The sequence below is a fragment of the Erpetoichthys calabaricus genome, chromosome 5 (assembly GCF_900747795.2).
Source record: "Erpetoichthys calabaricus chromosome 5, fErpCal1.3, whole genome shotgun sequence".
Lineage (NCBI taxonomy): Eukaryota > Metazoa > Chordata > Cladistia > Polypteriformes > Polypteridae > Erpetoichthys > Erpetoichthys calabaricus.
Genome location: NC_041398.2, coordinates 181177636 through 181321814, shown reverse-complemented (window position 1 = coordinate 181321814; position 144179 = coordinate 181177636). Strand labels below are relative to the sequence as shown.

At 39.0% G+C, this 144179-nt stretch overlaps 1 protein-coding gene across 5 annotated transcripts; it reads right to left on the bottom strand.

Moving 5' to 3' along the window:
* Positions 1-59631: 59631 nt before the first annotated feature.
* On the bottom strand, positions 59632-123458 carry LOC114652089 (probetacellulin-like). Of its 5 annotated transcripts, XR_007935134.1 has the most exons (8): positions 123046-123458; positions 120281-120379; positions 99980-100097; positions 95530-95677; positions 82894-83053; positions 75934-75996; positions 73566-73633; positions 66204-68728 (listed from the first exon to the last, which is right to left on the bottom strand). XR_007935134.1 is itself a non-coding variant. In XM_051928320.1 (6 exons), exons 1-5 carry the CDS (start codon positions 123089-123091, stop codon positions 83033-83035), a joined length of 432 nt encoding a protein of 143 aa, XP_051784280.1. In that variant the 5' UTR covers positions 123092-123458; the 3' UTR covers positions 59632-60093; positions 82894-83032. The 5 variants fall into 5 exon arrangements, 2 of the variants coding, with proteins under 2 accessions (XP_051784280.1, XP_028658111.2); XR_003716292.2 differs by lacking the exon at positions 73566-73633; XR_007935135.1 differs by lacking the exon at positions 75934-75996.
* Positions 123459-144179: the final 20721 nt, after the last annotated feature.

Genomic DNA, 144179 nt, shown 5'->3' with positions numbered 1-144179 from the left:
GGCTTTTTGTTAATCGAACTGATATTCTTCTAACTTTGCACAGTTTTTGATAAGCGGATCAGGATGCATTTCACTGCGTGTTTGTCCTGTATAAACTATGCATGTGACAAATAAAGAATCTTGAGAATTTCAAAAACGGAGTTTACCGCACATGCATTTATTGGTTACTTTGTTAATGTATATATAATTATCTGTCTGCTTATTTAAAAACCTAAATTTACCCCAGGAGTCAAAAACGTTCTGTCTAGCCCTTGTATAAAAACCTAGACCAAAGCTGGAGTATCACCTTGGTAAACCCATGTACTTTTGGAACTGTGAGAGGAAAATAGCACGACTTTACAGACAGGAGTCCAATGCAGAACTCTACTTACTTTGTTACTTTGTAAAAAAAAATTATTAACTGCTGATGATGTAGATAGTTTTGTCTGTGCTGAAATTCCAAACAGAGAAACCTTTCCTGACCTCATTAAAAAGATTCAGCATATTGGGACTCGCAAGATTACAAATATTGTTTTAACAGAAGTTCTGAAATAAAAGTGAAACTAATGAAATAACAACAATTCAAAGAAAAAACAATCTTAAAAGTGTGTATCCGGAAAACCAAATACGGGGGTTGGCGAGCGAAGCGAGCAGGGGGCGAAGCCCCCTAGTCATCTATAAAGACAACAAAACTGCTATAAGACAGTTAAGTAACACATCATGGACTTAGTGTGCCAATTTTTTATCTTGCTTTTGGCCATACACTCACATGTTCATTTTTAACACAGATAAAAGCACATACTGTTTTTTAAGGAGATAAATAAAAATTAGCAATAGCATTTTATGCTGCTTGAGATGAATGAGAGCACTCCATTCTGTTTGAGATTTTCTGTTAATGGTAAACTATTCATGCTAAACATCTCAACGAAAAAGGTGGTGCTATGGGGTGTGTATATGTATTCCTTAATCACTTTTGTAGTAGTATTATTACTCATTATTTGCCTGATGCCTTCATCCAAGATGATTTACAATATTTAAGATGAACATTTCTTTTGTTTTTTTCCAGTTGGAGCACAGGCAGATAACGTGGGTTGCTTATGGCCACACAATGTCAGTTGTGGGAATTGACTCCACAAACTTAGCATATAAAGGTTAAAATCTTAACTACTACCCCACACCGCCTGCCTAACAGTAACAGTAGTATTGTCATGTGTATAGAGTATAGTGAAATTCCTAACTTGCAAGTCCGACAAGCATGCAACATGTCGCTACTGCTAGACTTAGCACCAGTCAGTAGTCTGGCCTGCTCAGGCTCATTCCTGAAGGACTACAGTGGCTGTTCGCTTTTGTTCCAACTTAATTGGGTTGGAGCAAAAATATTCATCCACTACAAATACAACTAAAACTTATTTTTGTTATAGCGCTCTTTAGTGAGTGCAGGTGCAGAAACGCTGTGAACAATTCTTGGTTAAAATACAAGTACAGATTATACTAACTTCTAAATACAGAACTGATACACATATGGAGTAAATATATATTTGTTAAGACACAAAGAACAAGGTAGATTTGTGATTAAACACAAATGGAAACCAACACTTTCTGTCCATTAATTAACTGATGAACTATGGCCAGTTTCACAATTAGTCACTGAAGTGCTTAGGAATTAAATTTGAGCATTCTTGCACTGGAAGAATATAATATCAACAATTAATATAGTACTGATGTATGTTCTTGAGCTGTAGGTAAAATAAACGCAGGGCTACCTAGAGAAATACCAAAGCAGAGAAAGTGAGAACTACAGACAGTGAAGAAGCCAAGATTCTGCCCTGGTCTCCTAGAGCTATGGCACAGCAGCTCAGATCATTACACCACTGTACCATCCAGTAGTAAATGAAAGATGGAGAAATTTAATTCTGCCTACATAATGTACAGAGATATTTTAGTGTCAGAACGAGATGGAATAATGAAAGCCTGGAGTTCATCAAACTAAACATGACCTTTAAACAGGAACATCCAAACAAACCCATTATAAACAAAGTCTTAAGAAGGACTAGCTCTGCAGTCCCGGGCAAAGAGGCACAATGCCACTGTTAGCATCATTTCACATTACTAATGATTATCAAAGAAGGCTTAAAGTTACCAGCAAGCAAGAAAACTGACTGGACAATGAAGCTGCCTCAAAAGCTAACATTGCTCCTATTTAATAAAAATACTGTAAAAAGAGATAATTTTTTGCAGTGTGCTTAAAGAAGGACAACAGAAAGAACATTTTACCAATTTTGAATGAAAATATGCAAGTTGGTGTAAGTAAAGTCTGGAGGTGTGTGGAGGCAACAAGCCTTGATAGCCACACACTATGTGTTTCACTTCTAGATGCTTGTTTCTAAAGGAATGGAGGTGAAAGGGCAGCAAATTCCTCAAGATGTTGTTAAACCAAACTAGCAATGAGATGGAAGAATTCCTTGAAAAATCTACTGCTACAGAATATTCAGAAGTTTTTTAGTTATCACAGGAGTTATGCTTTCAATACAGTTTGAAGTGCACAGTGAGATTATTGTGTTTCTAAAGTTCAATACAGTTTCATTTTCTCTAGCATTCTTTCATAAGTGCAAGGTTGCTTTACATAGAGTGAGAGACATTAGAAGCTGATACAGCGCATTACCGCACTTGCCACATGATAAACCAACTCAGGATCCCAGATTAGTGCAGCCATGCAACGGGTGACACCTCAGCACCACACTAGTTCACAGGGAATGGAACAGTGTGAGGATTTTTTATGGTGGCTGGAGTGCCAATTCTGCCAACAACTCCCAGGTTTCTCCCTGCAGGTTGGAGGGCCTACATGCAGGGCTGGATGCAGATGAACGTCATACCCAGGATGGAGCAATTGCAGGTTAAGGGCATTACTCAAGAGCCCAACAGAGTAGAGTCACTTTTGGCATTTTATGGGATTTGAAGTGACAACCTTCCGATTGCCAGCGCAGATCCGTAGCCTCAGAGTCACCACTCTGCTTTACAAACAGAGGAAAAAAAAATCACACAGAAGACAAAAGTTAATCGAAGAGGAAAGTTTTGAGTTGAGATTTAAAGGTGGAGAAAGAGGAGCAATTTCGGAGAGACTGAGGAAGAGAGTTCCAGAGCCATAACACTGAAGGACGTACCTCCCAGGGTGAAGAGTCTGGTGTGTGGGCCAGTAAGGAGATTTCTACTCAAGGACCTGAGAGAGAGGAGCTGAGTGAGGTAGAGAGGGACAATGTTATGTAGGGCTTTGAAGGTGAGAAGCAGAATCTTGAATTTAATCCTTGATGGATCGGTAACCAGTGAAGCTGGGAGAGAACAGAGGAGATATGAGCAAAACGCTTTGTGTATGTGAGGACTCTGGCTGCGGAGTTCTGAATGTACTGTAGCTTCTGTATAGATTTTGCAGGGAGGCCAATGAAGAGGGAATTACAGTAATCGATACGAGTCATTATGAAACAATGAACCAGAGTTTGAGCATCACTGAAGGACAGAAATGGACAGAGGCAGGAAATGTTACGGAGATGACAGAAAGAAATTTTGAAATGATATGAAATGTAGTCACTTCTTTACAAATTACTAATTACATACACCATGCAAATAAAAATACGAAGGAGCAGAACAAAGCAGTTTCTTTCTTTTAATATCAATCAAACTTAACACATCTGCCTATTACCATTTTTGTTGAACTACGGACAGTTTACAGGATAAGTGAAAAACAAAAACATCAGTACAAGAGTCTAAGAGTTTGCCCACAATTTTGATAATGAATTGCGTGTCTCCAGTACCATGTTTTTCAAATTGTAAATACTTTAAAGCAGAGTTCACAAGCTCAGATATGACTATTAAAAATAATAATAAATAAAAAGTAAGAGTTTGGGAGATAAAACTACATATCTTTGATATACTTTGTTAATCCAGAGGGGATCCCGAGGGGATTGTTGCATGAACTATTTGTGGGTCAGGGTGGCAGGGTCATCCATTGTATAGTGCCCCAGAGCGATTTTCAGGTTAGGGGCTTTGCTTAAGGGCACCAACAGAGTGGGATCACTTTTGGTAGTAATGGGATCGGCAACCTTCCAAATACGAGCGCAGATCCTGAGCCACCACTCCACTCTTAAATTCATATTTACTGTATATGACTTGTTGCAGTAAAATGCTTTGCCTCCAACTCTGGTGTATCTAACACATCAAAATGAGTATTTCAAATGGTACTTCTCATATTCTGATGTTGCTCACCCAAAATGGGATACAGAAAGTAAAAGCCTGCTGTGAGATACCAATAAAACAATTATGGACCTCAGACTGGATGATGAAGCAGAGTCTGTGTTTTTAATAATTGGTGGCTCATTATGGCTTTGCAAAGAATGAATTAAAAAGTAATTACATTGGTTAGATAACAGAACCCCTAGAACTGAATGAAAACAGGAAGGATTCATGTAATATATAACAATATCCTACACATTTGGTCCAACGCAGAGCCCACTCACGCACAGGGCCAGTTTAGGATCTCCTAACATGCATGTCTATGGGATGTCAGAGGAAACAAGAGCACCAGGAGAAAAATCCTTGTGTATACGGGGAGATCATGCAAACTCCACATAGGCAGTAAATGACATGGGATTTGAAACCAGAAACTGTGAGAGGCAGCAGGCGAGCCACTGCACTACCATACTGCACACTCCAAATTTCATAGAAATGAATTTTTGTGTATCAATAATTCCAAATTGAATTAATCTGATTTGATAGGTGATGAATGGAAGACAGTTTTCAGTTTATTGATCATTCTTTTTGCAACTGTGTTTTTGTTTTTTTGATCTGTTTGTTTTTAAATTACATTCACATAACATTTTATCAGGCAGGTTTGATATCAAAGATGGATGGATTTCAATAAGTTGGTAATAGCTTTAAAGATTCTCTGACTTCAGAATAACAATTTATATTGCAAATTGGCTGAACTGGTATGAATGAGCTGTGTATGCATATTATAATCTGGCTATAAAGCATACTTGTACAGCTTGCATGTCACTAAATTGGTTGATAGCTAACAATGCCCTGAAACCATGCTGTATGTTTTTGGCTTAATAAATTGAACTGTTCTAAGCTGAAACTTTATAACTTACTGAGTGAACATAATTCTGTATTTAGGAAAAGGACTTCCAGCCATCCAGTTCAAACTGAACCAATAAGGTTGGTGGAAATGACATTTGGTCATTCGACCAAATAACTCAGGCGCCGCCGAGAGTGGCAGCCTTTTCAGCAGCTCCGTGTACGACTTTATTTTTCTACTTTTCTGCTTTTCTTTTTCTCTTTTTTTATTGATCACTCCTATTACTTTATTTTATGAGGACTGGTTCCCTGGATACACTTACTTTTACAATGTGGGCATGGATTTTTACACTCCGAGACTCGTCTATTCAAGTACTCAACTTCGAGCGCTGAGAACAAATGCCAGTGCCGGTGTGGTTCCCTATTTACCCGACGAGGTAAGAAGGCGGTATCATGGCAGCAGAGCCGGCATTAAGCTATTAGAGCTTCTCACCCTATCTTTAAGGGAGAGCCCAGACACCCTGCGGAGGAAACTCATTTCAGCCGCTTGTATTCGCGATCTCGTTCTTTCGGTCACTACCCATAGCTCATGACCATAGGTGAGGGTAGGAACATAGATCGACTGGTAACTTGAGAGCTTTACCTTACGGCTCAGCTCCTTTTTCACCACGACAGACTGATGCAGAGCCCACATCACTGTGGACGCCGCACCGATCCGCCTGTCGATCTCACGCTCCATTCTTCCCTCACTCGTGAACAAGACCCCGAGATACTTGAACTCCTCCACTTGAGGCAGGATCTTGCTCCCAACCCTGAGAGGGCACTCCACCCTTTTCCGGCTGAGGACCATGGTCTCGGATTTGGAGGTGCTGATTCCCATCCCAGCCGCTTCACACTCAGCTGCGAACCGATCCAGGGAGAGCTGAAGATCACGGCCTGATGAAGCAAACAGAACAACATCATCTGCAAAAAGCAGTGACCCAATCCTGAGTCCACCAAACCGGACCCCCTCAACGCCCTGGCTGTGCCTAGAAATTCTGTCCATAAAAGTTATGAACAGAATCGGTGACAAAGGGCAGCCCTGGAGGAGTCCAACTCTCACTGAAAACGGGTTCGACTTACTGCCGGCAATGCGGACCAAGCTCTGACACCAGTTGTACAGGGACCGAAAAGCCCTTATCAGGGGGTCTGGTACCCCATACTCCCGGAGCACTCCCCACAGGATTCCCTGAGGGACACGGTCGAACGCCTTTTCCAAGTCCACAAAACACATGTAGACTGGTTGGGCGAACTCCCATGCACCCTACAGGACTCTGGTAAGGGTGTAGAGCTGGTCCACTGTTCCGCGACCAGGACGAAAACCACACTGTTCCTCCTGAATCCGAGGTTCGACTATCCGACAGATCCTCCTCTCCAGGGGCCTCATGTATAACGCCGTGCGTAGAACTCACACTATAACATGGCGTAAGCACAAAAGTGGGATTGTGCGTACGCACAGAAAAATCCAGATGCAGGAATCTGGGCGCACGCATACTTTCACGTTCTTCCACTACATAAATCCCGATCAGCGTGAAAAGTAACGCACGTGCACGCGCCTTCTGTCCCGCCCCAACTCCTCCCAGAATTACGCCTTTTTGAATATGCAAATCAATATAAATAGCCTTCTGTGAAAAGACAATGGGAAAAGCACAGGGGAAAATATAAGAATTTCAGCGAATACCAAGTGGAGGCAAAGGAAAAACATACTATTTGTTGGTTTAAACAGTGGTATAATCAACAAAAGAAAGTTGATCGAGTGACAGAGTGCCGGAAAAACTCGAAAGATCAAATTCACAAAGTCGCACAGTGCCCGAAATAAAAAAGAAATCACATATCAAAGTCGCTGTGAAAAGGCGAGTCGTAGCCCACCGTCTGAGTGTCATATGAAAGCTTATTAGGGTACAAACAAAAAACATAGGCACACAGTGGGAAAAAAGCACGAAATGTCAACTTTAATCTTGAAATTTCCACTTTAATCACGTTGTTTATTTTGCCATTAAAGTAGAACATCATAAACTTCATCTTAAAATCGTTTATTTTACTAGCTTCTCAAGTAGCATGTTAAATGCTTTTTTCTGTGTTTGATCTTCTATGTGCTCTATGTGTGTGAATCACTATGTGCTTCCGTTCTTTCTCTTTCTCCGACAGGGCACAGAATGCATTACATTCGACATATTACAGCTCTCTGAATAATTAAAATACTGAGATGTATACGTGATATCATTTTCATGATGATAGGAATGAAAGCATGTTATTAAACATGGGAACACGGTGGCGCAGTGCTTGTTCATATCTCACGCAAGAGGCTTGCTGCACCATGTGCGACCTTCGATTAAATAATTTATTACAGAAGTACTGTCTCTTTCAAACCTCCAATTCCTGTCCATATTTTTCTTTCTCCAATCGCCACACAATCAGCTTTGTAATAGACGTTAAGCCATTTGTAAGCTTAGAACGCCGATTCTTCAAAACTTTTAAGGAACATTGAAATATCTTCGTAGTACATGTTTAATTATTCTATTCGTCTATCCTTCCAGTGTCGCGTCAGCACCAGCAAGAATACAGCGCAAGGCAGGAGCTATCCTTAAACCAGCTATACGCTGCGGCACCGTGTCCTCACATGTTTATTTATTAACAATACAGATTATTTAAATGAAGTTAAAGTTTTATCTGTATACTGTAAGCAACATATTTTGCTGCATTTCATCTTAAAAATGATATTGTCATCATACGCGCTTTATAAAGTAGCGCAGGTTGTGCAATATTATAACTGTAGTGCAAGTTTACAGTGAGGTGATTGAGTGCGTTTATAGTTCTTGGGATGAAACTGTTTCTGAAACGCAAGGTCCGTACAGGAAAGGCTTTGACGCTTTTTGCCGTGGTTGAGGTAGTGTGTACTTGAAACTATATACCGATAATTCTCTTTCCGATCATCTGCTGCTGTTATTCACACTCAGATACAGTGATATAAATACTCCGAGTGGTGCAGTGAGAGTAATATGGAAAAACATGATCCGCAGTGGCAACCCTTAACGGGAACAGCAAAAAGAAGAACAAGAAGCAGTGAGCGTAACAACGCTAAAGCAGTTATGGTATATGGAATACTATGGCTATTCCCTGGCCCATTATATTGCAGCAGGTTAATTACAATCAGATGCATTACACTAATAAACAATATGCAGTTAATTTCAGTGTATTTATAAAGCCGCGTCAGGAATGTGGAGCTAAGAAAGAAAGGATGAGCACACAGGAACAGTAGTTTGACCATTCTGTGGACCATTATATTGTTACAGGTTAATTACAATCAGATGCATTAAATTTATGAACGATATGCGGTTAATTTCAGTGTATTTGACAAAGCCGCCGCCGTGGATGTGGATCTAAGAAAGAGTAACCACATAGGAACAGTAGCAGTGCTTTGACGCTGGGTGCCGCCAGTCTGCAAAACCGAGCGGAGAAATTGCATACGCCAAAGTATGAGTTACTGTGGAAATGTGCGTGGCTTTACGCCAAGTTTAGGTTTTATACATCGCGATTTGAGCGTGGAAAGGTTCGTACGCAACATTTCTGTGCGTACGCACCGTTTATACATGAGGCCCCAGGACCCCCGAATAGACTTTTCCAGGGAGGCTGAGGAGTGTGATCCCTCTGTAGTTGGAACACACCCTCCGGTCCCCTTTCTTAAAGAGGGGGACCACCACCCCAGTCTGCCAATCCAGAGGCACTGTCCCTGATGTCCATGCGATGTTGCAGAGACGTGTCAACCAAGACAGCCCTACAACATCCAGAGCCTTGAGGAACTCCGGGCGTATCTCATCCACCCCCGGGGCCCTGCCACCAAGGAGTTTTTTGACCACCTCGGTGACCTCAGTCCCAGAGATGGGGGAGCCCACCTCTGAGTCCCCAGGCTCTGCTTCCTCATTGGAAGGCATGTTAGTGGGATTGAGGAGGTCTTCAAAGTACTCCCCCCACCAACCCACAACATCACGAGTCAAGGTCAGCAGCGCACCATCCCCACCATATACAGTGTTGACACTGCACTGCTTCCCCCTCCTGAGACGCCGGACGGTGGACCAGAATCTCCTCGAAGCTGTCCGAAAGTCGTTCTCCATGGCCTCCCCAAGCTCCTCCCATGCCCGAGTTTTTGCCTCAGCAACCACCGAAGCCGCATTCTGCTTGGCCTGCCGGTACCTATTAGCTGCCTCCGGAGTCCCACAGGACAAATGGACCGGTAGGACTCCTTCTTCAGCTTGACAGCATCCCTCACCGCCGGTGTCCACCAATGGGTTCGGGGATTGCCGCCACGACAGGCACCGACCACCTTACGGCCACAACTCCGGTCAGCCGCCTCAACAATAGAGGCACGGAACATGGCCCATTCGGACTCAATGTCCCCCACCTCCCTCGGGACGTGGTCGAAGTTCTGCTGGAGGTGGGAGTTGAAGCTACTTCTGACAGGGGGCTCTGCCAGACGTTCCCAGCAGACCCTCACAACACGTTTGGACCTACCAGGCCTGACCGGCATCCTCCCCCACCATCGAAGCCAACTCACCCGAGTGTCCAAGACATGTGGCTGCAAGTCCGACGACACGACTACAAAGTCGATCATCGAACTGAGGCCTAGGGTGTCCTGGTACCAAGTGCACATATGAACACCCTTATGCTTGAACATGGTGCTTGTTATGGACAGTCCGTGACGAGCACAGAAGTCCAATAACAAAACACCACTCGGGTTCAGATCGGGGGGGCCATTCCTCCCAATCACACCCTTCCAGGTCTCACTGTCATTGCCCACATGAGCATTGAAGTGTCCTTCATCATCCATTCTGCTGTTGCTAAGTTACAAACGCAGCACCCTGAGGCGCTTGTGCTAATCGCTGGAGATTTTAACCATGTGACGCTGGACAAAACATTGCCTGCCTTCTCCCAGTATGTGGACTGTAACACCCAGGGAAATAAGACTATTGACTTACTGTATGCAAACATTAAAGACGCATACAGCGCCACCCCGCTGCCTGCGCTTGGGAAAGCAGATCATAACCTGGTTCTGCTTCAGCCTCACTACAAACAAAGAGTGAGGGTCCTACCTACAACCACATGCTCATTCAGGAAGTGGTCCCCTGAGGCAGAGAAGACTCTGAAAGAATGCTTTGGAACTACAGACTGGGATATCCTGCAGGGATCACATAGTGAGAACATTGAGGAGGTTGTTGACTGCACTACTGACTACATCAACTTCTGTATGGACATTGTAGTTCCAGTAAGAACTGTACTCTACTATGCCAACAACAAGCCATGGATTACAAGTGACATCAAGGACCTTTTGAACCAGAAGAAAAGGGCTTTTAAAGGTGGTGATCAGCATGAACTCAAGCACGTGCAGAAGGAACTTAGAGTTCAGTTCACGGCGGCGAAGGAGCAGTACAGGAGAAAGCTGGAGCAGAAGTTGCAGAATAACAGCATGAAGAAAGTGTGGGATGGGATGAAGATCATCACTGGCTGCAGCTTGAAGCGGGGTGCCACCATTGAGAGAGACGTGAAGAGAGCAAACCAAATGAACAACTTCTTTAACAGGTTTGACCACCCTAACCCACTCTCACTCCCACCTCAGAGTACTGCACCCTTCACCCATCCTTCTGCTGATACCAGCATAGGAGAGACATCCCCACCCACAATTACAACAGCGCAGGTGAGTAGAGAGCTGAGGAGACTTTGTGCCAGCAAAGCAGCAGGTCCAGATGGAGTATCGCCACGACTGCTGAAGGTCTGTGCATTGGAGCTGGGGGGTCCTCTACAGCGCATCTTCAACCTGAGCCTGGAACAGGGGAGAGTCCCGAGGCTTTGGAAAACATCTTGCCCATCACCCCAGTCCCAAAGGTATCACGTCCTAGTGAGATGAATGACTTCTGGCCTGTTGCTCTGACGTCACATGTGATGAAGACTATGGAGAGGCTGCTGCTTCACCACCTGAGGCCACAGGTTCAACACACCCTCGACCCTCTGCAGTTCACATATCAGGAGAAGGTGGGAGCGGAGGATGCCATCATCTATATGCTACATCGATCCCTCTCCCACTTGGACAGAGACAGTAGTGCTGTAAGAATTATGTTTCTAGACTTCTCTAGCGCCTTCAACACAATCCAACCTCTGCTCCTTAGGGACAAGCTGACAGGGATGGGAGTAGATTCATACCTGGTGGCATGGATCGTGGACTATCTTAAAGACAGACCTCAGTATGTGCGTCTCGGGAACTGCACGTCTGACATTGTGATCAGTAACACAGGAGTGCAACAGGGAACTGTATTTTCTCCGGTCCTGTTCAGCCTATATACATCGGACTTCCAATACAACTTGGAGTCCTGCCACGTGCAAAAGTTCACTGATGACACTGCTATCGTGGGCTGCATCAGGATTGGGCAGGAGGAGGAGTATAGGAACCTCATCAAGGACTTTGTTAAATGGTGCGACTCAAACCACCTACACCTGAACACCAGCAAAACCAAGGAGCTGGTGGTGGATTTTAGGAGGCCCAGACCCCTCATGGACCCCGTTATCATCAGAGGTGACTGTGTGCAGAGGGTGCAGACTTATAAATACCTGGGAGTACAGCTGGATGATAAATTAAACTGGACTGCCAATACTGATGCTCTGTGTAAGAAAGGACAGAGCCGGTTATACTTCCTTAAAAGGCTGGCGTCCTTCAACATCTGCAATAAGATGCTGCAGATGTTCTATCAGATGGTTGTGACAAGTGCCCTCTTCTACACGGTGGTGTGCTGGGAAGGCAGCATGAAGAAGAGGGACGCCTCACGCCTGGACAAACTGATGAGGAAGGTAGGCTCTATTGTAGGCATGGAGCTGGACAGTTTGACATCTGTGACAGAGTGACGGGCACTCAGCAGGCTCCTGTCAATCATGGAGAATCCACTGCATCTACTAAACAGTGTCATCTCCAGACAGAAGAGTAGCTTCAGCAACAGACTGCTATCACTGTCCTGTTCCACTGACAGCCTGAGGAGATTGTTCCTTCCCCATACTATGCGACTCATAGGGGTAAACGTTATACAAAGTTAGTGTCTTTTATACCTGCATTTTTATCACTCTTTAATATTGTTTTTTTTTTATCAGTATGCTGCTGCTGGAGTATGTGAATTTCCTCTTGGATTAATAAAGGATCTATCTATCTATCTATCTATCTATCTATCTATCTATCTATCTATCTATCTATCTATCTATCTATCTATCTATCTATCTATCTATCTATCTATCTATCTATCTATCTATCTATCTATCTATCTATCTGTATGCAAAGAGGCTACTGCATTGAAAAAATCAGTAACCACTGAGTAGAGGCCATCTCACATTAGCTACATTAAGGTTGGATGAGGGTGACATTTCAGCTTACACTCTTCTGCATTAAGAATGACACAAGGTAGTTTGAACCCTTGTTTGCCATTACTGCTAGAGAATCTTTTAATGGAAACTAGGTTTATAGACATTCCAGAGTTTTGGACTTTCATAAATAATATTGATCTCTAGACCAGTTTCTACTCATGAGTTTTGTGCTATGGTGCTCAGTGCTTAGCTCAAGATTTGCAGTTATATTTTCTGTTGCATAAATGGATACATTCTCTAAGTGGGATTCTTGGGGATCCTGGTTGGCAACCCTCCAGGCAGTCACGTTGTCCTGTCACACCCTCCGGAAATGCCCCTCATTCTGCTGCAGCCAGGTATTACATGGGTGTCCCCTTGAGTTGGTCCAGTTTCTTGGGTCCTCAGCAGTGAAGATCCTGTGAGCTGGATCACCTTCAGAGAATCGTGCCACATGGCCATAGTGCTGTAACTGACACTCCCACACAATGCAGATAATGTGCCTCAGTCGGGACTCCATAAGCAACTGCTTATTTGATACAAAGTCAAACCAGCAGTACCCAGGGATTCTCCGAAGAGACAGGGTACTGAAGGAGTCCAGTCTTCATCTCAGGTCACTGAATAGTGTCCATGTCTCGCAACAATATAGCAATGGCCAAGGCTCTGTGTAAATTTGTTTCTTATCTGATGCTACTGGAAGAGGCCTCAGCTACTTTCACCTCAGTGCAGGTTAATAAAATGGGGCAAAAAAAAATATAGTTAACAAGCTGTCATACCCATTTAAGATGGGTCGAAATCTAAGCAATCAACATAGATCTCAGTGTTAACATTTGCAGTAGAACATCATCTTTGGGAATGTATTTTGTAAAGCAGGTGATAATAAAATGCATTGCATTTGTCATTCCAACAGATGGTACATTACAAGCATTTGTAGTAATAAAATGCATTACTACAAATATGTGTGATGTGTCATCTGTTCGAATGGCTAATGCAATGCATATGTCTCTGCTATATGTCATTTGATATGAGATTCTTAAAGGCACTGTTAATGTTTTTGATACGCCATCTTTTGGACTGACACATGCGCTGCGTTTTATTGTGGCAAATGTCTGTGATGCACCATCTATTGGAATGACAGAGACATAGCAACTGGACAGGCACACATAAATTAATTTTTTTAATAAGATGGTGTGGACACTAAGGTGCTTTCCATCTCCTTAAAACCCAACACAACAGGGGCACAAGTTAAAACACAAAACTCTTCACAAACCGTTTCCCACCACCACAGCCACAAGTACAATACAAGCACAGCACAATAACTCTTCTTTCGTTCTTTTCTAGTCTTTGACTCCTCTGCTCCTCCCTTCAAGCTTCATCCACCTCCCGACTCTGGCTTGTCCCTGTGAGGACAGCAAGTCCTTTTATATTGGCCAACCCAGAAGTGCTTCTGCTCTTCCACTCACGTGATCTTCAAGCACTTCTAGGTCAGGCAGAATCCTCATGCCATATAGCTTCTCTATTTTCACAGCACCCACTGGCGGCACACATGGAACCCAACAGGGCCAAGATATAGAACTTCAAGTCCCCTGTGGGAATCCGGGGCACCACTGCAATCCAGGGGAGCTGCCATGTAGTGTTCTGGGGAAGGCAGTGCCCTAAAGAAGCTGCCTTCCCTCGTCCTTCCATTTCTTGGGCATCCCGACCAGGTTGGGCTGCCAGTCAACCCTTACAGTGTATAATGGGACAAGGCTAAAACCAAAGTTCAGAGAACTCATTTGTCAAAGCTCAATACAGAATTCATTGCATGCTGATTATACATGTAAACAAGAATTTCACTGTATTCTGTACTCATGACAATAATGACCCTATAAACCTATAAAGATAAATTCAGCCTGCAGGGCTAATGTTTTATAGTGACGGAGAAGAAAATTAAGGCACTAATGGGGAAAAACAGAATATAGTTAACTAGCTAAACTCTACGTAATCGACATAGACCTCAGCTTTAACACTTACAGCGCACCATCTTTTGGAATGTATTTTGTAATTCATGTGGTAATAAAATGCATTGCTTTTGTCATTCCAACAGATGCACTTTACATTCATTTGCAGTAATAAATGCACCATCTGTTGGAATGAGAGAGATATAGCAACCGGTCAGTCACACAGATACACAGACACAAAGACATTTAATCTTTAATTAAGGTGGCTAATAGGCCAAGGTCAAAACCAAAAGTCAAAGAACCCAATTGTCAAAGCTCAGTGCAAGAATTCAGAGCCAAAAAGTGACCAGTAGCTAAAAAACCTTTTCTTAAATAAACTATATTAAAGTCTTTTTTTTGTTTTCATCCTAAAATACTGACATGTGATTTACTGGAATGCCATCTTAAACCGGACTTGCAATTTAGATGCCATACACAGTACTGCCATGAGTTACATGTCAAACAACAAACAACATTAATAGCAACAAACAGCTCACAGAAAGAAAATGAGCAGAAAATGATGTTTTGATGTTGTCACCAACATGAAGATAAAAATTAATAACAATATGATTAAGTTATTCAAAACTACTGCATTACTAGGCTGCCTTGAAATCACATTTCAAATAAACTGAATTACATGCAGTTGTCACAGAGGCCACTGCACGATATCAGCAGAAAGTTATGCTGTCACAGTGAGAACTGTTTAAGCCTACCAGAACTTGACGTCTGATGGACTTTTCAAAGAAGAGGTACAACAGAGCATAGTTAGGTCTTTCTCAGGAAACACATTAATTACATACATGAAGCATACTCTTAACTAGAGTAGCTGCATTCTTGTCATTCTATACTGCAAATATTTGAGAATGACACAACAGTCAATTATATTTTACATCAGTATTTGAAGTGGGCTGCAAGATGACACTGTAGTCTACGTAAGTTGCCATATCTCTATTACAAAACATACGTGATGAAATTATACGTTCCGCATTTCCACTCATATCAATGTTATCAGCAGTAACACAATCTACCAGCATTCCCTTGTTTGTCAGGAAACTATTAGCAGGGGAGAGGTTTTTCTTTTGTTGTTGGCTGTAAGCAAATATGACTGGTTGTGTTCAGAGAATATTCTTACATTGATAAAATAAGCTTGATTAAGACATGAAAAAATAAAAATTAATAATAAATATTTTAGTACCATAAAAAATAGAAAGATTAAAAATATTTTATAAAACATTGCCAGAACTGGAAAGAAATGGGCCATGGTAGCAGCTAGAGCCCTTTAAGCATGTCTAAGGGCACACACTCTTGAGAATAGAAAATGAGAAAATGAAAAAGACGATTTATAATGTGTATGATACCTATTCAAATATCATGTAAGACACAAGCAATAAATACCGTATTTACTTGTGTTTAAGTTCTTCCGCGGATAAGTCGGGGCTTGATTTTACCGTGTAATTTCCAGTATTTTATAATATCGGTTGTATAAGTCAAATGCGGAAAACTCACGCTATTTGTCCAAGAGATTATGATATGCTAACGCCCACCTGAGAGAGTAACCACAGAGCACACTGCCTTTTTTTATGTATTGTGCCTACGTAACCACACAGTAATATCCGAACTATTCTGAAGCGACGTTTGCACTGATTTGCGTTTTTTGTAACTCACACCCTCATACACCTTTATCGTAACAGCATCCCTTATCTACGATGGATTGTTCGATCAGAAGAAAATATGAAGCTGGCTTTAAATTAAAAGTCATTGAAGTGGTCAAAGAAATTGGTAACTACGCTGCTGCAACAAAATTCAATATGTCTAAGAAACTGGTGCATGATTGGAGGAAGCAAGACAATGTAAAAAAAATAATAATAATAAGTGTCGTATTATTGAACGGGTGTATAAGTCAGGGGCGGCATGGTGGCGCAGTGGGTAGCGCTGCTGCCTCGTAGTTGGGAGATCTGGGGACCTGGGTTCGCTTCCTGGGTCCTCCCTGCGTGGAGTTTGCATGTTCTCCCTGTGTCTGCGTGGGTTTCCTCCGGGCACTCCGGGTTCCTCCCACAGTCCAAAGACATGCAGGTTAGGTGGATTGGCGATTCTAAATTGGCCCTAGTGTGTGCTTGGGGTGTGGGTGGGTTGGCACCCTGCCCGGGATTGGTTCCTGCCTTGTGCCCTGTGTTGGCTGGGATTGGCTCCAGCAGGCCCCCGTGACCCTGTGTTCGGATTCAGCGGGTTGGAAAATGGATGGATGGATGTATAAGTCAGGGTCTGATTTAATGATCAATTTTTCAGGTTTGAAGGCCTGATTTATACGCAAGTATATACGGTATCTTCAAAGAAGATTTTATTTATCAAACAATATAATAACATTTAGGCTAGTCATTTATATTGGATCTCTTACTAGCCTGTGAAGTAGGCTTAAGTGTACTGTATATCAGCCCATGTTGTTAATATGACAATGTAAAAAAATAAATGTTATAACAGATGGTGCAAAAAAAAAGCACAGAGCCGAAGAGACAAGTAAGGACATAAAGAGAACTATATTGGTTTTGAAAGCAACAAAAGAGGCTGCTTCTCTTTGTTTAATAAGCCTTCAATATAATAACAATTGGAGTTAAGTCCAATCCCTTCTTTGGCCTCTTGTGGGCCTTTTCCTATTATTTAATTTAATGCAAAACCCTGCATTTAAAAAAAAATAACAGCAATGAAAAAAGGGGCAGATTATGTTTTAGTTTCCTTTTTCATTGCTATATTTCAAAGCATCAGCATCTCAAGTTGGAATGTCTGCATTGTGCAAATGATGCTTGGAATCTAAATTCTAAGAGAACAGTAGACGATTTAGAAGTGCTTAACATTTACTTAAATGCAAATATCCATCTCTTTATTGTATATGCCTACATTTACAAACACTCACTTAGGGACACTAAATTAGTACTGGGTAGGTCTTCCTTTGGCTCTCAAAACAGCCTCAATTCTTTGTGGCATGGATTCCACAAGATGTTCCCTTGATATTCTGGTCTGTGTTGATATGATTGCATCACACAAGTTCTGTAGATCTGTCAGATGCACATTCATGCTGTAAATCTCCTGCTCCTACCAATCCCAAAGGTATTCTGTTGGAATCAGAACAGGTGACTTGGAAGGTCAATGAAGATCACTAAACTCATTGTCATGTTCATCTAACCAGTTTGAGGAGATTTTTGCTTTGTGACATGGTACATTTTCATGGTGGAAGTAGTCATTAGAAGATGGGTAAATGGTGGCCATGAAGGGATACACAAGGTCAGCAGCGATACTCAGATAGGCCTTGGTATTTAAGTGATGATTGGTTGGTAATAGCAGGCCCAAAGTATGCCAAGAAAACATTCTGACATCATTACACTACCACCATAAGCCTGGATTGTTGACACAGGGTAGGTTGGCTGCATTCATTAATGCTGTTGGTGCCTAATTCTGACCCTACCATCTGTGTGCCTCAGCAGATATCAAGATTTAAGAAATCAGGCAATGGTTTCCAGTCTTCAGCAGTCCAGTTTTGGTGATCTTGTGCCCAGTGAAACCACACCTTTATGTTATTGGCTAACAGGAATGGAACCCAACTTTTGAAGCCCATCTGCCTCAAAGATCAACTTTTTGTGTATTCTGATCATTTTCTGCTCACCTCAGTTGTAGGCAGTAGTTATTTTAATTATCGTAGCCTTTCTGTCAGCTTCAGCCACTCTGGTCATTCTCCTCTGTCCCCTCTCATCAACAAGGCGTTTCCATCTGCAGAACTTTCAGTCAATGAACGTTTTTTGCACTAGTCTGAGTAAACTGTAGAGATAGTTGTGTGTGAAAATCCCAGGTGAGCTGCAGTTACAGAAATACTCAGACCAGCTCAGCTGGCACCACCTTGGCATTGTCATAATCACAGATATCACATTTTGTTCCTAAATCCAATGTTTTATGTGAATGTTGTAACGGCCGACCCCTTACCCACTGGGGTAGTATTAATGGAGTGGAGCTGTTATGCACACTGTAGAAATTGAGAAAGAAGTCTGGCACCACTTCTGCTCTGCCTCTGGCTCCATTCCTTCTGATCAGGAAAAATAAAAGTCTACAACATCTGCAGTAGACCTAACAGATTTTACGCCCCTGTAGCTTTCCTTTAATATAACTGCAATGTGGCAGCAAAAAGGGTACTGAAATGCTATTTTTCATGATTTAACTGCTCTTTTTGGCTCAGAAATTTGCCAATTAAACACATGGACCCTAATGGATTTTTATGCTGTTTTTTTCCATTACACTGGATGCAGTTCAGTTTTCTAAAAAAAAGTTATTTATGTATCTTTATTTTCAAGTTTTGTCTTGATAAAGTCCTAGGTGACCCTGTTTTTCTCCTTTAGTACTCTTTGCTATGTAGACTTTACCAGGGTGCCTCAAATCCCATACATTTGCCACACTCTCTGGTAGTATACTTCAACATTTCCTCTCCCCTTCCATTTTACATTTATGACCTCAGGTAATTAGCTAGAGTAAAAGAACAGGCAGGAGAAAGAGTTATGCTTTTAATTATTATGGCTTATAGAAAACATACTCAGTATTGTATATTCTAACAAAGTATAAATGTGAGTGTTGGCAAGCCATACCATACAACCTGATAATACTAGATGTGTAGTTTCAGGCGGAACATAAACTTGTAGTTGGGAGTCTTTTCTTTCTGGTTAGCTTTCTTTAGGATGGAAAATGGCAGACAGAGCATGCTTTGCAAGCCTCCATCTTATTGTCCCTCTGCAACTCCTGACACACACACACAGATCTTCTGGACATTCTCTGTGAAATTCACCAATAAAACAGCTCAGGCATAACCCCCCACACCTCCACCAAGTTCAGTGTCATTCTCATTTCAGACAAACAAGAAAGAAAGAAAGGATGCAATTAAGTCATAATTCTTCCTTGCTCTTTATAAACATTATAAAAGTATAAAGCTAATTTGACAGAATTGCTGGCCCTTAAACATCTGACCACATGGTAGTTAGTGCTGCTACCAGTTACATAATGTGCAGTTCAAATCATGCATATTACAATACAATATTACATGTGTTTATGTTTTGTATTGTGGTTAATGATGTTTTTGAGTTGTTCTGTTTTTCATTTTCACTTATTTTCTGTTATACAAGGGACATTCAAAAAGTTTCCACACTTTTTCTTTAAACTCTATTTATTAAGAATTTCAAAAACAAATGACATCACTTTTCTACATACTCTCCTTTCTTTGCGATACAATTTTCCTAGCGTCATACAAACTTTTTAATGCCATCAGCAAAAAATGTTTTTGGTTGAGCGCTTAGCCACTGATGCACTGCTGCTTACACATCATCGTGGCTGTAGCTGGACATCTGGAGCGCTCTGCATCCATCACACTAGTACGACCATTTCCAAACATTTCAATCCAACTCTACGAGAGAGAACTTTATCTCCATGCTGAGCACACATGCGGGATGAATTTGTGCTCCCAGCACACCATTTGCCCTCTAGAAAGCATATGACATAACGCTGTTCCTCTATGGTGCAATTTATAAGTTTCGCAGCCATCTTCAACACAGGGTGACAACTCCTATACTAAACTGCAAGGGCAGCTGGCTTGCCAGACAGAACTAGTGACATGACACTCTCAGACATGACCAACTACTACTCCTCATGACTTCAACGTTTCCAAAGAAAATACAAAAGTGCGGAAACTTTTTGAACATCCCTCATATTTATAATTATGTACCATTGCTTTAAATTTACTTATGTGCCACACTCTTTTTAGGTGGAACTAGAAGAGGCAGGGCCACCTTGACATCATCATATCTGACCTGTCCTTCTGGCTTTTTAGGTCAAAGCCAATGGAAAGCTTAGACATGGCGCATTGAAGTCTGTTGAAGTTATAGTGAGATTTGTGTTTAGTATTTGAATTTCTTTTTTTGCTTTTATCTGTTTTCATCTGTTTATTGGATTTTCTTACTGCATTTACTTATTGGGATGTGTGGATTTTTTAAACTCCAAATAAATGAGGTTATGACTGAATGTAATTTCTTAAAAAACGATTTGTTAATGTATATGGGAATGCTTTGAAACAGGAAAATAAGCTTGGGAAGGATAGTCATCTTAACAATGTTGATTCTCCCTGCTAATGTAAGATGAAGGGTAGACAATCTATTCACATCTTGTTTCATTGTTTCCACGCAGACGGCAAAATTTTGTTGAAAAAGAGCTTTACATTTACTTGTGATATTTACCCCTAGATATTTAAACTGATCTACTAAGATAAATGGCAGGGTGTACAGTCCAAAATTATGTGCTAGATTATTCATGGGAGAAAGCACACTTTTATTCAAATTGATTTTGAGTCCAGATATCTTTTGGTTATCTGCTAATGCTTTTAGGACTGCTGGCATGGGAATTTGTGGGTTAGATATATACAGTACCATATGATATGCACATAGTGATAATTCCTTCTCTAAAAATCCCCTTTATCTCTGATACATTTCGAAAGTATACAGCCAATGGTTCAATGGCAATTGCAGAGAGCAAATGTGATAAGTTCAGTACCACATTCTAGTTTGAAGCAGTCTGAAATAATATTGTTAATATAGACTGGCTTCTGGACTAGAATAAAGTAGTTTGATCCATGCACATATGTTTGGTCCGAACCCTAATTTGTGCAATGTGGTGAATTGGTAGTTCCATTCAACCATATCAAATGCTTTTTCTGTATCTAAAGATAATATAAAGATAATAAGATCTCTGGGGTGTTAGATATTATATTAAAGGGGTTAGAAGATTAGAATCTGCCTTTAATAAATCCAGTTTGGGCTTGTGATATTACAAAAGGAAGTACTATCTTAATCCTTCTGGCTAGAACTTTGGAGAGTATCTTAACATCATTATTCAGAAGTGAGATTGGTCTGTATGATTCACATTATAGTACGTCCTCATTTTTCTTAGGAAAAATAGTAATTAATGCTTGGTGAAAATTTGAGGTAAAATTTTGTTGTCTTTAGCTTCTATAAATGTTGCTAATAATAGTGGAGCTAACTTATTTGAAAATATTTTATAAAATTCCACTAGGTAGTCATCAGGGAGCTGCTTTCCCACTTTGAAGTGAGTTTATAGCATCTAGTAATTTTGAAAGTGTATCTAGCTGTGATATATGTAATGAATCAAAAATTCATTAGATTGTATCTTATCTTCTTTAAACTAGGTAGAATATAAGGACTTATAGTACTCTCTAAATACGTAACTTATCTTTGATTATTTTTAATATGTGTTGAAATTTGATGACAGAGCATTTTTATCTAGAATTGAGAAGTACAGTGGACATTCAGTGCTCCTAGAGTTGATTCCTGCTTATAAGCTTCATTGCTCTGTGGCCATGCACTGAAAAATGAAGATTCAAAAAATGGATGAATGGAAGCATAATAGTAAGTGAGCATTTTGGGTTACACTAAGTTTACAACCAAAAGAGCTTATTCAACCAATCTGTCCATGGATTACACTTTAAACAGAAAAAGTGGAATCTCATCTCTCATACTTAGTAGTATATATTGACCTAGTTTTTGGGTTGATAGAATTTTTAAAGGTAAATTTTATGTATGAAAGAGTGGTGTTTGTTTCTTAAAATGTCTGTAACACCCTGACAACACCCTGCCTTGCTGACAGTACAGGCAGTACAGATTCTGATTTCTTGGAACAGCTCCAAGTGGCTCCCATGCATAATAGACTTTGTATTTTTGTTTCACAAAGACAAAGATTATTTCTTCCACAAATCTTAATTTTGCATTGGGATTATAAAAGGACAAGTAACACTAGTCAAATATATTAAAGCATATGGTGAATCATATAAGAACAAGAGAATAGAAAGCACCAAAGGAAAAAAAAGAAAACCAGATACCAAAACCAGCTGCCCAACCGGACCCTACTGATACTGTTTTCCATTAGTCTGTTGAGGGAGATACTGTATATCCACTTCTCCACCTCCCAAGAACTGTAGGCCAAAACAACACCTTTAATCTCTTATCTTTCTTTCCTTTCTGAATGTAGTCCCATCAGTGAGCCTTTACCTCAGTCTTTCATCTCCACACGACTCAAACATTCATACATTAGAAACAATTAAAAACAACTACAAATTTTACTTCCTAATTCTGTTAAGGGCCTCTTAAACTGCAGAGATAACAGACAAGTGCTTTCTCCAGGGATATATGAAATCAAAGCCCTGTTTGACATCACTTTTACTTCTGAGCAATTAATTTCATTGCCCCCTTCTGGATGTTACAGGCAATTTTTGTTCTGGTTTATCTGTTACCTCGTGCTGGAAACGTTCTAAGTGTGCATTTCCTGTCAGCAATTTTAAAACATTTCTCTGTCACATATAAAGAAAATTAAAATACAGTAATCCCTCCTCCATCGCGGGGGTTGCGTTCCAGAGCCACCCGCAAAATAAGAAAATCCGCGAAGTAGAAACCATATGTTTATATGGTTATTTTTATATTGTCATGCTTGGGTCACAGATTTTCACAGAAACACAGGAGGTTGTAGAGAGACAGGAACGTTATTCAAACACTGCAAACAAACATTTGTCTCTTTTTCAAAAGTTTAAACTATGCTCCTTGACAAGACAGAGATGACAGTTCCATCTCACAATTAAAAGAATGCAAACATATCTTCCTCTTCAAAGGAGTGCGTGTCAGGAGCACAGGCTGTCAGAGAGATAGAGACAAAAGCAAACAAATCAATAGGGCTGTTTGGCTTTTAAGTATGCGAAGCACCGCGGCACAAAGCTGTTGAAGGCGGCAGCTCACACCCCCTCCGTCAGGAGCAGACAAAGAGAGAGAGAGAGAGAGAGACAGAGTTTGTTTTTCAATCAAAAATCAATACATGCCCTTCGAGCTTTTAAGTATGCGAAGCACCGTTCAGCATGTCGTTTCAGGAAGCAGCTGCACAAAAGACAGCAACGTGAAGATAATCTTTCAGCATTTTTAGACGAGCGTCCGTATCGTCTAGGTGTGCGAACAGCCCCCTGCTCAATCCCCCTACGTCAGGATCAGAGAAAGTCAGCGCAAGAGAAAGAGAAAAGTAAGCTGGGTAGCTTCTTAGCCATCTGCCAATAGCGTCCCTTGTATGAAATCAACTGGGCAAACCAACTGAGGAAGCATGTACCAGAAATTAAAAGGCCCATTGTCCTCAGAAACCCGCGAAGCAGCGAAAAATCCGCGATATATATTTAAATATGCTTACATATAAAATCTGCGATGGAGTGAAGCCGCGAAAGGCGAAGCGCGATATAGCGAGGGATTACTGTATTGAGTTTTGACAAAGCTACAGTATTTCAATGCAAAGGTATTTAATGAAAAACTACAATAATCTGGCATGCCTGAATTTATTCTCATAGCTAGTTTAGGTATGCCAACACTAATGCTACCATTACACCAAGAGCTGGAATGCTGAAAATTTGTGAAGGTTAACCCATCAGGATGCCTGAAGTGAGGAATTGGGAGAACAGAGAAAACTACCGTACATTGTTTAAATCTGCTCTTTTCAATTTTGTTGGAGTATGCTTGCCTATGTTGTCCTTTAATACAAGATCCACCATTCATATTTGCTTCTGCATAGTAAAGACATGCTTAAAAATGTCTCTGGAATTTTCAAAGTATTTCTGCTCTTAATTATTAATTAATTTATTTTTTTATCTCAAAATCTTGACGACACAAATGTTCAAGTGCCAAAACCAAAGGACCCAAATTTAAATATTGTTCTGTTAAGGCTGGGGAAATTGAGAAATTTTAGAAGGAACAGAAAATGGACCTTGCAAAAATTAAAGTCGGAGAAAAGTAGGAGTCCAAAATTAAATCTAGCCATAAACACCAAAGTCAAATATGCAATAGAAAATTAATTTACAGAAACATACAAAAAAAGCCTTTAAACCCCATTTCAACACTAACTGCCACAAAAGATTATTGTGAATATCCAGAATCTTGGACAACCAGGAAGTGTGTGATGCTGTTCTTTATACTGTTGCAATAGAGATGTCATGTGTTGTGACTTCTGGTTGTAACACAATAGCAATTAGACTAGACACATTACACAACATTTATTTAAAAAAAAAAAAAAAAAATGGTGGTGCGCCTAAAAGTGAAAGTGATTGGACACTAAGTTACTCACTATACCTAAATACAGGTTAGTAACTATTGGTGGCAGAGCTTTCAGAGTGATAGCCCCTAAAATTTGGAATTCTCTCCCTCTTAGCCTTTGTGAGGAAAAATCTATTATTAATTTCAAACTTCAAACTTCTGTTAAGAACACATTCTTTCAATGAGTATTATTCTTTTTCATGTATGTAATTTCTACTGTCTTGTTAATGTGTGTATTGAATTGCAAAGTGTCCTTGAATGTATGAAAGGTGCTATATAAATAAAACTTATTATTATTAACATTCAAACAAAATTACAAAATAATAACAGAATCAAAAACTGTCAGAACAAGTATGAACCAAAAACCAAACCTGAGAAAAAAATAACAATATATAGTAATATACATTGAATATAGCTCCAAATTTCTGTAACAAATAGAATTTTGGACAGATGCTTTTTTGCCACAGACAATGCTGCAACACTTAAATTACCAAAATAAAGGTTTAGTAAACTATAATCTGTTTAGGTTATAGGTTTCATAAATCAATTTAATAAAAGCAAAATATTGTGATTCTGCTGGACTAGAAAGATGATAAAAGTTTAAATATTATTACATGCTCATAATCGCATTTGGTTTGGATGATTGAAAAGAAAGTAACTAAATTGTGACCTGTAGGGGGCATAGCAGCACACCACAAACCCACAGACACAACTACACAACACAGTCCAAGGTTCAGATACAAGGCATTTATTTCACACAATACCTCCACAATGTTTCAGTTTCCTTATTTCCAGGCCGTACAACAAAGTAATATGTTTCTCCTTCTCCTTCTACATGTCCCATGCAGTCTCATCCACCTCCTAACGACTCTGACTACTGAGTGGACAGAGGCAGCCTCTTTAATTCTGGACCTAGGAATACTTCCGTTGTTAAGGTGGAAACCCCTGAAATCCCCAGCAGCTCCCCCTATCGGCACACATCGAGCCCAACAGAGCTGCCCCACGGGACTGCAACTCCCAACATGCCCTGCAGGCACATAAATAGGGCATAATGGCCCATACTGGAATGCTGCAACCCAGTTTGTCAGGGGAGCATGTACTCTTGGGTAAGCAGTCACCCCCTGTCCATCCACTACACTGGCCCACCTGCCAGGTAGTAGAACGGGGTTTTTCCCAGATAGGGTGTCAGCCCAGCCATGTCGTCCATCATATCCTAAACTAAGATGAACCAACACCAGTCATGATGGGGAACAACGATAAGGCAACCAGTAATGCCTACTCAGAAAACTTAGTTGTTCTTGGAATAGTAGTGCTACAGGAATTTGCCTGATTGTTTTTATGGACATTAATGGCTTTTTCAATTATGGGAAGATTAATGCTATTATTAGCGAGGAGCTACAGATCACTGAATGAGAACTTGCAGAAAGATTCCAGAAAAAACACTTAAGTACGTGCAAAGTGCACTTAGTTGAGCAAGAAGCATCTGAAGAAAGCAGAAACAATATTATTGGCAAACAGCAGGAACGAAAACACCTGAAGAGGAAGCAGACTGGCAAGGTAGCAATGCAATATTAATGTAATGTGCCATCTCTCAAAATCCTGGTTAATAGAGCTTGCCAGTTCGATAATAACAGCTGCTTCCATCATGGAGTGTTTGTCCCACTTATGCCTGTTCAACCTTTAAGTTATAAGGTGCAATTACTGATTTTCTTTAAAAATGAACTTATAGCCCTAAGACCACCACAGCTAGGACTATAATATCAATGTCAATTTATTTATAGAGTACATTTAAAACATCAGTAATGTTATACCCAAAGTGCTTTTCAATAAAACATACAATAAACATAAATAAAAGAAAAAGAATAAAATACAATAAAACACGATACAACCTGCAGTAAATTGAAACAAACAAATAACTATGAAGAGAGAACCATCACTATCACTGAAGATCAAGGAAAGCTAGAGAATAGAAATGCGTTTTCAGTCTAGTTTTACACAATTCAATTGAAGGTGACTCCTTAATGTATTTAGGTAAAGAATTCCACAGACAAAGTGCAGCAGCTTCAAAAGCACTGTCCCCCTTAGTTTTGCACTTAGTATGAGGGAGAACAACAGACAACTGACCAGTAGATCTAAGTTCTCTGGTTGGCTGGTGTATAACACACAGCTCAGACTACAACTGGGGCTTTGGTTGAAGCTACCTTTGCCTTCACCTTCATTCTTCCTTCTTTAACACTCTGCATAAAGGCAGCTTTGTCTGTCTGGGTTCGGTATGGCGTTAATTTTCTGCAATTACGTATTTGCCTTCAGCATGTTATTATTAGGCCAAATAAGGTGACGCTTAACTTTAGAGCAACCTTGTCTGAGCAAGAAGATGTGAGACTTGGACCTTGTTTTTGTTATTATTTTTCAGATAAATGCTGCTAGATTCACGCAGTTAGCAAAGCCTTCAAGTAACAGATGAGAAAGCGATAATGAAGAAGTGGAATGTTGTTGTTCTACAACGTGATAATACTTATTGATCTCCCTGCCATGATAAGAATAAATAAAGACTGCCAAATAACTTTTAAAATGGTCTATTCAAGCTAATTCCTTCCCAAGGAACAAAATTTATAATTGCAATAACGTTTTATAAACCAATATTAATGTACATTTTTTAAAATTTAATTTAGATTTTTTTTTCAGATTTTAAATCTATTATATAATAAATTCCTTGCACTTTTCTTAAGGGAAAATTGTTTCAGTGGGTGTATTTTCCTACACAGAGCATATGTTGCCTGAATAAGAAAAAAATGTCACAGCTATGCCTGGCATGCTATTAAACTGTAAATAACAAAAAACTGACATTTTACTTAGAGCTTGTTTATATACAAATACACTATAATCTGATTATGGGAAGTCACATGATGCCTTACCTGGAGATGACTGTGTAGAGCTTGTCTCCCAAACCAACCCTTCCTGCAATTCTTAAATTGTGTTTATTGGAACAGTGAGATTATTCCATCTTGATGTAAGCCCTTTAGATACTTAAAACATCTTAGCAGCCTACTACAGGAAGTACTAGTGTTGATGCAGAATAAAGTAACATTTAAAACAATTTTGTGGCCACTAAACAACCTTATGCAGTCTCATGATATCACATATATGACGACATACCAGAAAACGTGAATCTGAACAACACAAACTATACAAATAACTACATTGCATCTCAGTACTCTTAATTATAACCATGAAGAATGAAAAAGTTTGAATGTGCTTCTAAAAGAATAAACTTTGAATTCACATAACCCTATGTTGACAACAAGGATATATTGTGAAACAGAGAAGGAATGGGGCTAGTTTTTGTTGATAATGTCAGTGGTAAGGTGGGTGTCAAAGTCATTCAGTAATGATGACTGTTGTTTATTTTACACTCGATCTTCAATGAATGGCTAATTTATCATTGTGAATGCAATTATGTGTTAGGTTTTGTGTTCACCTTCTTCAGAAGTCTCTCTCTGTGTTGTGTCTCTCTGTTTAATTACACAAATGGTTTTCAGTTTCTTGCATATGTTCATGAAGGATCTTATTACCTAGCTCTGTTTAAATATTTACTGAGGAAACAGCCAGTTCCTTATACAGATGTGATGTACAATAGGTGCACATATATCATGAATAGCAACAGATGCATAGTGTTAACTTTCTGCTTTTGAAGAATTGTCTGCCGTTATATAAGCATTCAATGTCAACAGTTTTTCTTTCGCTGCAAATTTTTTTCTTCCATTCTATGATGTTTGTGGTATACTGCTATAGACGTTCATGGTAAGTACAACACATATACATTCTGTTTAACTATATAAAATAGTTCAACCAGACCCTTTTTATCTCATCTATTCACAAATGAGACTAGTATTACAGTGACATAAGCATTACAGGACCATTAAAATGGCAGAAATGATATCTGAAGCAAAAGTGTTCAAATACTTCCAGAAGCCAGCAGATTCCTTACTTGGGGATAATGCCTAGAAAGTGCCTACTTCAAGGGCACAAAGGTAAGACAGTGGCAATGAGAATCTTTAATGAATAAGGTAGAAGTCTAGCAGTCTGGAAAGTGGCATCAAGCACGGTTCTGACTACTGTGTTTGGTATCCTGAGGTAAGGCTACCTTACCATTGCCTGTCCCTTTAAAGGTGAGCTTGGGCTATGGAGTGCATGAAAGCCTAAAGACAATAGGAAAAAGTACATTTAGATTACCTTGAATACATGAACAGTTTGCAATTTTTCCTATAATTTTTCCAAGTGAAGGTAGTATATAACTATAGTTTGGAATATATGCTCTCACATAACAAAGAATCTAAAGTATATAGGGTCAGTGTGAAAAGAATAGATATTTTCCATGATAATACAGACCTAAAGCCTTTCATTATCTTGCCAGATCTTCTTGTGATACTCCTTGTCTCCTCAATGGGGACAAGTTATCTGGGCCCTAATGTAGCAAAACATCTTCAACTGAAGACAGAGCAAAAAAGTTCCACATTTTGTTTCCCTGTCCATAGAACTTTGAGGTTGCTAGGAGGATTTTTTTTTTGTCTTTGAATTCTGCAGATACCCAACCATGTTGTTTCTAAATATCTGATTGGTTCCTATCATTTTATTCTTCAGGTAACTATTTAAAGCCACATATTCTTGAAATCACCATCTTCTGCAAGATTCTTATAAGAGAAGTTGGTAGAATTAAGGCTTGGATAGAACATCTGTGCCACAGGCCAAAATGTACATACAAGGTTTCTGAAACTTTTTCCTTCTGATTTTAACCACTTTTCAAGAGCGGACACCACCATATTTCAAAGTTGTTTGTGGATGTTGTAATAAACCAAATAAATCAAAAACAATAATGGTATTTTTACATACCCAATGGTGTCTTCTTTCAAATAAATCATAAGTTTCCACGTTGTCTGCTCTCTTTCATTATTAAAATATGTGATTTACACACTTATAGCCTGAGGCGAGCAGCATTCACAGCTGAGTTAGTCGGCTTTTATCAAATATCTCACCTACTTCAGGTCACATACTGTGAAAGGCTCATCACCATTGGATAGTTGAGGTCAGAGCATTCTAATGATGTACATTTGTCTATGAGTGGTCATTTGTATGACATGTCACAGCTGTGCATAACTGGCAACAAATTTAATGCCTATGTACAGTAATAGCTTATCTTTACCCATCGTTATGCACAGAGCTTGAATCAAATTCTGAGCAAAGTATTGACTTTATTGAGAATGACATAATTGATGTTTGATTTGTAAGTACTGCTTAGTATGACTTTGAAGCTTCACAGTAAGCAGTTTTACAGTTCAAGTGACACGGGTTCAATTACCATATCTGGAGGCTGCCAGCTGCACATTCACTCTATGTTAGTTTTTTAGCAGTGTACTTTCAATTTGAGCTTAGAGTACACTATCAATGTGCAACAATGAGCAACTGTTATGTTGTACTTGTGTACCTCAAAGTTTCTTGCAAGGATCCCCTATACAGTGTCACACACGTGCGCATGGGAGGCAGCTAAAGGATCTAAATGAGAGCAATTCCACACCAGTCCAGGGGGTGGCGGAATGAACTGACCTTTTTTTTTTACTTTCCTGCAGATCATTCACAGGAAATTCCACCTGGCCCTGATGACGTCACTTCCGGTTCTGGACACTTGGACGATGTCACTTCTGGTGAAGAACCCATGAACGAAGAGACCCTTTGGATGATGTCACATCTGGGTCCGAACCTATGGAAGAGGACCCTTCCGCTTCCGCCCTCGATGACTTCACTTCCTTTTCTGGCCTTTAAAGCCACCATATTTGACTACCCTAATCAGTTCTGTTTTAGACTTTGTTCTGAGCACATCAGCGCAAGCAATTTACCCATTTGCAGCCAGGGAATATTATACGGGTGGCTGCCCCAAACTTTTTTATGACTCTTGTGCCTGATTTTTCTGACACCAGCCTCACCAGATTGAATGTCACTGTGTCTCTACTCTTCAGCCATCTGCAGCTCCTTTATTACAGAAACAGAGTAATAGCCATTTATTTTTGGGTATGTAATTCAGCCAAAATAATTCCAAAAACCCGGTAGTGCATAAGGGGTTAATGCACTGCAACATTGCTACCTGGTTTTAATGCATCTAATTGTACAAATGCAATATTACATGTAAATATTAGTTGCAACACCCAATTGCAGTCAGTATCAGTAACCAAGATAATGACATATCCGAGTACCTTATGTTTCTATGTTATTGCTTTTTACTGGGATTTTGCAGGACAGTGTAATGTTTAAAAAGTTCTTTGATGTTTCCAAAAGATGTTGTTCAGCAATCAGACTCAGAACTGAGGAGAGATCCTGTATTTCCAGAACAGCTTAAAAGCTTAAGACACAGCTTTATAATTATTCAGGAACAGGGAGGCACTGGTGCCATTTAGCTTCATTTATTAAAATTCTTTGTAGTCATTTCAGTGTGTTTACATGCACACATAAAACTAAGAAAAGTTGAGTAACCTGGTTAAGGAAGAAACCTGGTTTCTTAAAAGCCTTCACCTGTATGTGCAAGTCCACTTATGGAGTTCTCCTTTGGTAAAACACTCTAACGTTAATGAACTGTGAAACGTCATCATTGGCCACTGTGAATCCGAAAAGGAGCATGAAGCCTGTGATCATTTTCTTGAGTTTTATAAATATTTTGTTCTGTGAAGTAAATACAATCCATCCCCCCTTTTATATCCTCAACCTGACCAACTGAAGATTCACTGTATAAACACTGGCCACTGCATTATCCGATCACACAGTTTCAACATATTTATAGCAAATAGTTGGATGAAAAGTAAACTCACATTTTATTTAACAAGTTTCTGTTACAGGATTGCATGCAGCACACTCTTTTCTGCTTGGCTGTGTGATTGAGCTCTGTAAAGGGCTGGGATACCAGTATGTGTGCTTCTTGCCTTACAACCAGTACTGCTGAGATAATCATAACGTAGGTATCTTTACTTCAGTAATAAGTATTGCGTTAGGTTGTTATTTTAAAAAGTAATTGGACTATGCAGTGCACATTACTTTTAATGCATTAACCCCATCACTGCTCCTGAGACTCTGTTGTAGATCTAGGCGCTGTATGTTTAGCTCATTAACATAAATATAAAGATTTCTGAAATATTGATACAGGTTATTTCAACCAGGAGAAGGAATAATGAACATTTGCCTCAGGAAATGTATCTTGGGGATGCTTCTACCTATGGCTGCTGGAAATATGTGTGAAACTAACACATGTGCAGACTACAAAATCCATATCTGTAACCAGGTTAAGGGTTTACATGGCCAAATAATCAGGTTACTGATTAGTGGAGAAATCTGGTCTCTCAGAGACCAATAACCCAGTTTCTCTAACCAGAATAAAGGTTTACATGGCATTTTAGAAACCAGGTTTCTGTCAATAACTGAGTTATTAAAGTGAATATAAATGCATTGATTGTCAGAGCTGCTTTATCGTAATGGAGCTGGATGAAATTCATACGTGATAACCATTAAGATGTCCAGACAGGCAAAACCACTTTCACTTTAGAAGCAGTCATTTAAAGACTTAATTTAATGTGAGAGCTGGGACTACAAGAAGCAGTTGATTAAGCCTGAATTTCATAGGAGCATATGTAGTTAGCTCAGACTAAACAAGATATGTTTCTTTTCTGTATAAAGCAGCATGTAAAGGGGACCTGTGAGCCGTCCTCCAGTGCCTTCCTGGGCAAAATATGTTCCCTTCCACATATCAAAATATCTGACAAGCACAGAACAAATTCAAGCCAGATAAAAAGTGGTGAAATGTGTTTGATTCAAGTCATTAATTTGGCTGCAGCATTTTGAGTACGTAATCTAGTAATGCTTCATGCTGGATCGCATGTGAAAAAAGAATTGCAAAGAAATGGTGAAGGTGTGGCAGAATACTTCTCCATCAGAAAAGGAGAGTTAAGGTTGGACTCTGACGTCTCTTTATAAGTGATTGAAAAAAAGCTTTGATTACAGCTGAGATTGGACATTTAAAGCTCAAAATGCTGAAGTGTCTGACATTAGTGCTAGTGACAGAAAATTATAGCATGTGTGTGCATCATCAATTATTCGTAATAACAAGAAAAGCTTCAATGAGCACAAGCCATTTAGCTCAACACAGCCTTCCATTTCCTGCCCACATAGTAATTCTTTGTTTCTTTGAACTTTGTCCCATGTTACAATAAATCATACATAGTGTACATATGTGCATTCTTAACCCCTGTAACAAAAGACAAAAAAGGGTTGGGACACCAGCGATGATCCCCATATGCAGTAATAGTTGGCAGAAAAATAACAAAACATCCATCAGAGTAACATCTTTCCAAATGTGTGTATACTGCTGACTCTGACCCCTGCTGACTGACTCAAGATGGTGGTGGTGGTGACATCAGAAGTCTTTAAGCTGTGAATCTTCTGATTGTTCTGCCTATTCTTAGAAAAGATTCAACTCAAACTTACTTAAATACTGGGCAAAAATGTAACTGTTTTTCTCTGTCCTTTTTAAAATAAGAAAATCAAAATATCACATAGTTTCACTGATATGGTGGTAGACCTAGTAGACAGAGAAGCAGAACAATGGGACAGGACATTCATCTGTTTTTTAGTCCAGCTTAAGATCGATGGGAAACTAGGTATAATCTCAGAAGTGTTACATGCAAGAGAGGAAGAATGATCCTTGCAAAAAGAAAAAAAAATATGACAATGAAAATTGCATTACCCCACTAGGTCTGTCTCTGTTTTACTGATGAAGTGGCTCACCCATTTGCTTACTTTAAAACAACACTACAATACAATCACCTCCCAATCTCTGGGTCTCCTCAACAATACAAGGTGACATTACGTCCTTATAACTTAATCCCTTTCCAGGATCAACTTAGATAATGACAGAAAACAGACTTTTAGATCATATCCTAACTTTGCACAAGAAGTCCATATCATTATTGTATTCATAAATGTATTGTCATAGCTCTTATATACAGTAAAAATAATCAGAAGTCAGCTTTATTAAACTGGAGTGAAAACAGGTTCACCTTCACTAGAGGAGACTTTGGCACCATGACAAATCCACACAGGTGCCAGCTGCCATAAGACAAAAGGGCACGTACAACAGATTAAAAATAAGCTTTCACATTCTATAACTTAAATAGCACAAGAACAATATGAAATCAGGACCCCTAAATAAAAAAGTTCAAACAAGAATACAGTATTGACAGATGCCTATGGGGAGCTGAGATCAGAAATGCAGAATAGTGTACTGTGTGAACACAGAGGTTAATTTAAAAAAAGAGAGCTGAAATAACTTAGTAAAGTTAATGAGAGTCCAATGATGAACACTACAGATTATTTCAAAGATTTAATGCTGGTGGAGCAGTTACACAATGCATTAAAAGCATGATGCATTTTAGCTTCAATTGAAACCACTAAGGGATTATTAGAAATAGAAATGTATGAAGACCAGCAATCACTTAAAGTGAGTAAATGGTCCCTAAACATCTTACAGACAGTAATTATTATACTTGGAGGACTGGAGTCACAATTTCTTCTTAACATTGTACATGGTATTACACAAAATGTAGAGACCTAGGTGGGAAAAAACTCTATTCAGTTGAAGTGAGGCTGAACTGGATTGGCAAGTGGCAGTGGCAGTGACAGTTGCGCAAGCAAGGTCCCTTGTCCTCTGTCTTCATCTGGACATAAGACAAATGATGGTCATGCAGGTTACAGCTCTTTTCCTCGGTCATGGTCACACATATAACAATATTACTATTACAATTATTAATTCATTTATGCTCTTCCCAAGCTTCACACAAAATTCAATCACACATCTCTGCCATACTCTCACAGGAATGTCTTCTTTCATCCGTCACGATGACACATACAAGGCACTTCCGCAAGAATACAGTGGTCCAACTGCAGGTTCACACACATTGATGTATGACATTCACAAACACCTGCACATCATTCCTATGTCTACCTCACTGAAACAGAAACACGGGCAGCCTCATTACTTTTCAGTCTGTCTTGGTATATTGGGCAAAACCAGAAGGTGTTATCAGAGAAGCAAATAATTAATAGCAGATGTCCTAATCAAATCATTTAACTTTATTCTTTAATACTGGTAGGAGGTTTCATTTTTTTTTTCAGAAAAATGAATGGAAGGTTTTAAGTAGCACAGTGTCTAAAACATCATAAATTGATCCATCTGAAGTAAACATGCTTTTTTTTTTTTTTGGTACACTGTATTAATCCCAGAGGGGAAATTGTCTTTTCACATGACCTTTGGAGGCCAGAGCACAGGGCCAACCATTGTACAGTGCCCCTGGATCACTTTCCAGATTAAGGGTCTTGTTCAAGGACCCAAAAGAGTAGAATCCCTGTTGCAGTAATGGGATTTGAACTGACTACTAGAGAGAAAGGATGTACCCGATAGCAAGGCTGAAATGGAAAGTCTGCTGTGAACAAAAGAAGCCTTCAGAGACTGAATGATTACTAGAGAGAAAGGGAAGTTCTTATTTAGCTCAACTCTAGATTTTGAATATAGTGGTCCGAGTTTGTTTTCTAGCAGCTATGAGCGAAGACACCCAACAGAGCATGTGCCAGTGACATTACCCCACTAGGGAGGCCTGGATCAGCATGGATGAGCAAGTATAGGGAGGCTGAAACAGAGTAAGGGTCACTGGGGGTTCTGCTTATGGTTATCCAGTGGTTTGAGTTTGTATCCAGCAGTTCTGAGTGCATGTGGAAGGGCAGGTTCACGGCTTAAGAAGCAGGGGCCCATTTTTGAATAAATAAATAATGGACGCTCTAGCTTTGGGGAATGGAGCAGGTGCGCACGATCTGCTGAGAAGCCGGCTCATCTCGGGTTGGAGTGAGGTGGTCAGCCATCCACGCGTTGCCTTGCTGGCACATACAGGCAGTCTGATTTTTCTCATTACCAGCCTGAGGTAGCAATCAAGTGATCACACCAGCATATAAAAGGGGAGCACAGGCTCAGAAAGGGAAAAAGACAAGAAACGAATAGAGGTTAAAAAGAAGGGAGAGAAGCAGGCAGGGAGGTGGAAAGAACTGGAACAGAAACGAGTGAGCGAACAAGTGAGAGCAGAGGCATGCAGCTGTAAGGAGAACCCCTCAAGGAAGCAGGTGGCCAATGTCCAGGGGGCTGTTGTAGAGGATTGCTCAAGCTGAGCAATTTAGGGAGCTGGAGTGACCAGGTGGTGGAGGTGACTCTCCACAGAAGTCTGGGAAGGCAGCAGGAGTTGGAAAGGCACAGACTGAGAGTCCCTGAGTGAGCGCTATGGCCTTTGGGGACCCAAGCCTAGATCTGGAGTGGAAGCTTTGTTGCAGCCATGGAGTGGCAGGGACCCGGATGTGTTGAAGAATGGTCGTGCCTGCGTTTGGCATCTTTTCCTCCTGCAAGGTCTGTTCAGGATAAGGGGAGGAGAGGCTAGGATAAAGGGAAGCACCAGGGACTTGGTTTTAAAGAATGGCTTTCTGCCTGGGAGTTTTAACCTTGCTTTTAATGGATTTATTTATAGGATTGCTTTTAACCTTCACTTTCACTTCATTTATTGTATTATTTATTTATTGGACTTCTTTTGATACACTGCACTGTTTCGAACATTGTTGATTTGGTTTTCACGTTTTTTTTAATAAAAACACTAGAGCACTTTTGCACCTTCCATGTTTCCCCAGTAACAATGCTGCATAAGTATCCCTGAAAGAAAAAAAAAAGATGTGTAGAGCGATATCAAAAAGCAAGTAGAAGATTGAAAACAAATAAATGTAATTCTCAAGCAAAAATAAAATGTGGAATAAGCAAAATTAACCTGTAAATCACTCTAACACATGAAGTGTCATTAAAATGCCATTTTGTTCAGATAGGGGAATGTATTAGGAAGAAAAGTCTATCCAGGTCCTGAATCGACTTGTTGTTTAGCTGATATTAAACTGAAGTTAAAATATAATCTTATGAGTATTAAGCTATTAAACTGAAGCTAAAATATAATCTTCTTTTAGTGTTATCGAGTCTTTCTTCCTTTTCGAATCACTCAAGTACCACTAGGGAATGATATAATGCTTTATTTTATATATTTCTAAGTATATTAGTGGTATAATAAAGGCTGCAAACTCTAGTGAACCTCTTCCTAAGGAGCATGCACCCTCTGCTGGATATAACAAGAAATAAACAGCTTTCTTTTTGTGCCAGGGGCAGCATTTTGCAGGAAACAGACATTTGTTTCACAAAGGAAAAGTCTTCAGTTCCACTGCAAATTATCCCTTCACTCATCACTAGTAGAAATCATCTCTATTTGCACAACTTACAGTCACCAGTCATCCTAACATGACAGTCTTTAGGATGTGGTAAAAAAAAAAAAAACCAAAGTACCTGAAGATAAGTGCATGAGCATGGGGAGAATGAGACAACTTCCTCATGAACAGATAGAGTGGAGTTTTGAACCAAGTAGAGTTAACCACTGAGTAGCCAAAATAAAAATGAAAAATAGTAGTTTATGAATTACAGTAAATAGAAACCAATTACGACAGAACAGAAAGAGGAAACATTCAATCAGTATACTTAGTGGATGGATATTTGAAGAAAAAGAAAATGAAGTCAGGAAATACCACGGTGAAGCATAAAAACTCAGTCAATCACCAGAATGTGGAGAAATAAAGAGAAGAGTCTACTTGTGTTACCCCAAAAATGTTTATAAAAGAGTAACAAGAATAAAATAAACAAACCAAGAGTTCTCATAGCATTTAAAAAAAACGGCATCATTTACTTTAAGGCATTTTTAATATAGCTGTAAATAATTGATTTCTAGGATGTGGTTTTTTTCGGTGCCTTTGTTGTGATAGTCAAAAGAATGCTGTATACATTCTCAGAAACATATTTTTAGCTTTGAAGGTTTGATTAACTTTGGCACACCTTAATAAAGAAACAAAGCAACATTCCACAGAGGCTTGATATCTTAGTTAAACAGAAGAAGAGAACATAAGAACACAAAGGTCATACATGCCTGGGAGTGAAAAAAAAGTCTCTTATTTCGTATGAGAAAGGACTTTGGTCGTAGATGAGGTGTCTGTCTATAATTTATTGTTTTGCATATTTGTCATTGTAAACCTGCTCTTTAGCGCTGTAACCGAGATGGGTAACAAACAGGAGTAATTATATTGCAGAGCCCATTGTCAGTGAGGGGAAAGCGGGAGTCTCCTTAAGTTGCTTGCTTAGTTTCCAGAGCCACGCACAGAGAGTTGGCATAGAAATGTGATCTTCTGACAGTAACACCCAAGGGATTTTATTCTCGCTGGTAACTGAAGGAGGACAGAAACAGAACAATGAACAGAAATACTGAATTATGTCGTCAATACACGTACTTCACCTGCCCCCTAAAAGCAGCCTGCACTGATTTCAGAGAACATTCTGTTGCTGATGCAATGCAACAGATCCTAAGAGGCATTCAATCCTAAAATTTTGAAAGTTGATAATAGCGCACTAGTATGTGATGTTGCCTCACAGCTCTGCAGTTCTTGGATCTATCCCTGGCCTCATCGCTACCACTGTGGCATATGTGCATTCTCCCCATGTCCGTGTATGTGTTTTCTGACACATTCCAAGCATGTGAATGTTATTTTGATTAGTAAACTTAAATTAGACTAATAGGTGTGTCTCACAATGGACTGCCTTCCCTTCCAGCATTGTTTCATACAATGCAACACACAGCGTGGGATATGCTCTGGCTCCCTGAGATTCGGTATTAGAATACGTGAGTTCATAAAATAGGTAGACGTATAAAAAAAAATGGTTACACTAAGAACCCAGTAAATGTTTCTCTTTATAGAAGAAGAAATACAAATGGAATGTGGAAATGTAGCTTAGGTGACTATCCTACAGTGCACGTCACAATGTAGAGCCTATGTAAGAGGTGAGAAACTTTAGGTGAGATAACAATGTGATACACGTGTGAGGGACTTCCCATAATACCTCATCAATCACCAAATGTCTGTTCTCTGTTTTCTGTAACAGCTGACTTTAAATTCCTTTGACCAGCTGTACACATCTACTAAACATGAAAAGTGCTTGTGCAAAACACAATTCTTAAAAAGTATCATTTAATTTTGCTCTCCACTGACATTGTAACAACTCATCCTGCAGTCTTGATCTCATCCTTCATGTCTTTAAAAATTTGGATAATCTTCCCTTACAATTCTATGGTGTTTTGATGCAAATTCTTCTAAAATCAGTTCTATGGCAGCAAAGTAATTTTTTCCACATTTGGCATCCTGGAGTAAGTAGTAACTACAGTGCAGGAGCCTGAACAGGAGGTTCACATTGGGTTGCCACTAAAGGAAGGCAGATTATAACACAATGAACAAAGACAGTGAAACACCCTGTTGGACCTGTTACACCCAGGTCAACCAGAATCATGCTTGGATCATGAGTGCTACGCTGCAAGATGCTGCCAAGAAATTAAAATAGACAAGCACAGCAAAGAACGCACTGTCCATAAAGAAAATAAGATAAGCAGTGTGGACAAGAGGAAATGCACACTTGGATCAGCAGTTATGTCAGCAGGGTTCACAGAAAACATTTTCTGTCTCTCAAAGTTGGGGCGGAGGGGTGGCTCTGAGGCTAGGGATCTGGACTGGCCATAGGAAGGTTGCCGGTTTGAATCCCGTAAATGCCAAAAAGGGACTCTGCTCTGTTGTGCCCTTGAGCTAGGCTCTTAACATGCAATTGTTCCATCCAGGGTATGACGTTAATCTGCATCCATCCCTGCATGTAGGCCCTTCAGCCTGCAGGGAAAAATTTGGGGGTTGGTGGCAGAATTGGCACTCCAGCCACCATAAAAAACCTCTCACTGTTCCATTCCATCTGAACTAGTGTGGTGCTGAGGTATCACACGTTGCATGGCTGCACTTGGGTCCTAATCTGGGATCCTGAGTTGGTTTGTCGTGTGGTGGGTGCGGCAATGTGCTGTATCATTACGCATGCTCATAACCTAAAGTTGAGGATTGCTTAGGGTGTTGTTCCCCATGGGTTTCAGGTTATCAAATGGCTGGCTGGCTGTAAAGCTAGGGCCTCTAACTCAGGAGCAATTACTTATCCACCTTTGCTAAAGGGGATTTCCCTTACGCAGCTCAGAACGCAGGACTTTGAGTTTGACTACAACAGGGACTGTATCATATTATACAGAGCTGTGCCCTCCCTCCCCTATATTTGTTCCTAGCCCAAAGGGTTCTGGACAAGTCCCTATATGTCACAGTTGAGGAATCACTCAATGTCTTACTTAATCCCTCTATTTCACATCCTCGCATGAAGAGAGTGAAGCGAATGCATATCAGACTTTGGAAAAAAAATCGAATTCTCACTTACGAGGATCTGTGCAAAACTTTTAAAAACCTGGCAGGATCTAATCAATAACATTTTAGAATAAACATTTAAATTGAGGAAGTGGATTCCCTTTCCATATTTATTTATTTATTTATCTATTTGTTTGTTTACTTATTTTTCCTACTATTAAAGTTTTACTCTGTTGGGCTAGCTCTCTTTCTCTTGGGTGGGGGTTGATTTAGTTTATTTGCTTTTAATAATTTCAAGAAAATGTTAAAAAAAAAAAAAAAAAAAAGTAGTTGGAATTCTCAGTTATTATACCAACACTAGCACCTGGATAGCATGTCCACGGAGGATTAACAGGGCAGCAAAAACAGGACTGATAGAAGCGATTCTTTGCTAGATTTCCAACAATGTACACGCCAGCCATATAATAAAAGGTGAGAGCAGGGTAGCTTTTAGAGAGAGAGAGGGAGAGCCTGTTGCTGTGTAATATGATACCCTCCTCATTCAAGAGTCCTAGTTGCTCATCTGAGGAAGGGAAATTCCTTGTAACAGTTTCAAATAGTATATAACATTAGTTACCCACTGACTTAAAATAGGTGAGTTAGGATTCTTCCAGTTGAACAAGATAAGTCTACGTGCCAATAGTGAAGTCAGCTACTTTTGTTTAGGAGACTAGTCCAGTGACTGAATGACTTGCTGAAGTCAGTTCACACTTTTGGCAAGAAAATGGAGGAAAGAAAAGAAATATGCACCATTAAAGAACACCCATACCTGTTGCTTAATATTTTTCTTTTACTTTTTTTTCTAAGCAATTACATTTAGATTAAAAAAAGGTTGATTGCCAACAGTAAAGCCGATGTCACATTAAGTGAAATCTGGTTGTGGGGTTGTAGACAAAGGTTTGAAGTATGCCACTGTGAGCTATTAAGTTTAATTCACTATACTCGATTTTACTCAAACTAAAAACAGCAGAAACCATCTATATGCAAGCTAGCTGACAGTGAGAAGTCAAGCAAAATGACACCTTTAATTGGCTAACTAAAAAGATTACAATATGCAATGTGACAAGCCACCAGGGGGCGTACTGCCACCCTAACCCAGACACACACAGGTTCAACACACAACATTTATTTATTTATAATAAAAGTGCACAAACCACCAACACCACAATACACAGTCCATCTGTCTCCACTCTTCCTCAGGTTTTTGTCCACTCCTTTCTCCCAACTCTGGCCTCTGAATGGTGGGACTGGCCCCTTTTTATAGGACACCTGGAAGGACTCCAGGTGCCTAACAAGCTTCTTCCTGGCGGTGGTCACAGGTTCCAACAGGGTTGAGCTCCCATGCTCATAACCCATGGCCCCACTGGAAACCAAGGGGGCTGCCATCTATCAGCCCGGGGGAGAAACTGTCCTGATAATACTCTTTCCCATGGTTCTTCCTTCCACACACTGGGCATCCTGGCCAGGTAAGGATTCCGGCCACCCACTACAGCAAGCTTTTGGGGCAACTCAGGCCCCTTCTTCAGGCAAGAAGGGTACTGAGTTGCCTCGAAACCTTGCATATTGTAATCTTTTTAGTTAGCCAATAAAAGGTGTCATTTTGCTTGACTTCTCACTATATCCGTAATGGCTAACATGGTACAACACCGTAGTACTCTAAGATAGCAGAGAGAGAGAGATAGCAGAGACAGAGAGAGAAACTGATATTAGCTGGCAATCAACCAGCTGAAAAGATAAAAAGAGACACGTGGTATCAGCTCAGGCAGGCTATTAAAGAAGAGGAGTGTCCAGTAGTCTAGTGGTCAGTTTATGGTCCTGAAGTAACCGTTTGCTATCCTCTCTGCATGATATGTCAGCACATAAATGTACCCAATAATTGTATTTAAAACAATTATATGTATAATTTATATTTTTTCAAGTGTAAATAATTAAATATATATAATGATTCTTCTCTAAAATAGCATCTATATATATAATTCACTAAGTCCATGGCAAGCAAGACGCACGCAAGACCGAGCCCAGCCCACCAACAATTCACTAAGCAGCCAACCATGGCACATGCACTACAGAGCCAACAATTCGCACAAGAGCGAAAGCATTTGCCAAGAATGTTTTCATTAATCAAGAACGAAAGTCGGAGGTTCGAAGAAGATCACATACTGACGTAGTTCTGACCATAAACGATGCCGACTGGCGATCCAGCGGCGTTATTCCCATGATCTGCCGGGCAGCCATTACTCCCACTGGCATGCCTCCGTATAAAGTCAAACTTAAAATTGGTTCATTCATCATGCTTCTTAGAAACCTCATGCCAACAAGAAGTCTCTGTAAAGGCACTAGACTGACTGTTCTCAGCATTCACCGCAATGTACTGGAGTCTAAAACAATCGCAGCTCCTACCTCACAAACTGTCCATATTCCCCGGATTTCCCAGATCCCATCAGATTCAAATTTGCCTTTTACTTTTACACTCAGAAATGACAATTAATAAGGCGCAGGGACAAACATTCAAAAAGATATGCCTGTATCTGCCAAAACCAGTTTTCTGTCACGGACTTATTGTATGTTGCTCTCTCCAGAGTTCCATCTTTTCATTCAATTACAGTCATATCCTCAAACCCACCCCATTTGGACAACTGTGCCTTTCAGGAAGTGTTCACCCATCAATACATAATTATGCGGCGTATGTTACGCTGCGGGTTGGCTAGTTCATTTTAAACCTTCATCTCTCAAAAGCTGGATGTGTTTGAGCAATTCTGTTGCCAGATTTGGATTTAGCAGCCTGAAATTTTTGACGGGAACATTTTTTTTGTGGACTAGTGTAATCTATCACTAAGAAACTTGACCACCTAGAATCGAATAAAGACTGCAAAAATCCACCCAGGTTGTATAATCATTTGTATTGCTTTTATTTGCTGCAACTGGTTACTATGCAAATAAATGATTTTTAATTGAAAGCTTAAACTTAATGTCTCAGTCTGATTTATTATTGGCAAGCAGAGAGCCAAGACTGATTATTTCTCGTCTAGCTGCAGCCCTTTAAGGGCACAAAAGGATGCTTTTAGGAAGTCCTCTACTGGTGGTAAGTTAGTCTGAAGCAAAGAAGTGAAAATAAAAGACAGTCCCAGGCAGCAAATTGTAGGGTTAAATGTGGACAGTGAGACAGGTAAAAGTTGCAGGGTTGGTTTTGACAGTTCTTCCTATCTACCATTAAGAAAAGCACCTAAGAGGTACCTTTCATGTTAGGTGCTTGTCACAGGTGATTTTTGTTTTATATCTCCTCTACTTATTTTAAAATTTCCATTGTAGGTACTGCATTCATCACTTTACCTGCCTTGCGGGCATCTGTGTCTGCCAATCAGCATCAGTCGCTTTATTTCTCTCTCTCTGACTTTTTTATATAAGGAAAGGCAAAGCTCCTGATTCATTGCCATGTTAATCACAAATCATAATACATGTGCATAAATATATTTTACATCTATTTTTATGATTTGTAATTGTTCCAAATTATGTATTTGCATAAATGTGCGTTTTCTTGTCTGTAAGTTTATATGATGTGGGCAGGCATTTATTTTATAACATTCACCAGCACAATAATTACGATTTTTGTGGTAAGGGAAACTCATAATTTGCATCTCAAGAATATAGATAGGTACTCTAACCAATTGGAGCCATGGAAGAATCATTAGTGGACCTCCTGAAATTCTGAGTTCTGCAGAGTTATTTTGGTGGAAACAGAGCTGCTGCAAATACCTGAAACTTTACTTTCACTATCAATCTAATAACCAGTGAAGTAAGATTTTCGTGTTAATATTTGACATTATAAAGTCAAGAAGATTTTGTTTCATTAATTGATATTGTATTATTGTATTACCAACCTCTGCTCATCTATATATATGAAATCCCTATGTGCGTGTCTTCTGATGAAGTGCGCATGCGTGGGGCACGGTGCGATGCGCGATATTACTGTCAGAGAAAGTTAGAGGCGTTTTACGGAAATACAAACCAGTATTACTGCGAGAGGAAATTAAAGGTACACATACAGTGACGCATATTACAGCCACATACAAGCCAGTAGTATTGTCAGTGGAGATTAAAGGCATATTACCGACGCGCATGCCTGTATTACCACCAGAGAAACTTAAAGGTATATTACGGACGTACAAGCCAGTGGACGTACAAGACGGTATCCTTCAATAAGGGCGCGCACAAAAAGGCGAGCCTCAAAAGGGCGACCTCAATTGGGCACAGCGAATAAAGGCGCGCGTAAATAAAGATCTGTACCTTTGTTGCTCTTCACATATTCCAGAGCCATTTGAACTAAATTATCTACGAACGCCTTTATTCGCCGCGCTCAATTGAGGTTGCCCTTTTGAAGCTCGCCTTTTTGTGCGCGCCCTTATTGAATAGAGCCGTACAAGAGAGTATTACTGTCACAGAAAATTAAAGACACACAATACACGGTGGCAGCCCATGAAGAACGGTCAGCTCAGCAAGTAAACATCAACAAAAGAAAGGATGAAAGAAAGAAAAATACGACCAACAAAAAGAATGAGGTCAAAGTCCCTTGCCATTTAATATAGACTGTTCCTACTAATGTTTATGCACTACTGTTCTAGCGCCCGTTATTGTAACGGGCTAAATGACTAGTAAAGTAATATGATTGTATATTTGACTTCCTCCAATCAACAAATTTAAATGTTAATGCAAAATATGCCATATGATGTTCCCCAGGACTGCAGAGCAACACATACATAAACACACAAGACAAGTAAAGAATTATACTATACCATACCATACTATACTATGCTATACTATCTACTATATAATAATACACTAAGGTCTGGGAGTCTAGTCTAGTCCCTCTGAAAAATCTGATTGGTCAGTTTGGCTTTGGTGACGTGACAAGAACAAAGTGCAAGAGTGAGAGACATTAGGAGGAGTAAAGGCATACAAGGCATGATGAGAGAGTCCCTGTCAAAGGTAGCAAGTAAAATAACAGACATGAGATGAGAAAGGTGCCTCAAAAATAACCAGGCTTTATGAGAGTGGGCTCAAGAGTGGGAACACCACTGAAAGGATGTTCACACACGCAAATATAGAGGAAAGGTGCTGAAGGTACACGTAAGGCAAGATACAGAAAATATTTTTAATTATTCTATTTCCTTTCTAGAACAGTAAACAGATAATAAATAAATAATAGGTAAATGAACAGATACTAATAAATTGAAGTGGATAGTAATAAATTAATAACAATAACTAATATAAAAAACAACAATATTAACAAGTGCATCAAATGTTCTGTATATAAATAAACTGCTAGAAGCAAATCTGAGGGTAGGCTGGATGCACAGAGTACATGCATGTAACATTTCAGTAAGAGAGACAGTATGAGATATATGGATGGGTGCTCATACTGTGTGTACGTATTGCTTTTAGTGTGATTTACTGGTTAGTGTAGTTGTCAGACCACTGAGAAAGTACAAATATTTTAAGGTTGCATGTTTCATAGGCAAAAATGTGTTTTGCACTACAGGTGTTATCTCCTTCTAACTGCTGATTGTCCGCTCATGCAGCATGCAAGGGAACAACTAACATTTTATGGCTCTATGCTTAGCAGGGGCCTGTTTTCCTGGGGAGGTGGGAGGGTATGTCGCAGGTGACACATCTGACTTGATGGCCTATTCATATGTAGTAACATGTTTTATCTGTCAATGTTGTACTGCTTGAACTGCCATCCAGGGTAAAACCAAACTAAATGCCGCAGTAGAGCTAACCTAACCTAAGCTCTTCTTCTTCTGATTCTAGCTCAATTATTTTCCTCACACTCATCACTACCGGGAAACAAGGGCAGAGCAGAGATAGACATGCTTAGAAAGAGAGCCAGGGATTTTTCAGATTTTATTAAATGTTTGGAAGAAGGAAAACCAAATAAGCGAAACAAAAACGCTGAACATTGCAATATTGTTTTTTGAATGTTGATTTTTCCTAAATATCAAATTACAATATTGAAAATTTGATATATTGCCATGCCCTAAAGGTGGAGTGATGCTGTCCTGAAGTAAGTAATCTCCAAAAATGATTTAGGAGTTTACTTTGACAAAACATTCTAGTCATCTATGCACTGCATAAAAAAATTAAAAGACAAACTAAATGTTGGGTTACATTGTAAAAGCTGTTGAATATAAGTTGCTCATGGGATGTTATGTTCAGATTCCAATATTACACTACTGAGACAAAATCTTAAGCATTGTATGCAATTCTGGACACAGCAGCACTAAAAGCCGTACAAAGAAGAAGAACTAAATGTGTCCCATGACTAAAGGGCATCTCCTGCCTCTTTATTCCTAAGCATGGAAGATTAGATGTAAATCTAATTTAGTTCTTCAAATGATCAATTAAATTAAACAAAAGAATTATTTTGTTTAAAGAGTGAATCACAAATTTCAAAGATACAAGTTGCAATTAAGACGTGCACTCAAGGTAGATCTGGAACAAACTACTGAGACATGTAGTTGAGTCAAAAGCCTTGACAATCTGGATGATATATTAGAACAGTTTAGCTATTATCTAGGCAAATTCGCTCAATGCACTGAATGATCTATTGTATAGTTGTTTTTTGGCAATTAACAATTTAAAAAATGCATTTTCTGACATTTACAGCATGGCCACATTATAACTTATACATAATATACCATTAAAGTACATGGTTTGCTGCATTTTAAGATAAACAGTTTTATTTTTGTCTGATCTTACTTTCCCATTTATGGTAACTTGCTAAAATAGCTGCTGATATGGAAACCAGTAACAAATTCACATACTTTCAATACTCTTTTTAGCTTTCTAAATAGGACATTCATAGAAAGGACAGCTGCCTACTGTGTCTCCAATGTCATATACCTATAATACCTACATTTTTTTTTTTTGTAAAACCAAAAATATATTTTGTATTTATGACCACAAATAGAAAAGAAGAAAAAACAAGTGGTATACCGTATGCTACAAGGCGAGTTTTTATTACATAGTCATTTATTTATATAGCAAATTTAAAAACAACAGGAGTTAACCCAAAGTGCTTTCCAGTTAAAAGGAATTGAATAATGAATACTACATAGTAAATTATATAAATAACATAAATTATATTGTAGAATATAAAATATATAAATAAAATAACCTGAAAATGTGTGCAAGATGAAGGAGAATACAAATTAAAATTAAATTAAAATAAATGTAATACAATAAAAAACATTAAGATTACGAGGGTAAGAGTTAATAAAATGAGATAAAAAGTAGCACATTAGTGGACTTGAAACTCAAACTGAAATGAAAGCAAGAGAAAAAAGTTGGGTCTTTAATTTAGATTTAAACTCATCAATAGTAGGGCAGGACTTAATGTTTGACAGGAGACTATTCCGAAGTCTGGGGGCAGCTACAGACAAAACCCAGTCGCCTTTGGTCCTGAGACGTGAATGAGTAACTGAGAAGAGCTGCTGTGAGGACGACCTAAGTGACCAGAGGGGGGGCTGAATATGGAAAGAGCAGATCTGAAATGTATTGAGGGGCTAATCCATCGAGTGCTTTAAAAACAAAGATCAAAATTTTAAAATCAACTCTGTATTTCACAGGTAACTAATGCAAATTAGCTAGAACAGGAGTGATATGTTGTCTTTTCTTTGTTCCAGTTAAAAGTCTAGTAGCTGCATTTTGAAACATTTGAAGTCTAAAAAAATGTAGAACAGGACCAGCCCTATATACAGGAAATTACAGTAGTCAAGCCGAGAGGTGATAAATGCATGGACAACTATTTCCAGATCCTTATCAGATAAAATCAGCTTTAGCTTGGCTATAGTTCTAAGATTATAAAAGCTGCCCTTCACAAAGCTGCTGATTTCTAAATTAAAATTTAATGAAATATCCAAAACTTACATACATTATGAGCTTTGCCCTTTTAGATTATTAGGGTGACTATAAATTAGTATTTTATATATTCCAAAAAATTTAAAACAAGTTGATACCATATACATTTGCATTTTATACTGAATTAAATACAGAGTCAATTTTAACCACATTGCTTCAACCACAAATCCATCCACTTATCCATATCTTAAAACCAACATTATTTTAGTTCAGTATCATTGGGAGCTGGAAACAACTCTGGAAGAATGCAGCAAACGGCAGATACCAGCAGTCAACCGGATGCCAGACCATTCCAAAGACTTGCACACACGTGAATCTTACTGAGCCAGGTCAGAGTTGAAAGTTTACCGAACCTCCATCTCTTATTTATCGAATTCACTTAAACTTTCCAGCACCAGCACAGAAATTAAAAATTTGCATTTTCTTTTCGTGCCACAAGCAAATTGATTAGGGAGTAACTTTGATTAACTCCTATTTCTACCTCGACTTTGATTCCAGGCCTGGCCAGTAGGTAAACAGTGTCTTTGCTGTCGCATTCCTCTTTCCTCCTGCATCTCAAGGTTAGCTTAGTTACTCAAAATTTTGTATGTTCCTGTCCTGTACCCAATGCTTCTGGAATAGGCTTTGGTTTCTATTGAGAATGTAATGGAAAATTAATAAATTAACATATCTTTAACATGCAGTGTTTTACTACTAGCACACCAACTTGGATGGCAGTGCTAATTCTCCAGAACGGAGGCCTACTCAAAACATATTTTTATAACCAAACAGTCAACTTTATTCTATATAGCTTATAATAATACTAATACTAATACATTTAATTTATATAGCACCTTTTCCATATTCATGCTCCAATGATTCCATATTAAGAGATGATTACAGTATCTCTCCTCCATCGCGGGGGTTGCGTTCCAGAGCCACCCGCGAAATAAGAAAATCCACGAAGTAGAAACCATATGTTTAAATGGTTATTTTTATATTGTCATGCTTGGGTCACAGATTTGCGCAGAAACACAGGAGGTTGTAGAGAGACAGGAATGTTATTCAAACACTGCAAACAAACATTTGTCTCTTTTTCAGAAGTTTAAACTGTGCTCCATGACAAGACAGAGATGACAGTTCTGTCTCACAATTAAAAGAATGTAAACATATCTTCCTTTTCAAAGGAGTGCGCGTCAGGAGAGAGAGAGAGAGAGAGAGAACAAAGCAAGCAGTCAAAAATCAATAGGGCTGTTTGGCTTTTAAGTATGCGAAGCACCGCCGGTACAAAGCTGTTGAAGGCGGCAGCTCACACCCCCTCCGTCAGGAGCAGGGAGAGAGAGAGAGCCAGAGAAAAACAAAGTCAAAAATCAATACGTGCCCTTTGAGCTTTTAAGTATGCGAAGCACCGTGCAGCATGTCGCTTCAGGAAGCAGCTGCACACTGAAGGTAGCAACGTGAAGATAATCTTTCAGCATTTTTAGACGAGCGTCCGTATCGTCTAGGTGTGCGAACAGCCCCCCTGCTCACACCCCCCTACATCAGAGCAAGAGAGAGAGAGAAAGTAAGTTGGATAGCTTCTCAGCCATCTGCCAATAGCGTCCCTTGTATGAAATCAACTGGGCAAACCAACTGAGGAAGCATGTACCAGAAATTAAAAGACCCATTGTCCTCAGAAATCCGCGAACCAGCAAAAAATCCGCGATATATATTTAAATATGCTTACATATAAAATCCGCGATAGAGTGAAGCCGCGAAAGGCGAAGCGCGATATAGTGAGGGATCACTGTAATGCCAATTTGTTTATTGGGCCTCATGGTTGTTTAGCAAATGCTATTATCACCTCACAACACTTGGTTCTCAGTACAATTCTTAGCTGTGGTAAATTCCTCGAGTTTCTCATAATCACTTGCATTTTTCCATGGAGCCACTTACAGCGCTATATTTGAATATTTAACATTACACTTTAATTAAGGGGTGGCACGGTTCTAGTGCTGCTGCCTCACAGTAGGCAGACTGGGATTTGCATCCTGGGTCCCCCCACGTGGAGTCTGTATGTTCTCCCCATGTCTGTGTGGGTTTCCTTTCGCAGTCCAAAGACATGTAGGGTAGGTGGACTGGTAATACTGAATTGGCCCTAGTATGTGGTTGGTGGGGGGGTGGATGTGTGTGCATGCTTGTCCTGTGATGGACTAGCACCCTGTCCAGGGTTTGTTCCTGCATGGCACCTTATTCTGGCTGTGATAGGCTCCTTGTGACCCAGTTCAGGACTAAGCGGGTTAGAAAAAGACTAATGATGAATAATACTTTAACAGTCCCACACAAGATACTGTATTAACCATCTTCCGAAAAATTAAACATATTCAGCATTATGTTCTTAGTTCTTTATACCAGGGGTTCTCAAGTTCGGTCCTGTTTTATTCCTGTGACTGCAAGTTTTTAATCAAACCAGTTTTACAAATCAATGGGCCAATCTTACTTCTTTGATGAAATGATTTAATTAGCTAGTCTTGTTTCTTCCCTTATTTTGCTCTCATAAAAATGTGCTATTATGACGTTTACATGTAAAAGAAATTCAAAAATTTTATTTTTTACCACAGCTTTAGGTGCTTAACATCCTTTTACCATTTTATTTTTAAATCACCATTTCTGTGAATTTTGCTCCCTTAATTGTATTCAAATTCTAAAAATTGGTTGTAAGCAGTACAGGGTGTGTCCCCTGTAGCATTCGGTGTCATTAGCACCTTGTGACAAATTGTCAGCATTTTAATTACGAGGTGGACTCAGGCTAAAGTTAGAAAATGGAACAAACCTTAACAAAACTGATAATGCCATTTCTCAATGTAGTCTCCATCCTTCTCAATGCACCTGTGCCACCTGCCTAGAAGTGCCTGGATTCTAGCAGAATAAAAGATTTTGTTTTGTCCTCGCAACCACTCACACACCGCTTTCTTCACGTCGTCATCTGTCTTGAATCGACAACCACCCAGATGTATTTTTTAGCAGTCCAAATAGGTGGAAATCACACAGTGACAAATCTGGCAAATAAGGAGGATGTGGCAATACCTCCAACTTCAGTTTCTTCAGACAAGTCTTGGTGTTCTTAGCAGTGTGTGTTAGGGCTTTGTCTTGTAGCAAAAAGGACTCATTGAGACAGCAGTTCCTGCCGCTTGGATCGAATAGCAGGCTTCACATTTGTCTTCAGCAAGTCACAGTAACTTGCACTAGTGACTGTAGTACCCCTCAGCATGTAGTGTTCGACAATAACTCGGGTGCACGAGTGGTTGTGAGGACAAGACAAAACCTTATATTCTGCTGGAATCCAGGCACTTCCAGGCATGTGGCGCAAGTGCATTGAGAAGGGTGGAGACTACATTGAGAAATGACATTATCCGTTTTGTTAAGGTTCGTTCCATTTTCTAACTTTAGCTTGACTCCCAATTGTACAATAAACATGAGAACTACTGCTCTATATCCCTTATCAATATTTGCAGAAAGACAGTTTATATATAACCTTAGCTGTTTCACATATATAGATCATTTTAAAAATGTAAATGGTTTTGTAACATATATTAGTATTATCCTTATATTATTTCACTTGTGTCAGTCCGTGCTCAATATAAACAACAGTTGTCACAACTACTATATCCCTCCACAATAGCGAGAAATCTATGCTCCTGGCAGAGTTTTGGTCTTAGGCTTATCTTCAAGTCTTCAGTTCTTTAATGTGACCAATTTCGACTGTGGTATTTGACTGTTTATTCAGTGCATACTTTGTTACTGACCAAAACTGCATTATGACACTACCATTTTACACCTCCTTTTTCCTTCACTTCAACGTAAGCCTCCTGATAAAATGAAAAGGCACATACAGCCTAGCTGCGACCAACAGAAACGGTCTCGCCAGCCTACATACTCGGACCCACTCACAGAAACAGAAACATCTACATCATGTCAGACCAACCAGCACAGGCAAGATGCCTTAGAACAACAAAGACAACGTACGACAAACCACAGAACGACATTATCCGAAGATCAGCGGCAGCAAGTTTTGCATCTAGACAGTGAATGACAAATGAATTTCACACACAACCTTTCTGAAGAGCAGCAGCAAACTGCCAGACAACAAGAGACATTATGATGGAAAAAACTACAGGGATTACAAAACACTGACAACTCAAAACAAGATATTTGCTTTATATTACGGTGTAGGCAATTCCCTGTTCATTTAGCATATTGTATGACTATCACCAAGTCACAAGGACAAACATTTAATAAAGTTTATTTGCCAGGCCCTGTTTTTACCCATGGCCAGTTGTACAGTACGTTTTCCAAAGTTACATCAAAACCAGGGTTAAACATACAGGTACTTGCAGGGTACACACGGGAATATTTTCGCCAACAATAACGTTTATGCAACAAATTGCGTTTTTTGACAATTATTATAGACGTCAGTATACTACATTAACTGACAGCCACACTTTACACATACTGACTTATATGTGCCGTGCATTTCCCTTCTTATCCAATATGTTCTGTTAACCTGTTACAAAATATTGTAATACCGAGTCCTCTCACAAGTAACTACTTATTAAAAAATAATCTGTTTTCTTACTGTAATGTGTGATATTCTTCTCTCTCCCTCATCATCATTTCATTAACGCTTTTATTCTTGCGAAGTTTTCGAAAGATTTGCTAGTATTTTAAGAATTCATTAAGTGATAAAGGATAGTGTAGCAGTGCATTACTGACTGCTGCTATCTTACAACACCAGGGCTTAGATGTTCACATTTCAGTACTAAAAAATACATACTGTTGTAATCCACATATAAGAAGAAGCCACTTCTTTTATATATAAGAAGCCAATTAAAAAAAAAAAAAAAAAAGGTGCAAGGAAGTAAATTTAAAATAAATAAAATTCCAAAATATACAGCAGATCTATCTGTTACACTGTAATAATTCACTTCTATATACAGTATGTGAATAGGTATTTTAATCAAAAGTGAAAACTACAGTCAGAAAGAACAAACTTTACTGTGCTACTTCATGTATTTACGCCTTCACAATCTGTTGTCTGATTCACCTTATTCAGTCTGTAACATAAACCCACTTCTGTCACTAATTCATATTTGAAACTAATTTAATCTGTCAAAGACTTAAACTCTAACACATTTCTAAGCAGTAACATCACACTGTTTAAATTGACTTATTTGGCTCTTTGCTTGTGCAGTACATGACTTACTGAAGTATTCCAGATTATTAACTTTTAACAACAGCTTCACACTAAGACAATAAGAGGAGCCTGTTTCTCTGTATTTAAATGCCGTTAGGTTCTTCCTTGGTGTGTCATTATTTTTCCTTTCCATTTATGCATAGTCTTAAATTCTTTCAGACCAAAAAAAAAATCTTAATGCCTGAACCAATTTAGGATATGCATGTTTGGGAAAGACCTTAAACTCCAAGGAGATGAATGAAATACACAACAAAGACACTTGCTAAAAGCAAATTGTGAACATATTTAAGCAGTGACAAAAGACTGAATTTGTGTAAAAGTCAAAACTCAGGAATCAAAAACATCATGCCACACTTTTGGATTTAGATATTATTTTATTACATGCCAAATTATTAATTAAACTGAATAAAACTTGAGAACAAAGCAGCGACTCCATTTAAAATGGCACACCAAGTAATAATAAATTTCACTTTCTATAACCTGAATTGGCTCTTATAATTTGTACTATACACGCAAAGAGCTTTTATGATATTTCTTATATTAAAGGTTATTGCACTCTTTTTAGAAGTAAATATTCTTTCAGTAGCATGTGTTTGTCACGCACGCGCACTTAGGGGGCCGCGGAAAGACCCGATGAGCAGCGTACAGCCTGCCAGGTGTTGGAGACGGGGCACTAACCTTTTCTTCTTTTATTCCCACAGAAAACCAGATGCAACAACCCCGTAAACGTGCTCAAGACGCCATTTGATCCACCCGTAACCACTTCCGTGTTTCCGTCCCTTCCTCTGGCCTGATATGATGACGTCATTACCCACAACGCTCCTCGGTTCCTCCCAGCATTCCAGTCACCAGTTTCCGGTCCCCCCTTATTTAAGTTCCCCTCTGCAAAGGGATGAATGTCTTTTGGTTGGACGCATGTCTTTGACAGTGCATTGTTTTGTTGCAGTTTTGACAGTATACGGGGCCGGAAACCCCAAACCTTTATGCGAGTCTTGTGCTTCTTCACAACTGGCGTAGTCAACAGGAGACAAAAGTCCAAAAAATGAATGAAGGACAGGACCTGAATACTGTGCTAACCAACCTAGCGACCCAGCTGCACACCCTGCAGCAGAAACAAGCCGCCACCGAGCAGGAACTGGCGGAAGCACAATCTCGGCTCACAGCAGCCGAAGCAGCTAGACCGGAGCCCGCGCGGCCTCCTCCTCCTCCTATTGTGCCTCTGACAGATGCCGATGACATCGAGGCATACCTTTCTACGTTCGAGAGGACTGCCTCTTGCAACCAGTGGCCGCGCGCGGAATGGGCGTCCATACTGGCGCCGTATCTGAAGGGGATCGCGCAGAAGGCCTATCATGACTTACCCGTTGAGGAAGCCGCCCAGTATGACCTCCTAAAAGCCGAAATATTAAGCTGATACGGCATTACGTCGGACCAGCAGGCGAGTGAGTGGAGGCAATGGAGGTATGACCCCGATCGCCCCGGCCGTGCCCAGGGCTTTGAGTTCTGGAGCAAGATGGGACGCTGGCTACGGCCAGACGTCAATCAAGGCCGACATATAGTCGAGCAAGTAGCCTGTGAGGGCTTTATTAATGGCATGCCAGAATATCTCGCCCAGCAGGTCCGGCGACACCCGTTTACAGACATGAAAAGTCTCCTGGATGTCTTGGAGCGTCAACTGGTGGTGAACCGAGGCGGGGCGGCTGAGAGGTCTGCTCGTGGTACCCGACAGGAACGCGTCGCCAACCCTGAGCCCTTCCGACGCAGTGCGGAACCTCCAGGTAAGCTCAAAGAAAGAACCCCGGCTTTGCCCCGCTGTTTCAAGTGTGGTGAAGTCGGGCATACCCTGCCCGCCTGTCCCCAAAATGTGGAGCCGATGGATTGCACCTGGGTTAAAAGAGAAAGGTACTGTGCTCTGTCTAATCCCTTGGCTGTTCCTAACACGGGAGTGGTATTAATTAATGGACACTCGGTGGTGGCACTATTCGATTCCGGGAGTAACATTACTATTGTTGCTCGCCGTTTTGTCTTACCGCAACAGTGGATGACCCGGTGGGTGAAAGTTACGTGTGTGCATGGCAAGACTAAGTCATATAGGTCCGCCAACTGCTATATAACCTGGAAGGGCGAACCAAGACGGCTCCAAGTTGCCGTGCTCCCCGATCCCCCCTTTCCAGTTATATTAGGACAAGACTGGTCTAATAGCAATTGCGGTAAGACCGTCGTCACTCCCACCGCCGGATTGGGTCTTATTATGGACGGGCAGGCTGCCGTCCCCGCGGCCCTCACGCCGTGCTCTACGGCAACCATTGATGACGTAGGTTCCAGGGGGGGAAATGTTTTGGTGACGGACCCTGAACAGGAAGTTCAGGCACAGCCGGTCAGCGTCAGTCCCCTGGATCCGTTGTGCTGGGTGGATAGTCAGTTTAAATCCACCCCAGCCTCATTCAAAAGAGAGCAATGGAATGATGACTCTCTAAAGGTTGCCCGAAATAATATTGTGTCAGTTAACGGCGACACGCCGCGTGGTCCCATACCTTCGGGGCCCTACTCTGTCTTGGAAAATGATCTGTTGTATCGAGTGGCGGATCATGAAGGCGAGGTACGGAAGCTGTTGCTAGTGCCACGAACCTACCGGCGGGAGGTTTGTGAGCTAGCACACGCCCACCTCCTTGGCGGCCATCTCGGCGCCGAGAAAACACTGGAAAGAATTAAGCTCCGGTTTTATTGGCCCGGAATCAATGTGGAGGTCCGCTGTTTCTGTCAGTCTTGCCCCGAGTGTCAGTTACGGCAGATACCCCGAAGGGACCGTGCTCCACTCATTCCGATTCCCCTTATCGATGTCCCGTTTGAAAGGATCGGAGTCGATCTTGTTGGCCCCCTGCTGCCTTCAAGCCGTGGCTTTAAATATATACTAGTCATGGTAGATTACGCAACCCGATACCCGGAGGCAGTTCCGTTGCGCTCTGCTACTACAAAAAATGTCGCACGGGAACTAGTTCTCCTTTTTTCCCAAGTAGGTATACCCAAAGAAGTCCTTACGGACCAGGGTACACCATTCACTTCGGATACGTTCAGGGAGGTTGCTAAGTTACTCCATATTAAGCATCTAAAAACGTCTGTGTATCACCCTCAGACGGATGGGTTAGTGGAACGTTTTAACCAGACCCTGAAACAGATGCTCCGCAAGGTAGTCGACGCGGACGGTAGGGACTGGGATCAACTTTTACCCCTGGTTCTGTTTGCTTACCGGGAGGTGCCACAAGCCTCCACCGGGTTTTCCCCTTTTGAATTATTGTATGGCCGCCAACCCCGGGGTTTATTGGATTTACTCAAAGAAGGTTGGGAAGGAGAGGCACTTCCCTCCCCCAATATTTTGGAATACGTCGTGCAAATGCGCGAACGTTTAGCGAAAGTTCGGCCACTATTAAAAGAAAACGTGTCACAGGCTCAGGCAGCGCAGGCGCGTCTGTACAATCGAAACACCACCCTCCGGGAATTCCAGCCGGGGGATCGTGTAATGATTCTCGTGCCCACTTCCCATTCTAAATTATTGGCTCATTGGCTAGGCCCGTACGAGGTGAAAGAGAGAAAAGGGCTCGTTGACTATCTGGTGAAACAACCAAATCGTCGACCGAGCGAGAGTGTATACCATGTCAACTTGTTGAAACCCTGGAGAGACAGGGAGGACAATTCCCCCCCAGGGAACGCCCTCTCCCTTTTCTCGCAAAAGATAGACCTTAACCTCGGACCCAATTTGACTGCCCCCCAAAGATGGGAACTGGAATCAGTCATCCTGTCCATTCCGGAGGTGGTCAGTGAGGCGCCAGGACGCACCTCGCTGATTGAGCACGACATTGTGACTGACCCGGGAAAGGTAGTGCGGGAACGCCCCTATAGACTCCCGGAAGCAAAACGAGCTGAGGTGGAACTGGAAATTAAAAAAATGCTGGCATTGGATGTGATTGAAGAAAGCCACAGCCCTTGGTCCAGTCCCATCGTCCTCGTTTCTAAGCCCGATGGCTCTTGGAGGTTCTGCAACGACTTTAGACGTCTGAACCAGGTCTCCAAGTTTGATGCCTACCCTATGCCTCGCGTAGATGAGCTCATCGAGCGCCTGGGTACGGCTCAATATTTGACTACTCCTGACATGACAAAAGGATACTGGCAGATTCCCTTAACGGCATCCGCCAAAGAGAAAACAGCCTTCAGTACCCCTAGTGGGCATTGGCAGTATAAGGTTCTCCCATTTGGGCTGCATGGTGCGCCAGCGACCTTCCAACGTCTGGTGGACAGACTGCTAAAAGTCCATCAGCCTCATTGTGCTGCCTACCTGGATGACATTGTCATCTATTCCGGCACCTGGGAGGACCATATCTTGCAGGTTTACGCCGTCCTCTTAACGCTAGCGAAGGCCGGCCTCCATGTTAATCCACGCAAATGTTATTTCGGGTTAACTGAGGCCAAATATTTGGGCTACCTGGTGGGCGGGGGACTGGTGAAACCGCAATGTTCCAAAATTAAGACCATCCTTGAATGGCCCCGTCCGACAGTCAAGAAGCAGGTGCAAGCTTTCCTGGGGTTAGCGAGCTACTACCGCCGGTTTGTGCCTCGTTTCTCCGAGAGGGCCGCACCCTTGATTAATTTGACAAAGAAGAGGGCCCCTTTACATGTGGTATGGGACCACCTTACTGACCGAGCCTTTAGTGACCTGAAGTTGGCCCTGACCTTGGCACCAATATTGCGAACTCCTGACTTTTCTCTCCCTTTTGTCCTCCAGACCGATGCTTCGGACACAGGTCTTGGCGCCGTACTGAGCCAAAGCATCGACGGTGTCGAACACCCTATTGTGTACCTGAGCCGGAAACTGCTGGACCGGGAGACGAGATACGCTGCGGTGGAGCGGGAAGCCCTGGTGATCAAGTGGGCGGTAACGCACCTGAGGTATTACCTGTTGGGCCGGGAGTTCACCCTTGTGACGGACCATGCCGCCCTCCAGTGGATGGCTGTTCACAAGGAGACGAACCCCCGGGTCACCAGGTGGTTTTTGGACCTACAGCCGTACAAGTTTGCCGTCACCTATCGTCGGGGTAACCTGCAGGCCAATGCTGATGCTCTCTCCCGGGTCCACGACCTCTTGGTTCGGGCCGCCCGACCCAGCGGGTCTGGGCTGGAGGGGGGGTCATGTCACACACGCACGCGCGCTTAGGGGGCCGCGGAAAGACCCGATGAGCAGCGTACATCCTGCTAGGGGTTGGAGATGGGGCACTAACCTTTTCTTCTTTTATTCCCGCAGAAAACCAGATGCAACAACCCCATAAACGTGCTCAAGACGCCATTTGATCCACCCGTAACCACTTCCGTGTTTCCGTCCCTTCCTCTGGCCTGATATGATGACGTCATTACCCACAACGCTCCTCGGTTCCTCCCAGCATTCCAGTCACCAGTTTCCGGTCCCCCCTTATTTAAGTTCCCCTCTGCGAAGGGATGAATGTCTTTTGGTTGGACGCATGTCTTTGACAGTGCATTGTTTTGTTGCAGTTTTGACAGTATACGGGGCCGGAAACCCCAAACCTTTATGCGAGTCTTGTGCTTCTTCACATGTTACAGTCACATAAATGCCTTTGACAGTTTTCTTTCATTAACTTAAACATGCTTTTTAAGTGTTCTTTTAAAAACACAGAAAAAATATTGGTATTTAACATGTTTGTTAGAAATTTCAGCTTTTAAAACATACAGTACATATAAATTCTTTTTACAGAAGCTCTTTAAATAAATACAAAAATAGGTAAATAAATAAATGTACTGTATATACATATAAACCATGGTCTGAACACACAACAGAATGACTAAAAAGCAATAACATTAAAAAGAAAGGAAAACTTCTAACTTGGCAGTCAAGTCACATTATGCTGGTGTATTGCTGTTGACATAAAGGAGCCCCAGTACTGTTTCTTCACAAACTTCTGCTGAATAATTGGTTATTGAGTCAGAGAGAGGATGTGCAGCATTGCTCATATTGGCATTCAGTTTTGTTTTAATTCTCTCCTTTGCTACTACCTCCAGGGGGTCTTGAGTGTGTCACATAACTGAGCCTGAAATTTTAATTAGCTTGTTGATTCGGTGGGCCTCTCTTGAAGTGATGTTACCAGCCTAGCACAGCACAGCGTAGAAAATCACACTGGCTATCAGAGAGTTACAGAACATATGAAGGATGTCACTTTCACAGTTTCCTAAGACAAAAAGAGCCTGTACTGTCCTTTCTTATATACAGTAGATCCTCTGTGTTCTGAGATCGGTCCAACCTATCATTAATGTGAACCCCTAAATACTTGTGGGAGTGGACTACCTCTACATCCACTCCTTGAATAGTGACTGGACATTGAGACTCTTTAGTGCTGTAAAAGTCAATAACCAGTTCCTTGGATTTGCTAATGTTAAGGTACAGAAAATTCTCTTTGCACCAAGAAACAAAGTCCTCCACATGATTCCTTTACTCTGCCTCAACCCTTTTATCAATACACGCCCCCATAAGTGCAGAATCGTCCGAGTATTTCTGCAAGTGACTGAGGTGTACAGAGTGAAGAGAAAAGGAGACAGGACTGTTGCTTATGCTGCTCACATTCATATCAGAATTACAGACTTCAAGTCTCACAAACTGCGATATGCCCAACAATCTATTACCCAGAACACCATAGCGTCAATTACCTGCATATCTCAGAGTTTACCCTTTAATAGGAATGGCTGGATGGTACTGAAGGCACTAAAGAAATCAAAAAACATAATCCTCACAGCGCTGCCAGCTTTGTCCAGGTGAGAACAGACCTTGTTGAGCAGATGTCATAGATAATTGCATCCTCCACTCCAATCTTTGTCCAATAGGCAAACTGTAGTTGGTCCAGGTCATCTACCACAGGAGGATTATACAGTCCAGGACCAGTCTCTTAAAGATATATCCGTCCCTAGTGGTACAGCGGTAATTCTAAGATGAAGAAAGGAAAAATAACAGTAAAGAAAAGATTACACTTAGCTTCTTTTAATATCATTGACGGAAAGCTCCTGGCAAAAGTGTGTAGTTATTGGTTCCTGCAGTCGGCTCTGACCACTTCGAGAGAGGGTGATGAAAGCATGCTTTCTAGGTACAGGCAGGAGCGAGGTCTTCCATTCATATTTAGGTGAGTTTTCAATTTTGTGGAGAATTACAGGGCTTTGATACTTCTCTCACATTCTTTGGTTTCAAAACAAGACCATGCAATTTCCAAACATGAGATGTAATCTTTTTTTTTGGCACAGGGGAAACTGAAATAGCACACAGTAACTGTTAACCATAAACTGAATGTCAAACCATGAGGTACACCTACTCTCTTTTATTAGCCTGCTTGAGTTGTCCTCACTTGTCTCTTCCATCTCAATTTTGTCTTCTCCCCATCAGATTTGCTTGGCTTCAGCTGTGTCTACTCATAGCAGCAATTACCAGTTTTAAGTAAAATAATTTATAGTGGACTAAAACTCACAGATCACAGTCACACACTTCAAGTCTTTGGCTACAGCTGTTACTTAAGTATTACCCAGCTTTTTAAGTGTATGCTGAGATTTTAGGATGTCTAAAGGGCATACCTAATTCTGGAAGTAATGGGCGATATTAGGAAGGCCAAAAGCCTTGAGTAAAATATGGTGAAGTTGAGGAAAATGAGTGTTTTGGTGCTATTTGCATTTGTATAAGGCCAACACACAGACAGGAGTGGCCAGTTCTAAATACTTAGGCCCAAGTGGGAAGTCAAAAATTTCCATTTCTGTTTATTTGGTAATGTGTTACTCTTTATGGTTTTAGTTACTTTATTATTTATTCAATAAAACACCCTTTTTCTTCTTTAGCCTCCTTAGTGTTTATTCTAGGTTCACAAACTGCTCATGAGTGCTCAAAGTTGTTCACTATTGTTAGAGACTATTGTTAATTAATAATTTTTAAATCCCCCTCATGAGCACTAGAAAAGTTAGGTTATGCTATAATTAAGTGGCTGGAAGAAATCTGTTCATTAGGAAAGATGTATATGAATATTATGTGTAACTGGTAAAGTTGTGCTTGCAAATGTGAGGCACAGATGACTTACATATTTGGCACATACTAAAGCTTTTACATTATCTGAATTTTCAACACATTCAAGTAATTATTACAGTGTGAATAACCAAAACATAATTGAAAATTTCTCCAAACAATGTAGCAGTGGAATATGGCTAGGGTATTTTCTTGATGGCCATTTCACATTCACACGTCATGCTGTGTTCTATTGTGCTTCCATTCCACTTTCACTATTATAAATGAACTGGACATCTCCCTGCACAATGCAAGAACACCAAATTTATTTGTCTAAACATTGACCCTGCTCTGTAAACCATGCCATTTTGATTAGAGGAGCTGTCCAGTGTGTATAGTAGCTCACTAATATATAAACTCCTGCTAACAAGAGCACATACAATTTGACTTATTCTTTATAATAAGGCAAATATTGCATTCTCTGCATGCACGTGACAAAAGAAAATGTGGAGAAGGTAACTTCATATATAAAAAGTTGAATATTAAAGTATATATAAACTACTTATTGGTAATGAGAATTCAATAGTTTTCAGTGTATATTCAAATGTATTAAGTGATTTATTATGAAAACTCCATGTGGTAGCTTATACCAAATATAAAAACCTGAATGTAACTTCTACTATTTTTGACGCACATTCAAATATATTTCATTCAATACATAAGTTTACATTTACAATTTTTAATTTCAATTATGGTTTCCTGTGACAACACAACAACAATAAATTAGCTTGGATAATTGGGGTTCATTTTCCAGATTTTATTTAGTCATTTTTTTTATTTTAAATTTTTTTACATCTTGGTTTTGTGTATTATTTGTAGTATTTAAAACAAAATGAGCTTCTACAGAAGTTTAAAAATAGGCTCTCTTTCATCTCTATATATAATCTTCATTTGGATCTTGATCTTTGTTTGTCCGCGAATGAATTAGAAGAAGAAGCACTAGATGGCAGTAGAGAGACAGCTAAAACATAGGCATTGCATTAAGAATCTCCTCCAGGCTTATACTACTGAAGAATGTAGTACTCCAGTCACACCTCAAAACACAGACATTCAAACTAAACAAATTGTTGTGCTTTAAATTAACTAATCTTTATATATAATCTTCATTTGGATCTTGATCTTTGTTTGTCCGCGAATTCCACGCATGCGTAGACCACCTTCCGGTTTAGCATGTTGTTGTTACTCACGGATGACAACAATGTGCCGGAATAATGAAAGGGGTGGTGGACAGTGTTACGCTGGTTAGCTACTGAGGACTGGTTAGAGAATAGATAGATAGATAGATAGATAGATAGATAGATAGATAGATAGATAGATAGATAGATAGATAGATAGATAGATAGATAGATAGATAGATAGATAGATAGATAGATAGATAGATAGATAGATAGATAGATAGATAGATAGATAGATAGATACTTTATTAATCCCAAGGGGAAATTCACATACTCCAGCAGCAAAAAATATTAAATTAAAGAGGAATAAAAAATGCAGGTAAAAACCAGACAATAACTTGAATAATGTTCAACGTTTACCCCCTCTGGTGGAATTGAAGAGTTGCATAGTTTGGGGGAGGAATGATCTTCTCAGTCTGTCAGTGGAGCAGGACAGTGACTCCCATCTCTGTCAGCTTGTCCCTAAGGAGCAGAGGTTGGATGGTGTTGAAGGCGCTAGAGAAGTCTAGAAACATAATTCTTACAGCGCCACTGCCTCTGTCCAAGTGGGAGAGGGATCGATGTAGCATATAGATGATGGCATCTTCCGCTCCCACCTTCTCCTGGTATGCGAACTGCAGAGGGTCGAGGGCGTGTTGGACCTGTAGCCTCAGGTGGTGAAGCAGCAGCCGCTCCATGGTCTTCATCACATGTGATGTTAGAGCGACAGGCCGGAAGTCATTCAGCTCACCAGGACGTGATACCTTTGGGACTGGGGTGATGCAAGATGTTTTCCAAAGCCTCGGGACTTTCCCCTGTTCCAGGCTCAGGTTGAAGATGCGCTGTAGAGGACCCCCCAGCTCTGATGCACAGACCTTCAGCAGTCGTGGCGATACTCCATCTGGACCTGCTGCTTTGCTGGCACGAATTTTCCTCAGCTCTCTGCTCACTTGCGCTGCTGTAATTGTGGGTGGGGATGGCTCTCCTATGTTGGTATCAGCAGAAGGATGTGTAGAGAGTGCAGTACTCCGAGGTGAGAGTGGGTTAGGGTGGTCAAACCTGTTAAAGAAGATGTTCATTTGGTTTGCTCTCTTCACGTCTCTCTCGATGGTGGTACCCCGCTTCGAGCTGCAGCCAGTGATGATCTTCATCCCATCCCACACTTCCTTCATGCTGTTGTTCTGCAACTTCTGCTCCAGCTTTCTCCTGTACTGCTCTTTCGCCGCCCTGAGCTGGACTCGGAGTTCCTTCTGCACGCGCTTTAGCTCATGCTGATCACCGTCTTTAAAAGCCCTTTTTTTCTGGTTCAAAAGGCCCTTGATGTCATTTGTAATCCATGGCTTGTTGTTAGCATAGCAGCATACAGTTCTTACTGGAACTACAGTGTCCATACAGAAGTTGATGTAGTCAGTAGTGCAGTCAACAACCTCCTCAATGTTCTCATTATGTGATCCCTGCAGGATATCCCAATCTGTAGTTCCAAAACATTGTCTCAGAGCATTCTCAGCCTCCGGGGTCCACTTCCTGAATGATCGTGTGGTTACAGTTAGGACTCTCACTTTTGGTTTGTAGTGAGGCTGAAGCAGAACCAGGTTTTATGTGATCCCTGCAGGATATCCCAATCTGTAGTTCCAAAACATTGTCTCAGAGCATTCTCAGCCTCCGGGGTCCACTTCCTGAATGATCGTGTGGTTACAGTTAGGACTCTCACTTTTGGTTTGTAGTGAGGCTGAAGCAGAACCAGGTTATGATCTCCTTTCCCAAGCGCAGGCAGCGGGGTGGCGCTGTATGCGTCTTTAACGTTTGCATACAGTAAATCAATAGTCTTATTTCCCCGGGTGTTGTAGTCCACATACTGGGAGAATGCAGGTAATGTTTTGTCCAGCGTCACATGGTTAAAGTCTCCAGCGATTAGCACAAGTGCCTCGGGGTGCTTCGTTTGTAACTTAGCAACAGCAGAATGGATGATGTCACTCGCTATCTCCACGTCCGCCCGAGGAGGGATGTACACGATGACAACAATGACGTGTCCAAACTCTCTGGGCAAGTAATAGGGACGCAGACTTACGGCCAACAGTTCGATGTCCCTGCAGCAAGTGGAGATTTTGACTTTAACATGTCCAGAGTTACACCACCGTTTATTAACATAGAGAGCGAGTCCTCCTCCTTTGTGCTTCCCACAGGTACTTGCGTCTCTGTCTGCTCTAACTGTGCTAAACCCGGGTAGCTCCACATTAGCATCTGGGATAGTGTTAGTTAGCCACGTTTCGCAGAAACACAACAAACTGCATTCTCTGTAGGTTCTGACATTTTTCACCAGCGCAGCCAGTTCGTCGATCTTATTTGAGATTGAGTTCACATTCCCCAGAATAACAGAAGGCACCGAAGGCTTAAAACGCCACTTTCTCGCAAGCCGCTTCATTTTTAGCTTAGTGCCGGCTCTGCTGCCATGATACCGCCTTCTTACCTCGTCAGGTAAATAGGGAACCACACCGGCACTGGCATTTGTTCTCAGCGCTCCAAGTTGAGTACTTGAATAGGTGAGTCTCGGCGTGTAAAAATCCATGCCCACGTTGTAAAAGTAAGTGTGTCCAGGGAACAAATCCACATAAAATAAAGTGGTAGGAGTGATCAATAAATAAAAATAGAAAAATAAAAGTAGAAAAATACACATACACATATAGTCATACACGGAGCTGCTGAAAAGGCTGCCACTCTCGGCGGCGCCGGATGTTATTAATGAGATTGCCGAAGATAAAAGGTACGTGCCTACGTAACATATGAATGAAAGAAAGACAGTGGGTAAAATGAATGATAACGTAACAGCATGTTCCGGAAATTATTATTGTTACGTTGTAGCTGGCGAATGCTGCGCGTCTCACAGTTGTACTGTGGCTTGCTCACATGTCAGTGAAGTGATTCCTATTTATGCTTTAAAGAGCCTGGATACCTATGTGTCCCCCCTTTTATAACCATTAATCCGTGTATATTGCCTTACTCTTTGGATTGCCACAAAGCAACCTGCGAGATTGGAGAAATGTTGAGTAGAGATCGTGAGAGGAAATGACAGCGTCGTGAAAACGAGACGGACTATGAACGGAGAGAAGTAGAAATGCTCCTACACCACCACATAATTACTATTCGGACAGTGATTCTGAGTAGGCCGTTCCTATCGAATCAATGTCCAAGGGTTTTGTTTTGTAATTTTGATTCCCTTATAAAAAATCGTAATGCTGTGCGACGAAGGGCCCAGTTCATGACTGGCAGCCACGTTTAAACAGGGAGGCCTTCACAGACAACTTTAATACGTGCAACGTAGTTGGGCGCACATGGCTAGTTACTTATAATAAGACTGGTAAAACCTTTTAAAATAGACTTTTAATTGGTCCTTCTTCACAAATCACAGATTTTTGTGATGCCCCTTAGTGTGGGATTTGAGTCATAAATTAATGACCATGTTGCCACAGGGTGTCCAGTGGAAGTCTACACAGAACACTTTGGATTACTTGAGCATGTTGTAAGTGAAGAGTGCTATACAAAAATAAACGGAGTTGAATTAAATGATGGACTTGATTTAGGCAGAACATGTAATTCAACTAATACATTCATTATTTGCTAATTACTTAACTTTATGATAAACCCATACATATAATTTTTTGAAAAATTATGTATTAACTTTAACTAAACCATTTCATTTCTTAACTGATTTTTTTAAATTTTTTATTTTTATAATAGAATATCCTAGATATCACCTGAAATAACATAAAAGGCAAATAAACAACACATTAGCATATAAGTTTAATTCAGTATTTTAATATGTGTGTGTTACAGTGCAAGTAAGGGATATACAGTATACGGTATAAAACCTTAATATTTAAGATAATTACTAAATCTTTGCTTTATAAAAAAAATATAGTGAGCACATTACAGTAGTGTCTGTGGAAAGCAGAAAAACAACACATTTGCAGTAAATAATACACTTTTTAGATTATGCATTTAAATTATGAATGTATCCATATATTAATTAATTACAAAGAGCAAACAGTATTTTAAACATTATGAAATTAATTTACACCTTCCATTCACCTACCTACTGGCTATACATCTAAAATGAACACTGTATATGAGACAGATTGGGTTTAGCAGGTAGTCAAACTTTCTTATTTTGTAATGCTTTTAAAATGTAAAACTAACAATGATTTATGATTATTTGAAGTGCACAGTGAAATTGTGTAAGTCTTTTAAATGAAAACTATACATCGGTGTGTAAAGAAAACGTGTTTGTTTTTTTTTGTGTGTCAAATTATCTTGTGCTATAAAAACCTCAAATTCTGTGTAATGTGAAAATGTGACTGTGTAGACTTAACAAGCCAATATCTTGTACTGCTTTCAGTGCTATATTCATATTCAAATAATGTACTTTTAAATTTACAGAACAAACAAGAAGTTGAACTACATAAAAACTTAAATGCACAAATTAATAGTCAGTATTAAGTATAAAGTCAGCATGCTTTCACCTTTATTAAACAATGACTGTAGTGAAGTCATGAAACTGTAATAGCTTAGTGAAAATGTTCTGTAAGCAATAAAAAATAATATTAAACATAATTATTAAATGTAATTTCAATTTCTTTAAAGGTACTGGTTAAATTATCAGCATTGTTTTAAAACTGACAACACAAAGTGAACATTTAGATACTTAGGAATATTGAACTACACAGTTATAAACTCTAACGGATATAATTCATATTGAAATTTAAAATTATTCAAATTATTTCTCAGTGTTTATTCATTGTATGTTGTTTAAATCCGGAGGCAGCTGCTCTGATAATTATCATTTTAAATGACTTGAATAAAAAGTGTTTTTTTTGTTTTTTTTTTTAAACTGTAGTGTAATCATCTATCATTTTATACAAGGAAAAAACAACGTTATATTTACTGGTATTACCAGCTTCAGCTAATAGGTAATTACTGGGCAAAAATATTTTTAACCTTCCATTTTTTGTTCTGTTGCTCAATGAAGCTTTGAACTAAATCAAAGACAGGCCTCTAAATTTACTTTAAAATATGCTAGTGGTTGTTATTAGTACCTTATTATAAAAATATTACATCTGAAATAAGCTTTCCTATGAAATAAAAATGTGTTATTCTGAATACTGGAAATATGATAATTATACCTTTTCAGCAATACCTACTGCAACAGCGATACATACCATACTAACAAGAGTCATGTTAGTAGATGAGTGCTTACTGACCTTAAAATATTTTACATATTCCAAAATTTTTATAATAAAACATAATGATACAATTGTATACACCTAATCCAATTTTAATTTAATTTATAAGTCCTATTGAGATGTGGCTGAACCTTCTCAATGAAGTAAACTACTCTGGTTCTTTGCTTTTATAATGAAATAGTCTTAAATAAATAATACTGATAATAATTTGACTGACCTTTAACAATGAAAATACATTTAAGTACACAGCTAAAATGTTAATGAATCTTAATGAAAAAATATAGACCAAGAGCTCTATAAATATAAAATGTAATTTGGAAAGTATACTTCAGGTCATATTAAAGAATAATACTGCATAGCTAAGTGACAGTAATCATGGAGCCACTACAGTTACAACATATAAAATAATATTAAGAAATCATTAAACAAGTAAAATACAGTAAAACAATTTCTCCAGATTGTACCTAATTTGATTAAGCACTTATCAGTTATATATTATAAAATAAAACAACTTTTTTACTTGCCATTCATGGTAGTCTATATCATAAAGACAACTGCAGCTGCTTTACTTATACAGACATATTTACAATTTATGCATATAAGTGCCACTAGTAACAAAGCAACAGTAAAATAAAAAATGCAATAAAACTCAATAAAATTTAAAAATGCAGCTGTTACCTTTTGAAATGAAGTATAGTGCTAGTATGTCATCAATATATGATCTTCCTCACAAAATAGAAATCAGACTTCATTATCATTAGCAAAAAAAAAAAAAAGCTGAATATGTATAGAAAGCATGAATAACATAACTGCACAATCCATCTTCAATATGAACAAAGTTAAGGCTCAGAAATTCAGTCTTTGCTAGAATTCATTGAACAGCTAAATTCCATTATTAATCTTGCAAAGAATTACAGGTAAGTTGTATCAAATGTTTCAATTCTTTCACACAATAATTGAAACTAAAAAAGGTATGGGGTGAGGAACAGTTCAGTGACATCAAATGCAAATAAGCAATTTAGAAATATTGATACAGTATACAACACTTTAAAGCATCATAATACAGTCAATTAACTGCATCCAACTGCATTCAACAATATGGATCCCGCCAGCAGGTATCTTCATGTTGCCCTGGAGGATTTGGAAATTAAAATTAATAAAAATGAACTTCACATAATAGAGAAAGTTCAAAACAATTTTGCTATAGATATGACCTGTTAATACCTTGATGATCTGCACATTATTAACCACATTTTTAGCATCTTCTTTATTTCATTCTGTACAAATTATGAAAACCTGCTAAAAAAAAAAAAAACTCGCTTTACTTTTATTTATTCAATTGATATTTTTCTATAAACTAGAGCACAAGGACCCAGAATAGCTGTCAAATTACAGATTGTAAGTAATAAAGGGCAGAAAAAAACAAAGACATGTCTTTTATTGTAATGTATATTGTTTTTTGTATCTCTTTTCTTTTACTTCTATTGTAAAAATGTAAAATACTGTGGATACATAGCAGTCAAGTAATCAGAAACTTCAAGTGAGTGACTTTATTTTTCGGGAATAATAATTTCTTTACTATAAAGCTTTGTTTAAAGCAGTGTCTCCCAACCTTTCTTCTGTAGTGGCACACTTTTTGTAACCAAAATCATCCCAAGGCACACCACTATCCTACTATCCACAAACATATACATCTCATACACGAGCTCAACTGCCCAAAGGGGTGGGACTACCAGTGAAGCCGGTAAAAAAGGAGCTACGAGATCAGCATTCACAGACATTAGTGGACACTTTGGTAGCATCTCCAAACTGCTTCGCCCTTTTGCCTATCCCTCTTTGCCTCAGAGGCATCTTATATGACCAATACCCACCAATGCTGTGCAGCTCGATGGAAATCACACAGGGCAGATGGACTCTAGCAGCCTGGAGACACATCTAAAGTGCTGTGTCTGCAACAAGGCAATCACAGAGCTGCTCTTATGCCAGCTTCCCCTCCGGTCTCAACCACCTGTGATGCTTGCCCCTCTCGGGTTCAGACCCAAGTGTGCTACACAATTATTTTCACAACACACATGGTAAGCTCTCATGGTACGCCACCATTGTGTTGCAGACCACTGGTTGAAAAACACTGGTTTAGAGCATCCTCTTGTACAAGATATTTTAGGATTGTGCATTTGTTAATGTACAAGGGACGTTCAAAAAGTTTCTGCACTTTTGTATTTTCATTGGAAATGGTGAAGGTGGGAGGAGTAGTAACTGGCCATTATAAAGTTGGCACAACGCTGGGAAAATTGCATTGCAAAGGAAGGTGACTATGTAGAAAAATTATGTAATTTGTTTTTGAAATTCTTAATAAATAGATTTTAAAAAGTGCAGAAACTTTTTGAATGCTCCTTGTAGATATAATAATTTATTGTAAGTCAAAGAGCATGAATGAAAAGGAAAGCCTTATCGATCCATCATCCGGTGCCAGTCTCAAAGCTAAATTCCACTCATCCCCATGAAGATCTTATTTTTGGCTCTCCATAAAAAGTGAGTACCCAGTGTTGAGTGAAAAGGCCATCAAAAGTTTGATTCCATTCACAATGATCTACTTCTGTGAAAATAAATTCTCCTCTACTATTCAGATTGGAGGGTCCAAGTGCTTAAAGGACACTGACCGGGAACCCCTGCACTCCAACCACATTAAGAACATTCAAGAATACATGTAGTAAGCTTTATAAAGGATAAATAGAAGCTTGATGTAAGAGTAGTGAGATTGTTCATTGGAGGACTGCGGTGAGAAAAGGAGCACAAGGCAGTGACAATAGCAAGGAGCAATCAGAGATACTGGCGGTATTATGTAAAGCAGGGAAAACTAGACACATCTTCTTCTTGATTTGAGTTTGTTGCTCTACAAAGCGTTTCCCATGGTTTGGAACAGAGGGAATTGTAAGTAGGTCATTAGGCTCTAAAAGTACAGTTTATTATTTCTAATGAACACATCCATATTCAATTATCTATATATATAATTCACAAAGTCGCCGCCAGAAGGGGAAGACACCCATGAAAGCACGCACACCAAAACAAGACACCCTTGAAAGCACGCAGGAAGGGGCGTGGATTCACTAAGCCGCCGACAAGTAGGAAGGAGCCATGCCCACCAACTCTATGACCATTGGATATGACGACAACTCGCAGAGCCACGCCCACCGCCTCGGATGCGTGGCTCAGAAAAAACGGTGTCATTTATGTTCGTCTGTGCAACAATACACATGGACCTCTGAGCCACGTTGACTTTTCATTAGTCAACCTCAGTGGAACCTTGGTTCACACAGAGGCAGCGCCAGAGAGAGACAGAGGCACATACAGGCAGCCCAAGAGAGAGAGCCACGCACACACAGGCAGCGCGACAGGGAAACAGAGGGACACACACAGGCAGCGCGACTGAGAGAGCTGCGCAATCCTTTAAAACTGAGGTTAAAACACAATGAAGGAAGCAGTCTTTAAAAAACAATAAGCCCTGTGCCTCTTTTTCATTAGCGTCTCACCTGCTTCACCGCCCTGCAACAGTCGAGACGCTTTCTCAGCAGCTGACCTTCTCTGTGCCTGACTCCACTACTGTCAGTCGCCTGATTAAAAATGGTGAACTCCTGCAATGTTACTATCTTGGTTGGCTTTTAAATAAAGTTCGGATTTGTTAAAATGTTCCTTTTTTTTCCCCTTGTGCTTAAAACTCATTTAAAAAAAAAGTGTTTATACAACTGCTGCAATGTTACAGAGAGAGACAGGGCTCTCGTGCTTCTGAGAGACAGAGGGGGAGGGGGCTTGCGTGCTGCTAAGAGAGAGAGGGGGGGGGGGCGGGGGAGGCTCCCGTGCTGCTGAGAGAGAAAGAGGGGGGGCGGGGCTGGGGAGGCTCGCGTGCTTCTGAGAGACAGAGGGGGAGGGGGCTCACGTGCTGCTGAGAGAGAGAGAGGGGGGGGGCTGGGGAGGCTCGTGTGCTGCTGAGAGAGAGAGAGAGAGGGGGGGGGCTGGGGAGGCTCGGGTGCTGCTGAGAGAGAGAGAGAGAGAGAGAGAGGGAGGGGCTGGGGAGGCTCGTGTGCTGCTGAGAGAGAGAGAGAGGGAGGGGCTGGGGAGGCTCGTGTGCTGCTGAGAGAGAGAGGGGGGGGGGGCTGGGGAGGCTCCCGTGCTTCTGAGAGACAGAGGGGGGAGGGGGCTCGCGTGCTGCTGAGAGAGAGAGAGAGAGAGAGAGAGAGGGGGGGGCTGGGGAGGCTCACGTGCTGCTGAGAGACAGCGAGAGAGAGGGGGGGGTGGCTGGGGAGGGTGGGTGTTTGTGTCAGTGTTATTCAATGTTTTTACTATTACACTGTGCATTCTATGGTGTAATAATTAACTATATTTGTGCTTAAAAATCTTTAAAAAAATCTATTTACATACAGTTTGTACGGTCTGGAATGGATTAATTGTATTTACATACAATCCTATGGGGGAAATTGCTTCGGTTCACGACCAAATCGGTTTACGACCAGAGGTTTGGAACGAATTATGGTCGTGAACCGAGGTTCCACTGTATATTGAGTCTAGAAAACACGATCAGCAAGTCTTTGATAGGCTGCAACAAAATGATGAAAGAACGAGCACATTTTTTTCTCACAAGCTGGGTGGGTGGGTGTTAGTTAGTTAATTAGTTACTCGAAGGATTTCAAGATTTAATATGCACAAGCGGTAACACTGCAAAAGCAGCCCAAACCAGAAAAGACGGCTGGCAAAAAGTGGCTGTCAAATTAAACGTGTGTGCAATGTACTTACTGAAAGCGGCGTTACGGATTTTGCAAATGTTCATTTTTTCCCTCTGCTTAAACAACATTAAAAAAGCGCGTGATTATGCGGCGTATACTACGCCGCAGGTTGGTATGCAGCGTGTAAAACAGTTTGTTTGTCGCGGATAATTTGCCTTTTACTTTAACACGAAGACAATTTCCTGTTAGATTTGCCTTTGCGATGTCAACTGATAAGGCACAGGGCCAAACTTTCAAAAAGATGTGCATGTATCTGCCAAAACCAGTTTTCAGTCACGGACAGTTGTATGTTGCTCTCTCCAGAGTTCCATCTTTTCATTCACTTACTGGTATGCCTGCAGGAACACGTGCAGCGAGCGAGAGAGAGCGAGCGACACACACACGCATACAGGTGCGCGAGAGAGAGACCGCTGGACACATAACAATAAGAATACTTCATTACATTGATATACCGGTGTTTTCAGTATTCAAAGCGCTATCCACACAGGGAGAAACCGGGAAGCAAACCCAAAATCTTCCACAGTCTCCTTACTGCAAAACAGCAGCACTACCATTGCACTACAAGGCAGTTAAAGAATGCACCGGCCTCGATTTTGTTTTCACTTCTGTTTACAGCGATCGGATCGTAGCATGCATTGTTGCAATGTTACTTTTCTTGGTGGCTTATTACCTTATGGATGTTTCACATGTTAATTTTTTTCCCTGTGCTTAAAAGACATTAAAAAAGTGTTTCTCAACTGTGACTCCGGAACAACTCAGTACGCAAGCTATATTAAGCGTCAACAACGAAGACTCGCTACACCTTAATGAACAAGTGCTGAAACTTATCCCTACCGATGAAGTAACTTTCACCAGCGTGGCCTCCATCGTCACAGACGATCCCGCCTTTCAGTCACGGACAATTGTATGTTGCTCTCTCCAGAGGTCCATCTTTTCATTCACTCACAGTGGTATCCACAAACCCACCCCATTTGGACAACTGTGTCGTTCAGCAAGTGTTCACCCATCAATACATAATTATGCGGCGTATGTTACGCCGCGGGTTGGCTAGTTTCTATATATTTCACCAGCAAACATAACTATCCCAACTCTTACTGCCTCTGTGTTTTATACAGCTTGAATTTAGGAAAAGTTTGTCAGTTTACCGTCTATAATCAGGGGAAAAAAGAATCAACAAAAAGGTAACTGACCAATAAGAATAAGTTCAGCCTGTTCCTCTTGATTGACAAGTGATAAAACCATCATGAAACAAGGCATTCTGAAATAAATAGCATAAGCATTAAAGCTGCCATTTGGAAATGTGTCATTTGGAAAAAAAAAAATTCCATTGTCAAATAAAAATGGTATTTAAAATATTTCCATTTTGAAAAGAAATAAACTGCCTAACTTAAATGTAAGATAGCTACATTGTTGAAACAAAAGTAAAATGATAACATTGTCTTTTGTAAAAATTAGGTGTGTTATTTATTTCACATTTTAACCCTTTTGGCCCAACATTCCTATTACCAGTACATACTGTATATATATGCACCTCTTTTTGTAAAGCACAGGTATGTTTGCAGCCGTTGGAACCATGCATGCTACTATTAGCGCAGACTGAACAGACTGGCATATAGTCTGTGAAACACGGAAGTGAAACAAGTAGTATTGAAGTATTTGGTATAATAATAGTGATTTTTTTTTGCTTTTTCATTTTTGAGCTTCATAGACACCCCAAAGGTATATATATCACAAAATAATTTTTCCCATAAAAACAGAAAATCCAGTGCGAAACGGGTTAATGAATAACTCATTTATATATCACTTTTCATGTGATTATTCATTTAACAATTGCAATTTACTTATTTTTGGCACAAATTGTATTTCATATGTATACCACCCAAATGGATTTGAAATGAGTCAATCAAGATGTGATTGAAGTACAGATTTTCAGCTTTAGTTCAAAGGGTTTAACAAAAATATCATATGAGCCATTTAGGAATGACTGGTATTTTTACACATAGTTCCCCATTTTTAGGGGCTGAAAAGTAATTGGTCAAACTAATAATCAAAAATATAATCATTATTTTTAATATTTGGTTAACAGTCTTGAACCTGTGGACATCATCAAATACTGGGTTTGCTTTCCAGGCCTTCACTGCATTTGTCTTAAGTTTCTGCTTGTGCATAGGTGTTTCTACTTTCAGTTTTGTCTTCAGCAAATGTAACGCTTGGTTGAGGACACGTGAAGTATATTCTGCATTTTTGACTTGAAAAACACTTGGGTTGCTTTAACAGTATACTTTGGGTGATTATCCATTTGTACTGTGAAGCACCATTCTACAATTTTTAGCATTTGGCTGGACCCAATTTAGCATTTGGCTTGTGACCCAATTCCAGTGGCAGCCATACATGTCCATGCCATAATACTGCCTCCAACATGTAATATGCTTCGGATCATGAGCTCTTCCTTTCTTTCTCCATACTCTTTCTTTTCCCTTTATTCTGGTTAATGTTAATCTCAGTTTCTTCCACCCAGAACTGGGTAGGTTTTCTTAGCCGTTTATTGGCAAAATCTAATTTGGACGTTTTATTCTTAACACTTACCAGGGGTTTGAACCTTGTGACAAGTCCTCTGTATTTACTTTCAAAAAGTCTTCTCTGATTGCATATTTTGACAACTTGTTTCCCATGGTTGTTAAGGCCTTTTGGTGTTGCTCAGCTCATATATGCATTTCTTCTTTTAAGAATGTTCCAAATTGTTGATTTGGCCACTCCTAATGTTTCTGCTATCTTGCTGATGGGGTTGTGTTGTTTTCTCTGCCTCATTTAAGGGAGTTTAAGAGTTCACACTAACAGCTTCCTAAAACACATTATACACTTGGAATCAACTCCAGACCTTTTACCTTCTTAAGTGTTAATAAAATAATAAGGGAACTGCCCACACCTGGCCATGAAACAGTTTGTCAATTATTCAATTACTTTATAAGGAGAAGGTGAAATGAAACAAGTGCTGTAATTCCTAAACCACTCAACCAATATGATGTAAATACCCTCAAGTTAAATCTGGCAGTCAGTCCACACTTTCAGCCAACATTCATTATACAGCATCAAAATGATTTTTGGTAAAAAGTTAAAATAACAATAACTTTTATCAATGTCCAAATACTTTTTATATCTTTGCACAAAACAGTGCATAGTAGCTTTATAGAGGAGAACACTATTCCTAAACACTTTCATTATCCAGGGGCCAAAAACAAAATCATCTGTGCAAATTAGTGTAATTAATTAAATCTAATAATGTGGGGGAAAAAAGAGTGCCTATTTCCCAAATGTTGCAAGTACAGTATATAGAAGAGAACAGACATGAAGGTAAGATAACTAGTTCATCCTACATAGGACCACAGACCAAATGGCCTCAGGTAATAACATGAGGAGTGACAACACACAAACCTCAAGCATTTGGGAAGCACAGCCACACTTAGACTACCAAGTCATTCTATAGCTTAGGAATCCTAGATCCTGGTCCCCTAGCTACAGAACCAGCATCCAGGATTCCCGAGGTGGCCATCAACTCACCCACTTGATTTCAAGCACAGATTCTCAAAACCCATGGATGTCTTCCTCCCAAAATCACCTCCCCTGGAGAGCAATAAAATAAAACAAGAAACAAAAAAATATAAGCTTGCATAAAAAAGAAAAGAAGCAATAAAACAAAAATAATGAGAAAGATTCCTTCTTACACAAAAATAAACAATCAACAACACCAACAACAGACTCTCTCTCTCTATCTCTCCATAGGCTGCCCCATGACTTCTCATGGCACACTAGAATTATTCATATAACAGTATGTAGTTCTCCATGATGAGTAGCAACTCATTCGTTCCCAAAACCTCACATTTCTTAGCTATCTTTTTTGTCACCATTTGTTTCAAAGTCTTTTTCAGCTAATCCCGACTATTGGGTTTCAAAAGAGACCTAGCAATGCAGTAACAAACAAACACTAGTGCCTCTTGCCTTATAGGTATAATCAGCAAAACAAAATCAATGAAGGAAAAGTTAGCCATGTACTGTGCGCCCTGGTCCAGTCTCACAAGAGATCAGCCACATCACCACACTATTATGAGGCTGTGTGTCTTCTTCAGGAGTCTGTGAGGAATGACTTAATAGTTTTCTTTAGTTAGAAACATTTGATGATTTCTGTAACTGTCTGGTGTTACTGTCTGGTGTTACTTCATACATAATTGAAATGCTTTATAGAACATGGATTTTCTTTGGATAGGAATTCGTAAAGAATTATCACCATAAGAAATCTCCATTTAATAATTGGATTTTGCTTCTCCAGCTTGGTAATCAATTTAGGTGGTTCAGATTTACAGATAATGCCACCAGAACTGAATTGTCTCCTACATCATACCCACATTAGAGGGTTATTATTACTTTTGCTTAATTCAAGTCTTATAGATCAATTACTTTTGGCTCCACAAACCTATAAAACTATTGCAAAAAATTTTGTCTTGCGAAGAAAGTTATTAGGACATTAAAACTCTCCTTGTTATCAATTTTTTTCTTCCTGAAACCCTGAAGAATGACTGCACAGACACCTGCCCTTACAACAATACAAGCAATCTTCTTAACAATAATAACATTGATAGCTTTAACTTGACATATGGCTGATCTTTATTAGGGCTTGACATTGCCCAAGACTCTTTCAAGTTTTGTTCTATAACTGAAAAGTTGTTGGATATCAGATCAAAAGACCAGCAAAATACATACAAGACCAGTTATGCAAACAGGTTGAATAAAATGGCACAAAGAGAGCAGATAATGTCAACCCATGTCAAAATGTCATTCCTGTGTGACAGCTCAGGCTACAAATGGAATGACGATGTTTCCATTGATGGAGGCTCAGCTTTAATAATAATTATATTTAAACTGTCAGAGGAGCAAGAAAAACACAGTAAGAGCCAATAGTTAAATTTAATACATTTTATATGTTGTTGTCATATTGTGGTACTATTTTTTTCAGATAATGTGTTTCAAAAGAAGAAAATTATATTGCTGAGTTATCTCTGCTATCTATAGCTAACCGGTTATATGGAAACCGTCCTCGAACCCAGAAGAATTTGTAGACCATGGCCAGAGGATAATACCTTTTTCTTTTAACACTAGAATCCCTGAAGCCTACGAAAAAACTCAGCATGGCACTGCTAGATCTAAATACTCGCGTGGCGAATTGCTCGTGTACTAAAGTGACTTTAACTGCTGGTGGAAGTCCCATTTTACTTTTGGTGCCAAGCAGAGTTGTGTTGCGGTGCAGCAGTCTATTAGCCAGTGAAAGCAGTGTGAAGAAGCTGTTTGTTGTTATGATTCTGCCTTTGTCCAGTCTGATAGCGGTCACGAGACATTGTATCTTTGATTGCCTGTACAACAAATAGTTCTGGGCAGATATCAGCCAGAGCACACACTGTGGTCATCGCTGCTCTTGTGAAAAGAATGGAGATAAATACCATTATGATATGTGGCCGGCCTTTCATCCCGACCAATACCCCCAGGCCACCAGGTGGAGCCCTCCCTGCAGCATGAAAGTGCCCCGAATGCCAGCAGGGAATCCTGGACAATGTAGTTATTATCCCCAGCCCTTTTGGATACCTTGGGGCCCGCTAGAAGGCGCTGCAGGGAGGAATAAAGATTATTTGCCTAACGCCCAGGAAGTACGTCCGAGTCACATGGACAAGGGGAACGATGTGCTTCCGGGGTGAAGAAAGAAGGATTTTTATCTGATCCGGAAGGTGTTCCAGGTCACATGGACAGAGAGGGAGAAACACTTCCGGGTCAAGGACTATAAAAGGATTGTGGGAAATCCCAGACGGCAAGCTGAGCTGGGGGTGGTAGGGTGGCTAAGTGTCTGGGAGTGTGGAGGATTGTGAATTATTGTAGTTTATTATTATTGTATGAGTATTGTGGAGAGGAGGGTGCTTTATGCACATGTTTGTCCAAATAAATATTATTATTGGACTTTTACCTGTTGTCTGGAGTCAAATTTGAGGGTTCAAGGGGTCGATAGTGCCTCTATTTGTCACACCATCTATTCAGAGAGGGAGAGGCAAGTTCGTTGTTCGTTAAATATTACAATAACTGATTCAGCTGCGTGCCAAAAAAGCACAACAGTCTGATGATTTTTCAAAATGCTGTTGTGTCTCAGTTGTCTGTATTGTCTAGTTTTCACTTGTTCTGTCTAGTAATATGTTGTATATTTATATACATTACCAATATTTTTAAGTTTGATATTGTTGCATATTTACTAATATTTATTGTTATTGTTAATGCAATTGCTTTTTTAGAAAGTTGCAACTGCTATACAATGTTGCAGTACCATAAACCGTTCTAGTACTGTGTTCCTCATACTTCTGCACTAGCTAAAATAGCAAAAAGTGCTGTACACTGTACTGTAAGACATAATGACTTTACACTGAAACTAACATATTAAAATATGTATAAGCTGAAATGTCTAGAAATGCATATTAAAAGAAGACAATGGGGAACATGTAAATTTTATTTATCTGATCATTTTAAACATAATGATTAGGAATTTATTCTGATTCAGGTATTTACATGGACTTCTATAACAATACAAAATAAAATGGCACTGCCCCTTTTTTCTTTTCAGCCTGGTACATGATACTTACTCTGCAGCATCAGACTTGACATGCAGTCTTGATAACACCTTAACATTAAACCATTTCACCAAAGTTCAATTGACCCTAAAAGCTGAATTTCTATATACAGCTGAGCTGGCCTGCTTCTGGTATGCAGCATTTAGATCTCTCCATCTTACAAGGCAGTATTGACAGCAATCAAAGGACACACTTGCAATCATATTACAAACTGTTGGGCGAGAGTGGTCAGTGATCACAATGAACATTACGCACCTTTACCAAACTTGATGGACAAAGCTGTGCACCAGTTACTAACCAAAATATATGGCTTATGTGCTCACAAGAAGCCAATGGCAAAATGGTCACTCCAAAATCCATACTAACCCCTACTCTCTATTCTGTTTTTTTTTCCCCCAGTTGTCTGTGGTGGCGACCTGCACCACCACCACCTAATCAAAGCACCATGATGTTCCTACATTGATGGATTAAAAGCCAAAAGTCTACATGACTATCATCATCAAGCCCTTCCATGAGAACCCTAAATACAAAGAGGACTGATCATTTATGTTAGGTAGAATGCCCAGAGGGGGCTGGGTGGTCTCCTGGTCTGGAACCCCTGCAGATTTCATTTTTTTTCTCCAGCCGTCTGGAGTTTTTTTGTTTTTTCTGTCCTCCCCGGCCATCAGACCCTTACTCTTATTCTATATTAATTAGTGTTGTCTTATTTTAATTCTTTGTCTTTTTTTTCTTTTCTTCATCATGTAAAGCACTTTGAGCTACATTATTTGTATGAAAAATGTGCTATATAAATAAATGGTGTTGTTGTTGTTCTTTTATAATCTAGCATCTGTACTAACTACCTGCTCTCTCTCTATCAACAAATCCTGGGTTCATCTTCTGCTGTCTGTAACTCCATATTGCCTAGGATAAGGCCCAAAAAGGCCTGAAGCGTTTTTATACTATAATTGGTTTTCAAGTGTAGTGATCTTAGTAGTGACTGATGGCCTGTAACAGACCTGGGTGTGGGTGTTGCATTGAGTTCAGACTTGCTACAGAAATTTGAGGTGTCCATGCAAGAAAGACCACATGTTAAAACAAAATGTTAATCTCAGTGAAAAAAACAGTGTTGACTGATCACCAACTCCCAGCATATTTCATGTTAGCAAGATAAGATCATCATGTGAACCCTCAAAGACTGTAAGTGCAGTACAATAAAGGCTGCAAGAAAACCAAAAAAGAGCTTTAACAAAGAAACAAAAAGTATGCTATTTTCCCACATGGGCCACTGAAAATCTCTCCACAGGCCCTGACAATCTTTGATGGATGGCTGGTTCCAAGGCTAATACCGGTTGTAACCTTGTAGTTGCAATTTAATGTATTACTATACAAAATTTTTTAATGATTTTACTTAAGATATCTAAATGTAATAATCTGTGTGGAGGCTGAATACCTAGTATCTACAAGTTTTTCCCTATACATTTAATAGAAAACAAAAACTTGCAAGATCAAATGTTTTTCTATGAGACTTGTAGTTGCAGATGGCCAGCCACACAGTAGCTATACATTGTGTGACTCAGACATATACAAATACACACATTAACAGACAAGTGCAATGGGTATCTGAAAACACAGGCAATAAGAAACATGCAAACCTGAAATTATATACCCAATTAACCAGGTAAGAGATTAATGAATAATGTTTACTTTGGCAAATGTCTGAAGCAAATTTAAAAAGGGAAAATAATAGATTGTGCCCTAATTATAATGTAATTATAATTGCCCTGCATTTGTAAATATTGTACATGTATTTATGCATCTATTAAAAACAAATATTTAAAATTATGATCCACATAAAGCAGGCTATCCTGTAATGTGCAAAACTTGCATATTTAGACAAAATTCATTCTACTACAAACCTTAAATTCAATGAACATATACCCGAGAATTTTTTAAACTGTAGCAGCTCATTGCATATTCCAAACCAGAAACTAAGTGCTTTATACAAACAATTATGTTGCTATCCACCCGACATGTAATAAACACAAAGGGTTTAGCAGGTAAAATAGCAACAAACCTAACAAATAACAAAATGTTCTTTTTGTCCATTGATGCAGCAATATAAATTTTTCTGTAAAGATGACAAGTATAAAAACTAAAACAATAAAAACGACACATAAAATAGATAAAATTAGAAAAGGAGAAATGTGCAGGACAAACTTTTAAAAGCTCATGTACTGTCCATTCAGGAGGATGAATGAATACTGTAAAATCCTGCGTATAACGCATGTAATTTTCATTCATTTTAGTTTGCTGAAAATTTGGGTGCACATTATACACAAGATATTATTTTAATGCAATAGTTTCTCACATAAATTAACATAAAATGTCTGTTGCTGCATGTAGCCGCCGCATGTTAGCTGCCTCTGGCTGCAACGACACTGGCACCAGCAGCGGCGAGTGGCTGCCTGGCTATTTTCTGAAAAGCACACAAAACAATAGCTTCTCACATAAATCAACACAAAATGCCTATTGCTGCATGCAATGCGCTGTCACCGCATGTTAGCAGTCTCTGGCACCCAAATGAAAGTCATCATGATCAGCTGGGGACCAATTAGTGGATACCAGTATCTCACTTTTGTTTTTGATCTCGTTCTCCAGATCACTTGCACCAAAACTGGAGTCCGACAAGTCAGAGTCCAAATCAAAATAATATGTACAAAATGTTGTTCACTGAGTATTTTGCTTTGTTTGCTCACTTTGCTCTCTAGCCAGATGTTGATGCCATTTTTGCCACTGTTAGCTCTTTATTACTCGCACATGCAGGGATTAGACATCACAAGTCAACGAGTCTAACATTCCTCCAAGCAAAGAGAGTCTACCTTTATCACAACCAGTTTTTTTTTATGTTTACAGCCGATGATTGCCCTCACCCCTCCTGTCAGCAAAACTTAACATCCACCCAAAAATCTTGAAAAGGGTGTGCATTTTTATATGAATTTCTCGTTTACATAAAAAATTTGAGCGAAGTCAGCATGCACATCTTACACAAGTGCGCATTATATGCAAGATGTTATGGTAGTCTAGATTGCTAAAGAACCAACAGGAACAGTGCAATGAATCTTCCTCAAAGTTCAGGACAACGTGCAGTTCAGTGAGATTCTTTCTGTAAGTTGCTGACAAGACAGACATTCAGTTCTAGGCCTCCAATTCTGTCTATAGTAAGCTGTCTTCACTTTTGAATACTTTACTATTACCGGCTTCTCCTAATCCATGTTAAAGATTCAGAATAAAATAGTATGTTTAAAAAAGGAATTTGGCTGTAACGCTGTTATTTATCAAAGCGAGTGGCAAAAAGTATTAATAGCGTATTTTTGGCATATTGGAAAAGAAGTGTGTAGACTTAAGTAAAACCGAAGAAAAGTTGATACATTAGGGCGAATGTCTTATTGCAACAAACTTTTAAAGTAGACAGGATGATAAAAGTCACAACTAAGGAGGCATAGATATAAATGTTTAGGCATACATTATACAGTATAATATAGAAATACACAGTATGAAAATGTTTCAAACTGAAATATGTACTAAATTAAAACTGTAAAAAAAAAAAAAACCTGAAAAATATAAGCAACTGGATTATTTCTAAACAATTTAAATGTATATATCAACTAAGATTGCAAAATTGTCAGTGTCTACTTAACTAGTGTTTGTCTACTGAACAAAAAGTAAATGAGATTCAACAATGTTTTAAATCCAATTACTGATTCCTTTACCAACATTAGCAGGAGTTAGAAACAATACAGTATGAAATAACTGTTGGAAATAATAACCATGCATACTTATTACAACTTATCTTGTAAATTAATAACTCCAGATGTCTCACCTGGTATTATGCAATGTTAGTTGTCTCCATTTCAATGTTAGTCCCTTCCATATTAATTGCTACACTGTCTTTGTTATCTTTGGAAAGTGCATTTAAATTATTTTCTTCTTCAACACTTTCTCTGGTTTTTCTCTTTTTCTTATGGCAGAATTTTTGACGACTTAAAAAAGAAAGAGGAGACTGAAGGTTAAGAAAGTATTTATATATCTATTTATTTGATTTTCTTTTTTATAAACTGTGAATCAACTCTAGAAATAGCAATACTGACAAGATATCAATTACACATATACCAAACTATGACCAAAGCTGTTCAAAACAATAAGTAGAGAAGGAAAAGGCAGCAATATTGCACAGTAAGCTTTTCTTTTGTTACCCGTGTTCAGTTACTGGCGAGAATGCTGTATGTGGAGTTTACAATTTTGCCCTGTAATTATGTGGGTTTCTTCTCAAAATACAAAGACACATTATTAATTTGACTGGAACCATTAAGCTCAAATAATATGAATACATGATTGCCAGCATTAGAATCCTATTTAGAGTTCATTTGTGTCCCTCACTTATTGCTTTTGTCAAAGGTACTGGCTCTGTATTAACTTGCACTGGAATAAGGAGTTTCAGAAGCCAGATGGGTGATTATTGTTTAGAATGTGACTTTTGGCAGTAGACATAAATAAATTACTGCTGGCCCCTTTTAGAAACTCTTGAGGGTAGTTATCAAATGTAGCACATTTCCGCATTGCTCTGAAATGACAAGGTTGATTAGAAGGGTTTAATCACAAAATAATCTTTTGAATTCAAATATCTGTTTGCACAATAGCCAAACTGTAAACTTGATTTTTATATGTTTTTAAGCCTTTTTCTCATTTTATATAAAACATTAACAGAGCAGCAAAGTACAAGATAAAGGCTTTCATAAAGTAAAAAAATGACAACTGTAATTATTGCAAACACATTCTCAAATATTGCTAGACCAAGCAATAGAATTAAAAACAGCAGATCACATCACGAAGACTTGCACATTGAGTGGAGTGGTTGAGTTTCCTAATGGATTTCTTCTGTTGACCTATACCTGGGGGTGAGGTGTGAATGGCTGACCAAGTGAATTCCTTTTTCTTTCTTCCTTTGTTTACTTTTTACTCCTATATTCCCTACTTATTACTCACTCTTACAGTATGTCTCTTCCATTTCTGTGCAATGGATAAATTAACTGTTACACAGTGCTATATCAGGAAACATCATTCAAATATCAAAAGATCTAATGTGCTAGATTATCTTTGGTGAAAAAAAAAGATATAGTATTTTTGCAAAAAGCCAAGTTACTTGAAAAATATGTGCTCTAGCCTAGAAACAGATACTACTACTTTGTGGCCACGTTTTACCTCTGCCTTTAAATGTAAAGGTGGACTATTAATCATTTTATTGTATTACTCTCACTGTAAAGGATACATTTAGGATTTTCAAGTGAAAGTTATTTCTTCACAATCATCATATATGTTAATTTGCAAATAAAAATGTTTTGCAAAGTGAGCCATTTTTTTTGTTTTTATATTAACTAGCAAAATACCCGCAAAGTACTGCTTTAAAATTTTTATTAAGAAGAAAAGTAAACCTTTTTAAACTGAGGGAAAATATACCAATAATTATTTGTTAAGGATCTCTTGTATACCACCTTGTCAGTTCGGCGCTGTGGTTATAATATGACCAAGCTGTGCGCTGAGCTTACTCTTGAGCATGCAACATATAGTTGACCATGTGAAAAGCAATCTTGCCTCAAATCAATGCTAACCTTTTGTAGGGTCTGTCCCTGAGACTTATTAATTGTCATTGCGAAGCAGAGCCTTACTGGAAATTGGAGGCGTTTGAATTGAAATGGGTTTCATCGATAACTTCACATCCAGCTTTTGAGAGTTTAAACATTCATAAACATCAAAGTGTCCATTACTCAAATCGTCACCTGTGAATCTAAGATGTTTAAGAGGCATTGGCGGTTGTCCAAAGGTGTAAAATATTTGGCCATTTCGATACACTTGAAAGCGACAACCGAACAATTCAGAGGCAGCCATCCACTGACATGCAGAACCATAGGTGAAGGGCTTAAGCATTTCACTCTTATAGTGCTCCTGTGTAGTATAATTATCTCCTGTACTGTCATCAGTCCACACCTTGAACCTGTCCCAGTCATTCAATACATAAGACACAATGTTCCTCCGGATATCAAGAGTGAGCCTGATATGGCCGTGTAATATGTAACACAGAGAATGGAAAAGGCAGTCGCCATCTCCGGGCATGGAAACCACTCGGTAAGTGACAGTTTTTTGATCGATGGTGATCACCTCGATAGACTTGTTAATGGGGGTACGGCTGGAACGATAAAGAAAAATGGGTTCCTGAACAATGTAAACTAAATTTAAAATATCTACACAATAACTATAATCGTAATAAACGAACAATAAAACATCAGAGAAGCCGTGGATTAACACTAGAATTACCAGAGCCTACGAAAAAAACTCGTATATCCGGCCCACCTTAAATCGCTTCTTAAATCCGTTCACACCTCTCCGCCAGCATCCTTTGTCCTCTAAATGTGCTGATAAAAGACAAGCTGCCAGCAGCCAGCTATTCCATCCCCCCACCGACTTAGAACGTGAGCGAAGTTTTCCCAGCTCACGCCTTGATTGATTATGTGGGAGTGAAGTGGAGTTTTACAATGGAAATAAGAGATCATTATTCTAAAGTAATCTGTGTAAACACATTGTTAAAACAGAAACTTTGTCATATTTTAGTAATAAATGTTACAAAATGTAGTAGGCATAAACTATAGATTGTGTAAAGCCCGAGTTCCAAAGATCAAATAAACACTTTCACAAAAGCTTCAAGTACAATACAACAGCCTCTGTGGCGTAGCGCGTTAAGATTTGCCTGTTAAAATACAACAGCTCTGCCGCCTCTCAGACCTGAGTTCGATTCCCCGCTAGGAATAAAATGTTGCTTTTTTTTTTTTTTTCTTTTTAACCTCAAACGGACATAAAATGTATAAATTGGTATGCACTGTCAGTTAATGAGATCGTTATATTTTCATGTGGGATGCTCCTTTTAAAATATTTTTTTTAAGAATTGAGACTGCAATTAACAGGAACAACTGTCCTTATAACTGTTATTTTTAAGATCCATAACACACAGACAGACGAGCACTGCGTAATAGGGAGACAGACAGGCAGAGATATATAAATAAACAGGGAAGGCACATGTACTGAAAGAAGAAAAAAGATCAACGTGCGTTGTTCCTGCAGTACTGAATGAGCTCACCCGCTCTAACATAAGATCGGGTGGAGGGGTGATGTTAGAGCAGGTGAGCTCATTCAGTACTGCAGGAACAACGCACTTTGATCTTTTTTCTTCTTCAGTACATGTGCCTTCCCTGTTTATTTATATATCTCTGCCTGTCTGTCTCCCTATTACGCAGTGCTCGTCTGTCTGTGTGTTATGGATCTTAAAAATAACAGTTATAAGGACAGTTGTTCATGTTAATTGCAGTCTCAATTCTTAAAAAAAATATTTTAAAAGGAGCATCCCACATGAAAATATAACGATCTCATTAACTGACAGTGCATACCAATTTATAAATTTTATGTCCGTTTGAGTTTAAAAAGAAAAAAAAAAAAAAAGCAACATTTTATCCCTAGCGGGGAATTGAACTCAGGTCTGAGAGGCGGCAGAGCTGTTGTGCTCTAAGAGGCAAATCTTAACGCGCTACGCCACGGAGGCTGTTGTATTGTCCTTGAAGCTTTTGTGAAAGTGTTTATTTGATCTTTGGAACTGGGCTTTACACATTCTATAGTTTATGCCTACTACATTTTGTAACATTTATTACTAAAATATGACAAAGTTTCTGTTTAACAATGTGTTTACACAGATTACTTTAGAATAATGATCTCTTATTTCCACTGTAAAACTCCACTTCACTCCCACATAATCAATCAAGGCGTGAGCTGGGAAAACTTTGGTCACGTTCTAAGTCGGTGGGGGGATGGAATAGCCGGCTGCTGGCAGCTTGTCTTTTATCAGCACATTTAGAGGACAAAGGATGCTGGCGGAGAGGTGTGAACGGATTTAAGAAGCGATTTAAGGTGGGGCCGGATATACAAGTTTTTTCGTAGGCTCTGGTAATTCTAGTGTTAAATAAAAAGGCTGCAGTTATCAGCAGCGAGACGTGAATACCGTGGTGAAGCAAGGAAGAGAATGAAGAGACCGGAGTGACGGACGGCCTTATATAGGCAGGCAGCCAACTACGTGGGAGGCATGGGGATGGGGGACCAAATGCCGCCTCACACGGCGACCGAGCTGCAGGCTATGGACGTATATATGTACGTAAGTAGGATTCAGTTAGTGTTGGGAACCCACGTACCAAATTTCTTGAAGATGGGCCTATAAATAACAAAGAGCGTTGGAAAGTTCAATATGGCGGCCAACAGTAGCGTCATATACCACCGAAATAAGTACATACATCTGTTTTCGGTTAGCGCAGGGGAAGCTGCCTACCAAACTTCGTGAAGATGGGGCCATAAATAAGAAAGTTTAACATGGCGGACGTTGTCGACCGTTATGACCATTACGCGTAGAATTTCGAAATGAAATCTGCTTAACTTTTGTAAGTAAGCTGTAAGGAATGAGCCTGCCAAATTTCAGCCTTCTACCTACATGGGAAGTTGGAGAATTAGTGATGAGTCAGTCAATGAGGGCTTTGCCTTTTATTAGTATAGATTAAAAAAAAAATCCTCTCTCTTCTTACAGCTTACCAGGGGGGGGCTAAAGGCTACACAGGTCACAGGTGAATGAAAAAGCCTTAAAACTTAAACAAATACAGGTGCTGGTCATAAAATTAGAATATCATGACAAAATTGATTTATTTCAGTAATTCCATTCAAAAAGGTGAAACTTGTATATTAGATTAATTCATTACACACAGACTGATGTATTTCAGATGTTTATTTCTTTTAATGTTGATGATTATAACTGACAACTAATGAAAGTCCCAAATTCAGTATCTCGGAAAATTAGAATATCAATTAAGACCAATGCAAAAAAAGGATTTTTAGAAATGTTGGCCAACTGAAAGGTATGAACATGAAAAGTATGAGCATGTACAGCACTCAATATTTAGTTGTGGCTCCTTTGGCCTGGATTACTGCAGCAATGCGGCGTGGCATGGAGTCGATCAGTACTGCTCAGGTGTTATGAGAGCCCATGTTGCTCTGATAGTGCCCTTCAGCTCTTCTGAATTGTTGGGTCTGGCGTATTGCATCTTCCTCTTCACAATACCCCATAGATTTTCTATGGGGTTAAGGTCAGGCGAGTTTGCTGGCCAATCAAGAACAGGGATACCATGGTCCTTAATCCCGGTACTGGTAGCTTTGGCACTGTGTGCAGGTGTCAGGTCCTGTTGGAAAATGAAATCTGCATCTCCATAAAGTTCGTCAGCAGCAGGAAGCATGAAGTGCTCTAAAACTTCCTGGTAGAAGGCTGTGTTGACCTTGGACCTCAGAAAACACAATGGACCAACACCAGCAGATGACATGGCACCCCCAAACCATCACTGACTGTGGAAACTTTACACTGGACCTCACGCAACGCGGATTCTGTGCCTCTCCTCTCTTCCTCCAGACTCTGGGACCTTGATTTCCAAAGGAAATGCAAAATTTACTTTCATCAGATAACATAACTTTGGACCACTCAGCAGCAGTCCAGTCCTTTTGTCTTTAGCCCAGGCGAGACGCTTCTGACGCTGTCTCTTGTTCAAGAGTGGCCTGACAAAAGGAATGCAACAGCTGAAACCTATGTCTTGCATACGTCTGTGCATGGTGGGTTCTTGAAGCACTGACTCCAGTTGCAGTCCACTCTTTGTGAATTTCCCCCACATTTTTGAATGGGTTTTGTTTCACAATCGTCTCCAGGGTGTGGTTATCCCTATTGCTTGTACACTTTTTTCTACCACATCTTGTCCTTCCCCTTCGCCTCTCTATTAATGTGCTTGGCCACAGAGCTCTGTGAACAGCCAGCCTCTTTTAGCAATGACCTTTTGTGTCTTTCCCTCCTTGTGCAAGGTGTCAATGGACATCTTTTGGACAACTGTCAAGTCAGCAGTCTTCCCCATGATTGTGTAGCCTACAGAACTAGACTGAGAGACCATTTAAAGGCTTTTGCAGGTGTTTCAAGTTAATTAGCTGATTAGAGTGTGGCACCAGGTGTCTTCAATATTGAACCTTTTTCACAATATTCTAATTTTCCGAGATACTGAATTTGGGACTTTCATTAGTTGTCAGTTATAATCATCAACATTAAAAGAAATAAATATTTGAAATACATCAGTCTGTGTGTAATGAATGAATCTAATATACAAGTTTCACTTTTTGAATGGAATTACTGAAATAAATCAACTTTGTCATGACATTCTAAGTTTATGACCAGCACCTGTACATCCATTTTTCAAGCAAAAAATATAGCTAAGTATTGATCTGGATCTTGTAATTACATACATGTAAAACTGCGTATCCATGTTATTTTAAGAAGGAAAAAAAGGAATAAAGGAAAACGTAACATTCAGCCAGATTAAAAGGAGACCATGCACTTTACTCCGCTGCTTGTCTTCCTCCATGAACATTCAGGGCCAGGGGCATGTATTAATCTCAGAAAGGTCTTCCCCAAGCACTGTTATTAATGTTGATGACCATACGTTAATTGCTGTCTCTGTTCTATAAATGACTAAGCAATAATAACTGAAAAACAATTGTTTGTATTCTTTCACCATATGGAAACTGAATTGATAATGTATGAATGTGCTTCAGTGTGAGACAATATTATTATAATCCAGGAAGTCTGATAGATGAAGAAATGGAATTAGCCACTTCACATTGACTGCTGGTGAGCTGAACCTAAAAAACATCTTTATGAATTCTTCCAAGGGTCACTTCCAACATGCAGTGAACACACATTCCCTTTCAGTCCGCCCATGCATGTCACCTTACTCCACTTTGCTCTTCCTCAGTCCACTTACTCTGGGTCAGAAGCAACCTGTTCACTCCTCTTTCCCCTGGCTCCTTGCCGGCAGCTATGCATCAGGACTAATGGACTCCAGAAGCCAGGAAATGGATACGAAGAGCTCTCCAAGAGCTACTGTATGTCTGCCTGAGCTCTAAACACTACTTCTGCTGATGCCACCACACATGAAGCTGCTCCTTTAATGTCGTTATTTTTAGCTAGCACAGAGCTGTCATTCCTACCTCAGAGCACCAGGGCCTGAATGAGTTTTATAAGTTCACCTCCATATATGTCAATGAGTTTACTCACTTAAAAATGTTGTCCTATGTTCTTTTTTCTTCATCATAAACTCAGGCAAGCACAACATATTTATTATGTCTTAAAAAAAGTCAGTAACTGTTTTGCGTTACTTCAGTCTGCTCTATCACATACTCTTGCCTTTTATATTTCTTTTCTTTAGCGTGCATGTGTTGAACACACTACGAAAACTGTGACATGCAGGTGGCTTAGCTCTTTCAAAAATCTAAGGCTTTAGTTAAAATTACACTACAATGTAATCAGTTCATTTCAGATTTCTTGTTTTTTTGTACAAAGTACAATGAAACTCGTGTTTTTTCCCCACTACCTTGCCACTTACTGTGAATCTCATTCTGTAGGCTTTGTAAAATAACAACACAGAATTTAAATGGATGAAAAGTATGTGCAATTAGGAAACAATAATCCTAATGTGAGCATGCAGTGGTGTTATTAAAAGCCATGGCAGGATATTATTGCCAAAAAAATAGAATTGCAGAAACAAAAGTAGTATTAAAAGCAGAATATAGCTCGGAGCTTGGGGCTTGTTGGGGTTGTCATAACTCCACCAACAACAGCTGTGAGCAGACAAGTGAATTGTAAAATATGTTCTGATTTCAAGAAAAACAGTTTCAAGAATTTGTGATAAAAGAATTATTTCTAGTATCCGTTTCGCTATCATAAGGATGCTTAACAAACATCGAAGGCATATTTTCTAAATCCAAGCTGTTGCTGCTATAAAATGGATGTATTTGGTAAGTTTTAAGGCCTTATCATTAACTTATGGGACCCATGGACCCTTTAGCCCTATTGTAAGCTGCAAGAACAGACAAGGTTTTTTTAAAATTCATAAAAAAACACTTCACTTCAAAACAAAATTTTATGTGGCAAATTAATTTGTATAATGCCTATGAATAAATTAATTTGACTTGAAAATTAACAAAATTGTCCTTTAAGATTCAAGGTGAAAGGAAATTTGTCCCGTGTTTTGCCTATATGTGCTAACTCAATTCAGGCCTTTATTGCTGATGGCAACTTCACTATTACTTTTTCTCATTCCACCATCAGTTTCCCTCCAGAGTAGAGTACACTATTGTTTCTCGGTGCCCTATGCTTGCTGTGATTGGCTCCAGCTTCCCACTGCCCCTCCTCAGGATAAAGTGGGTTTTAAAAATGGATGGATGGTCCCTTGACCCCATTATATGTATTGCTTCCCCTTTTATCCACATTTTCTTCAGAAAACAAATGCACCACTAAAAGCTCATCTCTCTCCTGCATATACCAAATGCTGGCATATTGAAAAAGACTGCAGAACAACTATCCTGAAAATCAGAAGACATTATTCATTCTAATACTGGTTGTTAATAATCCAGCCTTTGTCTAAACGGCCATCAAAAGTGCCATCTACTCATGGTCATTTCAACCACCCAGGCTCTTTGATTGCTGTATATGGGTTGTCAGTGAACTTAAAAACGTAAAAATGTGTCACAAAGCCACAAAGGTTGAGAAACACTGACAGATATCCATTTGGCATTCATTTAAAAAAAAAAAAATCTTTCACTATTTCTAGTACTGCCAACAGATATATACCACTGATCACTGCTGGCAACACACCACCGCATGGCTGATTATGCATGCAAATTAGCCTTGAGCTCAGCAAAGCAAGCCTTAAAAGAGCCATCCTGCATCCCCTCCCCTCATCAGAAAACACATTACATATTGAGAAATAATAAAAGCAAAAGATTTATCACTGTTTTCATTATTTATTCTAGATAAAAGAAGTGTAAAGCATCTGCACAGGCACATAGGAAACAAAAAAGACATTCCTGCTATACCTGGAACATTGATTTTATATAGTGGAAGGAGTCAATTCCATGTTGCCACTTCTTGGCATGGCCAATGTGTACTCCAAGATTGGAATGGTTGGTGCAATGATCTTTATTTTATTTATTTGTTCCATCTCCGTCCTGTGATGTTTGACGTATGTTAGCGCAGTGGTAGCAGTGCTACCTCAAAGCTCAGATGTCATATTTGGCCACAATAATTGGTCCAGCATAGTTGGCAAACTTTTCCCTACTCTCACTTAAAAGATTGTTGTAGCCAATATAAACTGATGAAAAACCAAGAGTTCTTCAATGCAAAATATGTAGCACTGGCCATTTTCAAAAGGGATCTAAAATACAGTCTATGCATCAAATTAATAATTTTTGAGGTATAATATGTTTTTGTTGTCAACACACATTATAATAATGGCTCAGTGGTATGAATTATTATGCATGCCAGGTCATCATTTAACTGCATTTCCCTGCTTGATTAACACTAAAATTACCAGAGTCTATGAAAAAACTCGTAGATCCGGCCCACCTTAAACCCATTCGCACCTCTCCACCAGCGTCCTTTGTCCCCTAAATGTGCCGATAAAAACAAGCTGCAAGCAGCCGGTTATTCCATCCCCCCACTGACTCAGAACGTGCACGGGTATCTCCCAGCTCATGCCTTGATTGATTATCTAGGAGTGAAGTGGAGTTTTAGAGTGGAAATAATAAATCGTTATTTGGAACACACGCATTTCATGTGTGTTCCATTTCTACAGTAATCTGTGTAAACACATTGTTAAAACAGAAACTTTTTCATATTTTAGTAATAAATGTTACAAAATGTAGGCATAAACTATTGAATGTGTGACTCATGAAGTCCAAACATCAAATAAACACTTTCACAAAAGGTTCAAGAACAATGCAACAGCTTCCGTGGCATAGTGGTAAGATTTGCCGTTTCAGAGCACAGCAGGCTTACTGTCTCTCAGAGATCTGAGTTCGATTCCCCGTTGAGGAGAAAGTGTTCTATTTTTTTTTCTTTTTAACCTCAAACGGACATAAAATTTATAAATTGGTATGCACTGTCAGTTAATGAGATCGTTATATTTTCATGTGGGAGGCTCCTTTTAAAATATTTTTTTAACAATTGAGGACTGCAATTAACATGAACAAGTGTCCTTATAACTGTTATTTTTAAGATCCATAACACACAGACAGTCACTAGATATATAAATTAACAGGGAAAGCACATGTACTGAAAGAAAAAAAAGATCAACATGTGCATTGATCCTGCAGCACTGAATAAGCTCATTCGCTCTAACATTACATCCCCCCACCGATCTGACTCTAAGTAACAGCACAAGTACAGACGCAAACCAAGTGTATGTGTGTACAGTAATCCCTCACTTATCGCGGGAGATAGGTTCCAAGGCCGACCGCGATAACTGAATTTCCGTGAAATAGGGACACCATATTTATTTATTTATTTAACGTGTACTTGGACGTTTTAAACCCTCCCTGTATTGTTTACAACCCACCCTTTACTCTATTAATAACAGGGACAACTGCTAAGCAATATGAAATCGGTAGATAAGTTTACACTTACTGTATAGCGAAGTACACGTAGCTATACATGACGTGATGATGGTGATGAATATGCTGCGCAGTAAAAATGACGACGATGAAGGTGATAATCCCCTGAATGCAGTAGCAAGAGCACGTTAATGCTGAATGAGTGAGATGAGACTTCCTGGTTAATGCAGCACTTCCGTCGCTGAGCCAATCAGCAGCACACAGGAACTTAACTGCGTGCTCTGATTGGGTAGCTTCTCAGCCATCCGCCAATAGCATCTCTTGTATGAAATCAACTGGGCAAACCAACAAGGGAAGCAAATACCAGAAGTAAAAAGACCCATTGTCTGCAGAAACCCGCAAAGCAGCGAAAAAGCCGCGTTATATATTTAGATATGCTTACATATAAAATCCGCGAAGGTCGTGAATCCGCGAAAAGTGAACCGTGAAGTAGCGAGGGATTACTGTACTGCATAATATTAACAAAAAGAGCAGCTTACTACTGAAAACAGCAAATATAGGAGTGAGTGGGGATCGAACCGGGAAACTCTTGATCACACTTGCTTTGCGTCTGTACTTGCGCTGTTACTTAGAGTTAGATAGGGGGGTTTGGAGGGGGTGATGGCTGTGGGGGTTGTTAAAGTATGTATGTATCGTGATTGTGATTTAGAGAGAATAAAAGTTAAAAATAAACAGAAACTTTTACAAGTCCTATAAATGCACACCATGTGGTACAGACGCAAACCAAATGTATGTATGTACTGCATAATATTAACAAAAAGAGCAGCTCACTACTGAAAACGGCAAATATTGGAGTGAGTGGGGCTCGAACTGGGGACTCTTGATTACAAGTCAGCAAATCTTACCACTATGCCACTGAAGCTGTTGTTTATTCCTTGAATCTTTTGTGAAAGTGTTTACTTGATCTTTGGACTTCAGGCTTCATACTTATATAGTTTATGTCTACATTTTGTCATTTACTACTAAAAGATGAAAAACGTTTCTGTTTTAAAAATGTGTTTACACAGATTACTGTAGAAATGGAACACACATGAAATGCGTGTGTTCCAAATAGCGACCTATTATTTCCACTCTAAAACTCCAGCACTTCAGTCACTCCAAGATAATCAAACAAGGCATGAGCTGGGAAAACTAAGTGAACGTTCTGCAGCGGTGGGGGATAGAATAGCCAGCTGCTAGCTGCTCGTCTTAATCGGCACATTTAGAAGACAAAAGAGAGGTGAGAACAGTTTTAAGGTTGGCCAGTTTTTTCGTAGACTCTGGTAATTCTAGTGTTAAGAGTGTCGTCATTTCACAGTTTCTCCAAAATGTTGTGAATGCATGGGTCAGAGCTTCTGTAAAAATATAAATTGTCCAGTCAAGTTTTCTTTTATAAACCTAGATGTTGTGTGTGGGAAGTAGCGTAGACATTATAAATAAGGCCTCAGGAGTTTCCAGGTTTATGATGATCTTAGTTTTGTGATGACATATGTGATTATTCAGTCAAACGTGTGGTTTTACATTTAAAACCTTACTTTAATACCAAAAAGTTTATTTAAATGTGGAAGCTTTTATGTCCCGTTTTGAAATTTTGACACAGACTTAAATAAATGTTAGATTTTTGATCAGATACTAATGACTAGTCACCCATATCACGATGTAAACATATTGAGAAAAAAAGGCCCCTAAAATCTTTCTGCAGATGTAGAACTTGAAACTATCTGACTGGTGATCTTCCAGATAAAAATAAGGCAACTGACACATGCACTGTATACTTTGGTATAGACTGTAGCATATAACAACAACTGACATATGAAGATGGCCTAAATAAAAAGCAATAGCAAATCCTGAAATCCATTCAGGAAGAACCATTTTTACTTCAGTTTTATACATATGAGGAATAATATATCATACTTACTGTGCACATATGCAAATAAATATTATAATAAATATCAACAGCACCATGGCTGCTATAAGACTTGCAATTATAATCTGTTTTTTGTCTCCCCTTTGGATAAAAAAAATCCATTAATTCACATCTGGATCCAATATAGCCTTCTTCACATCTAAAAGAAATTAAAATAATTGTAAATGTATTACAACGAGTTTTAAACAGGATAAGAAACAAAAAAATCAAAAGAGATTAAGTAACAATTTATAGTCATAACAAGAAAACAGACTTGTTAAAAACCTAAATCAATTTCTATAAATAAATGTCTTCAAAATAAACAAATCAGAACTATCAAATATTGTTGGCACATATAATATGGTAGGATATAATTTGTTTTGTGAGAATACCACAGCTTCAGCAAACATCAGCAAAGTAAAGAAAGCCCTATACTTATGTACCACATCAAAGACTTTACTTGGCACACCTGGATAACAAGGAGTATCTTGGGGATACGGTCATACAAAACGAGTATGTATGTATGTATGTATATGTATATATATATATATATATATATGTATATGTATATATATATATATATGTATATGTATATATATATGTATATGTATATATATATATATGTATATATATATATGTATATATATATATATATATATATATATATATATATATATATATATATATATATATATATATATATATCCATCCATCCATCCATTTTCCAACCCGCTGAATCCGAACACAGGGTCACGGGGGTCTGCTGGAGCCAATCCCAGCCAACACAGGGCACAAGGCAGGAACCAATCCCGGGCAGGGTGCCAGCCCACCGCAGGACACACACAAACACACCCACACACCAAGCACACACTAGGGACAATTTAGAATCACCAATCCACCTAACCTGCATGTCTTTGGACTGTGGGAGGAAACCGGAGCGCCTGGAGGAAACCCACGCAGACACGGGGAGAACATGCAGACTCCACGCAGGGAGGACCCGGGAAGCGAACCCGGGTCTACTTACTGCGAGGCAACAGCGCTACCACTGTGCCACCATGCCACCCCATTATATATATATATATTAACCAACATTACTTATGCAGACCACTAAAAATATATATAATTTTGTAAAATGTCCAAAATTTCATCTTTTTTTTTTTTTTTATTATTTTGAAGTCTCTCAATTTCCAACTGAACTAGTGTGGTGCTGAGGTGTCATGCTGGTTTGTCATGTGGTGGGTGCGGCAATGCGCTGTATCAGCGCGTGCTCCTAACTAACCAACCAACCAATATACAGCATGTTGTATTATTGAAAGGGTACTGGACAGAAATTAAAGGAATAACTAAAAACTTGTCTGACTTTACACTACAAAAATAAAATAGCCTATAAAAAATGAAAATAATGCAGTAAGTCCAAAAAATATATACAGTATATAGCAATAAACTATTATATAGTTGGCATGAAGAGTTATTTTAATATTTGCATAGAATAATACTAACATACATAAATGAATTAGTTTAATAAAATTGTAAATGTTGTAAATAGTCTTACACAATCTTACAATCATGTAAGCATAATTATTACTGATATAAGTAAAATGACAATATATTTCTCTCTAAATTTAATTATTTTGAATCACCATTTAATTACATTTGACCTACTCCTGCTCTCGCCAATAAATGCATGATTAGAAGCATAACCATCAATATCTAGATTAAAAACTATTTTATGCTATGAGAAATATTAACTTTTTCTTGAAGATTATATCTTATCTCAACGATCATTTTGGCATACTATATAGGACCTTCTTTCAATATAAAACTAGTTAAAGCACAAAGAAACACCTTATGGTTTAACAACAGCTTGCAAACCTCAAAATGTGATTCAAAAACTAGAGCATAGATGGGGAACAATTAAATTATAGGGTTTCCATTGATTTCATAATTAAATTACCCTGAAAGAAATGCTATATACAAAAGTGATCATTTATTTTAATCTATCACTTGCATCATATTGTCTGTAGTGATTTCTGACGAAATTTTTAAACAGAACTGATATAACAAAGTTCCTGACATGATAGGCTGTAATAAGGATCAATGCTGAACAAAAGACAAACAATATCAAAACACCCATCGAAAAAATGGCAATTTACTCATGTCATATAGTCCACATGTCAATTATGCAGTACAGGTGTATGCTCACAACATCCCAAACACAAGTATTTTTAAATATTGAAATATTATTTTTGGAAAATCTTTTTCAAAAACTGCTGGGGAGCACATTCACAGAGGATCAGGCATTTGAACTGAATTCAATTTGCACATCATTTCCCAGTCTGTCATTTAGAAGAAGTCATTGACAGCCATTTCAGCATTCAGGCTCCACTTCATCACTATACTGGTGGCAACTATTTGCCATTTAATAACAGGCCTGTAGATGGGAATAAGATGAATCAGGGTGTAGTTAGATCTGCCTGAAGTTTACACTTAATGGCATCTTTAACATTTGAATACAGAAGGTATAGCTTGTTATTTTCTCGAGTGGAATATGATGGAAATGTGTCATAGTTTCTTTCAAAGTTACATGATTGAAGTCACCACATACTATAACTGCAGGGTCAGAATGAGTCATTAAAACAATAGTAAGAGAGTGAGTCACTTCCATTTCTGAGTCCCAATTTTCAGAGGGAGGAATATAAACATTAATAAAAATGATTTAAGTCATCTCCCTTGCAAATAATGTGGATGAATTCTGAGATCCAGAATTTCATTCAATTTCAACAAAATCTTTCAAATTGTCTGAATTACAAACTGTAGTATTAACGGTAATATTATCCTGTTTAAACCAATCATCATTCACATAGATGACTAGTCCCCCTCCTGTCTTTTATTCACAACACACTGGGTTTGCTCAAATAAGATGAAATCTGTCCAGCATTAAAACAGTGTCAGGTATATCAGGTTTAAGCCAGCTCGCCGTAAAACACAAAATACCTCAGTACTCGTATGCTCCATGACCCACTATAAAAGCAGACAGATTATCCATCTAATTAGACAGGGATATACCACTGCTCACTTCAATTGATGGCAGACTAGTTCTAAAACCTTTTAACCTTGCCTTTACTCTTGCACCAGCACGTAGCCCTCTCTATCTTTGGATAAACAAATCTTGTGGTACAGTGAAACTGAGCAGCTTAGGTGCTCACAATTGCAGAGCAAGTAGCTGATTATGGAAATATTTAATACACTCCGTTTCTGTTTTCTCAGTGTCTCTTACATTTTGCTTAAAGAACTGTAATGCAGTCACCAAAACCTGATAAAAACATTGCAGTGTTTTTTTAGATTTTGGCATGTATTTATGGTTTGACTTTGTGTCGAATGAGTGGTTGCTCATGGAGTCCCAAATGAGGCACATTACCTGCATTGTGAGGGAGTGTCAGTTATGGCACTATGGCCATGTGGCACATTTCTCAGAGGGTGATCAAGCTCATAAGATCCTCATTGTTGGGAACCCGAGTGACTGGACCAGACCAAGGGGTCGCCCACGTAACACCTGGATGCGGCAGATAGAGAGTAATTTCCGGAGGGTGGGACTGGACCACGTGTCTGCCTGGGGGGTTGCAAACCGGGATCCTGAGTGGCTTTGTCGTGTAGTGGGTGCAACAACGCACTGTACCAGTGCATGCTCCCCAACTTGACCTGACTTGACTTTCTCCTTTTTTTAGATTCTGGCATGTATTTATCCAGGTTATTCTAAAATAAGTCAGCTAGGCGCCAGCATACTTTTCTGTTTAACTTCTAAGGTTACTTCAGGTAAAGACTTGAACTTCATAATTCAAACATTCACTGTTCATGTTTGTGCAATACATGCGTGAGTTTCTTTGTATACACATTTTCAAAAAATGGTTGTTTGTAATTCATGGGATATCTGTTGTACATTTTTGTAATAAATTAGCTGTAGACCTACTTAACTACTCTTTTAGTGTAAATGTAATCCTAATGTATATGTTTTGCAGTTTTGACACAGAATGATAAAAAAGATTCACTTTAAAAAACAACTTCATCATAAAAATGTAATCCAAGTTTCAACTATTTTTATTCATACCAGTGTTTTCTCAGATATAACAGTATCATTGTTTTTTTGTTTAAGATATTCAATGACTGCATTATTTCTGTTTGTAACACTAATCTAAAACCAGCTGCTTAAAAATGACATGTTCTTCGATTTTCAGGATTGTGTTTTGATTTTCTTGTTTTAACTCTGCACATACTATTTCTCAACAAAGTTAAATCTTATTAAAACACAACTAAATATTTACTATCCATAAAAAGAACAATCAGGATGCTTGAATTAGAAGGAAAACTAATTATTATGTAGATCAAACAAATAATCTAATAAGTGTATTTATGTATGAATCACAATTTTACAATGATGATACACCAAGGTAGTGAGAAAACTTACATGCATGCTGGCTGTTGCTCCTGTATTACATACCGACATTTTCCTTTAATGCAGTAGTCTTTATATTCTTTGGGACATTTTGAAAAATGTCCTCCTCTTTTTGCAAGTCCAATGATTTCTGAAATGAAATCACATATGCTACATTTAAACATAATATGGTTTTTAATAATCTTCATGGTTTGATAAGCAAATTAATAACACTTAATCAATAAATAAAGAGTTTCAAAAGCAACCAAAACTTACAAATTATGCATTTACTGAAACAATTAGACTATGAGCACTCTTAAAAAAAAAAAACGAAGTCAGTAAACACTATTCCAAAATTGACTGCACACATACAGAACTGTTTGCATTTTCCATAGGGTCATGCCTCCAATGGTTAAGGTTCAGAAAAGTGGTATCTTAAATTAAACAAAAAATTTGTATTATATCTGATTTTAAGAAAGAAAATAAGCATCCCTGCACTAGTAAGGTACATTTAAGTATATCTTTAAAATATAACTTATAACTTTAAATAAGAGAAACCACTTGACTGAGACAGCTCTACTAACGGTGGTTGACCAGCTATGTGTTACTAGAGCTACTAACATGTTATCGGTCCTAAGCCTGCTAGATCCCTCTTCTGCCTTTGACACAGTCAACCACTACATACTTCTTGCTACCTTCTCTGAAACTGGCATCACTGGGGCCAAAGCAGAGAGTCCACAATACAGCAGCCTGCCTTATTTTCATCCAGCCGAGAAAAGAACATGTCACTTCTCTCTTCAGGTTACTACATTGGCTCCCTGTTGCAGCATGCATTAAGTTCTAATTCCTGACATTTGCCTACAGAGCAGTCAATGGGTAAGCACTTGAGTAAATAGAGACACTAGTGAGGTGCTACAGTATACTCCTTCTCGCCCACTCAGGTCTGCCAGGGAACTGCGTGGTATCAAGTCTCAATCCAGACTCTTTTCCTGTGTAGTTCCTAGTTAGTGGAACAAGCTGCCCACCGCCATTCTAACTGCTTACTCCCTCAATGTATTTAAGAAGCAACTGAAGACCCTTCTCTACTGTGAATATCTGTCTAATTGATTTAAAAAAAAAATTGCTCTATGATCTTTTGTATTGTTGGTTAATTTGTCTTGTCTTCTTCTCTGTCTCCTTCTCCTTTTTGTTCCTCCTTCTCCACTTAGTTTTACTGATCTTATAAACCTCTTTGCCATTATCCGAAGTTCATAAAAATAAAATCACATTTCTAAAATTAGCTGCTGTAGCTCATGCTTTTGATATCATAAATTGGAGCCAACAGCCCAAGCTTTTATAACTTAGAAACAGCTTTTGAAACCATATAATCAATATTGTAGCAGTTCTGGATTATACATTTTAATGGTTCTTATCTCTTATCAATAAAAACATGCATATCCAATGTTAGTCTTAACAATGCAGCAGAGCTTATTATATTTTGTACTTAAACTATTATCAAAATACCAGTAACGCCGTACTGCACGATAACATGCAGCGAATACACTTGACTTGAGCATTAATAGTTTTCATACTGTTTCTCTGTACGTTTAGCATTTGTTTGCTCAGAGGTTGATGCGCTTGCTTCTTCCTGAGCAGCTCTTCTTTTCTCCAAGCAGCCCGCTTCTTCTCTTCTTCCATCGGCATCTTTATGCGTTAAAATTGATTAAGTCAGTTTTTGGGTTGCAATTACTTAGTGCGTTTTCCTTACGTTTTCACTTAAGTGTCTGCCTCAAGAATGATTTAAGATATGAAGAGGTACGTGAAGTGACGGTGAAGGTGGTAGGGATGAGAACGGCACCCAGACACATGCGCCGCACAGCCGCCCCGCTGCCGAGAGGTGATGCTACGATAAAATAAAATAAAGAGTAATAAAAATCATCACCCCGAAAGCAGATAGTAGACGTCACATAGTATATGTGTACCAAATTTCAGGTCAATAGTTCAAATGGTTTGCGAGCTACAGGCGATTTAAAATCCTGGACAGACAAATGGACAGCCACGGTAGCGTATTATATAAGAAGATTGAAATAATTCTTAAGAGAGCACAAAAGAACTGACACATAAGGCACAATTTTCCGTAACAAAGCAACAAGTTGCTTTAACATAACAGGCTGTTTTAGAATAGAAAGGAATGAAGGATCTTTGTAAAAGCAAGAAAAGTGCAAAAATGACATCTATCACAGCTATGGTTCAGACCCTGTCACATTTCAATTCAATTCAATTCTTTATTGTCATGTGCACAAGTACCATGTACAATGACATGCTTGCTTGCATGTGCCCCTGCAGACAGTGAACATAAACACACACACAAAAAAAAAAGTGTAGAATTCTGTTAAAGAAGGTATTTCTGCTATACAATTTAAGTTAAATTACATTGTGCTTTACAAATAATGATGAAGAGGGAATTTTATGAACCATTAGGTTACATTTTTTGTCTGACATATCAATTGTCAGGCTACTTTCACATTTCTACCTAAGGAAGTCTAGAGATACGCACTGAAATTAATTAATAAAGTTTGGAAATTCTACTGATATTCTTTTTAATGATAGTTAAAATAAATTTAAGATTAGAATTGGATTACTAGATTATTGTTAGTACTAGGGTGTTGTACCGTGTTAGCCATTGTGAATGTAGAGAAAAGCCAAGCAAAATGATACCTTTAATTGGCTAACTAAAAAGATTACAATATGCAAGCTTTCGAGGCAACTCAGGCCCCTTCTTCAGGACAGGTGTAATACAGAGACTGGAGTTCCCTATGTTTATATACACACTCTAGGACAAGAAACAACATTGGTAAATCTTTAAATGAGAAATTTTAAATGTAAAAAATTAATAGATTCATTCAGGCTAGGGTTAATTTAACAAGAGAGAAAAGAACAATGTATTGTCAAGATCTCTGGATAAGATAACTGTCCAACAAAGTCTTTTGAAGTTTGTAATGAGTTTTTTCAAAACAATGTGGATCTGTAGACAGGTTGTCTGTCATTCTGAGAGATGTAAACAATCCTCATATCTGGCCGTAAAACTCTTTTGTCTCTATTCAATCCATGTTGTAATGTATTAAATTTTAGCATGAGTTTAACTTCCCATTCTTTTCTCTCTTGCTGTGTTTTGAAGTTGCCCATAAGCACTGTGACTTTAAAGTCCCTCTCACAGTGTCCATGGCTGTTGAAGTGGGCCGCTACAGGAACATCTGTGTTGCCATGTTTAATGTGGAACCTGTGTAAGTTCATTCTCTGGCGGAGTGTTTGTTCAGTTTCTCCCACATAGAGTGCAGTGTCAGGACATTTCATGCAGAAAATTAGGTAGACTACATTAGATGATCTGCAGGAAATGATCCCTTTATGTGATGTTCAAGTCGGCAGTGTGGTATAAACTATACGGTCTGTATCATAGATGTGGACACATGTTTTGCATCTTTTCTGTAGGCATGGAGATGTGCCATTTTCTGTTGGTTCACTTAGGGAGCCGTCGGACAATTAGTTGTTGAAGGTTTGGTGGTTGTCTGTATGCCAGGAGGGGAGGTTCAGGAAATACATTTTTCAGTGTTTGGTCATTGTTTAGTATTGGCTGAAGTTCTTTTATAATTTTTCGAAGTGTTTCAAGATGTGGGATGTAGGTGACAACAAGGGGGATGCGGTTCTTGTTGTCTTTTTTTTTTATATTCCAGAAGGTTGTCTCTGGGTATGGCAGTAGCTCTTCTTATTTGAGTGTCTGTTGTTTTGGGGGTGTAACCTTGTCTGAAAGTGATGGAGCACCTTATATGCTTGGGGTGAAAGCTATACCACAGCCCTACTTTGTTCTTGAAAACGATCTGTTGTATCGAGTAGCGACCCACGAAGGAGAGATGAGAAAATTGTTGCTGGTGCCCCGCACTTTCCGGCGGGAGGTGTGTGAACTAGCACATGCCCATCTCCTAGGTGCCCACTTGGGAACCGAAAAAACATTGGAGAGAATAAAGCTCAGCTTTTATTGGCCCAGTGTGAATGAGGAGGTCCGGCGGTTCTGTCAGTCGTGCCCCGACTGTCAGGGTCCGCCAGATACCCCGGAGGGCTCGTGCTCCTCTCGTGCCAATACCTCTCGTTGACATACCGTTCGAAAGAATCGGAGTCGACATAGTGGGACCCCCTTGAACCTTCGGCCCGTGGCCATAAGTATATTTTGGTCATGGTGGATTACGCCACTCGTTACCCAGAGGCGGTTCTGCTGCGCTCCGCTACTACAAAAAATATCGCACGGGAACTTGTCAATCTTTTCGCCCGAGTGGGAATACCCAAAGAAATCCTTACGGATCAGGGTACGCCCTTTACTTCGGATACGTTCAGGGAAGTTGCTAAGTTGCTGCGTGTTAAGCACCTGAAAACGTCTGTTTATCACCCACAAACTGACGGCTTGGTCGAGCGGTTTAATCAGACATTAAAACAGATGCTTCGCAAGGTAGTCAGCGCGGACGGGAGGAACTGGGATCAGCTGCTACAGCTAGTGCTTTTTGCCTATCGGGAGGTGCCAAAGGCTTCCACTGGGTTTTCCCCTTTTGAATTGCTATATGGGCGCCAACCCCGGGGACTTTTGGACATATTAAAAGAAGGCTGGGAGGAGGAGCCCCTCCCATCCACTAACGCTTTGGAGTACATCACGCAACTGCGCGATCGGATGAATCATATCAGACCCTTAGTAAAAGAGCATATGATGCGTGCTCAGGCAGCGCAGGCGCGATGCTATAATAAAAACTCGGTCCTCAGGGAGTTCCAGCCTGGGGATCGGGTGATGGTACTCGTGCCCACATTGCACTCCAAATTGTTAGCTCATTGGCTTGGCCCGTATGAAGTGAAGGAGAGAAAAGGGCTGGTGGATTACTTGATTCAGCAGCCAAACCGTCGACCTGTGGAACGGGTATATCATGTAAATTTGCTGAAGCCCTGGAGAGACAGGGAGGTGGCCCCGACTCCAGGTGTGTCCCTCTCCCTTTTCTCCACCCAGTTGACCCTTAATTTCGGTCCAGAGCTAACTCCGTTGCAACGGCAGGAGCTGGAGCAGAGCATCCTAGCCGTCCCAGATGTGGTCAGCGAGGCACCTGGTCGCACCTCGTTGATTGAACACGACATCATAACAGACCCCGGGGTGGTGATCGCCTCCCGGAGGCAAAACGTACAGAGGTAGAGCTGGAAGTCCAACGGATACTTGACTTGGATATCATTGAGGAAAGTCATAGCCCGTGGTCTAGTCCAATCGTCCTCGTTTCTAAGCCTGACGGCTCCTGGCGGTTTTGTAATGACTTCAGGAAACTCAACCAGGTGTCCAAATTTGATGCCTATCCCATGCCTAGGGTAGATGACCTTATTGAACGGTTGGGTACCGCCCAATACTTGACTACACTTGACATGACGAAAGGGTACTAGCAAATTCCCTTAACGGCTTCCACGAAAGAGGAAAACAGCCTTTTGTACCCCAAGCGGGCATTGGCAATATAAGGTCCTCCCATTTGGACTGCACGGGGCACCGGCGACTTTCCAGCGTCTGGTAGACAGAGTGCTCAGGCCCCACCAGTCCTATTGTGCTGCTTACCTGGACGATGTTGTCGTCTATTCCAGCACCTGGGAAGAACATATTTTGCAGGTGTATGCCGTTCTCGCCACGCTAGCGAAGGCCGGCCTCCGTATAAACCCCCGTAAATGTTTTTTTGGTTTAACAGAGGCCAAATATTTAGGCTACCTAGTGGGGCAGGGACGGGTGAAACCACAATGCTCCAAGATCAAAGACATCATTGAATGGCCCCGTCCGAGTACCAAGAGACAGGTGCAGGCTTTTTTGGGGTTAGCCGGGTACTACCCGCCGGTTTGTGCCCCGCTTCTCCGAAAGGGCAGCACTCTTGACGAATTTGACAAGGAAAGGTGCTCCTTTAGCAGTGGTATGGGACGAAAACACAGACCATGCATTCTGTGACCTAAAGTTGGCCCTAACATCGGCACCTGTATTGAAAACCCCTGATTTTACTCTTCCCTTTATTCTCCAGACCGATGCTTCGGACACAGGCCTACGGGCAGTGTTGAGCCAGAGCGTCGACGGTGTCAAACACCCCGTGTTTTACCTGAGCCGGAAACTGTTGGACCGGGAGACCAGGTATGCAGCGGTTGAGAGGGAGGCCTTAGCCATAAAGTGGGCGGTAACGCACCTGAGGTACTACCTGTTGGGCCGGGAGTTCACCCTGGTGACGGACCATGCTGCTCTCCAGTGGATGGCCCTGCACCGGGAGTCGAATCCCCGGGTCACCAGGTGGTTTTTGGACCTGCAGCCGTATAAGTTTGCCGTCACTTATCGGCGGGGTGCCCTTCAAGGCAACGCTGATGCCCTCTCCCGGGCTTACGACCTCTCGGTCCGGTACGCCCACGCCAACGGGTCTGGGCTGAGGGGGGGTCATGTCACGCACGAGCGCTTAGGGAGCCGCGGAAGGACTCTAGAGCGAGCGCGAAACCCGAGGCCAAAAAGGAACGGACGAGACACCTAACTTCTTTTTCTTTATTTTCTAGAAAGAAGGAAACGCCGACACTCTGACAAGGCATCACTACCAACACCTCTCTAAATTTTCCCCGGATGACATCACACTTTTCCCAGAAGACACTGCACCTCCTTACCCAGCAATCCTCTGATTGGGGGCCGGTCCAATCCCTATAAAATGCTCTTCAGTATCCCATGTTTTGTCGAATGTGGAATGTCGATCGGGACACTCTGTAAAAAGTTTATTTTTGCAAACTGTTCACTATACGGGGTCGGAAACCCCAAACCTTTATCTTGTGTCTGTGCCTTATTTTACATTACATTACCTTCTGCTTTTTTCCATAGTCTCAAAGTATAAGCATTCTCAACCCAGTAGATAAACTAAAGTTTAAAATGCCATCCTGCAACCTGCTTTAGATCGTTGCAAGGTCATACACATTAATGTTGATATATTTCAGAATTACAACTGAATATGACTTTTGAAATAGGATATATAGTTATACTCTGAATGAGAAATAGGAGTTTTGGAAGGATATATATATTTCAACAATAGTAATTTCCCAAGCCAAATCTGAAGAGATGATCACATAGTAACATCTTGTATAAAGCATCATATTGAAAAAAATTAATTTGAATATACAGGCATCTTCAAAATTTCCCTGTGATTGCTACTCCTAGTCATCTCAAACATTATGAAACAAAAAAATAAAATAAAATTTATATAATTTAGCATAGCAGGGACTTATGAACACAGAAATCCTGTAAAATGTATCCAAAAGTGATATGTTTAGAGCTAGGATGAAGGAAAAAAAAAACATGCCATATTTGGTCTTGTAATGTGTTGAAGAAAGATGCTTAAAGCAATGCTGATCTCTCATTAGTTTATTTGAGATATGCTGCATTTTAATGACCCTGGTGTGGTTTCCAAAAAGCACAGAGAGTCAATACAGGCTCTGCTCTGTCTGGCTCTTCAACTGTGGTGAGCCCCCAGCCTGTACATTCTACATCTAGTATTGGCTGAGTGCCCAGCCCGGTGATGAGCAAACCTAGGCAGATTTTAAGGACTCATCACATTTGTGCTGAATAATACAACAAGGGGCTCCTCCATCATTTTCATCTGAGACTTCCACTTTGACACTGGCAATAGCTCCCTAAAGCTATGAAGCATTACCAGAACACTGTATAGATGATCATATAAGTAATCACTCCACAGATAATAGTTCTGGGGTGGATATGCAGGAAAGGGGATAAATACGAAATAAATTAAAAATGAAATGAAAAAATGAATGTAAGAATACATACAAATTAACATATGAAACAGGGCTCAACACTAACTTTTAAAAGTGACTGTCAGATATGAAAACGTTTGGTTGGTAAAATTCAAAATGTGGTTGCCATTTAACAGCCTATGTTTAAAATCTTTATTACTCAAGCTAAATTCTGCTACTTGTCAGATCCTTCAAAAAATAAATTAGCAAATTTCTCCTTACTTGCTCAACTGCTCATCCAGTTTATGGTCAGTTGCTATGGAATGCATCCTTTATTTACATAACTTGCACAGAATATGATTCCACGCTGCAATCAGTTTTATAAAGTTGTTTCATGTAATACTCTGCACCAGCAAATGAAAATAAACTGCTTAAACAAGTCTAAACTACCAGAATCGGCTTCAGTAAGCCAATACGGAAGCCAACACATGAAAGTTTTCCTACTTCTGACTGCTTTCTGTCAGCTTAAAACAAAAAAGTACAAGATCACAACAGCATAAGGAACAGTATAGGTATTCCTTAAGACATTTGAAATCAGAAATTTTCAACATAAAGATTGTAAAGATACTAATGAAAGTTTTTTTTCAATGAGCTACATTTTGCTTTGTATAACTCAGTTGAGTTATATTTAAATCAACAAAGAAAATGTATGATGTAGTATTCGTAAGTGACTAGATATTTTCAACAATATAACAACAAAACACCACAATGTCTTATTGAGTTCGATGAATCTGACGCAGAACAGATGATCAGGAATCCCAAGATCCAGAAGTAAAATTCAGAAGAGGCATGTTTCACATTATGATGGATTCCTTAATTTCAGAATTGTCCGGGCATTTTGAAAGCCTAAACATCATATGTCATCTTTTTCGTCCAATTTTAAACTTTAGAAGTATGCGCCTCTTGTGTAAATTTAGATGCAAAATATTCAAAGAATCTGTCACATCATTTGAAAGATGCGGTGATTCACATCAAGAACGTGTATGACGCAAATGTTAAGGTCCAAAGGTGGGCACTGTGATCATTGATATCATATCATGAGATACATATACAGAAATAAAAATGTTGCAAAAAGATACGTTGACTCTGTTAGTAATTTTAATTCAGAGCTACCAGACCCTCCACGCATCATGAGACATGACATGCGATACAATATTATATAAAGTTAATTACAGTTGCGTGAAATTGTGATTGATGTTAAGCTTGAGTGTAGCATAGGCACGTCACTCAATCAGCTTGATGATGTGGGAATGTTTTTCTACTGCAGGAACTGGCAATCTTGACTGTGTAACTGGCATCAGGGATTCCCAGAAATGCTTGGCCATTTTAAAGAGGAACTTGATACCTTCTGTTCAGAAATTGAATCTTGGTATTACTGGTCTTTCTAGAAAGACAATGATCCCAAGCACATTTCCAAGTTAACCAAAACTTGGTTGAGAAATACATCCTAAAATGTTCTGGAGTGGCCTTCTCAGTCCCCATATTTAAATCCCACTGAAAATCTTTGTTGGGATTTAAAGGCAGCAGTTATAGCACGGAAGTTATCAAACATCAATGAGCTGGTGGCGTTTGCACGTGAAGAATGTGACAGTTCTTGTGATCATGTGAATTGAACTTGCATTACTGGAAGGTCTTTTTGTTAAAAAAAAGCATTTCAAGTTTATTGCCTCACATTCTCTTTCTTTTTCTCATCAAGTAAATCAAAAGCTGTACTCAGTAATCATTTTGTTTTTTACACTGTGGCACAGGGCAGATAAATATTCTCTTGCTACTCCACAAGAGTGAGAAAATAGGCCTCATTGATCTACCTGTACACATAGGCTGTTCAACTCCCAGGCAACAATGGTTTTAATAGGTAGGTTTACAGTTGTGAAGCTACACAACCGAAGAAGTACTGATTACTTAGTGAGACACTGTTAGGGTGGGCACTGCAAGCAAAGTAAAAAAGCAAGCAAGAAGCAGGCAGGTCAAAGGTAGACTTGTTTTATTACTTTGGAAGTGTCCAACAGGCAGTACCAGTGTAAAGTTAAAATCACGAGATTCAGAATAAAATTAAATGGGACTGTCACAGTATCAAGTCAGTGTCTGCACAATCTGTCTGCTTTAGTTCTCCTTTACAGATGCAGCAATATTTTAATAAAGGTGGCCTGAATATTTTTAATTAAACCTCATTGTTTTAGACAATATGTGTCAAACCATCCATCACAGTTAATGGAGACTAATTGAGGGACAAGGAGTGTTGGGTGACAAGGCTGTTTAAAGTTAAGGTTTTAAAGTTTTGCATTAAAAGAAAATGTGCATTAATGAGAAGGTCTTGGCATTAATCTATGGTCAGCGATCTCAGGTTTAAGAGTGAATGGAACAGAATCAGATACAAAACAATACTTTTAGAGCACAGGAGAAGCGTTTAGAAAAACTACTCTGAGGTCACTTGTAGATCAAAGTGCAGAGGTAGTGGGACAGGAAAAAAAAAAAAAACTGAAGATAATATGCTAACCATGCTTAACCACAGCTACTTCCAGGTGCTGTGTAAGCCGCAGCTTTTTTTACAGTAACTCTGTTGTTTTCCCTATTTGTCTTTTTTCTGAATTTATTTACTAGTTACTACTCCTATTTAAAAATTAGAATTGATCTGGCTTGTCTCTGAATGTAGCTGTTAGGAATCGGATAAATCGATTTTAAATTGATTTGAAATTTGCCGATGAACTGCAACGCATGCAAATCCAGGTAACGGTGTGTAATGACTGCACTTCAAAAGGGCTGGGAATTTGGATGGAGTCGCGAAGAAAACCGAAAGGCTACTTTATGTCTGCAACACCTGAAACAGTAAGAGATGCTGAGAAAATGAAAGTGGGGTGTATTAAATACTGCAACAACAAGCATCTAAGCAGCTCAATTACACTTCACTGCAGGAGCTGTTTGTCCACAGACGGAGAGGGCAACATGCAAGAGCAAAAGTAAAAGCAAAGCAAAAAGGTTTTAGAATTGGTCTACCATCTGTTGTAACTGGAAATGTTTGATCACTGTCAAATAAGATGGATGAACTGTCTGCGCTTATAGTGGGCCATGGAGCATACAAGTACAGTGGCATTTTTGTGCTTTACGAAGAACCGGCTTAAACCTGATATACTTGACAGTGTTTTTAATGCTACACGGATTTCATCTTATCCAAACAGACAGGAACCCAGTGTGCTGTGGAAAAAAACAGGACGGGGACTGGTCATCTAAGTGAATGAGGATTGGTGTAAATGGGAGCAGATTACAGTTGAGTTACATCATTCTTTATACAGTAATCCCTCACTATATCGCGCTTCGCCTTTCGCGGCTTCACTCCATCGCGGATTTTATATGTAACCATATTTAAATATATATCGCGGATTTTTCGCTGCTTCGCGGGTTTCTGCGGACAATGGGTCTTTTAATTTCTGGTACATGCTTCCTCAGTTGGTTTGCCCAGTTGATTTCATACAAGGGACGCTATTGGCAGATGGCTGTGAAGCTACCCAGCTTACTTTTCTCTGTCTCTCTTGCACTGACTTTCTCTGATCCTGACGTACGGGGTGTGAGCAGGGGGCTGTTCGCACACCTAGACGATACGGACGCTCATCTAAAAATGCTGAAAGATTATCTTCACGTTGCTATCTTTTGTGCAGCTGCTTACTGAAACGACATGCTGCCCGGTGCTTCGCATACTTAAAAGCTCGAAGGGCACGTATTGATTTTTGATTGAAAAACAAACTCTGTCTGTCTCTCTCTCTTTGTCTGCTCCTGACGGAGGGGGTGTGAGTTGCCCGCCTTCAACAGCTTTGTGCCGTGGTGCTTCGCATACTTAAAAGCAGCCCTATTGATTTGTTTGCTTTTCTCTATCTCTGTGACAGCCTGTGCTCCTGACATGCACTCCTTTGAAGAGGAAGATATGTTTGCATTCTTTTAATTGTGAGACGGAACTGTCATCTCTGTCTTGTCATGGAGCACAGTTTAAACTTTTGAAAAAGAGACAAATGTTTGTTTGCAGTGTTTGAATAACGTTCCTGTCTCTCTACAACCTCCTGTGTTTCCATGCAAATCTGTGACCCAAGCATGACAATATAAAAATAACTATATAAACATATGGTTTCTACTTCGCGGATTTTCTTATTTCGCGGGTGGCTCTGGAACGCAACCCCCGCGATGGAGGAGGGATTACTGTATTTTGTTTATATTCCTTCTTCTGCAAATGGGGACTTAGCAACGGAAATGATTCATTCTTTCACCAACCCTTTAATTAAGATTCACTCCCAATCCTTCAGTTATAATAATGTGGTGACTTCAACCATGTGACCTTGAAACAAATGATGACAAACTTCAGTTTCTGACCAATTCCATTTGAGGAATAACAAGCTGGATCTGCTGTATTCAAATATTAAAGATGCCTTTAAGTGTAATCTGCTGACTCCATTAGGCAAATCTGACCATAACCTGATATATTCATAACCTTATTCCCAGCTACTAGCCTATTATTAAATGATAACCTGTTACCACCACAATAGCGAGAAAGTGAAGCCTGGAGGCTGAAATGACTCTGAGTGACTGCTCCCAAATGACAGACCGAGAAATGATGTTCAAGTTACATGGAGACAATATTGAGGGATTCTGTCACTGCATCACAGACAATATTAAATCCTGCATCAACAGAGTGATACCCACAAAGACTGTGTGTTACTTTCCAAACAAGCAGCCCTGGATAGGAGCTAAAAGACCTCCTGAATGAGAAAAAGAGACCATTCAAATCCAGTCACAAAGAGGCTCTGAAGGACGTACAGTGTGTGTGTTAAAAAAAGGTCATTGTAGGATAGTAAGCTTACAAAGCAAAAACAGTTAACAAAATCAGTCAGAATAACATTAAGGATGTCTGGAATGGACTGGACATAATTACTGGACTCAAGCAATCCAGGTCTCAGCTGCTAGAAGGGGATGTAGATAAAGCTAAAAAACTGAACAAATTTTTAATAGAGTGACATTCTCACTGCCACCTTCCACCATCCATACTACATTAACAACTTCTACCACATCAACTGGAATGGCCAGTGTGAACTGTCCATAACTGAAGACCAAGTAAGAAAACAACTGAGGAAGCTACACACAGGAAAAGCTGTGGGACCAAATGGAGTCAGTCCTCGAGTTCTGAAGGCCTGAGCTGACCAACTTTGTGGTGTCCTCTGTCACTTGTTTAGTCTGTCCCTAATGCTTCAGAAAGTGCCACTGCTATGGAAAACATCCTACATTGTTCCAGGGCCTCTTCACCTAATGACTACAGACCAGTGAAATTTACATCTCACGTCATGAAGACCTTTGAAAGACTGGTCCTGGATTAGACGAATCCTTTTGTGGTAGACCACCTAGACCCACTGCAGTCTGCCTATTGGACAAAGACTGAAGTGGAGAATACAGTTATCTATCTGCACCACAAGGCTTATTCTCATCCGGACAAAGCTGGCGGCACTGTGAGGATTATGTTTTTTGATTACTCCAGCGCCTTCAATACCATCCCTGTTAAACTCAGAGATATGCAGATAGCTGAGCCTATGGCATCTTGGACAATGGACTATCTATCAGGTAGGCTGCAGTATGTGAGGTTCAAGGACTGTGTTTCTGATACAGATGTGAGCAACATTGGAGCACCACAAGGAACAGTCATATTTCCTTTTCTCTTTACTCTATAAATATATAGACTATAATATAACATGAGGTAATGGCACTTGCAGAAATTCTCAAATGATCCTGCACTTATGGGGTGTATTGATGAAGGGGATGAAACAGAGTATAGGAGCCAGATGGAAAAGTTTGTTTCTTGGTGCAAACATAATTGTCTGCACTTTTACATCAGCAAAACCAAGGAAGTAAGTGGTTAATGACTTTCACCACACCAAAGAGCCTCTATGTCCCTTCACTTTACAAGGAGTGGATGTAGAGGTGGTCCACTCCTACAAGTGCTTGGGGGTCTACATTAATAACAGGTTGGAAAGGTCTCAGAACACAGAGGAACTATATATGAAAGGACAGAGCAGACTCTTTTTCCTTAGAAGATTGTGCTCCTTTAATGTGGAAAGTGAGTTCCCTCATATCTTCTGTAATTCTGTGATGGCCAGTATGATTTTCTATGTTGTGGTGTGCTGGGCTGGTAACAGCACTTCAGGAGAGGCTCACCGAAACAACCAGCTACTGGAATTCACTCTGGACATCTTGGAGGTAGTAGCGAAAATTAAAACAAAACTGATTGCCATTATGAACAATGCTACACATCCACTCTGACACACCGAGTACTTTCAGCAAAGTAATTATTCAGCAGACGCGTGTCAAGAAACACTACTGAACCTCCTTTATACCAACAGCAATACGTCTGCATAATATCTCACTGTGATTGTGTCAGCCAAGTCAGAATTTTTTTTCTTTTGAATTTTCTTGCTTTATAGTTATTCCGGTGTCTGTTAAGACCAAAGTGTGCATGTGTGTATATTTATTTATTTACAAAATTACCTACCTATTGATGTATTTATTTATTTATTTAAAGAGCTTCTGTAAAAGCTGGATTTCACCCTGGGGACAAATAAAGTTCTATCTATCTATCTATCTATTCAAAATTACAAAATAGGCTGATCGTAAAAGTGAAGCGCAAAAGCAGATCAGTAAATATTTCAACTTTGCATAGTGTGTCTGGAGTAAAACCATGCCAAAATTACTGTGGGTAAAAACAACCATTCTTTGACAGTTGAATGTCATCTTTTGCCCTCGAATTGCCAAATTAATACTTCAGATGCTAGTAATGTTTGTAGAAGACGTTGAAGGACAGGCATACGGCAGATTCACTGGCAGGATGACGCTCAACCTCTTGCTGCATCCAAACAGTGCCATCTTTCGCCTTTACGCCTGGTGCAGCTGCATTGTTCTTATATGTGTGTGGACGTTTCTTGCAGGGAGGGCTTCTGTTCTCTTTCTCCGATATAGAACCCTCATCCTCATCTGAGTTCACCTCTATTATAGCACGTCTTTATTTGAAAACTAACAGGTTCAGATTTGGGGGGGGAGCATGAATTTGACCAAGAGAATAAAAGTGAATAAAAAAATAAAAAATGCTAACTTTTACAAGTACCATAAATTTACACTGGCTGTTACAGGCTCAAATAAATTAAATGTATGTTTTTATTCTATAATAGTAATAATAATAGCCGCTCACTACTCAAAACAGTTAATGCATGAAGGACCCGGGATCGAATCCGCAACTTCTTGACTTGGAGATGGCAGTTCTTACCTCTGCACCAGCCAAGCAGACGTGTGTGTGTGTGTGTGTGTGTGTGGTAACCTATCCGAATTTCTTTTACTATGGTTAAATTCTAGAAAAAAAAGCGCACTTGTTTTGTTATATCAGTGTCATTTATGAAGATGTTTATTTGATATTTGGACTTCAGTCTGCACACATTATAAACTTCATGTCAGCACTTTGCCAATTATTTGCAGAACATAAACGTTTTTCATGTTCTAGTTATGTGTTCAACATTTTTTGCCTCACATTTCCTGTCATTTACACATTTTTGTAGACACGGAACACACATGAAATGTATGTGTTCCAAATAACAATATATTATTTACCCTATACAATTCAAGGCACCTCACACCCACATAAACAAACTTGAGCTGGACGAACTTTGTGCATGACTAAAGCTGCGTCGGTGGGGGATGGGTTAGCAGGCTGCCTGCTGCCGATCCTGATTGGCACATTTGCAAAACAAAAGACGCTGATGAGGAGGTGCGAGGGAATTTAAGGTGGCCCGGGATTATGAGTTTTTTTTGTAGGCTTCAGGGATTCTAGTGTTAAATGAGAAGAGCACAGGAATATTTCTAGCACAATGCCGCTGTGATGCTTGTGGATGTCAAGTGCTCAGAGTGCTTGAAGTGATCCGGTACGAGCAGCTTTCAAAGCTTCAAGTAACAAACATGACTGAAAGGAACTAAAGTTCCCAAGTCACAATCTTAATACAGGGTGCTTTGAGGACGAATGAAACATTACAGCAGCAGTCAGAGCAGGAAAAGTGAGAATCAGTGATGTAAACAGTTACAGCTTATTTCTTTTTTTAGTGTAAAATCATTTAAGGACACCATTCCTTTTTTGTAACCTTAAAGAAGAACAAAACATTGTTTTCAAGTATTTTCACAATTCTCATTGTCCTCCTTTCTTCTCTATCCACACGGAGGATAGCTACAATAGAAATGTAACTGTACATGTGTACACAAGATAATGAATCTGAAATAAAATGATTATGCTATAAATCAACGCAGTGCAGTGAAGGGGTAAGAGTAATTTCTGAATCCACTGTAAAAATTTAGACAGTTCTAGTAAACTTAAGAAATCTGAAAAATAGGCAGTGGCACTATTAATAGTGGGAGAAAAGAATACAAACACCTAAAATACAAAAAATGAAGTAAAAGAAGTGGGCAAACCTAACCACACAAATTTTATGAAAACACCATTAATGAGCCTTTTTGAACACATTTGGCCCTGTGTTTCAACACTATTAGTCTGCAACTAAACAAAAAGTAACAATCTGCTTCTTATATAAAATATGACAAGTTAAGATGGAACCAAGCTGTAGACATGTATCAGATTTCAATAATGAGATGCTGATGCCTCCAATTCTGGAGCACAGTGCAACAATTTCAATGTCCTAATAAGCTGGTTGAGCTTGGATGGTTTGTCAATGAAATGTCTTGAAATGTCACATTTTGTAAATTGCATCTGTGTATTACTTTGAGTTTGATAATCCTACTCCATATTTATTTTTTCCCACATAAATAAGGGACATATAAACCTAACATTTTAAATTATAATGAAAGCAATGTTTAAAAGTGACAACTGCATCCTTGAAATTTCAAACATTGCCTTTGTGGACATTCTTTCATTGGCTACACTTCAGACATAGGTGCTGACCAGCTGAAACTCATATACAAGGATTGCAAGAACATTTTTTACATAATCCATTACATTTTTACAGTGAGCAAAAGCAAAAAATGGCTCTTGAAAACAAACAACTGAAATATGTGCCTGTGTTTCAAAACACAACTTTTGATGTGAATAGTAGCAATAGGGGAATAGGCTAATATACGAATCTGCTGGTAGGTGTCTTGGGAAAGGAAGAAAGGAACATGTCTCTATCTGTATGTAGAGCTTTTAGTAAACACTTTTAATGCAGGAGAGACGATTGTTTCTTTCCTAGAGTATGTGTTTTAATATCATGGATTCAGAAATAAAATCCTTTGTATCCCAAAAAAATGTATATACACTGAAACAACTTGCTGACTGGCAATAATTATTATCATGGGAATGAGGTTGATAACCACTGTTATCAACCTCATTCCCTGAACAAGAGTTTTCCTGTTTTTATTTTGGTTTTTTGATAAAGAGAACATGTAATATGCAGTATGTTTAAAATAAAAAAGGTAGTTCAGTGATAATGTACCACTAATCAATAGATGAAACAGAAATAATCCTTTTGTACCCAGCCTTTTGAAAACCTCATTATAAAGTGAGCCTCCAGGGATATGAAATTAAGAAATGTATTAATTGATTAGAAAATGAATTCCTCCTTTATGGATAAAGTAAGTAATGTCTTTTGCATAAGACCTAGCTAAGGTTAGTATATTTGTGATATTAGAATTACTATATGTAATGTGTAATAGGTTATAATAAAACTCCTTAGACGAAACTACAAGATTTTTCTACTAAATTGTTAAGTACTTTGTGTAGTAAAATGTCCACATATTTTGCAGGCAGTTGGTGAGAATATTTGAAAAATAAACATACACATTCCAAAGATCTAAAGACAGACCTGGAGAAATCTAGAAAACATAGTATGCTAAACCAAGAACAGTCACTTGGTCAGAGACTAAGAATGCGCCCAGTGCTGAAACAGAAACACTACAATATCCAAGCTTAACTCTGTGACAATGTACTTAAACACGCCTAAGTTTTTCTGATAAAATACTCTCTGGAAAGTAAAAAAAAAAAATAATCAGAACAGTCTGAAAAGCAGACGGACTAAATAATGCTGTGAGTTTGCTTTGTTTGGTCAGGTACTGGAGGCTTTGAATGTGTGCATGGAACCAAGATCAAGGTATTTTGGAGCATGACAGCCATCTTAGTTTTTTTAAACTAGTTCTTCATTATATTACAGAATTCATAAGCTGAATAAAGATTTTCAGAACAATTCAGGAATGGATCAAGAGAAAACAAGGAACTGTTATTATACCCTAAATCTCCTATCCCCGCATGCCATATAATAATTTGGATCAGTGTTTTTCAACCAGTGTGCCGCGGCACAGTGGTTCACCAAGGGAGCTACCCATGTTTGCCGTGGAAATAGTAGTGTAGCACACCTTGATCTGAACCTGAGAGGGACAAGCTCCTTGGGTGGTCGAGACCTGTACATGAAGGAAAGAACTAATTGGAACAGCTGGCATGATCACAGCTCCATGACTGCTGTGTTGCTGACACAGCACTTGAGACTCATCTCCAGGCTACTGGAGTCCATCTGCCTGAGTGTTTGGTCAACACTGAGTCTCATAGGGCCAGTGGATAGTGAGCATATGAGTTGCCTCTGAGGCAGAGAAGGCCGGGCAGATGGACAAAGCAGCTGGGAGATGCCACCAAAGTTGTCCCTAAGTGCTAGGTCTGTGAACACTCATCTCGGAAATTGCTTTTTTACCGGCTTCTCTTGGTAATTCCCGCACCTTTGGAATGCTGGGAAACACTGATCTAGATGGTCACTTGATCATTTAAAGTAATACAAAGGAAAGCAGAGATTGCTTGATCAATACAGAGGAAGGTAGCCTCAAAGATTAGGTATAAAAATATCTTATACTTCTATGAGCAGATAAGACTAGAATGTAGAAAAGTTATTAATATTAACTTACTTATGTGGCCCACACCTTTAACTTACTGTTATGAGATTTTCTCTTAGAAATATTTTTCCTAAGCAACAGTATACATGGGAATATGGCTTTCTTTGTGTTGGGTACATTTCTGTGCAACTATCTTTGCAGTATACGTTTCTAGATCATAGCAATTATTTCATGGTACTGCAATGTTATTCTGTTTTGCATATAGGTGCTACCATGTTATCATTCTCATTAACAAGATGCTGCTCCCCGGTTGCCAAGGAAAATTATTTTAGGTGGCACCATGTCTACATCATTAGTTTGACCCCTTAAATATCAGCAACAACAGCATTTATTTATATAGCACATTTTCATACAAATGATGTAGCTCAAAGTGCTTTACATAATGACAAAAGAGAAAAAAGACAAAATAAATAAGAAAATAGAATTAGGGAACACTAACTAACATAGAATAAAAGTAAGGTCCGATGGCCAGGGAGGACAGAAAAAACAAAAAAAAAACTCCAGATGGCTGGAGAAAAAAATTTAATCTGCAGGAGTTCCAGGCCAAGAGACCAACCCAGCCCCCTCTAGGCATTCTACCTAACGTAAATGACCTCAGTGAGTCCTCATTGTATTCAGGGTTTTCATGGAAGAACTTGATGATGACGGTCATGTGGACTTCAGGCCTTTAATCCATCAATGTAGGATCCATCAGCGTGATGGTTTGTATCTATGATTTGGATAAAAAACTCAAATGAACTTAGTTAATTTTTTACTCATATTTTTGGTTCTGAATTTTCAGTTTTGTTTTATACTCTGATTTCTGATTAGCAAATTAGGCTTTAATGCAAAAGACCTCATCTTCACTGTTTGGGACTTGAATCAGGTTTTGACTGTGTTTCATTTGCTGGTCCTCTTCCAGCCTTTGAAAGGAATACTTACAGAATTTGAGATGCAATTGGTTACATTTCTTTTTGCCAATTTGAGCACAAGCAAGAGAAGTGACTTGCTCACAGTCACACAGTGTCAGCAAGATTTGAACCCACAACCTTAGGGTTTGAAGTCCAAAGCCTTAATCACTATGTCACACTGCTAGCCTATGTTTAATGACAGGGAAGAACATTGGTCATAAAACTATGTTGTTTCTCTTCAAAATGAAAAAAAAAAACAATGAAAATACTAAGGAGCATAGTAGGAAACAAAGCTTTGTGCTCAGGAATTCACTCACGCTGATGCTCCTGTCTCTGAGACAGCAGTAGTAGGACTCAGACCTGAGGCCTTGGGATTACAGAAGAATATATATATTTGCCAGTTGTGCTAAGGAGAACTAATTTGATACAGAAGTAGAGAAAGTTGCTCTAAAATTTGCAATAAAATTTTAAAAATTCAATTTCTGAAACTGCATAAATTACTAAATGGCTAATGACAAGATTATACCATAGTTGTTCCTTTGCACATATTAAATTGGCAAAAAAAGAAAAAAAGCAGTATACATATAAAGTTAAACTCTAATCATGCACAAATAAGCATTTTACTGAAAACATATCCATTAAATATTAAAATGTAAATGACTCTTAGAAAAGTTATGATAAAACAAAACTATATCAGAGCAGTAATCACCTGAGCAATTTCTGTTCATCTGATGACAAAGTAGCTCTTCAAGTTCAGCTTTGCTTGTAGAATTCCGGTTAGCACATGCATACCTGCACAAAGCTAAACCTTAAAAATAATAATAAAACATAAATCGATTGAACAGAAAGGAAGTACATAAAGGTTTATGAGTGCACCGGAAATAAAATTAGTAAAATTCCTCCCAATAATCAACCAGATGACCATTGAAATTGTCAGTAACTAAAAAATATAAATTTCTAGAAGGGTCATTCCATGTCAAATTAAACAATTTTCCAGAAATCCCATGCACTTCTGTCTCAGAAGATTCTGAAAAAAATACCAGGTGTACTCATGTTATCCAGGAGACACCCTGTAAAATTATTTTGATGTAAAATCAATACTTTCCAAGATACAGACAATTTTGTTAGGGAAGAGGGGTGTCAAATTTGACACTGCTTTATTTTTTCTTCAGTTTTACAAGACCATATCCCAAGAACTAAACCACCTAGCAGGCTCGAATTTTGCATACTGGTACTTTATAGGTACAGTACGTAACAAATTGGTAAGAGCAGAACTTCAATAATGGAAAAAAAAATATTTTGTCTTTACCTTTGTCATGTCTAGGCTTTCAGAAAGCATACTTCTGACATTCGATACAGCCTGCTAAAATTTTTATGTTTAGATACCCACACAGGGATTTTCAAAAGGTTATAAACAAACAAGAAACTGCATCAGGGTTTGACCAGCAGACCTCTCAAATGTGAAAAAAATCATTTTGGGTCTAATTTTCAGACCAGCTTAATGTACTGTGGGAATGTCCAGGCATTTATAAAATTATTTTTCTTCTATACTACATATTTCCCTCTTTCTCAAAAAACAAGTCTTACTTTTCTTATGTGAATCTTTCATTTTTACTTTCCATTCTAAACAAATACACACTAAAAAAACTGAATGGATCTAAGCACTTAATATGTCAAGCTAGTACATTTATCAAAAGGGATTTTTCATGCGATAAATCTGTTACACAGCTTCCTCAAAAACACACTTCATCTACCATGGAACATGCCTATCATCAGTTTTATTAAACCTGTAGTAAACAGATTAGGAGATGTGCAAAAGGAGACATATTAAGAAATTAACACTTGCTCTCATATTCCACTGCATTTTTTTTAATCTTATCAGGCTGCAATTCTTAAATTGTTATTTATGTTGCAATCAAATTCAATTGTACAACTCTTCTTCTGATGAAGAACAGGGTGGCCAAAAACATTTATAAAAAAATTTAATCTTCAACAACCTCCTGTTTCTGAGTCAGGATTGAGGACCTAACACCAGGAGAAAGGGGTGTAACAGAAATTATGCCTGGTCAGGTGACCACCACATTAAAAAGCATGAAGATGTCCACATTTACTCATACATCGAAGTCGTACGGCTCTGCAAGCCCTCTTTCTTAAACTCAATGATGTTTTATCATGACAAAACGTTTTTGTTGAACCCTAGGCTTGTGGGAGTCACGGTCTATCCCAGTATTCTCAAACACAAGGCAGAGACCAACCGTGGACAGAGCACCAGTCCACTGCCTATTCACATACACACATACCTACACTCGGTCATACAGGGCCAATTTAGAGTTAGTGTATAACAAGGACAAGTGACAGTTTATTTCCGTTCTTCCCACATCCACTTCATCAGCCTTGTGAGCTGTTATTGTACTGTCTGATAACAGATGTGAATACTTTCTGTCATTGCTAATATAATATTCTTAAACTTAATCCAATTCAGGGTCTTGATAGTTGAAGCCTACCTCGGCAGTGCCAGGCACAGTGGAGAAAACAGCCCTGGACAAGGCTCAAGTCCATCACAGGGCCAATGTGGAATCGTCCTTCACCTAACATGCAAATCTTTAAATATGCTGGGAGAAAAACCATATGAAGACATGGGGGAACATTCAAGCTCCACATGGGTGCTTAATTCAAGCTCATGATGTTGCATTAATGAGCCAGCAACATTACCTTTTGTACCATGGTGCTGCCCTCACCAATACTTTTTAAGCCTATATATTTATTGTTATTACTTAGGAACTTTTTAAAGAACACAGTAATGTTGGATCAGATGTCAAATATGTTAAGATTTGGCCATTTCTTCTAGAGGACTGAATGGCATAGTTTTCTTATGGAGATCGAAATATGATAACCCCTTGGGAATGTGGTGTGTCTCTCTTGTTTAATTTAACGGCTGAGGTCAGCTCTGCAAAAACAGTAGAAGAGAAACCATTTTAAAATACAAAGAAACATTTCCAAAATAAAATCATGTACGAAAATAAAAAAACATTTAGGTTCTGATTTTGTCAGTTAACCTGGAATAATGTAAATGTCATCCATTTTATGTGACTATGTAGGATGCCGCATGCAAATAAGTAATCAGTCTTTTTTACCGCATAAAAAGTAAATCGAAACTGGTCCGAATCTATCGCATTTCTAATGGACAGGGCATACTGTAAACGAATAAATGGGTAAATGACAGGGAAACCCCACGGATCTCGCAAATATGAAGATGAGACGCAACAAAATAAAGAACAAGATCGTGGATGAAAGGATGCCGCACTTCCGGTTCCAACCTGTTAGAAATATCTCCGAAAGTAGCAACTAACAAGCAAACACAAGATAAAGATTCTTTTTACCCCTTAACATTTTATCTGGTGGAATCCACTGCTTACTTTGAAATTACTTTTCACGGTAAGTTGGTTAATACGTAGCTAGTAATCACGGACTTACCTGTAATGACTACAAGTGTTAGTCTGCTCATTATAAAAATAGCCATTTCGAACAAAAATCCGCGAAAAAGCCAAGAATAAAATTTGTATCCACGGTTTGTGCTTCGTCTCCTCACATATCCAACGTGCTCAAGCCGCTACAGCGGGGTATCCCGTAAACTGCAACGTCGACTTCAGTTTCTCTGCAAGTGTCATTCTGTCACTAAGTTGGAATTAAAGTTTTGCTTGCCAAACTTTTATTTTTCCATTTGTATTATTATTATTTTCTTTTGTCGTTACGCAAACTACAAAACGCTTCTGTTAGATGAAATGTTTGAAAAGGTGTCTACTGAAAATATAAAACTATTTTCCTCTGGACGTCAACCTCTAACCGAATCCTTAGGGGGCAACCTGCAAATAAGGGATCGTCTCTAAAGTTACACGGCAGCTTAAACGAGTAAACATCTGACTGGCTGTGAGCCCTGTTTTCTGGGAGTGAGGGAGGGAGGCAGGGGTTGGCTGAGTGACTGAGCTGCTGAAGCGATCAAAGAGCTGCTCCAAAAGGGGTATTTTAACATTAATCACGGTGGAGCGGCACTTTATGTATGTATTTATGGAGCTCTGCTTCTGTTCAGTTTTCAATGTTTAGATGGTAGCAGTTCATAAAATGGAAAAGTAATGGAAAGTTAATCCCACTGAGAGAAATAAACCACGTGGAAATTAACTTTCACCTATTTTCTTTCCATTTAATGAATGAGCCGAGTAAGTGATAACGTTTACACCTCAGCAACTGCGTCAGCGGTAAAATTTTATTTGTGAAAATCGTAAACTATAAAAATAACATTATTTTCAAAGTTGATTCTTTAAAGGATACCATGTAACTCACCTTTTTTTCAATATATGTTAATTTATATATTTTTCAATTGATTTTAAATTGTAAAATTATTTTGATTATTGCATGTGATTTTTATATATTTTCGGGCGCTAAATTAAAAAAATGAAATCCATTTTTCTCCATCATGTAACATTTTTTCACAAAAACACATTTTTTTAGCTGTCAATTGCAATTTTTTATTGTTTCACATTATAATTGATTAAATATGATTATTTTCATTTAATGATAATTCGTTTGAATATAATATTTTCTAATATTAAAATATATGTTTAAAGCAAAACAGTTTTTTATTCAATAATAAGATCATCCATTATCCAACCTGCTATATCCCAACACAGGGTCACGGGAGTCTGCTGGAGCCAATCCCAGCCAACATAGGGCACGAGGCAGGAAACAAACCCCGGGCAGGGCACCAGCCCACCGCAGGGCGCATACACACACACACACGCACACACACGGGACAATTTAGAATCGCCAATGTACCTAACCTGCATGTCGTTGGACTGTGGGAGGAAACCCACGCAGACACTGGAAGAACATGCAAACTCCATGTACGGAGGACCTGGGAAGTGAACCCACTTCCTTCTTACTGCGAGGTAGCAGTGCTATCCACTGCGCCACCGTGCCGCCCTAATAAGATCATGTGATTCATATATGGGGACCTGAAAGTTCTGTGTATCTTACTGGGTCAGCAGTAAGGGCATACAAAATTTCCATGTGTTATCATTAAGTCAGACAGTAGAGGCAAGAATTTACATTGGTCTCAGAAGGAATGGACAGCTAGGAAAATGCTACGTTGTGGTGCCAAAAACATTGTCAATCCTGAAAAAGTGTTGCCACCCAGTGCCAGTACTAGGTAATTCTTATTAGCGCACCAAATGACTGTTCAGCAGCTAAGCTGTGCGGCTGGGTCCCCCCTACCCCAAATCCACTTATGATCTGCACCCTAGGCGAATGCCTAATTCTCCATAATAGCAGAGCTGGTCCTGCTGGCACCACGGCTTCATATTAAAAAAGATGGAGCCAGTTTTGTATATTTGTGCCCAATGTTCCCATGTTTGTCTGAGGTTAAATAGAAACAGGACATTTATGCTGGTCCTGATATTAGAAAACTGATTTCGGAAACAGAATTTGATGGTGTTATGAGTGACCTGGAGTGAGAGGCTTGAGTATTGTATATGGCATCAAAAATAGGCCTTATGAAGTTTTTAATGTTCTAAACTCACAATACTTAATTAAGCAATATGTAAAATAAGAACTTGGACTGCAAATACACGTCAAAATCTAAACGTTGTGAGCTAACACTGATTAACCAGCCAGCAATAAGGACACTCTGAGCAAATGGCCAGCAATTAGAAAACCTGGACCTTTTGACATTTGTTTCAACTCTCCCTAAACCTTTAAACTCTGGACTCTTCAATCCCATTCTAAATACAGTCTGTGTATATTTTTAAAGACTGCTATAGACTGATTTTAAATTCTCTATCTTTATTGACTTGAACCTTGTATCTTTTAGATCATTCTTTTAGAATTGTAAGCAGATTGCTAATTAATTAGACCTTAGATAATTAGGATCAAAATGGACAAACACTTATTGATTATTCTTGTAATTATTGTTAATTCCAATGTGAAATTAGGTAATTAAGTTTGAGGTGCATGGTGGGCAGATCAGGAGAGAGAGAAAAGCAGGGAAATTAGTGAAGGAGAAGAGCTCCAAGACTGGCAAGGAGTTCTGTACACTGAACAACAATCTGAAGCATCTCTGCTTCCAGACTTTAAAAGAATTATCTTCAATCACAATTTATTTTCTACATAAGTATTTTTATTAATAATGATAATAATAATATATTTTTCATATATCACCTTTCCCATAATACTATTTTACAAATACAAAAATGTTAAAGTCTCTTTTCAAATATATTTCCTTCTTTTGCTACCATTGGTTTTACTGTGTTTTTATCAATGTTGCATTATAATATTAATTTTATACTGTCTGTTTGGGTCATGTTCCTAGTGTGGTCAATTACCATTCTTCCACAGGTGTTAGTTGCTGAGGAGAGATGTCTGCAAAAGAAAGCAGTGTGGTGAATGGGCACAGTTGTAACTCAGATCTGAAGACAACTGTTGTGTCTGCTTGTACAGACCTAGTAAGTCCCTCTGTTTGAGGCAGCTGTTCACGTGCAGGTAAGGCCGTACATGTGGGGTGCTATAAAATAGATGCCTAACACTCATATAAACAATATAGTTAACAGTAACTATAGCATAGGTGACCCAAAATAATGAACCTTATGAATCTTCATAATAATATATTAAATGTATAGTGGTAAGAGCATATGGTGTGCATGATTGCCATTTTCTCACAAGGGTTAGCAGCTGAGGAGAAGAAGTTTTCCAGTAGTAGAAGTGTGGTGAGTGGTACAAGTGTATCTTAACTGGGTGTTCTACTTATACTGACCTAGTAAGTCTCTTTGCTTAAAGCAGCTATCCACATGCAGATAAGACTGTACACGTGGGGCTCTTTCAAAGCAGCTATATTAATCTGTATTATTGGGGAATTATGCCTTATCATACAAAGGAGACATTTCTAAGTTTTCATGTATCAAAGTTTCAAATTAAAAAGAAATTAAGAAAATTGTATTAGTTAAGTTTAAAGAATTGGGATTCAACATGAGCATCAACATTCACATTTTGGATTTACATATAGAATTTATCCCTGAAAATCTTGGAGCAATTAGTGAAGAGCAGGGTGAAATATTTCATCAGGATATCAAAAACATAGAATGAAGGTACCAGGGATGTTCTGCTGTCAATATGATGGCGGACTACTGCTGGATGATTCATAGGGATGCACCAGATAGTCTACAAACAATGGGCCACCAAACAAAGTTTTGGATCAAAAAACTAGAGAAATCATATGCATGTCAATGAATATGTTTAATTTTATTTACATATATGTTTTTAATAAATATTACATTAGCTAAACATTTTCATGTTAATTTAACTTGCATTAATACTGTATACAGTATGCTTGAAGGATGTACTCAACCAACCTGAAGTAGCTAGGTGCTTTGTAGTTACTATGAAAATTTTCAACATCTCTGGAAAATCTTCCATGGGATTTCCTCTAGCCCCACTAGCAGATCTTCAAACTGCTGGTCATTAATGACATGTTAGATAGATGCCTAAAACTAAAATGCCTTTGTTAATTTTGGCATCTGTTATTTCACTTTCTCTTTTTCATTCTCCATGTTTTACAGGAAGGGGAGACAAAAATAACTTTGTGTCATTGAGTGGCTTATGTGCCACACTTTTCTGCCCTGGAACCAAATACTTGCACATCTGCAACTGAAACAACAGTACTTGATATACCTGAAATGCATTCCTATTAACAGTGTCACTACTTTTACATCACTACAGATATTCCAGATGTAATTGTGCTGTTTATGTATACATATAATATGAACGGAAATTACAAAAATAGGCAATTGCAATAAATTGGTCCCAGAAAATGTAAAGGTGACTTTTTTGTGAGAAGTAGGTCTAAATCCATAAGATGCACCCACAAATATTTACAAAGAAAATTTTTGTTGTCTAGTAATATTTAATTATAGTATTTGATGCCTGTGTTGACAGTTTTAGTTGTTATCCAGGCCATCTATCCATATTCAAATCCACTTAAGCAGTTCTGAGTCAGTAGGAGCTAGTGACTACCCCTAAAGCACTAAGTGCAAGAAATTTACCAAAAATCACCAGCGTTAAGTCTTATAGTGTTAGAATAACTGTCAAAAGTGCATATACAGTATGCAAACTATTTTTTATACACATTAAGTGTTTTTTTTAAACCCTGGCAATTTTATTATGTGGGACCAAGTCCTGGACTGTAAGGTACTGGTCTATTCTAGAGCACACTTATTTACATTCCCACACTCATTAATACTGAGTGACTTTATAATTTCAAATGAATAAAACCTAATATGAAAGGAAAGAAGAGTTATTTATTTTTTTGCATATGTATAACTTGATCCTTACATGTGTTTTTGTTTTGCCTTATGAAGTCAAAGCAATCATTTTCCAACCTAGTTAATCTAAAACAGATTTTTAGTGGCTATCGTTTGATGGAGGGTCAGTTGTTTTATATGGTTCTTTATTTATGCATTTATTTTTCAATTCACATGTCAGAGCTGAGTGCAGTTGCAGATAGTGTGAGCTTGTCTTTGCCACAATGGGCTCAAGGTGCAAAACAACCCTGGATGGTTGACCCATGAAGTAATAGCCATACAGATTTGGGGAGAATCTGCAAACTCCACACAGGTGATCCTGGGACAGGATTCAAACCCAGAGGTCCAGTGGTGTAACACAATATGGCTAACCACTGTGTGGCCATGCAACAATGGTTGATACTTGAAATACTTCAAAATCTTTGCATAGGAAAAAAATGAACAAGTGTTTTAACATACTTTTATCTGCTACACAAACTTGATAAGTTTCATGTATTTGTGGTTGTCTGTATGGAAAAAATGCTTTTACCTGTCGTGCAAATTTTTCTTTACCAATCTTCCCACTGTACCCAGTGTTCTTGTTGAATAACTCCTTGTAACAGCTGGAATCTACCTTACTAACTCTTATCTTATGTTTAAATATTTCTCTTATATCACTGCTTAATCTATATTTGCTAAAGCTCAAAAGCTTCACATATTAATACCACCTTGCTTTTGAAATAATAAATACAGATAACACACTGATGTACTTAAATAAACATAATGAAGCAAAATAGGAAGTATGCTACTATTTTTCCTTCCTGTGTTATAAAACTTACATTTTTCCATATAAAAAATTGGGAATCAAAAATTGGCCCAAGACTTTTTTCCAACTTCATTCGCATGGACACCAGTAATTCCTACACAATAAGTAAAGCAGTATTATATACTGAATGACATAAAAACATGGCTTGTGCAGATGTTACACTAACCACCAGACTCTCTAAAACTCTGAGTCTTGATACTCTAGTCCCTGCTTTGTTCTGCTGACTCTCACCAACAATGTTCTAGTGGCCTACAAATCTGCATTAGGCTGAATAGCGATTAGAAAATAAGAATATTTAGGGTTCTAACATATGTGAAAAGTCATGTTTTAGTCCTAACTAGCTTCTACTCACTACTTGCTAACAGATGTTAACTCTACACCTCATATGCTTAAAGGGTTGTGTCCTTTTAAAATTTGGCATGAAACCATTTAGATCTTTGGCTACATTAAACCAGACAATATGAAAGTCAAAGAGAAGTCTTCAAATTATGATGTCATCTTGTTTAATATCAGAAATTTGTACTATGTTCCTAAACTTTCAATTTGCCCTTTAGCACTGGAGTTGTTGCTTAATTAGTCATTTAAATTTTCTTTAATTAGAGCATTCTCTTGAACTGTCTTAAGTTTTCACACAATTGAAAGTAGTCATAATAAACAAGCTGGTGAGATGATCACTTGTTCACTCTGACATTGTTTCAGTTCCTTGCTCATGAATCAATAATTTTGTTACACATTGCTGTGACTTGTTGGAGTAGTTTAAATTCCTTTTCCTTAGTTTTCAGCCTTCCCCTCTTCATACTTTTTCCAAGAAATTTTCTGCATCTGTGTCTGTGTTTCCCTCTTCTTTTAAGTGATTAGAATAGGGTGATGGTGGACAGCCTGGGAGTTAGTTAGATCATGTGATTGGACACATGCACTACAATTGCAGGGTAGTCCTTTGCTCTTTTTCTTTTGTTTCCTAAGTCTTATCATTTTTAACCAACCACAAAGAAAGCGATCCATGTGAAATTGTCTTGGTCATCCCAATGACCAGTTCATCCCTTTTAAGAATATTGTACTATAATGACCAGGGTGGTGCAGGAGATGGACCAATGGAATTAGTTTCTGATTGCTTGTGACTGGCCCTTAAAAGGACCTTTGGCTTCTTCAGCACTGTTTTTGCCCGTCACTCGAATGTTCAATGGTGACAAACGCTTCCAGCTGCCTTCTCTCTTCTAATGCTCATACACTCTTCCCAGCTTCACCTCACCTGGGGTCAGCAGCAACTCGTATGCCATACTATTCCTTCTAGCTCACTGTGAGCCAACACAAGCCCAGGGTCCAATATGAGACTTGCCTGTGGCCAAGCAGCTAAGCTGATTGGCTTCAGCAGCCAGCAGACATGTCTAATTGAAGTGTTGTGTTTTTAACTACTGCATGTGTGTCCTCTTCTCCTGCTGTTCATGGGGCTGGTTTATAGCCAGCTTTTCCAGGCGCCCCACCCCCCTCACATCTCAATCAGTCCGCCACCACTTGAGGAGCCTGTCTCTCTGAGGTTACAGTATTTATCTTCAACTCCCTAGGATTCAGTCAGTTAGTTAATTATATTAGATAAACTTCCTTAATCCCAGGGGATAGGCCAAGCAAAATGACACCTTTTATTGGCTAACTAAAAAGATTACAATATGCAAGCTTTCGAGGCAACTCTGTCCCCTTCTTCAGGCAGGATTACATCTTGCCTGAAGAAGGGGCCTGAGTTGCCTCAAAAGCTTGCATATTGTAATCTTTTTAGTTAGCCAATAAAAGGTGTCATTTTGCTTGGCTTTTCTCTACATTCATAATGGCTAACACGGTACAACACCCTAGTACTATTAACTCTTTGAGGGCTGAATATTTTTTCCAAAAAACTCAGTTTTCTGAAACACACACAAAGTAATGGTTTCACACAGAAAGCAACATAAAACATCTGTTGCTGCATGCTGTGGTTGCTGTTGGCACATGTTCGGCATCTCTGGAGGCAGTGGCTGCTCTGGGGCACCTCGATGGCCAGCAGGAATGCACGGTGGGCTGGCTGCCTTTGCACAGCCGGTGGGTGGTGGTGGTAGTGGCAGTGTGACGCAATATGGTCTTGTCATCATAAATGGTGGTCCTCCCAGGTGAACGTTAGCGTAGGCGCATCAGTACACAAACGTGTTCAACACCACGATCAACTGGGGACTGATCAGCTGATGCTGGTACCTCACTTTCGTATTCGATGTCCATCTCCTGATCACATGCATCAAATTCCAAGTCTGACAAGTCAGAGTCCGATTCAGCAATAATATGTAAAACATCTAGATAGATAGATAGATAGATAGATAGATAGATAGATAGATAGATAGATAGATAGATAGATAGATAGATAGATACTTTATTAATCCCAAGGGGAAATTCACAGGTGTACGTCTATGATGTATTTAGACTCTCGCCTGATCTCAATGCCATTTTTGAGGTTGTTTGCTGTTCGCTACTCATGCAGGGAATCAAAGTTAAATCAACAAAGCTACTTAACTTTCCTTCTAGCAAAGAAAGTCAAACTTAAAATGTAGGGGCGAGTTTTGTCACAGTTTGCAGCTGATTACCATCCTCTACCCCTGAATTTTGACAAAAGTTGACATCAGCCCTGAAAGAGTTAATCCCAGGGGGGAATTTAGATAATTCTGGAATAATATTCATGTTACCTTACAAATTATTTCTGTTATTTTGCTTTATTTTTAGTACTTCTAGCACTGTTAGCTACTCAACTAATTTATATTTTTTTCATTCATTACTTCTAGTAAAGGTTAGAGACAATTTAAAACCACTAAAAGTATAAAATATGGATTTTTTTGCGCCTACTTTACTTTGCAGAAGTTACACGTATTCCAGATCATACTTTGTTATCATGAGATGCTCACCTTGTGCTATAGTCAAATCCTTTATCTACAGCAATCCAAAACTCTACAATAACCTTAAATTTAATAAAAAGAATGCTCTTTCTGTCTCCATTTATATTAATATTATAGGTTGAGATTACTTCTTTATCATAGCATAGTTCACAAAGTCAAGGTTCAATAACACGTTTACTTCCTCAGACGTCTGAAGAAATCCTGGCTGTCTCTCTATGACCAATAATTTCTAAATACTATAATTTCATTACATTCTGCCTAGCTCATGACCACAAAGCACCATAGAGGGTAGTGAAGTCAGCATAGAATATTACTATCAAATCAGAGTATTTAGTATTATATGCCTTGATAAGGGAAACAGTATTAGTAAAGACATAAGCCTTCCAGAACTGTTTTCCTCCTCCATTCTGGCAAAAGATACAGAACCATTAGCATTCACATCAGTAGTTTTACAGAGTTTTTTATCCACAGGATAAAATGTAACTCATTTTGTATGATCTTGTATATATATTGTACACATGATATTATATTCGGTTTGGTTTGATGCTGTATTACTGTCACTAATCTAAGTTAGACTTCCAAGTAAGTATTTCAGTGTAATATGCACATATGGCAATAAACATGAACATGGATTTTAACATAATATGATGTTACAGAATTAGGATCATACTATTTTTGTATTGTATTTTACTAACAATATTTTATATTTGTGCATTTTCACATCTGTTCTGAACCTGTCCTCTAAGAAAAGCTATTTTTATGAGTAAATTTGAAAGAAATTAATTTCTAGCCACATACATTTAGTAGTAACAGGAGAACGTTAAGTTAAAATTCGTGGAAACATTGTAAAATGAGGTAAATCTCTTCATGAAAACCCTTTTACTAAAACTAATATAAAAATGTAAATGTTTTCTAAACAAGTTAGGAAAGTAAATCACATAATTCAGTGTATTTCCAAATACATAGAATAAATGGTAAAACAGGGAACATGTTTAAACGTCAAGGTGTGTACCAAAGGGCTATGTGGAGTTCTTCAACACATATTCAAATTGAGGCTCAATCTGGGAGTGGTCCCACTGCTGTGGAAGACCTTAAGGCTGAATAACTATAGTTATCACATTAGTACATCACATCATGTCAACAACAACTAGGTTTATATTCAGCCACCTCAATCCCCTGATGAAAACATCTTTCAACCCCTATAGCAGTGGTTCTCAAACTGTGGGGCGGGCCCCCCTAGGGGGGCACGAAGTAACAAAAAGTGCGGCGCAAAGATGTGAAAAAAAGATAACAAGAATCAAAAATATGAACAATACATCTATTGAAACCAAAACAAATGAACTTAAACTACACTCTGATACTAGAAAAATAAATATAGAGTTAGATAAATGTAGATAAAAGTTAAGTAGGTATAATAAAACATGCATATATGATATATCATTAATTAAAAAAGAACAAATTGGTATTAGTGGGCTCCTTTCAAAAAAATGCTAGGGGGCACGATTAAAACTGTTATGAAAACTCGGGTCACAAATACTTAAAGGTTGAGAAACGCTGCCCTATAGTTTTTCTGTCATGCATTCCTTGCATTGTGCAATGTCATCATCCTTCTGATATGCATGGCCTACTCACAGGGTTGAAGGATCACACTTTCTGATTTCTCTAGTCCCTTAACACCTTACAGCCCTTTCTGCTTGAAGGTCAGCTAGGGCCAGAATGCTTCTTTGGATTACTTATTACTTGCAGGCTGAGCACAGAAATGTAACTTAAGAGCTCTGTGTTAGAATGCAGATTCAGCAACACAGTGATGCAAAAGGAACTGTTCTGGCGTCTTTACTGTTGACCCCATACACACCAGACTTTAAACACAGTTCTGAGATATGCAACCTGAATATGTTTTCAAACTGCTTTGCAATCATAGAGTTTGCAAGTGATGAACAGGTTTTTGACTGGTACAGGTAGAACCAGCTTTGGCTGAAATTTAGTAAAACCAAGAAGTTGATTGAGAATATCAGGTGGAGCAAGGTTTCTTGGCTTCAGGCTTCACCAAGGGGTAGAAGTTGTGACAATTTAGGCAAATAATTACCTGAAGGTTTAGTCAGACAGAAATCTGAATTCATCCGCGAACATAGAGACCATATCCTAGAAGCCTAGAGTTGACTATATTTCCTGAAGAAACACAGCACCCTTGGTGCAAACTGAACATTTCTGATTATGGTCTACACATCTGCAGCTCTAAATGTACTCTTTTATGCAATGATATATTGGAACAATCACATGAAGACAGGGGATGCCAAAAGATTTAATAAGTAAACCAGGAAGTCTGGCTGTCTTCTTGGCAGTGGATTAGAGTTCCTGAAGGCAGTAGCAGAGAAAGACAGAGAGAGAGAGATGACGCTCAAACTGCTGGCAGTCGTGAACAATGCCTCACACCCTCTGCCCTACACTTTTGTCAGCCTGCAAACAACCGATAGCACAAGGCAGAATATAACGCAGTGCTTTGGGAAGCACTATTGGAAGTAATTGCCACTGTTACCAAATAACCTCTGACTAGACTATGTTTTTCTGCCATTTTAAAATGTTCATTTTAAATATATTACAGACCTTTTCTGCTTTATCTATTTGTTACTTTGTTTATGTTACTGATTCATTTTAGTGTATTTTATTTAGTTTTTGTATGTCAGTGACTGTAGTACTGTAATTTTCAGTAGGAATTAATAAATCATCATGGGGATGATATCAAGAGAATTAGTCACTGCATCACAGACTATATTAACTTCTGTTTCGACACTATTGTATTTTCAAAAGCAGTTCACAACTTTCCAAACAAAAAACCCTGGATTACTAAAAAGCTAAGAAGTCTTCTGAATGAAATGAAGAGAGCATTCAAAAAATGGGTGACAAATATACAATGACGTACAGTGTTGAAGAAAAAGCTGAGTAAAGGCAAGGGAGATTACTGAGGTAAAATAGAAAACAAACTCATTCAGAATAATATGAAAGATGTTTGGAATGGTCTGGATATAATTACTGGACTCAAACAATTCAAGGCTCAAGTACTAGACTAGAATGTGGATAAGGCTAACAACCTGAACCAATTTTTAAATTAATTTTCGCTCCTTCCACCGACACTTTATTCCAATGACCAATCACCCCCCACTATCCCTGCTGCATCTACAACTCCTACCATTTCAAATTGCATGGCCACCTCTGACAATCAATATGCATTACCCATAACTGATGACCAAGTGAGTAGACAACTGAGGAGGATACACATAGAAAACACTGTGGACCAGATGTAGTCAGTGTTGACCAACTTTGTTATATCCTCTGTTACTTATTCAGTCTGTCATATTAATGTTCTAGAAAGTATTGTTGCTGTGGAAAATGTCCTTTGTTTTCCCAGTTCCAAAGAAAGCAGGCACCTCTTTACCTAATGACCACTGACCAGTTGCCCTTACATCCCTACTTTATAAAGACCCTCAAAACACTGTTCCTGGTCTATATGAGTCCTCTTGTGAAAGACCACTTAGACACCACTGCAGTTTGCCTATTGAATGAGTCTTGCTAAGTTGTTTTAAAGGAGAGTGAAGTGGGAAAGCCACAGGTTGCAGGGACAGACAATGTTTGCCAGGGATCGCAGATGTATAGCTGCAAAAGGTGAAGTCAGAACCAATAATGTCAGACATTTCTCATCTTCAATAAGTCTTCTAACCTAGACTCTTGCCTCATTGTTATGCACACCCTTTAAATTTGGAAAGTCAATTCGGATAGGTATCTATCATATATGTATCTAATAATATTTTGAAAATGTATCCCACTGTTCTCAGAAGAAACATCCAGCCTTAGACAAACTGCAAGGGTTTCTCCTGTGCACTGCCCTCTTTAGAGGTGTACACTTCTATTCTATATGGTACTGATTTTCCTTTTTCAAGACATTCCTTGGTTTAAATATTTGTATTCTTCAGATAGTTCCTGTGTTGTGTTTTAAGGTGAAATTCCTTAACTTCACCTTTCGAGTAGAGGGAAGCATATTTTGCCTTTGTTATGTGAAGGGTATGATTGCATCCAGATCTTGCAATTCCCGTGGAAGAAAAATGTCTCCTAATCCCTAGATGGCATCCACACCAAATTATAAATTGAGGGTGTGATACTAAGAATATCACATTGGTTGATTTATTGATGTAGACTGTCACTTCCAAGGATAGAAATTAGCAGAGGAAAGCTAATGTTAACTGCATATGTTCTGACTTATCTGGCTTTCAAAGTCAACCAGCACCAACTCAAAAAAGTGGTGGGTCTTGATCCAGGCACAATTCAGTATGTACCCCAACTAGCATTCTTTGGGAACGTTTCAGAATTCTTTCCCAAGGGTTAATCAGCTTAAATCAGATGCAATTCTGATTAATTGACATCAGGGAGTTTCTTACAGTAAGTTTGATTACATAAAATCTGACTGGCTTTTTTTTCTGTTGGTTCATTCCTGTGGCCTATCCGATCTACACAGGCACACACAGGTTTAGGTCTGCTTACCTTAGGAAAAAAAATATCCTTGTAGCTTATCATTCCTTGGCTGGTCAGGATAGATGGATGGTACCGTATCTGGACATACAATGGGAAAGGTAAGTGGCAAAGTTTTGCCAATCTACAAACACATAAAACTTAGTTGAAGCAGGAGAACCACTTTTGCTTTGTTTTTTAAAATGCTCACATTACAAACCCAAAATATCAATTGTCCCTTAACAGTGTTGTGTGAGATACACCTAGATTTCAGAATTTTGTTATACCTGTCCTTACCTGTACCTTCATACAACAATATCAGTGTTTTCATAGGTCCTCAGGCTGTTTCTGTATTTTACAACCAAGTAAACTGGGAAAAGATCATTTTATTTAGGTATACAGTAACCAGAATCAATTTAGTTGATTATAGGTAATGGCAACTTAATTTTGTACCCAATTTTGTGAACAAAATTACATCCTCAATTTTAAGGGGGTGGGTACACTTAAACAACCAAGGCTTTGAATTTTTAAACTATTTTTTCCTAAGAATCTGCACTTTTTTGCCATAGGTATTGTTGCTTACAAGTTGGGCTGGCATGTAGGGTGGGGCGACAAGGTGCCTCAGGTGGCACTTTGATCAAGGCGGCATTTTTATGATAACAGCATTTTTTTCAATATTTTGAAATATAATATAAACAAATGAGAGTTAAGTGTGAACCCAAAAATTACATACACATCAATACCTTATTTATTTACAACCTTAAAATAAAAGTTGAGAAATAACATTTCTGAGGATCAAAACTGAGCATGCGCATTTCAAAGCCACATATAATTGAGTGCATGGTATTGAGTTCATTTTCCTGATTTGTACATATTGCACTGTGTGTATGTTTTGATTATGTCATTTTAATCATTTCTGTAATTTTATTAAAGGTGTCAGTAACAGGTACAATGTTTGTCAGATGAATCTTAAGGTTAAACAGTACATATTTAGTTAAAAAGTGCTCACACCTTTTAACTTGCAGGACAGTTTGAAACTGGTAAGGTATTTAGAAAGGAATGCATGATTACCAAAACAATGACATTTTGTTCTGCATTCAATTTCACATTATATATTACTGTTTTTTAATGTCTATTTTCTGTGTTTTATTACTTTAAATATAATCTTATTTTTTTCATGTCTTTTTTCCAAAAATATTATAAATTGTGTCTTGCCTCATATTAACCGGGAGATACTGCTCACATTATAAACCCAAACTGGTCAGTGGGGCCCCTTCTTTTGGCAAGAGAGTCACAATGAGGTGTCACAATAAAGACGGAATCTAACACTGTTTTGCAAAGTAATGCGAGGTGAAAATGATATGACTCTTACAGTTGCTCTGTAAATTCACTAGTAAAATGGTATTCTATAAACAAATGTTAATTACCATGCTGTGGAGGTAGCCCTTCCAAATAATCAAATTAGTCTGTTACACAGGCAAAGTGATAATTTTTTTTTTTCAATTTACAGCACACTCATAGTAAATAGGATATTTTTGTGAGTGGGTTTTTATTGTAAAGGGGGTAATCATATAATATTAAACTACAGGAATCCTGCCAAGTTCAGAATTAAAGTCTGAATTACATAGTTTCCATGAAAAGGTAAACAGAACTTGGGGAACTGAAAGGAGGGAACTTTTGATTTTTGTTGTTGTTGTTGTAAATGGGAAAAGAGAAGAATGAGAGGCCTGAATCCTCTATCAGGAGTTGCTGAGACTTATCTTGAGTTAACCACGGTGATGCTAATCCATTTGCCAAGTAGTGGGATAATTGGGAAATGGCTCAAAGAACAAGGTTTATGAAATTTGTTGTGTTGGTTTTAGCATCAGGAGGCAATCATACTGCAAGATGCAAAGTGGTACAAGAATAAGATCGCATTTAATGGCTTAAATTTCTACTTCCCAGCAAGCAAATGCAGTAAAGCAATCAGTATGTTTCAAGGACCCCCTAATGAGCTGTTGGCAAATTTCATAAAGCAGACAAAGATGTTTGTACAGATGCTTAGTGTGGTCCAACATCTTGAGTCCAGTCTGATTTATTAATCCTAATCAACTTGAATATGGACCCACTAAACTGATCTTCCCTTGACAGAGATGAAGAGTACACTGATGTGCTAACCAGGAGGACCTGTATATATACTGGGACCTCTTCCATTGACTCCACTCCAAAGTCAGATAGCAAGTGAAATTACATCATCTGAATAAAAATAGTACACATTCACACTGATTGTGTTCACAATTGGTTCAACAGGAAGCTGTTGATCAGTTAGAGACAACTGGATGCCAAAATCTCACTGATTTGCTTTCTTTTCTGTGCCTAGAGGGTAGAGCCTCAGGAAAGGGGGCCACCCTGAAAACATTTCTGCCTTGTCCTCCTTCTGGCTTTATGTTCAGTCAGAAGCAAAAGACTCAGCATTGGAGCATAGAGTTTGGAGTGGAGTTTGTAAGTGTTTTCTTTCTTTGTATTTTCTGATTTTTCTGCTTTAGTTATTGGATTACTGTTTTTGGATTGTGGATTGGATTTAGTTACCTTGGATTGTCTTTTTAGGCACATCGTTTTTGTGCTTTTGTGCTGTACTTCTTTGTGACCAGCAGCAAAGAGTCGGTCAGGAGCAGAGAGAAATCTTGGTGTACCACCTCGGTAATCCCATTTAAATGAAGCATAAATCTTTACAAATAAAAATAAAGTAAAAGGATGTGTGTGAGGCATAATAGTAAGGACACTGAAACTACATCAGCCAAAGGTCAGTTCTTCATCTTTTTCACTCTGTCAGTTGCACAGCACTCTGTTCCTGATCGGTTCTGAAATGCCATGTTTCTGAATTGCCGTTTTTATGACAAAACAACCAAAAAGGGCAGGGCTTGCTTGTGACATCATGGTTGGGTACACATGCCCTTACTGCATGTCTTCTTCAGGGAGAGGATACCATTAGCAACAGTGCCCCCTCTCGCCATACGGTGGTAGTGTTTACCTCAGTTGAGTTTGTTAATGGACCCCCAGGGGCAAATACATGATTTTCTCTATTTTTGTTAATAAACTCCACATTTATAAAGATTCACTGGTGCCATTTTGTTTACAACAAAGTTTTAACACTTTTCTCCCTTGTTTAGCATTTTGAGAGCTTTGTAATATTTTGAATTTTAAAAACTCCCTATTTTTGACCTGTATAGGCCACAGCCTTCTGGTAGCAGTTTGAGGAATTGTTGCCTTGGAGGTAAGCCTTTTCTGGGCTGGACAGTAAAGGCCCTGACCTGCTTTATTAGCTTATTTTCAGATGCCAAACACTTTTACTATGTCTGGAATGCTACTGTGTAACAAATACTGGCAACAGAACATATTTTGAATTTCAGGGCCAGGCCTACTTTGGGTTTTGATGCCTACTTTAGGATTTGGGAGATTTTGCAGTTTTGGAGGTACACAACCACAAAAATGGAAGGATTTAGCAGAAAATACCATTATTATAAAATTTAAAAACAATTTCAGTATATACAATAGTAATCTAGAAATAAAAAAATCACTCTGTATGTTTGTGTTGTATTTATTTTTTCATGTTACTATCCATAAGTGAAATTTGTCATTCTGTATTTTTGTGTCATATTAATCTTTTCATGTTAATATCCAGAAATAAAAGTTCTCATCCTGTATTGTTTCATCATATTCATCATTTAATCTGTAATCTGGGATATAGAGTCTATATAAAAGTATATAGAATGTGTATAGTAATGAATGAAAATGTTGATTAACAAATGATACAGTATTCAAACAGATCATTTTCTTTTAATAAATGCTAATGTACACTTCCCACATATATAGCATTACTAAATTGATGAAACAGTCCCATACATGTAGCTTTTCCAAGATTCCACCATTTGAATTTCCCAGCAAACCCCACTTTGTAATAAAGTGAGAAGTGGTGTTAATGCTTGTTATTCCTACACCCTTAGCCACCCCGATAGCTAAGTTCATCCATCCATCTATCCGTTTTCCAACCTGCTGAATCTGAACACAGGGTCACGGAGGTATGCTGGTGCCAATCCCAGCCAACACAGGGTGCAAGGCAGGAACAAATCCCGGGCAGGGCACCAACCCACTGCAGTAGCTAAGGTCACTAGTCTTCAATATGACGAGAAAATGGGTCCAGCCATTGCCATTGCCATTGTTTGCAATACTGTCCCACAGATTACAAGAGAATAGAAACTTGCTCCATTTCAAGCCTTTGTGTACGAAGTCTCAGAATGCAATGCAGTCTCTCAACCTGTTTTAGAACCTTTCAGCTTATATCAATCCAGGATTAATAAAATACTTAACTGTTTACATATATGACTTTCTTAATGCTGATGTCAGCTGGCAATTGGCTAGATAACATGAAAGATGAGATTTTTGTGGATAAAAGAAGACAGACCTCATTTATAGTTCAAAAATCGTGGGAAAGTAAGCAGAATAGTTGACACTTTAATTATCCTTGTTTCACTTTTCAATTTATGTGAAGTTCAAATTAAAAGAGAACACTTGCCAACATTGTAATGAACCTGGCACACCTCTCATGAGAACAATATTCTTTTTCTTACTTATGAGGATATTATATACAGTATAGTTACATTTAAAGCAAAACCTACACCAAGATTATCACATTGTAACAACAATCAGTTTCAACAATTATTTATTTATTTATTTTTCTGGCATGATTTTAATAGATGGCATAGTGGAGAAAATGAGAGAGGTTAGTGATAAAATCTTCCACATCTAGGTTGTTGTGTTTCTGCCAAAGTTCCCCCCAGCAGGGGTTTAAATGTTTTCTCGTTTATGTTTGTTGTGTTCATTTTTTACACCAACATTGTTGTTCAGTTAGTTTAATTACCTCAAAGCATCTTTGTTTATGCTTCTTGCGTTTTGTGGGTGGTCCCCTAGACCAAGATCATATCTGATCTAGGTACATCTTAAAGTACATAAAAACAAAACAGTGCAAATAGTGCAGTATTAGCAACAACATTTCTTTCCCTTTTGCAATAATAAAAAGAATAATTGTTTACATTTATATAGCTTTTTTCTCACTATTCGCACAGGAAGGACCTGGAACACAAACCCATGATCTCCTTACTGCGAGGCGGTAATGCTACCATTGCAACACCTGACCCAGTCACATCACAAAGTGCATTTAACAGAACAAAAAAGAACTATCAATGCTATCAAAGCTATCAGTGCACAAACTCATCACAAGTGATAACAGTAACTAACACACATGAATGTAATGTCTACTGCACACAAAGTGAACATATGTTCATTTTAAATCACCACGATTGATTAGGCATGGCTTTGTTACACATTTTGCATTATGTTGATATTGTGATTTGTCTCAATACTGCATGGGATATGGTGGTGGTCTTGGGGGAAGCACTTTGTCAGGGCTCAGGACACCTCTCTAGAGAGGTCTCTCTCATGCATCTACAGACCTCTAGACATGGCACCTTATCATAAGCCTTCTCCAAATCAATAAACACCATATGCAATCATTTGTGTTTTTTCCCAATACTTCTCTATGCGCTGTCTCAATGCAAAGACTGTATCAGTTGTTCCTCTCCCAGGCACAAAGCCAACCTGCTTTCCCCCTAAGGTGGTCTATTCCCTAAGCCTTCTCTCTATAACCTTTTCCCAAAATGTCATTGTGTGTGACATCAACTTAATCCCTCTATAGTTTCCACAATCCTGAATATAACTCTTCTCCTTAAAAATAGATGCAATCACACTGTTCCTACATTCCTCTGCTATTCTCTCCTGTTCATAGATCTTCTGCTTTAGATCCAACAATACATCTACTCCCACTTCTCCTAAACTCTTCCACACTTCTGTTAGTATTACATCCAGTCCAGTTGCCTTTCCATTTTTCATTCTTTTTAGTGTCTCATTTACTTCCTCCCTCCTTATTCTTAGTACTAGCCTATCATCTGGTACTCCATATCCAAATACTGCCCTTGGATTTTCTTCATTCTACAGTTTTTCAAAGTACATCTTCCATTTATTCTTGATCCTGTCATGCTTATTTAAGATCACACAATGCTCATTTTTCATCTACAAACTCAAAGTAAGAGAAAAATATTTGTCTATGTATTGGAATCACTGACATAAGGAATAGAAAAATTAATTTCTTATAAAGTTGGCAATCAGAGTTTTCTTTAGAGAGATGTTTTAATCATCATTATCTTTGTTAATGATTTTTGATAATGAATATGAAAAATTAACTATAGAACAAGTCATCAGATTTTTTCTGTTTAAGTTATCAAAAGTAATTTACCCTGATGTTAACAAAGAAAAAATAAATGTGATTTAATAAAATAAAAACAACTCATATTTATTTTTTTTAATTAAAACTAAATTTGAGACAGAACAGTAATCACATCCATTTTCTGTTTCTGATTCTACTCTAATTTTACTTGAATCAGCTCACCAAGTGGAGTGATCGTTAATTCTCACACATATTTTCCTGGAGATTAGTCACTCTGCTGAGCAATATTTCCTTCCCTGTGTTGGAATAACTCTTTTAGTAGTCTGAACTGCTTCTGTCCCCTCTACACCTCTTTGTTAATTACTTTAATGCCACCAACAATTTCAAGCATTTAATATCTTGGCAACATCACATACTTTTCTGCATGTGATACAAAATTACTCTACCACACCATGACTCATATTTATAAACTTATTCACGAATGCTGCACCCCGTAAAGTTGAAATTACAGCAGCTAGTTCCTCTGACGCCTTTCCTTTTTCATAAGTTTACCACAGAAATAACAAATGATTTTTTTAGGTTAACAGAAACAGTTGGTCTAACATAACTAATATTTATGTTGATATCTTTCTAACTGGAATGTTAGCACAAGTGTCCTGCAAATGCACAGCCTTGTGTGGTCCAGATGTTGATTCACACTCCCCAAAATTATCCTTTCATTTGAGTTTGTCATTTACCACTCATGATTCTGTTTTAAATAGTTTAGTTACATTGCAGCAATAATTAAAAATGAAATGGTCTGTTCTGAATTCTCTTTAGGTGTCCCTAACCTTATTTAGATTCCGTAATACTGAGCTCTCCTTCCTTTCTTGAAAGGAGCAGAGAAGACTCCATGGGAGAAGTCACTCAAATCTGACACACATGCTGAATGCTCAACAATCCAAATTATGTATTTTATAGCTTTCTAATTATTTTTCAGCCTATAGATAACATTTTTAGTATTTGTCCATTAGTCTCTCACATCCCTGGGAAGGAATCTGACCCACTTCTCTTGGAGAAAATAACGTCAGCAATACCAGTTGTGAACTTGACGCTGTATAGCGCCCGACCCGGCACAGACTTGACACTGAGGCACATGTAAAACACAACAAAAGACTTTTATTTTCTTCAGCTGTAGGGCACGTCTTCCCCATGAACCCCCCAGCCACAACACAGTCTCAAGTACTAAGCACAAGCAAAACACTCCCGTTTGGCACCACCACTCCTCCCTGGCAACCTTGTCCTTTTCCTCCCGATTCTATCTCCTGAGTGGTGGTTGCCAGCTCTTTTTATAGCCCACCCGAAAGTGCTCCAGGTGCTTGATCACCTGCTTCTGATTGTACTTCTGAGCGGGGCTGTAGAGTTGTCCAGGCCGGCTCAGGGACCCATGCAGAACCCCCTGGCGGCCACCCCAGATTTCAACAGGGCTGTGGAGAACTCCAACACTGCCCTGCAGGAAACTGAGGCACCATCGTCAGCCAGGGAGGCTGCCAACAAGCATCCCGGGGGAGGTACTGAGAAGCCCTTGGTTGCTCCCCTAGAACATATGTAGAAGGGGTGTCCCGGCCGGGCACGGGACCCAGCCGCCCACCACACAGTATTTTCTGACATTACCTCCAGTCAGATCTCCTGCCACAAATGCTGTATGATGTACACTGCAAAACAACCAGATGGCACAAAATGAAAAGTTGGAGCGCCAATGTGATGAAACCCTTTAATATACTGTATGTATAAAAAGTTCTGGGACCAAATAG

What these genes read in the sequence shown, in the direction of transcription:
- LOC114652089 (XM_051928320.1), bottom strand. Translation starts at nt 123,091, where the DNA reads ATGGCTATTTTTATAATGAGCAGACTAACACTTGTAGTCATTACAG. An exon ending in GATGAACAGAAATTGCTCAG is followed by an intron (nt 100,098 to 120,280) that starts GTGATTACTGCT and finishes ATTTCATTTCAG; the next exon opens with AAATCATTGGACTTGCAAAA. An exon ending in GAGCAACAGCCAGCATGCAT is followed by an intron (nt 95,678 to 99,979) that starts GTAAGTTTTCTC and finishes AATTTCTTTTAG; the next exon opens with ATGTGAAGAAGGCTATATTG.